This window comes from Gordionus sp. m RMFG-2023, chromosome 5 (genome assembly GCF_954871325.1).
Source record: "Gordionus sp. m RMFG-2023 chromosome 5, tfGorSpeb1-WG-v2, whole genome shotgun sequence".
In the NCBI taxonomy this organism is placed as follows: Eukaryota; Metazoa; Nematomorpha; class Gordioida; order Chordodea; family Parachordodidae; genus Gordionus; species Gordionus sp. m RMFG-2023.
In genome coordinates, this window is record NC_088779.1 from 15,429,411 (window position 1) to 15,548,170 (window position 118,760).

Here is a 118,760-nt window from a genome sequence, read left to right on the forward strand (position 1 = left end):
TGAAAATAGAGAAAATAAATAATTTCTATATTAGGATTAGATATTATCATAATGATTTTATATATTTATTTCTTTCCCGATGACGGGGTAATAAAATGCCAATTTGCCCCGGTTTTTAGGGATAAATAATGTTTATAGAATTCGAAATTTTAAAATAAAATCTATAGGATGTCTAGTAATTTTTACTGATATTTTAATTTAATATTATTTACAGTATATATTTTTACCTATTTGCGTCAAAAAATTTTAAACAACTTTAGAAATAACGATTACGATAATCGTCACTTATCTAAGGTACATCTTCACTGAAATATCAATTTAACATATATACACTATATATTTTTACTTATTTCCGTCAAAAAATTCAAAAAACTTTAAAAATGAAGATTATAATTTATGGTACATCTTCACTGAGTTTTTAATTAAACGTATTTACAATCTATATTTTTACCTATGTGCGTCAAAAAATTTCAAAATCTTTAGAAATAACGATTATGACAATTGTCACTTATCTAGTGTACATCTTCACTTAAATTTTAATTTAACATATTTACATTCTATATTTTTACCAATTTACGTCTAAAAATTCAAAAAACTTTAAAAATAACGATTATGACAATTGTCACTTTTCTATAGTATATCTTTACTTAAATTTTAATTTAACATATTTACAATATATATTTTTACCTATTTACTTTAAAAAAATTCAAAAAAGTTCAAAAATAACGATTATGACAATTGTTACTTTCTATGGTACATCTTCACTGAAATTTTAATTTAACATGTTTACAATATATATTTTTACCGATTTACTTTAAAAAAATTCAAAAAAGTTCAAAAATAACGATTATGACAATTGTCACTTTTCTATGGTATATATATCTTCACTGAAATGATAATTTAACATGTTTACAATAAATATTTTTACCCATTTGCTTCAAAATATTCAAAAAAAGTTCAAAAATAACGATTATGACAATTGTCACTTTTCTATGGTACATCTTTACTGAAATTTTAATTTAAAATGTTTACAATATATATTTTTACCCATTTGCTTTAAAAAAATTCAAAAAAGTTCAAAAATAATGATTATGACAAATGTCACTTTTATATGGTACATCTTTACTTAAATTTTAATTTAATATATTTACAATATATAATTTAACCTATTTACTTTAAAAAAATTTAAAAAAGTTCAAAAATAATGATTATGACAATTGTCACTTTTCTATGGTATATCTTCACTGAAATTTTAATTTAACATGTTTACAATATATATTTTTACCATTTGCTTTAAAAAAATTCAAAAAACTTTAAAAATATCGATTATGACAATTGTCACATATCTATGGTACATCTTCACTGAATTTTTAATTAAACGTATTTACAGCCTATATTTTTACTTATTTGCTTCAAAAAATTTTTAAAAACTTTAGAAATAATGATTATGACAATTGTCACTTATCTAGGGGAAATCTTCACTGAAATTTTTATTTAACATATTTACCATCTATATTTTTACCCATTAGCGTCAAAAATAAGCTAATATGTTTTAAAATACAGATTATGATATTTGTCATTTTTACAAAGGAACATCATCATTGAATTTATAATTTAACATATTTATAATATAAATTATATTTTTACCCTTTTGTGCCAAAAATTTCAAAAATGTTAAAAAATAACATGACAATTGTCACATTAAAATATTATAAGACGATCATGTATAAAATAACATAAAAATTTAATATAAATATTTAAAAATAAATTATTTAAACTAGTTCTTTTAATACTAAAAAAATAGATAATTTTAGAAAAATGATAAAAGTAAACCTATAAAAGATTTCAACTAAAAGATTAATTCACAAAAAAATTAATTAAAAAATAAGATTTTAAATTCTTATCAATTCAAATTTTGCTTAAAATATTTGCGTGAAAACCACAAATTAATTGTAACAAAAATAATATTATACAATACCTATTCAAAATATTCGTTCTCTAGTCGACTTAAGTTCACGACTCAAGTGGAAAACTCATGTTCTTGACTCAGGTCGACTAGAGTTCATGACTCTAGTTGACTGGAGTTCACGATTCGAGTCGACTTGAGTTCACGACTTAAGTCGTTGAGTTCACGACTTTCGACTTGAGTTCTCGACTCGAGTTTAAGACTTCAGTGAGTCGACCAATTCGACTAACGACTCAGACTCTGAGTCAGAGTCGGGTGAACTCTACTTTTTAACAACACTAAGTATAATTGTATGTTAATATTTCATTTATAATATTATGGTTTTTTTAATATTTTATTTTTAATTTTAAAAAATATAACAATATAAAAATAAATGATATGTGGCGCCATACATATAGAACAAAAAGCATAAATAAATTAAATTCCCATATATTTTAAATTTTTATATAAAACTATCAGAATTTTCTCCTCATGGATAAATAATAAATTTTACCAGGGATCCAAACCGAACCTGAACTGAAGAGTTAAACCGCTAAAATCCGATCCTTGAACCGAACCGTTGATCCACTAAAATCGGTATTTTTATTGAATCTAAACCGAACCTAAACCGCTAAAATAACTTCTAGTTGAATCTGAACCGAACCGCTAAAATGCCTTTGAACCGGTTCGAGCCTCATGAATATGCCTATGAATTAATATGTAAGTTATTACTAGTATATTGCAAATATTTTAATTATATTCGAATTGTTTTAAAGATTATTATCAATTATATTTGATTGATAAGTGTCAGTCATAATTTTTATAAACTTTAGTATATAGCCATTTTATAGCATTTTTTAAATATTTTAAGTTTATAAATTTAATGCCTCAGGCGCGTACGCAGGAATTTGGTCTGAGGGGATAATAAAATTTTTTAAGAAATATTATTGTTTTTTAAGAATATCAAGCGTAAATTTATTAAGACTAATAACTATTTCTAATACATAATTTTAAATTAATGTGAATTATAAAATAATTATATATAGAAATTTGAATTTTTTGAGCCTTTAAAATTTATATATAAAGTATAAAAAATTTAAATGTTAGAAATATAAATTAATACACAAAAAGTTTCTTAGGAATAATTGTATTTTGTATGTTATATATTTACAATGTAAAATCCAATCTTCGTTGGGATTGAGCTAATTTTTCAATTATCTCATCCTTGCTTGTCGTCAAATGCCTATGAATATTCAAAAGATCCAAATCTTTCAATCTACTTCCAGAAGTTGTACTTCTTGGTATGTTTTTCAGAGACCTGCATGCCCGGCCTTCAGGCCGGACCGTATTTTAATTTATTTAAATATACCCGCCCAGGCCCTAAATTTTTTTTTAAAAACCAGGTCGGACCTATAAATTTTTTTTAAAAAAATCCGCGCCAGGCTGTATATTTTAAAACAGCCTATATTTGAAATCGTTATTATTAGCTATAAAAATCAAAAATAAATATAATTTATTTTAAAAAAATCTGGATCGAGCATGAAAATTTTATTTTAAAAAAAGCCGAGCTATAGGTCTGAATTTTTTTTAAAAATGCCGGGCCAGGCCTGAAAACTATTTTTAAAAAAACCCGGGCCTGGCCATAAAAATTTTTAAAAAAATCCGGGCCATGCCCTGCAAATGATACCTCTGCAGGGCCTTTTTAAAAAAGAGAATGTTCTCTCTTTAGTTTACTAATGGGAAGAGTTCCTAATATATATAAACCTTTTTAATAAGAGTTGCTAATATATATAAACCCTTTTAATACATGGGAATATAATCTAAAATGTGTTTGAAATAATGCAGAGCATCCATAGCATTTTTTGGGACTATATCAACCATAGTTAATCTTATAAACATAGTTATTCAGCTAATAAGGCATCATAAGATACTTTAACATCTTCATGATAAAAATCCAACAAATATTTTTTTTCTACACCATCTGAAAAAGGTTGGGAAGGCTTTTATAGAAGTAATATTTGCAGATTGGTAAGTGCTGCATAATGAATTAAAAACCATTCATTTATTTGGGTTATAAATGTATCTGTATCTAAGATATACTCTTCTACTGATCCTATATTAATGTTTTAACTATGAACTTGGCTGCAAGTCGAGGGAGACAAATATTAAACACGAATAGCTCTTTGACTTAATAATAACATATAAAATATGAAATTCTTCATCAACATAAGCCCTAATTTCCTTGAATTCTAATAAAATGCTCTCCGCTATTCTCATCTTCTTAATCAAGTCAATGTCATGTTTTTGAAAAGTAATACATAAAATAGTTGTATAATTAAATAATTCATTCTAGTAAGAAAAAAAATTGAATCCAATAATTTTCTTGCTTCTGAGGAAATATTTCTTTCATGTGATATTTTAATAGCAAATAATCGGCTCTTATAACTCCATAAAAGCTGTTACTGCTTGATGGCGGACTGTATCTCTTTGGAGAAGCATGCAATTTCTTCTCCCTGATGGACAAGGAGTTTCAGAAATAATTATTATTTGACTAGAAATTTGAAAATGGTAGATAAATATTACGCCACTAAAAATTTGAAAATAATAAGTAAATATCACGCCGGAAAACTTGAAATCGAAATTAATTGATAAAATAACTTAGTAGATGAATGTGATAAATAAATGTAATTAAATATTTAATATAAGATAGGAATAAATATTAACAAATATAAATAAATATAAACAATAATCTTTTTGGAAAATATATCCGGCATCTGCATCCCCCCCCCTGCGTACTCGCCTGTAATGCCTAGAGAAAAAATCGAATATGTAAATTATTTACTTACAATATTATAAATGACACAACAAAATGTAATATTACTGATTGTCAAATAAATATGAAAGGCCATCATAAATCTTGAGCGTCACATAAAAAGAAACCACTATCTAAAATTCCATAAAATTAACGAAATATCACAGCAAAAGCCTAATAAAATATAAAAGTTTAAGATGTCATCAAGCCAACAAACGATAGAAGGCATTAATAGAACAAACAATATCAGTAAAACTAAATAATAAAATAAATAATCGATGCTTGTAATGAGTGGGTCACTTTTAATAACAGACCATTCAAATTAATCGATGATACGGTTTTAAATTTCTTGATCCTATATTAGAAGACGCGGGTTAAATTAAAATTAATTCTCAAATTATTCCATCTAATGTTGCAGAATAAGCCATAAATATTTGGTAAAATATAATCGAATACCCAAGTTAGTGAAGTGTTTTTCAACAATTAAATTTATACTATCTCTTTATAGATGTAATTTGAGTGAGGCGAATCTTGAAAATATATTAATTGTGCGGCCTAATAAATTTTTTTTACGTATATAAAGTTAAATATTGTTTATATTAAAATTAATAATTGATATTTATTTGTATTATTTATAATTAAAATATTATTTTATAATTAAAATATTATTTTATAATTTGCAATTATAATAAAAATGAAGGTTTTTATGTATACGTTTTTTATTTTAATGATGAAATAAAAAAATATACCTCCCTATACATAATTCTAATAAAGATTTGAATACAAAAATGTTCAAATCGGTTTTTAGAGGTTCGAACCGAACCGATATAACCTGAACCTTGAACCGTTATTTTTATCTGAACCTGAACCGAACCGATATTTGTTTCGGTTTGGATCCCTGAATCTTACCTTACGATGGATAAATCAGAATAGTCAAATGAGAGGAATAGATTATCCGTATTCATTCTTCCAAGATTTCTATAAATTTTTAGAGAAAAATATTATGAAAAATATGGAATAAATAAATATGATTTGTTAATGATATTTATCAGTTCTTTTAATAAATTTTCCACATTCAGACGCAATGATTTTTGCCCTCTCCCTTCGTATAAAATCTACATTCATCTCAAAGAATCATTTAAATGCTTTTAAAACCTTCCTAAATACTCTTTTAAAAAATGACCTGCCAGCATAGATTCGAATCAATTATTGGGGCAAAACTGATTATCTCACAAACACTGTGATGGTATCCACCCCATTGCAATGGGCTATTTAGATGACTATTAGCAAAGATAATTGCCACGGTTCAAATCCCAGGGTCTTAACTTATTAAGTGCACCTATCCTTTAGGATTTGGTGTTAAAGGAGAAGGCAAAATAAATTCACATGCCATTTGTAATGGTGAAAAGCGATCAACGCATATGTATAATCCCAGGATAGCGGGATTCCTCTGCTCCATGGGATAGGAGTCATTTCGTCAGTCCTGATATTGTCTCCGATAAGACCTACAGGTTCAAAAGTTGATGAAATATTAGCTGGATGGAGAGTTCTCACAATAATTAAATTTATTGTTTGGTGGCGTGGATAGCGGTCTTTAGAGAAACGGCAGTGAAGAGGGTGATGGCCAAGGGTTTTGGTAGATTAATCCCACTACGTTGAATACCTTTACTCGAAAGCTGTTTGAAGGACATTTCCTTGATCTTTAGCATCCCCTCCCCAATAAATCAAAGTATTGATCCCCCCCTCCATTAAATCAATGTAATAATTCTCCATTATCAATTCAACATTTCAACACGGAATATAAATGGCTTGAGGATATTGTCACAAAGGATCCAGCAGGGAGCACGTTTTATCTTGGTATTTATTATCAAAATAAGGTAAATTTCTGATTCACACCTCATATAGGCGTATTTCTGATTTATCCATCATCAAATTAAGGAGTATACTAATTCCTTGTCATTCTAGTGGGACATCAGCTAGTAATCTAAATGCAAATATTTATTAGATTGTAGGAATGGATCCTTCCTTAAGGGTTTTTTTTATTAACAATGAAAACCACAAAGCACTCATTTGTAAATTGTTATCCACAGAGATTTGAATAAATTTGCATCTTCTCATATCGATCCATTCTTCAAGATGATCTTTATTATAAGAAAATATATTTTAATATAGGTACAGGGGTTAGGCCATATTTTAATTTTTTTAATATAATCGGCCTGGGCCTAAAATTTGCAAAGATACCCAGGTCGGGCTGTATATTTTACATAGCCATTATTTATAAAAATTGAAAATAAATATATTTAAAAAAAATCCAGACCGGGCCATGCCAAAATTTTTTAAACAAAATCCAGGGCAGGCTGTGCTGATGGTACCTATAGGTCTCTGATATATTTATTATCTTATAAATATATAATTGAAACATATGAATTTTTATTATATTAATTTCATAAAATCTGTAAACATTGTATTTTGTGCTCAATAAAAAAATATTCCTAAATGAATTTTTTTTAGATTCATATGCAATTTAAAACCTAAAAAATATTTAAACCCGCTTATACTATGGATAAACTGAAAGATATTGGGTTGGTGAATGGGAGGGTTAAAAAATATTTTTCAATGGTTAGGTGAATTTGAAATATATATCAGGCAAAATGAGCAATTGACTCCTATTTATTATTATATAATTTTTTTATTTTAAAATTTAAAATTTATAATTTTAAGTAAAAAACATTAAAATAATACAAAATGAACCAAATCAACCAATGTAATAATTTTTAAACATTGGACAAGTAAGTTAAACAAAATTTTAAAATTAATAAGCAGGCAGGTGCAACCCATTGCAGACTAGTCAAGATGACATCGAAAACAGCAGATCATAATGGATTTTACCTCTGCCAAAGCATTCATTTATAAATGATATGTGTCTGCCACTTTTATTTTCCTATGCATTTACACCATAGGTCTTCAAATAACATTTTCAGGCCCAATGGGAATTTAATTATTACTCATCCAAAAGGAAGGAACCACCAAGTTGGATTAAGAAAAAAAAATGATATGGGATTCGAACCCAAAGCCATCAGATTTGTAAGCCACGCTCTTGCCGATTAAACCACCGACGCTTTTCAAAATTACGATTTTTTAAATATATTATTTAAATTGTGACACTGTGAGTGTGATACGGCTTTTATATATATTATAAATATTATAATTTGTAATTTAAATCAAAAATAAAGATATTTTAATAAATGAAATCTTTTATTTTGTAAAGAGATGATTAGGGGAGGTTGGGGTTATATTGTCTCTAATAAATTTAAGCTATAAAAAATGATTAGCAAAATCTCTATGGTAGAAATTAATATTTAAGAAAAAAACAATTTAAGTTTTTAATTAAATTTTAAAAATAAAAAAACACACGGGTTACCGGCGTTGTGTATCATAGCGCATCTTTATTTTTTAAAATTTGCATAAAAATACAAGTCCTAACTCCTAAATAAATAAATGAAAATAAATTGTTAAATTTACTAGCATCTATAATTATATTTATGTATATATAACCCAAGAGAACTTGTTACTTATTATTTACAAAAAATAAGTCAAACATCTATTATCATTCGTGCCCCTAGACAATCTAGTGGCTTCTAATGTTTTAATAAATGTATGATATTTTTTATTCAAAAAAAACCCTGCTTTAAAATGGCTAATAAGTACCCTGCCAAAACCTGCCATGGTCTCCTGAATTAATTAAAATTTCATTTCAAGATATTAAATTACTAAAAATATTGTATAGTATTGAATCTAATAATATATCTTATTCAAGTGAAATATCTGGTTATGCCAATTCTGATAGGGCACTCAAAATAGGCTCATTATATCTAAAAGAGCTGTAACAGTTTTATATCGAAGGTCCCATCTTGTCGGGAATGCTTCATGCAGTTTATTTCTTCCTGTAGCACCTTAGAAATAATTTATTCAGCAAATTTTGTCTATTTGGATATCTGAACATTTCATACTCACTAGAAATTTACCTAATCATAATTAATAGAGATAAATTAAATGAATTATTTTTGATTGATAAAATTTAAGGATTTAAAAAAATTGTAAGAAAATAAACTTAAAATTTTTATGAGATAAAATTTAATGCAAAGAAAAAATATTTAAATTAATTTTAACTTTCTGCTAATATCTAAAATAGAATATATAATCTTATTTGAAAAGGATAACTTTGCAATTATAATATTATGAAAATCTTTTATATTTTTTAAAAAATTTTGATACGATGGAAGAGGGGGTTTCTCTCCTCGCTGACTACGCGCATGTTATAAGTAAAATATGATCTTTACCTAATTATATTTATATGTAGAGAAAACAAACGCTATTTCAGACTTTCTGATTTGTCCATATTTGTCTTGATTTTAAAATCGATAAATTATGTTTTATTAAAATTTATTTTGCTGTTTATAACTTATTTAATATGTGAAGAGTCTAAAGATTATTTAGCCGCTCGTCTGTTTTATGAAATTATTTTACTCTCACGCCTCTTAGATGGGCAGACATGAGCTAAAAACTCGCTCGTTTCAGCAAAAAAATTCAAAGAAGCTAAAAAGTAAATTTTCTGACATTTGGCACTTAACTATGGTTCATCTTTCATATAAATCTCATTTTAACATGTTTACAATTTTTTTTTACTAAAGTTTAAAAATAATGATTATGACAATTGGCACTTATCTATAGTTCATCTTCCCAAACTCAATTTAACATGTTTATAATTTATTTTTTATCCATTTGCGTCAAAAAAATTTAAAAAATAAAGATTATATATCAATTGTCACTTTTCTATGGCTCATCTTAATTGAAATCCCAATTTAATTTACAATTTTATTTTTACCCCGAAAATACAATGATGCAAATTCGAAAATTTGATTTAATCGACTAAATGAGTCAACTAAGCCGAATAGATCAACTTAGTCGACTAATAGACTAATTTACTCTCTTAAGTTTTAGTAGTTGTCTTAGCAACACTAATTGCTAATAATGGCAATGTATTAATTGAATATATACATTAAAAAAATAGATACAAGATTGATTCAATGATACAGTTTTTAATTTTCTTTTATCTTTAATAAATTTATAAAATTTATCAGGAATTGATTGTGCTAATGGATATAGATTATCAACTCATGAAGATGAATCGTTAGCGTTAGGACCAGATAACTAATTCTTGATCAAACTTGATAAAGACCACGGAAACTCTTTAACATTGGTTACAGTTAACTAATATTCGTTGAGACTCAATAAAGACTACGGAGACCAATAGTTAAAGCTAGGTATAAATAACAATATTCGTTTCGATGTAGATTATTGAGGAAAATGATTAAAATTGGGTCAAGTTAATATTCTATCATAAACGATACAGGCAAGGTCTACTCCAGCGAAACCAGCGAGAATTTGAAAAGAAGACGGCGATATTTAAAGGAAGATAAATTCAATGTTGGTTCTTGTGAAATATTATGGAATTCTATATTATTCATGAAGAAAGAAAGAAGTCCTCGGAACACTAAAATAAAGAATGTATTAAAATGTTTATTTATTTACTTTTTCAATCTACTATTTATATATTTTTTACAAACTAAAATTAGAATATAATATTAAAAAGGTTAACTTATAAAATAAAAGTATAACTAAAATAAAAATATAATTTGAATAAACAGAATTAAATGAATGCGCGTTACATAAATTAAAACATAATACTATTCAATAACCGAAATATATAATATTTTAATTTATTAATTTCTATAATATAACATCCTCCCTCTTCTAAAAAGCCTTCCCATAAGTTCATCTAAGCAATCATAGAGAGTTTGTTGTCCAAGTGGTTTATCGTTTTGGTCATCAAGTTATTTCATAAGTCATTGTAATCGTTGGCTTGTCCCAATCGTTGGTTTGTTTAAATCGTAAGCTTGATATCCTTATCGTAAGTTATCCTTATATATCGTGAATTTGTCATGTAGCTTGCTTGTAGTACTCAGTCGTTATTATTATCAATTTTCAAAATTGTTATTATCATCCGTCAGTCACGAATAATTAGAAATAATAATTCATCAAGTTGATATAAAAATAAGTGAAGAATGATAAATCAATAAGATTGTTATATAAATTCTCAGCGTTTTAGTATCCAATTTATTTTTTCACGTTTTAGTGTTTAATTAATTTTTTGCGTTTTAGCATTTAATTTATTTTTATTTATATGTTAATATTTTCAATCCACGAGGTTAAAATATGCAAATAAATATTAAGCACATTTAAATTTCACACCCTAGTTTTAATTCAAAAAAAGTATATTTAAAATAATATTTCTTCACAAGGTCATTTATAGAAAATGATATCCTCATCACATCTTTAAATATATTTCTAAAATGAAGATGTTTAGTTTTTACATCATCTTTTATCTTCAAGCTTTAAATTTCAAAAACTTTTTATCACATTAAGTATTACTTATAAGAGTTATATTAATTTTATAATTTTTCAAATTCAATCATATGATTTATATCTTTTAATTTATATGTTTCAATTACATTTTGATAAAGACTAGTTTTATTTTCTTGTTTAGGATTTTTAATGGTTTAACTTTGTAATATTTTTAATTATACTTAAAAGTCATCTTAGGGTTTTTCAGTTAATTTCCAAAATTGGTCATAATTCAAGAAATCAAAAATATGAAAAATATCAATAGGCATTTCACTAAGAAATTCAACTGTTAATTCATTATTAAGATATTTTTTAAGGCTTTTTATGTATTCAAATATGTCCATTATGATTGATTTACATTTAAGTTATTTTGTTAAGTTAATTTATACCATAATCTCGGCATATAATTTTTATTTATAATAACTTTTCTTCTTATGTGGATTTAGAATTATTAGTAAATCATTGGTCTCACCATATAAAATTCATAGCCTAACGTCCAACTTCCATAGTTCTTTCTAGGTCGTCACATTAGGTTAGGTGTTGGTCATCATATTCCAGTCCACCACCCAGAGCCGGTGCACCATGAAGAAAGAAGCTTTTGGCATGAAATAACGTGCTAGGGAAATTTTTTGGTTCTTGGTTATCTCCTTAGCTTAGGCATTGGTTATCACATTAGATTAGATATTGGTCATCACATTAGATTAGTCATTGATCATCTCATTAGATTAGGCATTGGTCATCTCATTAGATTAGACATTGGTCATCTCATTAGATTAGACATTGGTCATCTCATTAGATTAGACATTGGTCATCTCATTAGATTAGGCATTGGTCATCTCATTAGATTAGGCATTGGACATCTCATTAGATTAGGCATTGGACATCTCATTAGATTAGGCATTGGTCATCTCTTCAAGTCCATCACCCAGAGCCGGGGCATCATGAAGAAAGAAACCTCGGAACACTAAAATAAAGAATGTATTAAAATGTTCATTTATTTACTTTTTCAATCTACTATTTATATATTTTTTACAAACTAAAATTAGAATATAATATTAAAAAGGTTAACTTATAAAATAAAAGTATAACTAAAATAAAAATATAATTTGAATAAACAGAATTAAATGAATGCGCGTTACATAAATTAAAACATAATACTATTCAATAACCAAAATATATAATATTTTAATTTATTAATTTCTATAATATAACAATTCAGACAAGGAATCGAATGGGGTAAATAAAAGGGAAAAATTAATATATTATCAAAATTTTGAATCACATTTGATAGTTAATTGATAATAAAATAGATTATAATTAATTAATAATAGAAATTCAAAATTTAAAATTGAATATTTGAGACGATTGAGAGAAACCATGATGAATTAGATTCTAAAAGTGTGCATATTCTAAAGTCATAACGGAGCGAACAATATGGGTGCCGAATGAGCTCATTTATGGAGGACATGTTTTATTATATTTAAAATTATATTGCTTACTCATGTATTAGTGTTAAATATATTTATTTTTAATAATTATTTTGTTTAATTTTTATCGTTTTAAAATAGTCGCCTGATTTTATATATCATGTGTAGAAATTGTGATTTCTTTGTCCCAAATACGAATAAAAGGACAAAATTTTTTATCATAACAACTTCTTCATTTTATATATATATATTTTTTTGTAGATATATATTTTGTTGGCCAATAAAATTTAAAGTTGAAAATTTATTAATTTTAGTTTTGGAGTTGTGTTTTGGTAAATTGCGTGTGTTATAGAATAGCGTTGTAATAGTAGAGTTTTATATTATCTATATCATAATTTTCCGATGTTCTCATTACGTCATCACTACGTCATGTCATCGATACATATTTATTTAATATTTGTTAATTTTTTTTTTCAATATATACTAACAGATGAGCCTATAACTTCAGTTAACCATGCACTGTAGGATGCCAAAGTAAAACCTTAAATATTCTTTTAATTTATCTTTACAAAGTTTTACAAATCATTTTAATTTATCTTATAAAATTTGCATAATATTTTTATTATATCAATTATAAAGCTATGCAAGATGATATTACCACTCTCACTCAACAAGCTGATATCAGTGAAAACAATTATTCACCAATTCATTGTAAAATACAATATGATACCAATATTTTTACTTACCACTCTCACTCAAGAAGCTACTAGTGAAAACAATTATTCACCAATGTAAAATAAAATATGATACATTTTAATTATATCAATTATATTACAATATTTAAAATTAATTTTCTTATTTATTTTATTTTTAAATAGATCAATCATCATTTAAATTTCAATATTTATTTTTTTTTAAAGCATTTTATAAATTTATAAAATCAAAATATAATAACCTCTTAAACTCTTAAAATATTTATTTAATGATAAAGCTATATATCATAAATATCATTTAAAGGGAGGAAAATTTTAAATACACATTTTATTAAGGGTGTCTATTTTCATTCTTGTCAAAGTGTTGTTAGGTGGATTTAGCAACAAGGAGCCCCTCACCCCGGGTTTTATTTTTCCAATCAGTGGATATTAATTCACTACACTGGATATGCTCTCTAAAGGGTATTAATACTAGCTGACTCCTCTACAGGTTTTATTTCAATAAAAATAATAATAAGTTGTATTTATTCTTTCCTTTTTCTTTCTTTTTTCCTTTCTCTTTCTCTGTTCCTTTTCTACCTTTTTTCTTTACCTTTCAACAATTATAGGGTTATTAAAATGCTGATTTAAGTCGATTTACAAAAATAACCCTATTATTATTTTAAGCAAAATAATATTATATAAGCCTCAAAATTTAGCAAAATATAGGTGCAAACATTTTTGCCATCTACAATCAAAATCTTCAGTCTTACATATTTTTTTGGCTAAAATAATTAATTTGTTTTTAAAAATCGATATAAATCAGATTTTTAACAATCCTACCTCACCTCCCCCCCCCCCCTTTCTTTTCATTCCAACCTTTTTCTTTCCCCTTTCTTTACTTCTTACTCTTTCCCTTGCCTTTCCATTTTCTTTCTATTTGCCTTATCCTCTCACTCCTCCTTTCCAGATTTTCCATTTTCTTTTCCTTCTACTATTTTTTTCTTTCCCTTTACATTTTTTTTCCTCCTTTCCTTTTTTCTTTTCTTTGCTCTTTCTTTTCCTTACCCTTTTTCATTCCTTTTCATTTTTCTTTCACTTTTCCCTTTTAATCTATTTTTCCTTTCACTTTCCCTCTTTTTCTATTTTTTATTTCACTTTCCTTTTTTCTCTATTTTTTTATTTCACTTTTCATTACCCCATTTTCCTCTATTTTTCTTTTTCCCTTTCCTTCCCTTTCCCAATTGCTTTCATTTCTCTTCTTCTTTCTATTTTTCTTTTCCATTTCTTCTTATCATTCTTAGTCACCGTTAATTTCCCGTTAAAAGTTTGATCAAAAAAGGAAAAGATTCTATCAAAAAAGTAAAAGATCCAATGAAAAGGGGAAAATTCCAATTCAAAAATGGAAAAACGTTACTTTTTTAAATATTTAAAAACAAATTATATTCTCTACGATCCTACATTATAGAAAACTTGCCAAAATGATTCTCCAAACAATATTTATCTTAATTTACATAAATAATTATTATTTTTCATATAATATTTGTATAATTTTTATTTCTCATGGTTCCTTCTCAATAAAATTAGCCTACGAAAATATACTTAATTATATTATGGCAATACATAAATTTATAATATTTTTTTAATATCCATTCTTAACCACATACCCTTATTATATTTTTATTTACACTCTGATATCTCCTGGTTTGTCATCCTTCGCCATTTGTTATTCATGGGAATTTCTGATTTCATGCCATTTATAATTCCCAGGCTGCATTTCCTTCAGCCTAAGGCCCGGCTATGATAAATCAATTAGAAATTTAACTATTTGGCTTAAAAAAAATATTTCAAAATTATTACGGGTTTGGCTGGGCTTGGAAAATATTCCTCAAAATTAATATGGGCTTGGACCTGGCTTGGAACAATCTTTTACAGATTATTATGGGCCTGGCTTGGAAAATTTTTTTATTATTTGGACCAGGTTTGAGAAATTTTAAAATTAAATATTTTTCAAAATTATTAAGGTCTTGAACGCTTGGAAATTTTTTAATATATAATATGAACCAGACATAGGCTAAAAAAAATTTTCCCAGGCCTGGGCCGGTCCTGATCAAAATAAAGGACCATGAGGATCTCTGATTAATGCATTATTTTTTTAAAATTTATTTTTGTTCTGAATTATCAAAATTATTATATTTTGACCCGGGTTTAGAGAAATTTTTCAAAAATATTGTGGGCTGGGACCTGGGTTGGGATTTTATAATATTAAATATTAGCTATAGGTAATCAATAATATTTTAACAAATAATTTTGATTTGATTTGAAAGCTAATTTTAATATTTTCAATCAATAAATAGTATTCACTCTTAGTATTAATATGGGTTGGACTTGATCTGAAGGAGGGAGGTTAAAAGTATAAAAATTATAATTATAAATAAGTAACATCTTTCGTAAAAGAACGAAGAAAATTCTCTAACCCCGTCATTTTTGATGGGCTATCCACTAGTTAGGGAGCTAAAAGATTTATTTTGTTATTTATTGTATTACAAATTGTTTTATTATATTAAAGAAAAATGTCTATTATAAATATAATTGTAATTACAATTTTACTAATTAAGAATAAAATTAGTATACAATTATTTTTGACTTCGAAATTTAAATATTATAATTATTTTATATAATCAAAATTATAGGAGGATATATAAATTAATCTAGATTAAAAATTATATAAGGACTTGTAATATTTTACTAAGTAATTAATAAAATACAATATATTGGAATTTATAATAACAAAATATTATTAAATATTCTTTTTATTATCAAATTTTGAAGTGAATCTAATTCTTTTTAAATTATCCATGGAACATTTAAGCTGCAATCATCTAAAAAATAAAATAGATGATATATATTTAGGATATATATATAATTATTGAACTTATAGGTGATATGAATATAAAGCACATGAAGATAAGCCTTAACAAGCTTTCTCATTTCAGATTTAGATATATATGCCATTTAATAAAAAAATATATCTTACTTATTAAATTATTTTCTACATTATAAACATTTACTACATTGTTTCTCCCATCATATTTATTCATGAATTCTAAGAGATTACCCAATAATTTTTTGATTGTATCACTATAACTATTTTTTACATCACAATCGTGGTTTCATTTTATTAGTGGAAAGAATCTTGATATTATAGAAAAACCTCTAAAATTTCTCTAGATATCAATTTATCCAATTCTTTCATATTCAAATGATAAAATTCAGCTTTTTAGTTTAATTTATGATTTACATTAATTAAAAATTAAATTTAATTTATTGAAAACTTCTTTCAGTTTTTAAAATATAAAATTAACTAATTAAAATATACAATAAATGATTAATATAACATAAATATAAACATTATTTTTTATATATTTTTTTAACTCCTTCGACAGATAGGTATAGATTACACAGATAATTTTTGATCTCTCAGCATTGAACCTTTTAATAATGACTTATAGGTAGTGTTGTTAAAACGCCACGAGTCGCGACCCCGACCCAAAGCTCGGGTCGTTTTATTCGACTCCGACTCAATGTTTGGGTCGTTTTTTTCGACTTCGACCCAAAATATGGGTCGTTTTTTTCGACTCCGACCCAAGTCCAAGCCAAAAAAAACGACCTCGACCCAAAATATGGGTCGTTTTTTACGACTCCGACTAAAAATTTGGGTCGTTTTTTTCGACTTCGACCCAAAATATGGGTCGTTTTTTACGACTCCGACTAAAAATTTGGGTCGTTTTTTTCGACTTCGACCCAAAATATGGGTCGTTTTTTACGACTCAAACTTGAAGTTTGGGTCATATTTTTTCGACTCAAACTTGAAGTTTGGGTCGTATTTTTCGACTCAAACTTGAAGTTTGGGTCGTATTTTTCGACTCAAACTTGAAGTTTGGGTCGTATTTTCGACTCCAACTCAAAGTTTGGGTCGTTTTTCTGACTCAGACTCAAACATCGGGTCGTTTTATTCAATCCGACCCAAAATATGGATCTTTTTTTTTAAAGTCGACTTAAAGTTAGGGTTGCTTTTTTTCACCCTTAACCCAATATCTAGATCATTTTTTTTGACCAAAAGTCAAATAACATTTAGTATATATTAATATTATAGGCGGGAAAGTTACTTAAAGCTTCTTTAAATTATAATACTCTGGATTAACTATTCATCATAGTTATTTTTTTAAATTTTTAAGTGAAAATGCACCATAGAAAAGAGCCATTTGTTATGATGGTTATTTTTGAACTTTTTTAAATGAAATAGATAAAAATATATATTGTAGACATGTTAAATCAAAATTTCAGTGAAGATGTACCATAGATAAGTGACAATTGTCATAATCGCCATTTTTGAGCCTTTTTGAGTTTTTTTAAAGGAAATAGCTAAAAATATATATTCTAAACATGTTAAATTAAAAATTCAGTGAGGATGTATCATAGATAGGTGACAATTGTCATAATCGCTATTTTTGAACTTTTTCAAATTTTTTTAAAGGAAATAGCTAAAAATATATATTCTAAACATGTTAAATTAAAAATTCAGTGAGGATGTATCATAGGTAGGTGACAATTGTCATAATCGTTATTTTTGAACTTTTTTCAATTTTTTTAAAGGAAATAGCTAAAAATATATATTCTAAACATGTTAAATTAAAAATTCAGTGAGGATGTATCATAGATAGGTGGCAATTGTCATAATCGCTATTTTTGAACTTTTTCAAATTTTTTTAAAGGAAATAGCTAAAAATATATATTCTAAACATGTTAAATTAAAAATTCAGTGAGGATGTATCATAGGTAGGTGACAATTGTCATAATCGTTATTTTTGAACTTTTTTCAATTTTTTTAAAGGAAATATCTAAAAATATATATTCTAAACATGTTAAATTAAAAATTCAGTGAGGAAGTATCATATATAGGTGACAATTGTCATAATCGCTATTTTTGAAATTTTTCAAATTTTTTTAAAGGAAATATCTAAAAATATATATTCTAAACATGTTAAATTAAAAATTCAGTGATGATGTATCATAGATAGGTGACAATTGTCATAATCGCTATTTTTGAACTTTTTCAAATTTTTTTAAAGGAAATAGCTAAAATTATATATTTTAAACATGTTAAATTAAAAATTCAGTGATGATGTTTCATAGGTAGGTGACAATTGTCATAATCGCTATTTTTGAATTTTTTCAAATTTTTTTAAAGGAAATAGCTAAAAATATATATTCTAAACATGTTAAATTCAAAATTCAGTGAGGATGTATCATATATAGGTGACAATTGTCATAATCGCTATTTTTGAACTTTTTCAAATTTTTTTAAAGGAAATATCTAAAAATATATATTCTAAACATGTTAAATTAAAAATTCAGTGAAGATATATCATAGATAGGTGACAATTGTCATAATCGCTATTTTTGAACTTTTTCAAATTTTTTTAAAGGAAATATCTAAAAATATATATTCTAAACATGTTAAATAAAAAATTCAGTGATGATGTATTATAGATAGGTGACAATTGTCATAATCGCTATTTTTGAACTTTTTCAAATTTTTTTAAAGGAAATAGCTAAAATTATATATTTTAAACATGTTAAATTAAAAATTCAGTGATGATGTTTCATAGGTAGGTGACAATTGTCATAATCGCTATTTTTGAACTTTTTCAAATTTTTTTAAAGGAAATAGCTAAAAATATATATTCTAAACATGTTAAATTAAAAATTCAGTGAGGATGTATCATATATAGGTGACAATTGTCATAATCGCTATTTTTGAACTTTTTCAAATTTTTTTAAAGGAAATATCTAAAAATATATATTCTAAACATGTTAAATTAAAAATTCAGTGAAGATTTATCATAGATAGGTGACAATTGTCATAATCGCTATTTTTGAACTTTTTCAAATTTTTTTAAAGGAAATATCTGAAAATATATATACTAAACATGTTAAATTAAAGATTCAGTGATGATATATCATAGATAGGTGACAATTGTCATAATCGCTATTTTTGAACTTTTTCAAATTTTTTTAAAGGAAATAGCTAAAATTATATATTCTAAACATGTTAAATTAAAAATTCAGTGAGGATGTATCATAGATAGGTAACAATTGTCTTAATTGCTATTTTTGAACTTTTTCAAATTTTTTGAAAGGAAATAGCTAAAAATATATATTCTAAACATGTTAAATTAAAAATTTAAGAGGATGTATCATAGATAGGTGACAATTGTCATAATCGTTATTTTTAAACTTTTTCCAATTTTTTTAAAGCAAATAACTAAAAATATATATCCTAAACATGTTAAATTAAAATATCAGTGAGGAAGTATCATAGATAAGGGACAAAAAATGTTATTATATATACGAGTAGTAAGGTACATAATAATTTTTGAGTGATAAAATGAGATGCTAATATATTTCTTGTAATTTTAATTTATAAAAAAATTCTTAAATATGTTATTGTCATAGACTGGGTCAGAAAATCAACTATCACATAAACTCATCTATGTTTTATTCATATTATATTTTTAAGTTTAAGGATATTAAAATATTTCCTCTTTGAAGTTTCTAGTTAGGATAAAATTTACTTGGCACATCTTACAATGATATTTATACCTTGTTTTTTTTCGAGAATAAATTTTATGCGATATTTCATGAAGGAAATTACATATCATTGTACAGAGAAATAACTTTGTATATATTATCTGCACCAATATCTTTTATATCAATCTCTATCGATGACATTTTAAATTATATTGGAAAACTAGATTGTGTAGATTTATAATTATTAATTTAAAGGATTAAGATTTTGGAATTAATTATAAATATATCTTAATAATTTTTATATGCATTTAATATTTAAAATCTCTCGTTATAAGCCTATTTAGCAAGAAAAATATTGACTAATCCTGAAATTACGATAATAGATATCTATACCTTTATATAATCTATGAGAAAAATTGCTCTCATAATATTCTTCTTAATAAAATAGTGAATAATTAACGCCTGAAAAAAAGTATAGCGCTTTATAACATGGTTCAAAGTTAATCCCAGTATCAATTTTAATTTTTAATTTTTCTCAAGTGTTCAAAATTCTAAATCTTAATATCAAAAACTATTTTAGTTATCAATTTAAGTCAAATAATATTAAAACACTAATATTCTCCAGTATTCATAAAAAACAACAGCCTGAAACAAGAATACTAAGCTCAAATCATCTTAAATATTTGATACATTTATAGTTTAAATATTTTTATTTAAATTATATATATTTATTAATGTACAAAAAATTTAATTTAACAATATATATAGATATAAAAATTATGTATAAAATTTATTATTCATGATATTGATATCCCATGAATCAAACATAAACACTGTTTAAGTGTTTCGGAGGCCATGCGATTTCTTTTCTTTGTTACGGTGTCCACCCCTCTTGAGAAGACACGCTCGCTCTCAACGGATGTACTTTGCTGCGACAAAAAATCTTTAGCCATCATGCAAAGGTACGGAAAACGCTCAGAATTACAGCTCCACCAATCCAACACTGTAGTCGTTGCTGAGACTACTGGATCAGCTAGGTATTCGGCGATCTCGTTCACCATTGGAACTAACGAGGCTTTCCTAAAAATATAAAATAAATTATTAAAATTAAATATATCAACTTTGAGAAAATTTAAAATAGTTATAGAATATTAAATATATACCTTCTCAGACTATTTAAGATAGTTATTGACATCATTTCACAATTATCGTCTTTTTCTGATATTTCTGGCGATATATTACACCGGTATTTACCATATAAAGCAATCAATTTTTCATAATAACATTCTTTGTTCATCCATAAAGGTATGAATGTTTTCTTGATACGTGGATCAAGAAAACTACACACATATATTTCGAAATTGTCCATAATATTGATATATTTTTGGCATTTAGCCAACATAGATCTAGACGATTCTACTATAACATTATTATTACTGGTTTCAATACTTGTTACCAGTAATATTTGAATCGTATCTAAATATAGTGCATACATCCCTATTGTAGATGTATTCGTGCTTATCTCGCACGTTATTTTATAAAAAGGATATAAAAAATCCTCTATATCTTTTAACATTCTACTCTCATCTGTATTAATGTAAAAATTTTCATTGATACATCTTTTCCCCATTTTAACAATAGTTTCTAAATTCTATAAATCAAACAGTAAAAAAATTAAATATTAATATTAATACCTTATTAATTTTACTAAGCATGAGATACTTTGAATTCCACCTAGTTGACACATCTAATGGAATTTTGCAATTACAAATATCAACAAAATCCTGCATCAAGGAAGGACTTTTATGAATTTTTTTCACCAACATCTCAACTTTTTCTAAATCTGTTGAGATTGTTGGCAGTCCTTCTTGTACAATCAAATTAATAATGTGGGCAAGACATCTAATTGTGTTAAAATTTTGGTTATATGTCTCACGAATTAAAGGAATTATGAGCTTTCCCGCCGAAAGCATGTTCGATCCATTATCATGGGTAATGGATGATATTTTATCTATTATTTTGTACTCTGTCATTATTGATAATAATAATTCTTTAATATCTTCACCCGTGTGAGGGTGGGCAAATTCCGTAATTGATAATAAGGCATTAGTTATATTCCATTTATCATTTATATAATGGACCGTTATGGCGCAATAACTTATTAAATTATTGCTGGTCCATATGTCTGTTGTTATTGCCATCTTATTTTTATAATTATGGAAGGAATTCATAATATTTGTTTTAGCCTCGTTATATATATTGTTTAAATATTTCATAGCAGTTTGCCTGCACCAAACTTTGGAGGTTTTGTTTAAATATGTAAAGATGTCTTTAAAATTTTTACTATCATACGTTCTAAATGAAATATTTTCATTGATGATATATTTGAGTATTAATTTATTTAAATGAAAATTATCGTCTGTTGTAAGTTTTCTTGCCCCTATAATAGAATCAGGCAAAGGTGGCGAATCATTGATTACTTCAGGATGTTTGGTTAGAAGATGTTTGCGCAAATTGGCTAAAATAAATTATATATATTATTAAATAAATTATATATATTATATATGTCGTATTGGGATATGGAATCATGTGAGATTCGGAATCCCAACGTTGGGAGATCTTGAATCCCCACGTTTTATTCGGGATCTTTTTGTTTAAAAATATTTAAAAAATATTCCGAATCCCCATGAATAAAAAATAAAATTATACTTTTTCTTCTCTTTTTTACGGCTGGCACCACATAATTAAAAGGCGAAAATAAGGGATTTAAAAAGGGAATTTAAAAAAAAGTAAATAGTATAAAATTAAGGCATATAATGAATGAAAAGGGATGAGGTTAAGACATTTTTGTTTTAGAAAATATTAAAAAATATATTTATAAAAAATCCGAATTATTGCAACAATTATTGAATGCAATATGGCATTTCATTGAACATTTAAGCAGGGATCCAAACATTTATAACTGTTCAGTATATAAAAAATTATAATGGTTTATTTTTCTGGATGTAATATTGAGTTAGCCGTTCTAAAAAATCAAATATGAATAAGGAAAAATACTATGTATCTTTAGGTTGAGACAAATAAGGTCAGACTCATTTAGAGATTGTTAAAACTTAATTATTTATAATAAAAATGTTTTTTTTTAAAAAAAGCTAAGGACCAATATATATTTTTATTTAGTTTTTATAATTTTTTTTTACATATTTTTATATAGTTTTAATATTTTAGTGTTTTGTCATATTTTTTTAAATTATAACAATATCAATATTATCAAAATAAAATTTTAAAAAATAAAACAAATAACAATGGCAATATTTTGAAGTTTTGGAAGCAGGAAAATTTATTTCCTTTTTTGAGAAAATTAGAGAGTAAAATTTTGTCAGCCCTGGCAAATTCGGCTTCTAGTGAAAGATTATTTTTCTGTAGCCAATCGCCTATTAGAGGAAAGGCGTACACAATTGAAATAAAAAAAATAGACATTCTTCTTTTTCTAAGTAAAAATTTGGATTTATAATATGTATTTATTTTTTGTTATTATGGATTATGGAATTAAAGAAATAAATAGAATAAATTCAATAAAGTGTAAAAAATTATAGCATTAAAAGTTTTGAAAAATTTAAAAACACCGTGAATTTTCGGGCGTGAAACAAAATATTGCCTTCGAGTATTTAATGATTTAAAGCATAAAAGTAATACAATATTAATTATCTCTAAAAAATAAAATTTTCTGGTGAAAATATAATTTAATTGTTTTTTTTAAAAAAAGATTCCGAATCCCCTTAAATATTTTTTTAAAAAAAATTTATTTTTGTTATAAATATCTGAATCAGGCGGTTCCAGCAACACAAATTTCTGTAGAAAGGGCTTTTTGTGTTATCGTCACTACGAATAAAAAGGAATCTATTTATACTTGAAAATATATAGCTTATATGTTCAAATAAATATTTAAAAATGAGTTATTTTGAATCTTATATATTTTTTTTATATATAATTCATAAATGCTTATAATAAAAATAAATTAAAAGATGGTGTTGCTTCAATAAAAAAAAATTTCTAACCGTAATGAACCTTTATAATTAGCTGAACCGAACGGAACCTTTATATAAATTCCTTCTCAAGCACCGTAACCAAAACGTAACCATTATAATTTTTTATATACTGAACCGTAACCAAACTGAACCGTTATAAATAACGGTTCGGGTCCCTGCTTAAATGTTGCAATAATTCGGATTTTTGTAAATATATTTTTTAAAACAAAAAAGTCTTAACCTCATCCCTTTTCATTCATTATATTTCTTAATTTTATACTATTTACTTTTTTTTAAAATTCTCTTATTAAATCCCTTATTTTGGTTTTTTAATTATATGGTGCCAGCCGCAAAAAAGAGCATGGGGATTCGGACTATTTTTTAAATATTTTTTTTTAAAATATAAAAAAAGATCCCGAATAAAACGTGGGGATTCAAGATCTTGAATCCCCACGTTGGGATTCCGAATCCCACATGATTCCCCAATACGACATATATATTATTAAATAAATCAAAAGAAACTATATTCTAAACCCTGCCTCCTTTCGATTATTCAAACATTTGAATGTTGATGCATAATGCACTAACTAATAAAAATTTTAATACTGATATATTGCCTATCATTAATGTTAAGCCCGATTTGATCGATTTTTAAAAAGACCTGAATAATATTATGTATTCAAGGAGATTTTGCTCATAGATGACAGATAGGTTTTTATTTTACCAAATCTCGAGGCTTACTTATTATTTTGCTAAAATCCTAATTTGGCCATTTTTAAGAAATCGAAAGGGGTCGGCAGAAAAGTGATTGATTTGACAATGACCATACAAAGAAGTATTAAATAATACTAAGAATTAATACCTATTTTGTTGTTAATAAGCTAAGTTACAATCAGAAATTAATAAATAAAATATATCAGAGGGCTAGATCGTATTTTAATTTTTTTATATATACCGCCGGGCTGGGCCTAAAATTATTTATAAAAAAATATCCGAACAGGGCCGGCCATATATATCAAATTAAATATTTAAAATCGCTTTTATTAGCTAAAAAATCTATTATAAATATAATATATTTTAAAAAAATCCGGGCCGGGCTAGCCGTATATTGTAAATTAAATATTTGTAATACCTATTATTAGCTATAAAAATCTATTATAAATAGAACTGTATTTATATTGATATAAAATTTATAAAAATATTATTTAAAAATATCCTAAATAAAAAAATATATGTATATTATTTTAAAAATAAAATAAATTAACCAATCACAAAAGAACAATAATATATCAAAAAAAAATAACATAAAAAACATTTAAAAAAATAACAAAAAAATTTAATATAAAAAGAAGTCCGAGTCAAAAAAACGACCCAAACTCTGGGTCGGGGTCGCGACGTTTGAACAACATAATAATGAGCCCCTCGAAAAAAATAGTAACCTAACTTAATATTCTAAATAATTAATATTAAGTATAAATTATTACCTTTTTTGAAAAATATAGCCAGGTTTATATATTGAATATATTTTCTATATTTTAATTAGGTTTAAAATAATAAAAAATTAGAGTAAAAAATAAAAAGATAGGTAAATTTAGCACTTAAATAAGATAAAATAGGCCATTATGAAGTAATAATTAAATCTTTATAAGCAAATATCGCAAAATTGAAAGAGCTGTACCGTCATAAAAATTAAAATTTTTTTAATTTAGTTTTTATTTTTTTATATATTGAAAATAAATAAGTTATTATTATCCACTTTTAGCTTAAAAATATTTAAAAACTGGAGGAAAGCAAAACAATTCTAGACCAACATTAAAATCCTAAAAACCCCGAAATATTTTATGTTTTTTTAAATATTAAAAAACATTACTGCCATAAGGAATAATTTCTTTTTAAATTTGAAAATTTAATTTAATGTAACTATATAAAAACAAAAATTTATTAAACTTGTAGCGGTAGTGGAACGATATATTTTTTCGCAATGATTGCATTTTTTGTGTGATTTATTTGGACTATAATTATAATTTGATTTAATATTGAAACTACTATTAATCGCAGAAGAATTTAAATCCTGTTCTATTAGTGAATCCGAAAAAGGCTCCATCTAAAATTATAAATATATTAAAATAAAGGTTATAATTGCATAAAATCGAAATAATATCATAAAGATTTATGGTTATTGATTAACTTGATTTTCTCTATCATCTTGAGTTGACCTTGCTGGCGTAGAACTTGAACTTTGAGACATCACACTAAGAAAAGTTTTATATAAAAATAATATTTAAGAAATGATTTAAATTGGACAACTTTTATTAATAAAATTTATGTTAATAATATTAAATTATAATTTTAAAAACAAAAAATGAATAAAATAAAAAAATTTAGATTTATACCCCTAAAAATAATAAAAAAAAATTTGGAAAGTTAAAAAAATGATTATTAATCATATCCCTATCCCTAACAATGAAGAAAAGAAAAAATCTCAACAAATTTGCCGTCTAGCTGGCACCACTAAAAGTAAAATAAAATATCTTTTATAATTTTAGAATTTAAATAGTCACTTCACTTCCATATGGAATTTTTAAACTAATAAAACAATAAATTTTTTAAATAAGTATTTGCGATTCCGGATGCATTTTTTCAATTAAAATATGAATTTTTTTAAATATAATTTAATAATTTAGGCGAGCCATATTTTTCATAAATGTAGTGTTAAGTCGAGTTTTTTTAAGTCGTACTGTAATTCTGAGCGTTTTCCGTACCTTTGCATGTTGGCTAAAGATTTTTTGTCGCAGCAAAGTACATCCGTTGAGAGCGAGCGTGTCTTCTCAAGAGGGGTGGACACCGTAACAAAGAAAAGAAATCGCATGGCCTCCGAAACACTTAAACAGTGTTTATGTTTGATTCATGGGATATCAATATCATGAATAATAAATTTTATACATAATTTTTATATCTATATATATTGTTAAATTAAATTTTTTGTACATTAATAAATATATATAATTTAAATAAAAATATTTAAACTATAAATGTATCAAATATTTAAGATGATTTGAGCTTAGTATTCTTGTTTCAGGCTGTTGTTTTTTATGAATACTGGAGAATATTAGTGTTTTAATATTATTTGACTAAATTGATAACTAAAATAGTTTTTGATATTAAGATTTAGAATTTTGAACACTTGAGAAAAATTACAAATTAAAATTGATACTGGGATTAACTTTGAACCATGTTATAAAGCGCTATACTTTTTTTCAGGCGTTAATTATTCACTATTTTATTAAGAAGAATATTATGAGAGCAATTTTTCTCATAGATTATATAAAGGTATAGATATCTATTATCGTAATTTCAGGATTAGTCAATATTTTTCTTGCTAAATAGGCTTATAACGAGAGATTTTAAATATTAAATGCATATAAAAATTATTAAGATATATTTATAATTAATTCCAAAATCTTAATCCTTTAAATTAATAATTATAAATCTACACAATCTAGTTTTCCAATATAATTTAAAATGTCATCGATAGAGATTGATATAAAAGATATTGGTGCAGATAATATATACAAAGTTATTTCTCTGTACAATGATATGTAATTTCCTTCATGAAATATCGCATAAAATTTATTCTCGAAAAAAAAACAAGGTATAAATATCATTGTAAGATGTGCCAAGTAAATTTTATCCTAACTAGAAACTTCAAAGAGGAAATATTTTAATATCCTTAAACTTAAAAATATAATATGAATAAAACATAGATGAGTTTATGTGATAGTTGATTTTCTGACCCAGTCTATGACAATAACATATTTAAGAATTTTTTTATAAATTAAAATTACAAGAAATATATTAGCATCTCATTTTATCACTCAAAAATTATTATGTACCTTACTACTCGTATATATAATAACATTTTTTGTCCCTTATCTATGATACTTCCTCACTGATATTTTAATTTAACATGTTTAGGATATATATTTTTAGTTATTTGCTTTAAAAAAATTGGAAAAAGTTTAAAAATAACGATTATGACAATTGTCACCTATCTATGATACATCCTCACTGAATTTTTAATTTAACATGTTTAGAATATATATTTTTAGCTATTTTCTTTAAAAAATGTTAAAAATAGCGATTATGAAAATTGTCACCTATCTATGATACATCCTCTTAAATTTTTAATTTAACATGTTTAGAATATATATTTTTAGCTATTTCCTTTCAAAAAATTTGAAAAAGTTCAAAAATAGCAATTATGACAATTGTTACCTATCTATGATACATCCTCACTGAATTTTTAATTTAACATGTTTAGAATATATAATTTTAGCTATTTCCTTTAAAAAATTTGAAAAAGTTCAAAAATAGCGATTATGACAATTGTCACCTATCTATGATATATCATCACTGAATCTTTAATTTAACATGTTTAGTATATATATTTTCAGATATTTCCTTTAAAAAAATTTGAAAAAGTTCAAAAATAGCGATTATGACAATTGTCACCTATCTATGATATATCTTCACTGAATTTTTAATTTAACATGTTTAGAATATATATTTTTAGATATTTCCTTTAAAAAAATTTGAAAAAGTTCAAAAATAGCGATTATGACAATTGTCACCTATATATGATACATCCTCACTGAATTTTGAATTTAACATGTTTAGAATATATATTTTTAGCTATTTCCTTTAAAAAAATTTGAAAAAGTATAAAAATAGCGATTATGACAATTGTCACCTATATATGATACATCCTCACTGAATTTTTAATTTAACATGTTTAGAATATATATTTTTAGCTATTTCCTTTAAAAAAATTTGAAAAAGTTCAAAAATAGCGATTATGACAATTGTCACCTATATATGATATATCCTGACTGAATTTTTAATTCAACATGTTTAGAATATATATTTTTAGCAATTTGCTTTAAAAAAACTCAAAAAAGTTCAAAAATGGCGATTATGACAATTGTCACTTATTTATGGTACATCTTCACTGAAATTTTGATTTAACATGTCTACAATATATATTTTCATCTATTTCATTTAAAAAAGTTCAAAAATAACCATCATAACAAATGGCTCTTTTCTATGGTGCATCTTCACTTAAAAATTTTAAAAAATAACTATGATGAATAGTTAATCCAGAGCATTATAATTTAAAGAAGCTTTAAGTAACTTTCCCGCCTATAATATTAATATATACTAAATGTTATTTGACTTTTGGTCGAAAAAAATGATCTAGAATTGGGTTAGGGGTGAAAAAAAGCAACCCTAACTTTAAGTCGTCTTTAAAAAAAAGATCCATATTTTGGGTCGGATTGAATAAAACGACCCGATGTTTGAGTCTGAGTCAGAAAAACGACCCAAACTTTGAGTTGGAGTCGAAAAATACGACCCAAACTTCAAGTTTGAGTCAAAAAATACGACCCAAACTTCAAGTTTGAGTCAAAAAATACGACCCAAACTTCAAGTTTTAGTCGAAAAATACGACCCAAACTTCAAGTTTGAGTCGAAAAATATGACCCAAACTTCAAGTTTGAGTCGAAAAATACGACCCAAATTTCAAGTTTGAGTCGAAAAATACAACCCAAATTTTGAGTCGGAGTCGTAAAAAACGACCCATATTTTGGGTCGAGGTCGTTTTTTTCGGCTTGGACTTGGGTCGGAGTCGAAAAAAACGACCCATATTTTGGGTCGAAGTCGTTTTTTTCGGCTTGAACTCGGGTTGAAGTCGTAAAAAACGACCAAAACTTTGAGTTAGAGTCGAAAAAAACGACCCAAAATTTGGGTGAGCTGCGTTCGAGCCGACTCGGCTAAGCCGATTAACAACACTACTTATAGGTGCCGAAAAGTTGTGTAGCAACATAACTTCGGTTATCCTCCTATTTAATTCGATACTCTGACGCAAATCTCTACCCGCTGAAATTTAAATACATTGAGACTTTCATGATGAGTTTAAAAGTTATACAATTTCTTATTACAAAATTCAATCTATTATTCAGTGTTTATCTGATGATATAAAACAAGAATTGACATTATCACCTCCTTGGCAGAAGGAAGATTTTATACTACATACTAAATTTAAACTTAAATCTTTAAATAATGAAGAAAAAGAAAGTTAATATTAGAAATCTTGCACAAATATATCTATCAATTTGTAGATAATTGGAACAAATTATCAGATGAAATTATTATAGCTATATTTAATTGGCTTCCTAAAACATTTTTATGCAAAATATCTTTAGTTTGTCACAGATTTTATATCTTAAGGTTTATTATACTTTATATATAAATAAAAAAAATGTTTTAGTCATGATGAGAGCCTATGGCAGTCAATTGATTTAAGTAATAAAAAATTGTCAATATCTACTATTATACATTTAATTCATGTGGGATTGAAAATTATTAAATTATCACATACTGAAATAACAGTAATATTAAATTAAATTCATATGATAATGAAGATTTAGGAAAAAATTGATTACTTACCACTATTAAATCAAGAAATATTTGTAAACACAAACAAGTAATTCATTTTTAAGTATATTTTATTATAATCATTGATACTGATCAAAGCTTAAAACAATTTGTCTAAAATTTATAAAAATTCATTAGCCATAATAAAACTTATAGAGTTGCCCCCCCCCCCCCAACAAAGATAATGTCCAAAAAGCTGACCAACATTCAAATATTAGAAATATGTTTTAGGCAATATATATATAAACAGGGATCTTTCCAGATAAAAAAATTCATTTTTAGATTTTGAATATCTTTTTACCCTATTTGTATATTTCTTTAAATAAAATATTATGTTATTTGATTATTCTGAAAATAATTTGCAAAAATCTTGTTTATAGCCTATGACTATTTAAATTATTTACTCATAAATTTTATAAAGTTAAGTAGTAAATTATGTATCTATAAAGTATTCCAGAGTTAATATAAATTTGGTCAAAAACAACTAACTAGCTTGGTATTAAAATTATCCATTGGAATTTAAAATTTTAATTATCTAAAAAGTTATAATTATTTAAACTTTATAAAAAATTTTTTTTATAATGTTAATTTATTTATGAAGCAAACAGGAATTATGCAAATGAATATACAAATAAACATGTTTAAATTTAACTATTGTTCATTTTTAGGAACCCAATTATGTTTTTCTTAAAATTATTTTAAAATTTTTTAAATTCTTTTTACAACTATGTATTTAATAAAAAACGATTAAAAATTACCTTTATTTAATTGTGAAAGAATCAGAAATTTTCCTATCTTATAATAAGTGTTTATATTTAAGACTTTAGAGTTATCAGTATTCAACATTCACATTTGTAACATATAAAAAGAAAAAATAGTATGATAAAATTTATAATATTAAAGCTTTTACCAAAAAAGTAGGCATCAGATATTTCCAAAACTGGGAAAGATGCAGGATTTTTAAACATTAGACATACAATTTTTAAAGATATTATCTATATTTGGGGGTAATTTATAAATTTTGTGAACAGTAGTAGGGATTAAAGATCACCATTAAAGGAAAATATTTTGTAGATAGGGTATAAACTTTCAAAGATCATGATATCTGAATTTTTTTTAAAATGCCGATTTTTTGTTTATAAATTTTGTGAGTAGTGTTGGGATTAAAGATCTCCAATCTGGGAAAACATGCAGAGTATAACATTTGCTCAAAAATAAAAAAAAAATTAAAATAAGAATCTGAAATTTTTTGAGAATGCTCAAACTGAATTTATGATCAAATTTTATCTATAATTCCAAATTGTAAAAAATCTTTTAAGTATAAATCATTTATGATTTATATATATTAAAATATTTCTTGATGAAATCAAGGAGCATATAAAATAAAATATGAGCACATAATAGTAATTTAATAGTAGAGAATTCTCAAACAGGATCCAGCTTTCAAGAGCCCAAGAATTATGCTCAACATCTTCAAAAGATATTTTGTCTAAATTTATAAGTAAATATTTTAAAAATCTGTAATTTGAAGACAATAAAATACAACTTTTGTGATAGCAATTTTTAAATTTTCCATCTATTTTTATCAATAAAATTTAACGATTTAAAATATTTAACAACCAGTAGTTATCTTCATTTATGGTAGTTGAAATTTTAAAAAAATCAATACATTTAAAAATACAAGGATTTCTTATTCATCTACCATAATGTATAATAAATATGAGCACATAATAGTAATTTAATAGTAGAGAATTCTCAAACAGGATCCAGCTTTCAAGAGCCCAAGAATTATGCTCAACATCTTCAAAAGATATTTTGTCTAAATTTATAAGTAAATATTTTAAAAATCTGTAATTTGAAGACAATAAAATACAACTTTTGGTGATAGCAATTTTTAAATATTCCATCAGATGATTTTTATCAATAAAATTTAATGATTTAAAATATTTAACAACCAGTAGTTATCTTCATTTATGGTAGTTGAAATTTTAAAAAAATCAATACATTTAAAAATACAAGGATTTCTTATTCATCTACCATAAAATATAATATTAATTACTACTCAATTTTATAAACTATTTCTAAAATTGAAAATAAATAGATAAAATACTTCATTCATGAGAACTCTGAAGGCTATTCAGATATTGTATTTAGTTTAGAGTTTGATACCAACTTATAGCATTGCACCTTTTCACAAAATGTGATAGCTTTATTATATAAAGGATGTATAATATTAAATTTTTCATATTATTTTTTGGAATGTTCTGGGAAAGTGCACAATACTTCCCTTGCTTCTATGTCTTCATCATTGGCAAATACCCTTTTTTTATGTTGCTGCCTATGCCATCGCAGGCACTTTTGCCATATGTCAGCAAAAAATAGCATTCTGTGTAAACACCAATCGATTATGGTAACAAACATCAATGAAATTTTTCCTATTCTTATATTGCGCTGCTGAACCATCAGAAAATTAATGAATTTTTTCTGGTGGAGTGTCGATTTTTTTTAAAAAAGGGATCAAATGCAATTGAAATAAATCATGAATTAAGAATACATACTATGTTTGGTTGAGTCAGCCATAGCATAACTTAAAGTGTTTAGATTCTTTAAAAGGTTTGAGCATTTATATTTAAACATTATAAATAATTTTAAGAAAAAAATAATTATAGGGAAATATGTTTCATTAAATATATAACAAAAGTGGGTAAAGAAACAAAAATTTTATATTAATTTATGAACATAATGGACTTAAATAAAAGAAAGCAATTAAATAAGCTTAAACTTCATGTTTAAAAGTATTACAATGTTAGAAATTAAATTTATTTAAAAAATCACAAATTATTTTAAAAAATTGATCTTATAAAACTTTAATTTTAACTTAAAAAAGTGAAAGCAATTAATTGAGCTTAAAATCATCTTTAAATTATTAAAAGAGAAATTATTAGAAATTTAATTTAGTATGATTAAAAATCACAATTTTTTTGACCTTTTTCGAGAAAGATTAAGTATGATTTTTGATTAAATTTTGTAAAAATTGTGTTTTTTATGCATAAAATCTTTTATGATGATATTAAACATTTTAATCTTCGGTTCTTCAATTATCTTTGTTTTTCATATTAAGATATTATATATGAAAAAGTTTGGAATGCAATCTATTATGTAACCATTTATTTCGATAAAAATATGATATATACTATGAAATTTTATAATAACCGGTAAAAATTTTGACACAAATTTAAGACCCGTTAGATATATTTCTAGGCCAGGCCTGATAATTTTTTTTAATTTGCCTTGCTCAATAAGTATATTAGGTCATGAAGATTATACTGCAAAACTCAACCTGCAAACCCGTGGTGTAAATTATTAATTCTTATTTTCGAGGTAGGTCGGATATAAAAAATTTCGGATGGATCATGTTTGGAAATATATTGTTTTTATAAATTTAAATGGTGATATAAATAAATATAGTTTGAATTACATTTTACATAATTTCTTTTATTTTAGATTATTTCTTACAATATCCTAATTAATCAGTTGTACTTAATAAATTTAAATGTTGTTGCATGCAATTATAGGAGTTAGTAAAATCATGAGGAATAAAACCATTTAAGAGCTGAATAATATTTCAATAAATTATCACAACACTGTAATTTCTTTTAACAATAAGTAAGCCAATAAAAGGTGACTTAAATAATATAATTTCATGATATTAATGCTAGAAAATCTTATTATTTTTGTTAAAAATTTTAAACAAAAATGCATTATTTTATAAAGGAGAGCCATCTATTTTTGAAAAAAAAATCATTTTTTCGCAATAACTAAAAAACCCATGGCCTTCCCATTTAATTTACAAATAGTAAGTGAATAAAAAATATTAAATTCAAAGAAATTCGGAAAGCGAAACATCTGGACCTTTCAGGTGCAAAATCTATAAGATAAAGAAAACCACCTCAAAATTATTATTTTAAAATATAGTTTAATATTTACTAAGCCTTTAATACAAATGACACTGAATTATTTTTATATTTTTTAACTTATATTATTTTTCGAAAAAAAGTCATTTTCGGCATATTTGTTTTTCAAAATTAAAAAATCAGGCCGAAAAGTTATCGATTTGGTATAGAAGTAACCATATCTTACTTACATTAACCCTTCTTTGCTTACCAATTTTTAAATTTAAAGGGGGTCGAAAAATCTCATTTTCTTGCTCATTTAACAAATTTTTTGAAAATTGACTATGGTTAGGTTTTTCGAGCAGACTTCTAAAGATATGATGGGAAATATGCATGGAGGAGGATGAGGCTAAGAAATGTAATTCGATAGAAAATTATGATTAAGATGCGAGATAGCATCTTGAATAGTGATAAGGGTAATTGCAAGGCGTATTCTTGGTAAATGATGAATGACAGAGTTTTATTTTAGAATTAATTCAGATTTAAAATGAAACAAAGCATAAAGGAATGACAAAAGACGTAAAAATAATAAGTTAATCAAAATTAACCTAACTAATGGTAGATGATCGAAGGAGTTATAACACCATTTCAAATAAAGATTGAGATTGACATTACAAAATTGTAACATTTACCAAGTTAAGTAGGAGAACATTTATCAAAAATCTGTGACATAGATTAAAATTATTTCTAGAATATTTAAATTCTAGCTATATTTTTCAGAAATTTGATGGCTACAAAGATTTTTCTAGCTGAATTTTTTTTAAAATATCCCAACTTCTATTAAAATTATACAAATGATGTTCGGTCAATGGGAGATCTTAGTGGATATAGTTTTTTAACCAGTTAGTCACTAGTTGCCGAAGATTAGATTAAACTGCATCACTTTTCCTTGCCTAAGAGATACATAATTAATCCTTGAAAACTTAACTAAATAATATATCACTATTTTAAATATAATTTGATAATTTCCTCATTATAGAATCAATAAAATAACACACTTGGATTTGAGCTTTAGTTCCATATCTTCCAAAATTTTAAACAATATATTAGAAAACCAAATTTCAATCACTCATTTAAGTTTAGAAGATCTAAAATTGGATGAAGAAATAACCAAGTTTACATTTTTTTAAATTACACATAGAATTTTAGATTTAGCTTGTACACGAAATATAATTTACAAATTTTGAACTTATCACGATGCCAAAATCTTAGTTTTAATATAATTCAACGAATTCTTTTAGCCTCTGATAGGTTAGATTTATTTCATATATAACATATGTTATATTTAATAGAATTGTTGAATTAAATTTGGCATGGACAAATTTAAACACAGAGGATTTACAAAACATTTGTCGATACTTACCAAAATCATTAATAAAATTAAATTTAAGCGGAAATAGAGAAACATTAAACGATGAAGGTTATTAATACATATTTTTTATATAAACTTTTTAGACATTAAAGTGATTACCGAAAATTGTATAAATATTCAAGAATTAGACCTGAGTGATTGCAATCAATTGTCGGATTCTTCCATAGTTTACATAACAAAAAATTTGCAAAATCTAAAAATTCTTGCTCTAAGTCGGTGTTATAAAATTGATCCTAATATTTTTTTGTAAGATATTATATATATATAATATTCATCAAAATGCGAATGAAATTTTGCCAAGAATCTCAATTTTTAAATTTTTGAAGGGGTATAGATCTAAATGTTAAATTTATATTGATATAAAATTGTCTGCTTGATTTTGCAAAAATATTACATATGGGCTAATATACCTGATTGATATGAACTAGTGTTAGTGCACGTGTATATATGAATGATATGAGATGACTATTATGATTAGATTATATTTCATTAATAAATTCTTTTCTGGCTACATTTGACTTAAACTAGGGTTTATAACAAGTTAACTATATAATAAAGTTATTTTAACATTGCCAATTTGGCTCTGTTCTGTAAAGAGGAGTCAGAAGTGTCCTTAATGAATTTAAATAACTAGGTCTATTATAACGTTCAAAAAAATATATTCTTGCTTGATTATTATAGACTTCTATCTCCTTGTCGAGATGGGCCGAAATATTATTCCCAGGGGTCCTTTCCACCCATTTACATAACCCAAAATATCAATTTTAAATGTTTTTTATGTAATATAGTTCTAACTTATTTTGATCGAATGTTGATATTATTATAGGGTTCTATAAATTTTACCAACCACAAACCATTATTTTGATATGATATCAAAATGGTAAAATATATAAAAATTCAAGCGAACTATAATGAAGACTAGAAAAAAGGTAGTTCTTGGGAATTTTATTCAGCTTTAGCTAAAATAATGAAGAATTATATTCCTAATGAATGAAGAAAGTATGGGTATAGAAAATTTAATTAATAGTGCTAAAATTATCCCCAAATACTAATATTTAAATAGTTATTGAAAAAATGGATTTATCATATTTAAGTTTATGATACGCCGCCGTTTATTGAACTCTCGTCGATACATTTCTTATATTCACCGCGTACGACCGGCGCATAAATTTTTTTTGCATTTTTTTAACCATTATTCATTTGGGTTATGCCGATTCACAAATTTTTTACCGATCCGATATTTTCCGATATTCGTTCAAAACCGATCTGATATTTATATTGATTTTTTTTACCATCAACCATTGAACCAAATGTAAAAACAATATTTTCTATGGAAATGCATTTAATTTAATATTTTTCTACAAATAAGACTAATATTATATTATAATAGCAGTGTTATTAAAGTTGCTTGCTGCTAATTTAGAAAAGCTAAGTAGCGCGCTAATCAACTTTCAATTTTATATAATAAATACACATAAAAATTAAAATATATTTATAATTAATTCTAAAATCATAATCTTTTTTAATTTAATTTAATTTTGAAATTTATATTTAGAAATATGCATTATATATCTAATCATCAAACACGACTAATAACTTCAACTTGAGAAAACATTTACAGGTATTATATCAAACAATCCTTAATCTTTAAAATATAATTTAAATCAAATCTGTATCCATAATAATTTTAGCGCTAGATGAGTTTATGTGAAAATAGAATTTATTGCTCAGTCCAAACATGGTATGTTTCAACTGGCCATAAGATATTATAAATTATTATCTTAATTATCTAGATGTTAGGAACTGCTATTGTTTACCCTAGTTTCAAGTTGAATTGGCCAAATATTAAATATATTAATTGAATAAATCCAACGGGAAACTTGATAGTATTTTTTATATAATATAAAAAGAATAATTGCTACATTACTGATTAAATATAACATATTTTCTAATTCTAGTTATTAAAATAAGGCGTTATATGATTCATTATCAAATTAAGGTCACAATTCTTATTTATTGACATACCAATTACTAGCTATAATATAAAATGGAGGCGGGGGGGAGGATTAAAAGAAATGTGATAAGTGGGCTTCCATTTTTCCATTCTATCTAATCCCCTCTTCTTTTCTTTACATCCTCTCAAGTTAGTTCCATTATCTATCTCCCTAAACTTCTTATTCGCAACTAGGAAATATTATTTGGACGCGGATGTCTAGCATGAATATGTATCGAATGAAGAGATTGAAATAAATGTGTCAAACATTGTATATTTAGAATAGTGGATGATTAATTTTAATACCTATATGAGATAAACAAATAAATAATATACACTTATGAAGAGTAATGAACTATGGTATTTTATATGAAACCTTTGCACACCAAAGATAAGATTTTATTAAAATAGAATAAATGTAATCAGATATTCCTTTTATAATTTTTTGACAACCCTTCTCTAGATTTAATACATACACCTAATATCTAATATATTTTTTTTAGTCGCGAAAGCGGCTGGCTATTAAATCTTAGCTATTAAAGAATCTTACAATATTTTTCTAAGCATCATTTCAACCTTTTTTAAATTTAAAAAATAAACTTTTATATATAAGTAATAATTAGGCCAAACTATAAGACTAATAATTGGAATAATAATCCTTGAAAAACGATTAATTAAAATATAAACATCTGCAAAAAGTATGATTGAATATAATTTAGAAATTTTATGCCAAAAATATCTAGTTTATAGATACATCGCTATTTAGTTTTTAAATATTAATCATATATTCACGATCATGTATATAAAATCGATTATATTATCATGAATTTAAGAATTTATTTGGCATAAATAAAATGGATCCCTTATAAGCTTTTTATTAGTTGGTAATCTTGTCGATATCAACTTGTATATTTTATTAGCCCTCTCATATCCAGGCATGCCATGTCTCCCCCCATCATTGGGAGACTCCCGCAATTTATAGTTTACACGCAGACATCTCTCCCGCAAAACTACCGCAATTGGAAATATCCCGCAAAAATCTACCGCAATTTTTTAATTTCTCCCGCAATTTTTTTAAAAGTATTTTAACGTTTTTAATATATAAATAATAATTTTGAGAGACATTAATTGATTATTTTTATATTTTAAAATAAATTTTAAATATTTATTCGAAAAACATGTCTAGTTTGTAAATATCTTTCTATCCTGTTTTATTTTTATCAAATAATAAATCTTTCATTCATATAAGTCAGTACAGGGGAGTATATATTGCAATACAAAAATATTCTCAAAAATAATAAATAATACAGATGCAACTACATTTGCGGAAATTGTATACATCTATCATGAAGTTCAACATTCACAGAGCTTCATCACAATGTGGGTCGAATCATTTTCTCATGATATTTAAAGACTCCAATATAAGTGCAAACCTTACTTGTGGCAGAACAAAAATGAGCAAGGCTATCACAAGTGTTTTAGTACCTGAATCCTAGAGGTCAATTCTAGACGATTTGAAAGATGGGCATCCATATGCAATTCTAACAGATGCATCTAATAAGGGAAATATAAAACATTTCCCCCTTCGCTATTTCAACAAGAATAAGAACATTTCAATAAAACTGTTGAAATTTTTTCCTCGGATAGTGAAAAATCCAACAATGTTGCTAGCCACATAATGGTAAATATAGCTGATTCAGGATTATTCAGCTTTCTGCGCTGATAATGCCTTTGTAAATTCTGGCAAAAACCAAAGTTACCGAATTGAGGCAGCATAATAATGAATTAAACCAATTGGCTGTATATACTACATAATTCTTGCAAGATGGCAATGAATGTACTATTTGTGAATGTCGAAATAATTGTGATGAAATGTTTTAACGAAGTTCATCAACTAAAAGAGTTAATGAATTAAAAGAGTTGGTGAAGTGGTCTGACTTGGAATGGTGTGAGTTGTTGCGATATATACCTATCAGGTGGTTGTCATTAATACCTGTCATCGATAGAATTTTAAAATTTTACAAACTTAAAAAAACTTATTAAATAGAGATTTTAAAAGCTGTAAAATTTTGAAAAATTTTTTCGAGTATGAAATGGCAGAAGCATATTTGGGATTCGTTTCACATGTAGGAAATCTACTTCATGCAGTTAATATTCAGTTGCAATCAGAATATTCTTTATAAAAAAGATTCATAAAATCATGCTACAGCTCTGTTCATCTCTACAGTTAAAAATTGATAATAAATTTTATGGCGCTATTGCTAAAAATATTATATTAAAATGTTCAAATAATACTCTAATTAATACATTTTTAAATGAAGCAGATATTTTTATTAAGACAATTTTAGAATATTTACAATCAAAATTTGTTTTAATAACTCTATTTACAAATGTATAAATATTATGACCTTGGATCAGAAATCATCAATTGATGGTTTTTATAATTAATAAATATATTAAAAATACCGAAAGACATTGATTTCTTGTTTGAGGAGAAATTCTCTATATTTTATGATTCGCCAAAATATTTAAAGTTAGATGGTCTAAAAGAAGAGGAGAAATGTGTAGAATTTTTTCGTAATAACGATAAATCCCCATGCTTGGAAAAAATATGCGAGTATTTCTTCTCCTTACCTCATTCTAATGCCTCATCCGAGCGCATTTTTAGCCTGATGAGGATTGCTTGGAAAAAGGAGAGAAATCGGATTGCTTTAACAACATTAGAGGCCGAGTTAATCATTAAACAAATATATAATATGTCATGCCAGTAATTTTATAAATATCTCAATTAGAGATCTGCAAAGTTAGGTCCGACCGTGCCCGGCCCGAACGGGCTTCGTTCGGGTTCGGGCCTAATTATATTTAAAATAATTGGATTCGGGCCGGGCCTAATATTTTTTTAAAAAATCAAACCGGGTCGGGTCGGATCTTGAAATTTTTTTTAAATATATCTAAATTTATCAATTTTATATTGAATTTTTTATGTAAAATAAAAATTTTTGATTTTATTTATTGAAACTAAACGCCATATAACATGCCTTTTTTTTGAGTAATTATAAAAATTAATTTCTATATTTAAATAAATTCTGGCCGGGCCGGTTAATTATCTTAAAAAATTCAGGTTCGGGCCGGGCTAGCAAAACTTTTTAAAAAGATTTCGGGCCGGGTCGGCATAACCATTTTAAAAAAATTTCGGGCCGGGCTTGAAAAATTAGGCCCGATGCAGATCACTAATCTCAATATCGACGGTAAACATTTAGTTCTATTATTTAAATCTCAAATAAAATATAATTAAGTTTTAGCAATGTCGCCATAAAATTTATTGTCAATTTTTAACTGTAAAGATGAACACATCTGCAGCATAATTTTGTGAATCTTTGTTAAGATTCTTCTGATTGCAACCACACATTAACAGCATGTAGTAGATTTCCTACATGTGAAATCATTCCTAAATATACCTTTTCCATTCATTGAAAAAAATTTTCAAAATATTAGGACAGCTTTTATAATTTTTTTAAAGGTTTATAAAATTTTAAAATTCTGATGGCTGGTATTAGGAACATATCGCAACCAACATTGTGCTGACTCAATTCTGTAAATACACTCTGTTTTTACCAAATTCACTGAGGCATTATCAGATCAGAAAGCTGACATGAAATTTATTGTTAATCTCGAATTTGCTATATTTACCATTATATTGTTAGCTATGTCTTTGGATTTTTCACTATTTGAGGGGAAAAAATTTAATAGTTTTATTGAAACGACCTTAATTTTATGAAATAGCGGATGATCAAGGGAAATATTTTAATATTTCCCTTATTAGATCATCTGTTCAAATTGCATATGTATGCCCATTTTTCAACTCGTCAAGAATTGACCTCCTGGATTTAGATCCTAAAACATGATAGCCTTGCTCATTTTTGTTCTACAAGTATAGTTTTCATTTATATTAAAGTCGTTAAATATTATGGGAAAATGATTCTTCCAACATTGTGATGATAAGTATATCTGTGAATGCTGTACTACAAGATAAGTGATTATAATTGTCGCAACTATAGTTTCATCTATATTATTTCTTATTTTTGGAGTACCTTATTATGTATTTAAAGTGATACGTGATAATTAAGCGCCTATTCCTATAATGTTATACACACACACGGTAGATTTCCAATTGCGATCGTTTTGTGAGACATTCGCATAAAATATATTTTTAATTGTAAAATTAAAATCGTTTTTTTATATAAAATTCTATCTTGTTTACATTCTTTTATATTTAAAAAAGATCATTGGTTTTTTAAAATATATTTTAATAAATCAAGATGTTATTTTATTTTGAAAAATAGTTACCGACTTTGTATTTATATAAACTAAATAAAAAATAATAGGCGGATAATTAAGTCAATCAAAAATATTTTTTTTAGCATTTTTATATTTCTACCGCAATTTTTATATTTCTCCCGCATAATACCAAATTTATCCCGCAATTTGAAAATTTTGACCTGGCAACCCTGCTCATATCTCAAGACAAGACATTTCTTTTATCCCATGAGGATTATATTCATGAATTTGTGGTAGATGTATCATCCAAAATAATTACCACTCCAAATTATTGACATTTTTAATATTTTTATCAAGTTGATCTCCAAAATATATTATCAATAATAATAAAATTTTAAAATGATTAGGATATTATTCGTATTATATCTTAAAAATATTCTATTCATTTAGACAACTCAAAGTTTTGACGAAATTGAAATATTTGGACATTTTTAATCTTCTAAATCAAACCGGTGTTCATCAATTAAAAGAAGCCCTTATCAAATTTGGACTCTGCATTGAAATAAATTACAATTATTTTTCAACTATTGCTCGACCTACAACTGGTATAAACAGAACTACTATTTGGAAAAAAAGAACTAGGGATTTAATATGTTAAATTTTATCCGTCAAATCAATTTGATATATTATTAATAACCTGTTTTATGAATTATTTTGATTGGTTATTAACTTTTTTATAACTATTTTACAAAATTTAAATAAAAAAGCTTTTTTTGCCAAATCGTTTAATCATATTTTGAGCATAAGTTTTTAAATTCGAATCATAATTTTTGAGATATTTATTTATGGCAAACTAGTTGCGATATGAGGATACCTTTTAATAATTTTTAAGACTGACATTTTTATTAATTTTTAAACCAATTGTCATCTGCAAGACCATTTATATGTCTTTTTCGCCAGTGTAATTTATTTTGAACTGCATACATTTACAATGTTTCTTTTGACATTAATTTGCTACCTTGAATATTTATGAAAATGGAAAAAATTTCAAAATACGATTTGAAAGATAATATATATATTTTGATAAATTTTTTGCAAAAACTATGAGACTTTAAATTTTTCATTCGAATCAGTAACATTCATTATCTAATATTCTCTTAAGTTTTTTAGAAATTCTGGCTCTAAGTCAACAAAATTAGTAGTCTCTTTAATTCAATGATTTATCATCTCTTATTGATTCCAATATTTTTTAGAAATATTTGTTATATAATTAGCTATTGAGTTGATATTATATTCCTATATCCGATACATTTTTTTATTGATCAGTATCGACAATATTAACGCCTAGGAACTATATTTTGATATATCGGCAGAGAAACATCGATCATTTTTATCTTAAATGATAGTTAATATTATTTTACCTAAATAAATTAAAAATAATTTAGATTTAAAACAAAATCTTGAAAATATTTTACCACAAAGAATTAAAATTTTGCCATTTTTAATAATTTCCCTAATATTAAACAATTATTTATAAAATATATTACTACCATTCTTTCCAGCACCCTAGTTCAACCCTTATTCAACGTTGCTAAAAAAATTTACTGATAAAAAGGAATGTGTTGGTAAAAGCTTTGAAAAGGTTTTATGCTAAAACCAAATAATAATATTTAGTATTAATGTTAATTTGTAAAGTAAATATTTTATTTATGCTATTTTTAATAGATGTATTTGTTAATTATTAACAATATATTTCCAAAAATGAATCGAAAAATATCTATGCTTTTTAGTATCAATTACCTTTATAGAATGCATTTACGAAAAATATAGTATCAATATCAACGGACTTTTAGCATTTATATTGGTACCAGCGAGCCTATTTATATTCATATCCGTACATGTTTCGATACTTTTTAAAATAATCGCTTATAAGCTCGGATTTTACATTGATTTGCCTACGAAATTAATTTAATATTTTTGTTAAATACTGGTTTCTTTGTATTTTCATCATAAATGTGTATAGAACGAATTGGTTTACAAGATTCTCCACTTTCTCATCTTGATCTGGCAACTGCTGAATAATGTTATCTTATTATTTATTTTCTATCTTAATGTTGAAGTTGAGATAAATTTACATGTTTAATTTATGTTAGAAAAAAGTTAAATAGCCTTAGAATAACAATCAAATTTTATTTTTGGCATAGGTGTCTAAATAGATTTTTTCTCTTGTTCATATTTAGGCTCAATTTTTATAATCCACTCTTTTTCCCTCTTCTATTGGTTTCATTGACTTTGCAAGTTAATATTATATTTTTATTAATAACATCAAATTATGGGATAATTTATTAACATAATTAATCTTATCACCTTACAAAATCTGATAGAGGGATTGGCCCAATAGCCCCTCAATCTTTAGACGATTATGCCAAATAATATTGCTTGGTATTTAAATTTAATAAACAATATAATGTACATTATCTAAAATCCAAATTTTTTGCAGTTGATATGATAATGGCACTATTTGTGACCATCTACCTATATTATAGAAGCTTTAAATCTTATTGAGACAAAATTTTAACTTACCAGTCAATGTTAAGGGGAGACATAGGTTCAATTGTATTAAAAATCGGGGCCTTCGAGAACGCCATTCATTTTTAAACTTCTCAGTTTATTCCTAAGTAAGTCTAATCCTGAATTAAAACCGCTTAACCTTTCACCAGGTGATGGTATCACAATATGGGCTTTTGTTTTACCTTGAGTGGTGTATTGCCTAAAAACTTCTTATGGTAGGCACTATTTTTTTTTTAAATTCAAAAAATATATAAAATAGATTTTAACGATTAGAAATATGAATAAATTATTATTTATATTATATTTTAAAAACAACGTATCAAATTTAAGTCCGCCGATATACAAATTAAAATATTTATAAATATTTATCGTTTTCTTTGGGCTATATTTTTCTATAAAAAATATAAAATGGTTTATTTCTAATCTTACTATTTTGGATTTTTAAATAGAAGTTGAATTTATAAATAGAGCGACATCTGTTAATATTTACCTACATACAGAACAGAGTCTGCATGAGAATGTGAGGTAGGAGCTATTTACCTTCAATTTTTCTGAAGGGGGTAGGATAAAGTAAAATAAATACTATTTGTAGATTAAGAATAAAAACATCTGATAAAAAAAATTTTAATTTAATAAATATTTATTACTCATTCATTTACAGATAACATTTTTCTAATATTTTGAATACAGTTACTTATCACTAATTAATAAATAATGATTAATTGTTATTCCTGGCCTAAATAATCATGAGGCCTGAAAAAGTTATTATAGTTGTTTTGAGGTTATAATTGGTGGCTCATTATAAGATTTTATAACTTAATATCATAGGGTTGTTAGAGCATAATGGGTGAATAAATATCGCGGCTGAAGCCCTAAAAATTTGTTTAGAAGGGTAGAGTGTAGATTTTGGAGGGGGCTTTCTTCCAATAAATTTGTCATTTAGACGATGCTTACATAATATTTTATTATTGTCAACAACACCTAATATATTTTTAAATATCAGTCAAAATAAAAAAATGATTAATTGGCAAAAGGGCATCGAGAAATTCGATTTATTATTTCTTTCAAAGTAAAATTTTAAATTCCTATTTAAAGATCTAAAAGATTTTAAAATGGAAATTTCGTCCTGTAGTTCTTACATTTTATATTTATTGTAAGGAATTGATATTTATATTTCAAAATTCTAATAGAAATTTTATTTTCTTAAAAACAAAGCATTTAGTTTGATTTCTAATCTGTCAGAGTTTTCAAAGAAGATTAGGTAACATGTGCAAATTTATTCCTTACCTTAAAAATCAAAAAATAGTTTTCTTTACCCTCTAGGACTACTTCCATAAAATAGTAAATCAAAAAAATTTCTACCAATCAACTAATTCCAAGGGATTATATTTTTTTAGTTTAACTTTGTTTAAGCTATAAAATGGAATTTTATCATACATTATTGTTAATGGCTATTCAACTAATTCATTTAGTTATATGACAAACCGATTTAACTCTAAAGGGGTTATATGAAAAGTCATGTACTATGATAATGAAGAAGCGCAAATAAATTAAATTTCGAAATTTACAAGATCACAAAATTCAAATATCATTTTCATAATTTTAAATTATCGAGATTTATTTATTATTTAGCTTCTTGAGGTCGTAAATATGAAGATGATCGTAAATTGAATTTTTTTTTATATTAAATAAAAAAATATCTTTTACTTAACATTTTGAACTATTTAAAAGAGCTGACATAAATTTTTATGAGAAGGTGCCTGTGTCATAAAATACCCTCTAATGGGTCTCAGCGTGAGCTCATGAGGGAACAGAAAGCAAAGTATCCTGTTAAAATATTTAAAAGAATTTTATAAAATCAAGAATGAAGGGGACTGATAGTTTTATTCATAATATGATGATGAATTCTTATTTTATATTTGATACCCTTACCTAATTTTTCTTTTTTACCCCCTCTCTTCTTTTCCTCCTTGTAGCCGTTGAAAAAAAGAAGAAATAAATTTAATATAATATACTAAATGTCAGTCATTTTCTGACATAATAATTAATTTTTCCTGGGGGATGGGAGTTGAAAGGAGTGAACACAAGTTCTTTTGTGAGGAAGAAGAGATGTTCGTTTGTTAAGAAGAGACATGGAAGCTGGACTGAATCACTTCGTATTTTGTATATGGTTTTGTTAATTATTATTATATTATTGAATATTTTTGGACCTTTACAATTTAATTAGATATTATTGAATAAAGTGGACTTTTACAATGGTGCCAAATGACGTCAGGATCCAAAGTTCTGGTAACACCACGCAATTATTAACCACTATACGATGTGTCAGAAAGAGGTGAGGGGAAAATAAGATTTTGATATGAGTAGAGATTAAGGGATTTTCGCATTTTGTTTTAGATATTTGGCAAATAAGGAATATGATAGAAAGTATGTAATGAGTATTAGGGCTGAAAATAAAAATAAAATTATGAATTTATTTTATATATATAATGTATAATAATTATATATTACTTTGAAAGGGGCTTACTGTTGAGAACTAATGATATTGGATTCATTTTGGCCCATTTAAGACAATAATATTTGTGGTATTATATGTCTGAATTTACATTTTTACATCCAATGTTTGACAATAAGTATTGTCTTATTATTTGGTAAGCCTTAAGACTCATTGAATGGAGAATAGGTTTCAATCATCCGGAAAACAGACCTCATGTAATGCAGGACAAAAAAGATTGCTTAATATTTAAATGTTTAGATAATGAGCAGGGATATATATGTAAGTATAGGGTTAGAAAAATATTAAATTGGTGATTGTAAGTGTGATTAAGATATATATTTGTGTAATTGATGGTTTATGAAAATATATATGGAAGTGGATTTTTTATAATGAAATATTTGTTATATAATTATTAATTTTGGGTTTTTAAAGGGAGGGACATGTGTGAAATGGCTTATTATTAATTTACTATAGTGTGAGTGTAATTTTGGGTTTTTAAAGGTGTAGACACGTGTGAGATGACTTATTATTAATTAATGTTACTATAGTGTTATTGTTATATTATTAAGGGATCTATTGTGGGTGTGTTAATGTTGTTTATGTTGAAGTAATTAACCATATGTAATGGTATGGATTTATATGATATATTGGTATATGTTTGATATTTTTGATATATATATAAATTTGGTATGGATTTATATGATATATTGGTATAGGTTTGATATTTTTGATATATATATAAATTTGGTATGGATTTATATGATATATTGGTATAGGTTTGATATTTTTGATATATATAAATTTGGTATGGATTTATATGATACATTGGTATAAGTTTGATATTTGTGATATATATATAAATTTGGCATGGATTTATATGATATATTGGTAGAAATTATGATATTTAATTTTTTTTTAAATTATGAAATCTTTATAATTAATATATATATATTTTTTTTATATTTTAAAATTTTATAAAAATTTTTATTTGCATTTATTATACTATTTTCATTGTATATGATGAGGTGAAAGGCAAATATGTTTATGGATAAGGTCAGCCATGTCTTGATGGGTATGCCTTAAAATAGAAATATTGTTTAGTTTAAATACTTGAGAAGGTTTTTGTTTTAGAATTTTTTATTTGTAGATGTATTTTGTGTATTACATTTTTTTTTTAATCTTTGTAATAATTTTATAGCACATTACATTTTACTATGTATATTATGAACATATTTTTTTTTTTTAAAAAAATTCAGATTATTTTATATTTTGAATGTTATATTAAAAATTCTCTATATGTATACCATATAGCACATTATATTCTTAATTTTTGTTACTTTGCATTCTACATTTCTGTGAATCTGTACTAGATGTGATGGCAGGGTTAGGTAGAAATGGTATATTTTTCTTAGGATACTGAGTAATTCCTTGAAGAAAAATATTTTATTTTCTACATATTATATATTTTTCCTCCTTATAAAATATTAAATTTATGTCTATACATATTCCTTCTAATTTTGTTTAAAATCTTTGTTCGGCAAATTTTCGCAATTATTTTTAATACCTAAAAATGGATTTGTCTATCTATTTTGGATATTTATAAAAAATTTAGCTTTGTTTTTTTAAAATGACAGAAGGAAAATTATATGTTGTTGAAATTGCATTTCAAACATAAACCATTTGTTCACATTACAGTATTATATGTAAAATCATTATTTCCTAATCTCCATTAATCAGACCACGAATAATGTATAATATAACTCGTATTTTCCAGATGCATGAAATTATTATGTTTTGCTTGTATATTATATTGTTAATATTACTGTTCCATAGATTATAAATATGGATACCCCGATGTCATTATTGTTAATATGTTTTCCAGCGATTATATATTGAAATGTCCGGGAGATATTATACTATAAATCATCATAAAAGGAGACGATTCGATACAATGCCACCAGAAAGAGAGGGACGCTGGGCCTGTGAAGGGTGGGCGTGTTGTAGCCGTTGAAAAAAGAAGAAATAAATTTAATATAATATACTAAATGTCAGTCATTTTCTGACATTATAATTAATTTTTTCCTGGGGGGATGGGAGTTGAAAGGAGTGAACACATGTTCTTTTGTGAGGAAGAAGACATGTTCTTTTGTGAGGAAGAAGACATGTTCGTTTGTTAAGAAGAAAACATGGAAGCTGGACTGAATCAATTCGTATTTTGTATATGGTTTTGTATATATTATTATATTATTAAATATTTTTGGACCTTTACAATTTAATTGGATATTATTGAATAAAGTGGACTTTTACAATTTGGACTTTTACACTAACCTAAGTCCAACCCATTAAAAATGAAAAATTTTTTTAATTCGCTTTTATTTGATACCCATATCATTATTTTATGTTGATAAAAATATTCCTGATGTCCCAAGTAGAGGTCTGCAACGTGATCTTTTCGCAGCCCGAGACCGAATTATAAAAACCTTGTCCAAGCCCGATCCGAGCCCGAATTCAAATTTTTTTTAAATTTGAATATTAATATTATATTAACCAAAAATAATTAAATCATGTTTGTTACCTTAATAAGAGTTTATTTGATAGCCATAATAAAATCAATTTATATTAAATTGTATTTTATTTAAATTGAAAACATATATAATTTATTCAGTTTAATTAAAAAAGTTGAAATACAATCGAATTTAAAAATTATTGCCATATATAAAAATAATGTGCATGATATAAATCATTCATTATCAATAGTATCACATAGTGAATATTTGTTATATATAAATAATGAGAAATCCAGTTTAAACAAGTCCTCCTATCCCCAAAGGCCCTACCAGCCTCTGAAAAAAGATCTTTCACTACTAGACTAGGAAGCAGGGATCGTCAGGAATTTAAGAACAAAACACTTAAATTGGGAAAGTCGTCTTGATAAGTCTTCCACCAATTTAAGATTTGGTAAACTATTTTAAATATTGAAAATTTGAGGCTATTTAATTAAATAGATATTAGATAAATATATTTTAATTAATCTGATAGAATATGACATAAATAAAGTATGCAATAATAACACAAACATTTAATAACAAAATAGTTTGGTGAACAGATGTTATGTGAAATATTAATTGAAGATGACGTGTTATTCTGCTGACATTCTAATGATGAAATTGTGTAGATAAAAAATGCGTGTTATTTTAATTGTCACTATGCATTAAAATAATTATTTAGGATCAGGCTTTGTGTCGGACACCTCTTACAATCTGACCCAAACCCGAAAATAAAAAGTTTTTTATGTCCGAATCCAAGCTCTGGTAGGGTCGGGCTACAGCAACCCATGCATACCTCTACTCCTAATACCTAAATCCCCCCACCTAGGGTAATTATTATCATTACATTCAAAAGACTTTTTAATCACTTTTTATATAATACCCTATCAAATATTTACTTTTAATTACCCCCCCCCCCCCATCCTTCAACCCATTAAGACTAAGAGTGAATACTTTCAATCAAAAGATAATTAAATTAGATTTTCTTTGATACCTATATCGATATTTTGTGTTGATTAAAGAAAACTTTAAAAATAAATAAATAACAATAAAATTTGAGAACCAGTGAAAGCATATAACTGCTGCGATGAGAACATAGCGCTGCTGTTGCGACAAATGTTCAGTTATCATATTTAATTATGAGTTCAATTCCAATATTGCTACACTTTGTCACAAAATATAATGACAAAAGTAGTAACAAAATGTGACAATATTTTTATTTTATAATTAATTTTTTTTATTAACTATTACAAGTACTGAATGTGTTTTATTGTAAATGATTTATAATTATTTCACCCACCTATATACTAAAATCTTTTTCCCATTTATAATTTTAAAAATTTAAATTGTGAGCCAATCATATTGGTGGCGGTACGTCAAATAGTGTTTTAATTTAATTTTTACTTTAAAAATTTTTCATATTACATAAATTTATTGTAAATATTAACTTTGTCAACTACGGCATTCGTTGTTGCATGACAAAGCGCAATCTTTTTCAAAATATTTACATGCATTCTTTCTTTTAATATCTTGGCAATTTGATAATTGATTTGTGCAAAGGAGAGCTATAATATTATATTTAAAATGATATAAACAAAAGAGTCAGATATAAGATTTTAAAATAAATATATTAAATTAGCCTATCCACTAAATATAAAATACATTAAAATCTACCTTCCCCATAATTTAATCTATTAAAAACAATTTTATTTTCGCAAAACAATATTTGAAGAATGCACTATTTTTCGTATCACGTCAATACCGCGAAACATTTTTCGCAAAATGTATTATAGCGAATGCATTTCCAATATATTATTGTGAATACAATATCTACAATCCATTACATTGAATGTATTACCGCGAATGTAATATCGTGAATATATTATCGTGCATTATTGCTAATGTATAGCGAGTGCATTATTGTGAATGCATTAATGATTTATTTATATTTGACAATTGGGTTGTATAATTAATATAAAGTATTAATTTGCTGCTTGTACATTTTTTCTACTTTATAATAAGGAGTTCATCAATTAATATATTTCTATTTTTAACTATTTAGAAAACTATAATTTTGTTACCTTTTAAAGTTTTAAAATCACATTAAAATATTAAAACAGTATATAAAAATATATAAAATTACTAAATAAAATTATATATATATAATAAGCATAGAAGGAGCTTAATTTAATAATGAATAAGTACCTAAAATCAAGTATAAATGTGTTTAAAAATTTCTAGTTAAAGTTTTTGTTTAAGAAATAACGATTCGCGATGTTCGTTTTATAAAAAATTCTTCGCGGATAAAATTTTTTTAAAAAAATATGTAGACTGGAAAAAATTGCCGTTAGTTGATATGACTATTGGATTAAATATAAAGTTATTTAATTTTGAATATTTATTAATTTTTTTTATTTTCCCCGCAAGTAAGAGGGTTATTTATGAAGGAAAGGAGGAGAGACCATGATTTTTTTTACCTGCTCTAAAGATTTCTACTATATTCTAAATCATTTAGCAAGTTCAACCTTTTTCAAAAAACTAGAGATCCAGCCTAATAGACGTTTTTATATTTATATTGCGCATTATTTTTCAACCTACTTATATATTATAGTCGGCAAAATAATTATTTTTAATCAAAATTTAATTTGAAACTATTTTATGGATATTCTTGTTTTGTGTCAATTAAATTATACCATTTATGCTTTAGCAATCTATCAATTATTCACAGGCGCGTACGCAGGAATTTGGTGTGGAAGAGGGGGGGGGGATTAAATTCTTTTAAAATAAATTCATTGTTATTTAAAAATATCAAGCATAAATTTTTTTAGGACTAGTAACTATTTCTAATACAAAATTTTAAATTAATGTGAATTATAAAAAATAAATATATAAATCGGCATATAGAAAACTATAAAATAATGTGAATTAAAAAAATATTAAACGGATATGACCGACGGCATATAAAAAACTACAACATAAATGTGAATTATAAAATATTAAGTGGATATAACCAGCATATAAATCACTATAACATAAATGACCCAAAATAGAAATTTAAATTTTTTGAGCCTTTAAAATTTATATATAAAGTATAAAAATTTAAATGTTGGAAATATAAATTCTTACAAAAGTTTCTTAGGAATAATTGTATTTTGTATGTAATAACTGAAAAATTATTCATGAAAAAATATAATTCGCACAAAAAATATTATTAAGAAGCATATTATAAATTTATAATGTAAAATCCAATCATTGGGATTGGGTTAATTTTTCAATTATCTCATCTGTGCTTGGCATCAAATGCCTATGAATATTCAAAATATTGTCAGAATTTGTACTCCTTAGGTATGTTTTATTCTTCTTAAAGAAGAGAATGTTCTCTCATTAGTTGCAGTACTAATGTGAAAAGTTATTAATATTAATAATTTTAGTACACAGGGAAAATAATCTTAAAGATGTTTGAAATGATGCAAAGCATCCATAGCATTTTTTGGGACTATATCAACCATAGTTAATCTTTTATACTATAGTTGGCATTTATCTAATAAGGTATCATAAGATAAACATCTTTATGAAAAAAATCTGATAAATAATTTATTTTTTTTCTATTACCATCTGAAAAAAGAGTTTTGTGGAAGTAATATCTGCAGAGGCAGACTGTTAAGTGCTGCCTGATGAATTAAAACCCGTTCATTTATTTGGGTAATAAATGTATCTAAGAGAGGGATGAAGACATTTATTTTATAATACTCTTCTACTGACCCTATATTAATGTTAGGACGATGAGCTTGCCTCGCTGCAAGTCGAGGGAGACAAATGTTAAACTCGTATAGCTCTGCTTTAGACTCAAGAATAACATATAAAATATGAAATTCTTAAACAACATTAGCCTTAATTTCCCTGATTTCTAATAAAATGCTCTCCGCTATTCTCATCGTCTCAATCAAGTCAATGTTATATTTTTGAAAATACATAAAATAGTTGTATAAAATACATTCTAATGAGAAAAAAAGTATAAGTATTGAATTTAATGATTTACTTGCTTCTGAATATCTCCTTCAGGCAATTGTGATTTAAGCATTAATAATCGACTCTTCTAAATCTATAAAAGCTGTTACTGTTTGATGGCGAAGACTCTAACTCGTTGGAAAAGCTTTTTGCAATGTCCTTCTCCTTGTTGGACAAGGATTTTCAGAAATAATTCTGTTTACAGAATCCAATGTTTTAAATTTTACACCACGAAAATTACCTTCATTATCATTATTATTGAAATTCAAGCTTCCTGAATCCAAATGGCCAAGTAATTCTAGTCCCTGCAATCCACAATATAGAATGACCTAAATAGTTAGCTTGATCTTACATCTATTTTCTTTTGCTATTTTAATCCTATTTTTGTTAATATGTGATAAAATAGGAATCATATCCCCACAATTTATTTGAAGAAATAATAGGTTCCCAGCGTTTGTGATAATTTGTTTTTTGATGATTGTCAAAAATTTCTCCAGCATCTTTGTACATGTTGACTTAACTAACAGGACTCATATCTTGCGATAAGCTCAATTGTCTCAGATAGAGAATTCTAGCCATAACCATCTAGTAAAATAGCTGTTTTAAAATTTTAACTTTCAATTAGCACATAAAGTTTGTGGATATTAAAATTTTTTAAATAAAATTTTATCATAGGTATCTTTAATAAGCTTATGTCTTACTTCTAGGCTAATTATAAAATGTTATAAAATTATTTTTCTTTTTTGTAAGATGACTAGGATTTTCATCATCAACAATATGTTTAAAAAAATTTCTTATGTCCATAATTATTATTTGGCTAGAAATTTAAAAATAATAGATAAATATTACGCCAGAAAAACTTGAAATCGAAATTAATTGATAAAATAACTTAGTAAATGAATGTGATAAATAAATGTAATTAAATATATACTTAAAAAGAAAGAATGGAATAAATATTATAAAATACAACTGAATATAAACAATAATATTTTTTAAAAATTTATCCGGCATCTGCATTTTTTAGCTTGGGGGGAGGGGATTTGTCCCCCTGCCCCCCCCCCGCTGCGTACGCGCCTGATTATTCAATAAAATTTTTAAAATTGAAAGAGGAAGAAATTATCAATGTTAACCGAAATTTCCATTAAATTCAATCAACAGAATTTAAGGTTATGCACATTCAAAGTTGGACAAACAAAATTCGAACTTTCTAACATGTAAAAAATTCATTTTTTTTAATTAAACTTTACAATTCGACAAAAACATTAACATTTAAAATTAATTTGAGTAAAATGTTGTAGTAGCAATCGATTTGCTGCAACTTGTTTTTTTTTCATTGAAACTTCAACGCACACCCTATCATTTTGCTTAATAATTGAGTTATGTAAACAGCTTTTTATCGTAAACCACATGAAATGTACTAATTCCTGACCTATTGTTCTGCGGGTGCCAGATCGATCTTCTTGGCTCAATATGAATGTTTCAACAGAATCAACATTTCCCATAGTACGAGCTGTGCGTGTTCGACCACTACCATGTCGTTTTACTGCTGATCAGGTAGACATCAATTTTTCAATCAAGATTTAAGTCAGATCGGTTTTTGTTAAAAATTTTTTAAAACCTTTTAGTTTTGTAATTCTCTTGTCTTAAAATTTTAACTAAATTCAAACTCAAGTCATTTTTACTGAAAACTCTTTTTATTTTTCATTATCGTCTGCTTATATGTATAGTTTGATAAAAAATAAATTTTGCATGAAAAGTCCGAATATTGCTTGCCTAACTTAAAATGTCCATAACTTAAGACCCTGTTGATAAAATTTGATCATATTTGTAGAAAACATTGTTAATTCCCAAGCTCAAATTCAAAAATTTTATTGAATTATTTTTAGAATTAACAAATTTATTGCTTATTAAATTTGCATTAAAATAAATTAAAATAAAATCTCTACGTTCATATTATTTTTTTCCCTTACCAAATCTATAACAATATTACTATATTTATTAAATTTGATACTTAGGATTCATTTTTTTATTTAAATAAAAATATGAATATGAAAGCTAGGGCGTTCCCTCCAAGCGACGCGCAGGGTGTAGACCTCCATCTTGTGAAAAGTAAAGTAAAGGTCAAAGCAAAGAAGACAAGATTAGCAAGTTTGAATATTGGGACGCTTAAAGGTAAGACGAGAGAGTTGGCATCAATGTTGAACAAGAGAAAAGTTGATATAGCGTGCATACAAGAGACGAAATGGAAAGGTCAGAAGACTTTAATGATTGGAGATGGGTATAAATTGTACTATAATGGAATTGTTAGCAATAGAAACGGTGTCGGCATCCTCAGTCAAGATCTAACCTCCTCAGTAGTAAAAGTCAACAGGATCTCTGATAGACTAATGAAGATAAAACTCTGCATTAGTCAATCAATACTACACATCCTTTCAGTATATGCTCCTCAAACGGGTTTCAAGGAAGAAGAGAAAGATGACTTTAGAGCTATCCTTGATAAAGCGATAATGGAAATCCCTAAAGATGACCTAGTCATAATTGGTGGTGACTTAAATGCGCATGTGGGGAAAGCAAGAGATAGCTACAAAAGGAATCATGGTGGTCTTGGATATGGGAGAGCACGTACTGAAATTTGCGCAAGCCTTCGACCTTGCCTTAACCAACACCTACTATAGGAAAAAAGACAGTCATTTAATAACATACGAAAGTGGTACAAGGAAAATACAGATAGATTACATGCTAATCTCTCGCAGAAGATTAAAAGATGTAATAGACTGCAAAGTCATCCCAGGCGAAGAATCGCCGCACAACACAAGCTACTAGTCATGGATTTACACATCTCAAATAAATACCCTCAAAACAAGATAAAACTGGAACCATGCATCAAATGGGGCAAATTAAAAAAAACAATGACAGATGCCTTTGCAATCAATGCAAATATTGAAACAATAGATTCCTCACAAGTCAGTGAAAAAATGTGAACAGACCTTTCATCCAGATTAATAGACACTGCCAAATCGACACTAGGCTTGACAAGGGGAGGTAACAAATCATACAAAGAACTATGGTGGGGGAATGAAGAGATACAAATCACTATACAGGAGAAAAAAGCCCTTTATAAAATGGTACAAATCCAAAAACCCAGATGACAAGACAAGATAAAAATCCAAGAGAATAGCTACAAAGGCGGTGGCTAGGGCCAAATCTATGGCATACAATAACATGTATGAAGAACTACATACCAAAGAAGGGCAAAATAAAATATACAGATTAGCCAATCAGCGAGAAAAGAATTCTAGGGATATAAACGGAGCTCCGAAAGTAATCAAGTATAAAGATGGGAAATTGATAATAAAGGAAAAAGAAATAATAAATAGATGGAAAGAATATTTTCAGGAGCTTCTCAACTTTAATCTCCACATACTACATCTAGACGAACACTCCCCATGTCAAAACCTTGTACAGCCTATAACAGAACAAGAAATAATCACATGCCTCAAGCATATGAAAAACAACAAACCTAGGGGTCCAGACGATATTCTAATAGAAAGCCTTAAAGTACTAGGAGATGATGGATTACATCTCTTCACAAATCTGTACAATAAAATACTTGGAAATGAAGAGGTTCCCCAAAAATGGAGGCAGAGCTATCTAATTCCTATCTTCAAAAATAAAGGGGATCCACACAATTGTCAAAATTACAGGGGCATAAAACTAATGTCACACTGTCTAAAACTATACGAAAAAATAATAGAAAAAAGATTAAGAGACATAATCGAAATAGGAGAGACTCAGTTTGGCTTTATGTCTGGAAGATCAACAACTGATGCTATCCACGCAATTAGGCAAATGAGTGAAAAATACAGAGAAAAGAACGAAAAGCTACACATGGTCTTTTTCGATCTAGAAAAGGCCTTCGATAGAATCCCAAGAAAACTTATCTGGTGGGCGCTACGCCACAAAAAGATTCCCGAAAAATATATAAGAATAATACAGGATATGTATATAAGCCATACAACAATGGTCCGTAGCACAACAGGTACTTCAGCAGGCTTCACAATAGCCGAAAGAGTTCATCAAGGTTCGGCTCTCAGCCCACTTCTCTTCATTACAGTAATAGATGTATTAGCACAGTCTATACCTCAAACAGTCCCGTGGAATATGATATTTGCAGATGATATTGTGATACTTGCCGAATCCAAGGATGAAATGAAAGAAATATTAGTGAGTTGGATAAATATCCTAGAAAAGCACGGACTAAAAGTAAATAGAGAAAAGACAGAGTATATGGTGATAGGAGGAGATGAAACAAAGAGTATTGATATAAATGAATCGCAGATATCGGCAAGAAAGCTGCAAATATTTGGGCTCCACTATACAAATAAACGGCACAATAGAAAAAGAGATAAAGAGTAAAATTAATCAAGGGTGGTTAAAGTGGAGATCTTTATCTCGAGTGCTATTTGACAAAAGAATCCCACACAAATTAAAGGGAAAAATTTACAGTTCCATAGTACAACCAACTATTCTATATAGTTCGGAAACATGGCCAACCAAAGAATCAGACGAGAGAAGTCTACAAACTATGGAGATGAGAATGCTGAGGATGATTTCTGGGGTAACAAGAAAGAAGTGCGAAGTACAAGAATACTAATTAGTTTAAAGGTGGTGCCCATTAAGATTAAGTTAATGGTAAACAGACTTAGGTGGTATGGGCACACAATGAGAAGGCCTATGAACTACATTGGAAATAAGGTTGAGAGTTTAGAAGTGATGGGCAAACGTAAAAGAGGAAGGCCAAAACTTCAATGTGGCCATAAAGTTAGAACCAATTTAAAGAAGTATAAATTAGATAAAAGTGATTGTATGAATAACAAAAAGTGGAGAGAGATGTTGAAGGAGCTTACCACCAGAAAAGGTGAAAGCTAAAGAGAAAAAAAAATATTATTAAAATTAAAATAAAAGGTGGAATAGGATTTCTTGCTTCTGAAATTTATTAGCATTAATCATCATTTTATTTCCAAAATATGAATTTTAAATTTAAAATTATCATAACTGTTTGATTTTTATATCAATATATTTTTTTATAGAATGTCAACCATTTTTTGATAACATTTTTTCTAGTTTTTTTTATATATGGATTTTTTAAGATTATTGTAAAAAAAATATTATTCGATTTTGTGAAAAGATAAAAAAATTTCTTAATTTAATGATATTATTATTGAATTTTTTTTTTAACATTGATATAAAATTTTTAAATTCATGATGAAAATTCTGGATCATTATTATCATTATTTTGATTTTTAAGATTAATAAAAAAGAAATATTTTGGAAAATCAATAAAAAATTTGCTAAAAAATTATTATTGAAAATATTATTCATATTAAATTTTAAGTGCTCTACTTTATTTCTTTTTGTATTTGAAATTTAATCATAAATTTTATAAATAATCTTAATTTTGGTAATCTCTTAATTTTTTGGTATTTTCTTCTTAATTTTGTATTAGTTATAAGCTGAGTATTTTTTGGGTTAGTTTTATAATTTGTAATTTTTGTTAATTTTTGTGTAACTTTTACAAATTTGTTAAAAATGTCTGCCAATATTTTTTAAACGAGAAGATAATATTATTTATTAGTAATCATATATAAATCGTAGTCATTTTAATCCAATATATTTTCAAACATCTTCATAAAAAATGGCAGTTAATGTTTTTGAAGTGAGTAATTAATATTATTAATGATTACAATTAGCTTTACCCAATTATTTTCAAAAATCAATTTTCAGGGTCACTAATTTTTTTGAGCTATAAAATATGTGTTAAAATTTTCAAAATTGTTGAATAGGAACATTTAGTTAATAATTATTACGAATTTAATTATGTTACGCGTTTTAAAGGAGGGTCTTCTTTTTAATGACAATTTCCACGTTTACCCAGGTTAGACAGTCTCCCCTCTGATATTTTTTTTACCATTTTTGATGGTCTTGAGCAACAATATTTGTAAAATTTATTTACCTCATATACGCTTCTATACCTTATCCACGTAATCTTGGGCCTTCCTCTAGGTCTTGATCCTCCTACTTCCATCAAGGTGTATCTTTTTACCTAGTCATCTTTTGTCTTACGTTCAACATATCCAAACCACCTTAGTATATACCTTCTCTATGCCACTCCAATCACTTCTAATCCTTTTCTTGCTAGTTTTTCTCCCTCTCAGATACCCAACACATCCACCTAATCATTCACATCTCTGTTCTTTCAAATTTGGCTCCGTGAGTCCCTTTCATTGCCAATGTTTTACCGCCATAAACAACTCCTCACACAGCTTACGTAGACGTTCCCCTTTAACTTCAGAGAGACGTTTTTATTTCTTAGGACGACATCTTTCTGAACTTATTCCATGCTTGTCTGACCCTTTACAAATGCAGAATCTACACTACCATCTGCATTTAGCATATCACCTAAATAATAAAACTTTTCCATTAAAGGTTAACCCATTGCCAAATACTAAATCACCATTTTTTATATTATCATTATTTTGTACCTTTTATGCATGTTCTACAAATAAAAGTCACTCTTATTAACATCAGAATTCAATTTTCCGCACCCCACTTTTATGCACCCAGTTGTGGTATCTGGTGCATTCAATTTTTAGAACTGCTTTCCCTCATACACCACAACAGTTGCCGGATTCTCCCTATTTAGGTTATCCTTACCAATCCTTACCTTTTCATTTACTTCATTCATTTTCACACGCTTTGCTTCCATAGCCATCTTCTATCTAGTAATTTTATGTCTCAATTCTTCTTCCCTGTTTGCCATTAATACAAGGTTATCTGCATATAATAGCTCCAATGGATCCTTCACAGCCACAACATTCATTACTAAGATAAATAATAATAGCAGCACGGATCCCTGATGAAGTCCTCTACCTTAACTTCAAAGCTTAAAATACCTCTATCAAAGGTTCGTATCGCAGTCTGTGCTCCCACATAGTGTTGTTAAACGGCTAAGCCGAGTCGACTTAGCTGCGACTCGAGCATAGTTTCTAGTCGATAAAATAACTTTGACTGCAGTCTACTAAATGTGGTCGGCTATCTTAGTCGGCTAGAGTAGTCGGCTCACTTAGTGGGCTCGTGTAGTCAGCTCGCTTAGTCTACTCATGAAGTCGGCTAGTGTAAGTCGACTCGCTGGGTTTGCTTTATTTTTTTGTTTTTTTATAAAATTTGGTAAATTGCTAAATTTTGGGTTATTGATTAATGTGAACAAAATTATAATAAGAATATTCATGTCGTAACTAAAAATGGCTCAGGATCCGAATTCGGCTTCAGGGATTTTATACCTAATTTTTATAACACAAAAATGTAAAAATATAATTTATATTGTAAATATATGTTATGTTAAAATTTTAGTAAAGATGTACCATAGATAAGTGACAATTGTCATAATCGTTTTTTTTAAGTTTTTTAATTTTTTTGACGTAAATGGGCTAAAATAAATATTGCTAACATGTTAAAATAATACTTAAGTGAAGATGTACCCTAAATAAGTGACAAATGTTATAATGTTGTTTTTAAATTTTAATTTTTTTGACGTAAATGGGCTAAAATAAAGATTGCTAACATGTTTAAATAGAATTTACCTGAAAAGTACCCTAGATAAGTGACAATTGTCATAATCGTTGTTTTTAAAGATTTTTAAAATTTTTTGACGCAAGTGGGTAAAAATATAGATTGTAAATATGTTATATTAAAATTTTAGTGATGATGTACCATAGATAAATGACAATTGTCATAATCGTTATTTTTAAAGATTTTTGAAATTTATTGTCGCAAGTGGGTTAAAATATAGATTGTAAATATGTTATATTAAAATTTTAGTGAAGATGTACCATAGATAAGTGACAATTATCATAATCGTTGTTTTTAAAGTTTTTTAAATTTTTTTGACGTAAATGGGCTAAAATAAATATTGCTAACATGTTAAAATAAAACTTCAGTGAGGATGTACCCTAGATAGGTTTCCCATTCAAAAAAGGAAAAGTCCCAATCAAAAAAGGAAAAGTTTCAATCATAAAAGGAAAAGGTCTGATCAAAAAAGGTAAAGGGTCAATAGTAAAAGGAAAAAGTTCAATCAAAAAATTAAAAGGCCCAAACAAAAAAGGAAAAGTGTCAATCAAAAAAGGAAAATTCCCAAAAGGAAAGGAAAAGTGTCAATCAAAAAAGTAAAATTCCCAATCAAAAAAGGAAAATTGTAATTTTTTTAAATTTTTTGTCAATTTTTCTTAAACTTTTATTTATTTTTGTTATTCCTTCTTAATTTATTTCTAAATTTTTGCGATTTCTTTACGTTTTTTTTTCTAGCCAGCTATTAATAATTAACATAAAATAATAATTTTAAAAAAAATTCTCAATATTAATTTTTGTTGAAATATTGAGAATTCCGAATTTTTTAAAAAAACTCGAACTATTTGTTTTACCTCTTTTTAAATTAGGTGAAAGTGAAAAGTTTATTCTCAAAGAAACCCTACAATTGGGATGGCAACAAAATTCATAGAACCTCAAATGGGCATGTCACATCTATCACCAAATTAAGGCTATTAAAAAGGCCTCGAATAAGATGCTTGATAAATGCGTTATTTATATTAGTGACGGGCCTAATTTTTCAAATCCAGCCAAGTCCGAAATTTTTTTTAAAATAGTTTTACCGGTCTAGCCCGATTTTATTTAAGAAATTAATTTTTATAATTACTCTAAATAAATGGCGTCTAGTTTTATAAATAAAATTAAATATTTTTATTTTATATAAAAAATTCAGTAAAATTGATAAATGTCGGGTCTACTTTTTGCAGATCTCTAATTTATATATAGCATGTGACAAAATTGTTGGTTAATATATTGAATGAGTTAACTTTTTTTTATTTTTTGTAAGAATAATATTTTAATCTGACAATTGTCATATTCGTTAGTTTTTAAGATTATTGAAATTTTTTGACACAAAAGGGCAAAAATATAATTTATATAGTAATGATGTTAAATATAAATTCAATGAAAATGTTCCTTGGAAAAGTGACAATTATCATAATCGGTATTTTTAAACATATTTTATTTTTTTAATGCTAATTAGACATAAATATGCATTTTTAACATGTAAAAATTAAACTTCAGTGAAGATGTACCATATAAAAATGACAATTATCATAATCGTTATTTTTAAAAATTTTTCAAAAATTTAAAAATAACGATTAAGACAATTGTCACTTATCTAGGGTACATATTCGCTGAAATTTTATTTAAACATGTTAGCAATACTTATTTTAGCCCATTTATGTCAAAAAAATTTAAAAAACTTTAAAAACAACGATTATGACAATTGCACTTATCCGTGGTACATCTTCACTAAAATTTTAATATAACATATTTACAATATAAATTATATTTTTACATTTTTGTATTATAAAAATTAGGTATATAATCCCTAAAGTCGAATTCGGGTCCTGAGCAGGGTTGCCAGATATTCTTCACTTGAAAACGTGAGTTTTTCTTTTATAATAATTAATAGGGGACTTCGTCCCCCATGCCCCCCACTTTGCGGGCCTTCGGCCGGGGTAATTGGTAGCATACTCTCTAAGTTAATATGTTATATTTAATATAACAAGATTTTAAAAACAATAAAAATTCTTTATTGATTTACTAATAACAATTATGTTGTATAATTTTCTCATGTTTATAAATATAGCATAATATTAATTATTATATTTTATGGATGATTTTAAGAGGCAATAAAGATTTCCCATCGGCACTGTGGAGATAGGCTGAAAACTCTTTGCATGAATAGTTATATTTTGTTTAACCATAAGTTCAGCTTCCAATGATGACGTTCTTTTCGCCAAGCTGTAATCATTAGACTGAATATTCTCTCTGATGAAGCATTTGAATGTGAATAAAAAATATAAAATTGCATATTTTCTCTATCAATGGTGAGTTTTTAAAAAGAAAATCCATCCATTTTTCTTGGGTATTCATGTGATAGTTTTTTGATAATTTTTCTTCATAATAGGAATTAAATTATAAATATTCCTCGAAGAGAATTTCTGTATCTATAGGGAGCCATTAAAAATATTTTTTTTTGCTTCAGGGGGCGTCCTTCACTCTTTGACAATCATAACATCTTCCCATATATTATCTATAATATCATAACGTTTTTCTACATATTCTATAATATTTTTTATAAATATCTTTGATTCATTTTTTAAATTTATTGCCTTTTATACATCATTATTATATTGTAAAATATTTTTAGAAATGCTCCCATAAAAATTTTGTCAAATTTTAAAATTTAATGAATTCTTTAGTTTAGGATAAAATCATGTATTTATATTGCTAATACATCTTCAGATTGCAATATAAATTTATGTTATTGACTAAAGTGGCAACGTTAATGACAACACCTAAATATGCCTCTGCAAAATCATCTCCAAAAATTATTTTCAAAATTGGTGGGGTTGCTGATAATGATAAAAAATATTCTTTAAGGGGGTGAAAATACTTAAGCATCCGCTTAATCGCTGGGATTAATGTAAGCCAGCGTGTTGGAACATGGCGAAGTGATTCTGACCATTCTAAATTGCACCATTCTACCAATTCTTTTAAAAAGGTAACTCTTTTTGTCGAGTTGCTAAATTCATTATAGCATTTAATTACTATACTCTGCGAATTTTAAATTTTCTAGCAAGCATCTAGATATGTCTTTAGGGGTTTCACTGTCAGACGAAAAAATTTTAAGTAATTAAACATTTATTCCATTCTTTTTGTTGAAGTATCTAAGTAATAAGGGAAATGTTTTTATATTACCTTTATTCTATGCACCCGTTAGTATTGAAAACGGATGATTGTTTTTTAGATCTTTTATAATATTTGCCCTTAATTTATTTCATTTAAAATTTTACGAGTTTTAATATAAGATTTATAAAATCCATAAAAGAAATGTATAATTATTTAAATTCATATTATAATTATACTTGATAAACTTTCTAAAAATTGAATTTCTGTTGTGGGTAATTGATCATGAATATGATTGGTTAGTTGGACTATTAACAAATACTATAATTTATTAAAATATTTTTAAAAAAAATTAATTTAAAATTTTATATTTGTTTTTAAAAATATTTTAAAAAAATTTAAAAATATTTTGAAAAAATTTAAAAACGTGAGAAAAGGTGTAAGACTAAGTGTGATTATTTTAATTTACTCAAAAAACGTGAGAAAAGCATGGTGTGAGAAAACGTGGGTAATAAAAAATTAGGTATGAAATCGTGAGAATCACGGCTAAATTGTGACATATGGCAACCCTGGTCCTGAGCCATTTTTAGTTACGATATGAATATTCTTATTATAATTTTGTTCACATTAATCAGTAATTCCAAATTTAGCAATTTAATTTTATAAAAAAACAAAAAATTGAATCGACCCTGCGAGTCGACTTATACGAGCCGACTTCATGAGTCGACTAAGCGAGCTGACTATACGAGCCGACTACACGAGTCGACTAAACGAGCCCACTACACGAGCCGACTAAATGAGTAGGCACATGCGGCTCCTTGATCGGCTTGAGTCGGAGCCGTTTTTTATAACTACGACTTTTTAACAACACTACTCTCACATACATTGCCATCACTGTCATAGCCAGCCATTCGTCCACATCTGATTTTCTCAAGACCCACCTATTAATCTCACTAAGTACCCTGTCAAAAGCCACAATCTAAAATATCATATTTCTTTTATATGCTGGAATAATTATACTTCTTGCCAATCCACAGGAATGGTTCTATATGTGACAAATAGATTGCATAAATTCGTTACCCAATCAATCTTCCCCCTCACCCCCTCCCCATCCTCCCCTCAGAAAATGATTAAAATATCTCATTGCAAATCGTATATATTTTAAGAAGTTAATGATTTTATATAATTAATGACTAGAAGGCCCTAATTTGATAGGCGTTTTTTTCATGCGATAAAGAAGCTTATTTTTGATTTTTGAGGCTTGGTATTGCAGTTCAAACAAACATAAGGTTTTATAAATTTTCTATTATGAAAATTAACTTATAGATTCCACATTAATGCGTTTAATGGTGAATATACGAATATAAGCATAAAATAGATCTTTTCGGGTTAATATTCAGGATTAATAAAAATATATAATTATAATTTCCATTATAAAAAAAGTTAATAACCACATGTTTATTTAAAAAATATGCTGCAAATCATATAAACCTCAAAAATGAAAAAAAAATGGAGCCTAATCAGTTGAGAAAAAAACATTCACTGAAAAAAAAACCAAATAATATAAAATTTAAGATATAATCCGTTGAGGTGACCTAAAAGAAATAAAATTGAAGGTGAAAAAATGTCCAAAATTATTACCCTTCCTAAAAAAATCCTGGATGCTCTAGTGCATATGTCTCATATATATTATAATAGCCAAAATAATAAAATATAATTAATATAAAAAAATATTTTTACAATTTCTAAATATATATGTTAGAGTCAGAGGTAGTGAAATTTTTTCCAAAAAAAAATCATGCATTATAACAAGGACTAATTTCCACCCTCAAATGAATTATATTAATTAACATTATGATAGTTTATATAGTATATTTGGTTTGGTTAATTTTCATAGTAAAAGTCGGATACTTAAATAAAAAAATCAATTTATGTTATATATCCATTCTTTTTGAGCAACTTTAAAAACTTCTAATAAAATAAAAAAATCAATTTAAAATATTACCACATTTTTCAATTAATTTTCCCTTTATGTCTTGTGGAGATCTAGCACAAATCAAACCTTTTTTGCAACGGTTACAACTTTGTCTACCATCAATAGCAATATGATATGGAATTCCTAGTTGGTTAGCAATATTACCGCTTAAAAATAAAATTTTAAAGTAATATTAAAATGTATGCTCAAATTTATTTATTGGACCTTCTTATCTTTTTGTTTACCATGTTTAATTATAATTTCTAATATACATTTAAAAATATAGTTCATGAAGAAATTGTCTGAAATTTATAGTGCTCATATATTTCGGTAAAATCAGATTTTTTATATTTAAAAATGCCCTCCATAATAATATATAACTGATAAATTCAAAATTATCACAAAGAATTCCGATAACTCGTTATCCCAACTAAACTTTTAATTCTCTGCCACTTCAGACTCCTCGTGAAGCTTTAAATTATTAGGCGTTTTCTAGAATCCTTTAGTTTTAATTAAAAAATTATTTCTCGAAACAATAAAATGTTGCGAATTAGACAAATTATATTTCGACACTGCGTTTCTTCAAAGTGAAATGAAAGATAATTGTTGAATTATTATAAAACTATTTATCTACTGTGCCAAATTTGGTAAAGTTCGACTTTGTGTTGACATTGTGAAAAAAGACATTATTTATAAATTATTTTTTAGTCGAATTGACCTTTAAAAAGAAATAATAGACTTTATAGTTTAATAAATAAATTTTTATATATATGTATACACAACTAAGTAATTTATTTTTAAATAACTTAATTACCCTGGATAATATTGGCATGCATATAAATAGAACTTTTTACAATATTTTGATGAGCATCCTATATTAAATGTTTCTCCCCATACAATCTATAGTTGATGAGACTAATACATGGCATAATTTTATTTAACCTGTGTATAGTGTCCTACAGATGAAAGATCATTTTTCGATCCATAACTAAAATTTTTAATTTCATTTTTCCAGCTATTTATAACATGTCGCCAACTAACGTTGTTAGAGTTTATTAATAAGTTTTGACCACCACCTGTCATGTATCCTAACATAATTTATGAATAAATAATCTATATTATAATAACATGTGAAAAATTCCAATAATCTGGATTGGTTTAAAACTTTTAGTAAAATTAATTAATGAATTAAAAAGGATAATTTATAAATTGTTCTCAAAATAATAAAAGATATTTTAGTATATATGTTAGCGTTAATGTGTTTTTTCCGGCAATGTGTTATTTTTACAATTTAAAATCATTTTTTGAGCTCGTTTTAATATATTTGAAAATCGGTTTAATATAAATTATACTAGGTTTAAAAGTTTATGAAGAAATTGTCTGAAATTCATAGGGAAGGTATTTCAAACATCATTTCCGGTAAAATCAGATTTTTAAAAACATGCTCAAAAAATGATTTAAAGTTGAATAACACATTACAGGAAAAACTGAAGCTAACATATATATCTTTACCCTAATTGCCCCCCCCCCCCATATAAATAACAAGTAAAGGTTTTTTTATCCTATGATAGGAAAATCTCATATTTTAAAAGGATATTATTTTTATACTCGCAATCCATGTCATGAATTATGAAGATCACTGTTAGGTCAAGAACGGAAGACCGAACTGCGGAATCAATTAAATAGACCGACCAGAAAAATATGACAACATATAAATGTTGAACGGATCGTGGATCGGACCAATTTTATTTGGTTTTAAATACTTATATAAAATAAAATATTATTATATAGAATAGAATTGAAAAATTTTAGTTATTTGCAAATACAGGAATAATAAAATATGATAAATAACACACAATAGTAACTATATTATTTTCTTTTATAGAATATTTTATCTTCAATAGGATTTAATTGAACAATAAATATTTCAACTTTATGATAGATTATATCACAATGTTTGATAATCAGAAACGGACTGGCCATGATGGTAGGTGGGCAAAATGCCAACATGATCGTGGGCAAAATACAGATAATTTTGGGGGCCGATTAAAATATAAATGATTGGGACCGGATTAAATAACAGATTATTTTTGGGACCGATTGAATAAATATTTTATATACATATAATTTTATGTATACTATCACAATCAAAAATTTAATCTAAAACTTCTTATAACATAGGAATTGTAGTCACATGTGCTCATTTGTAAATTTAAATTTTGTTTCGAACAAAGCCAACATTTTCCTGCGTTATATAAAATATATTATATATAACCAAAACACATTTCTCATTAAAGAAAATAACTAATACATCAGGGAAAGGATTGTATTTAGTTCGTGATTGTTTTGAAAACATACATTCAAATCAATATAGCAAATTTGACGGGTGCGCAATAAATTCAAAGGATGTAGATTCATATTAAACAAGTAGTTTCTAACGGTGTGTAATCTTTTAGAGAATTCTATAAAGGTATGCAAGATAGGAGAACATAAATATTCTATAACCCAGAAAAATTTACAAAAACTTCAATGGATCGGGAAAACAGATGGTGTACTCGAGAAAAAGTTGTCACATAGGTATATGAAAAAGATTTCTTGATACCTATTGCAATAGAGGGGCAATATATTAAAGATTCACATTCGTTTGAAGTTTAAACTTCTACGAGATATAATTTGTTGAAAACTTATTAAAATTTATAACCATTTTAATATCAGACAATTTTTTAGAAAATTTAAAATAATCAGGCCATTATCGCATTTTTAAACAAAAAATATTGATATTCTTACTCATGCATGGACTATGTACGGTTCAAATTTGGATTGTATAGAAACTACTCTAAGTTTGAAATTTCAATCCCAATCATATTAGAGTTCTCCATTACTCTTTCATATATTTTATAAAATTTCTTATCAACATTTGTTATTTTTAAATATCTGATAAATATCTTCCGCTCTATTCATGACACCTTAAATCCAAATAAATTTTTGTTCAGCAGTTTTCTAAAATGATATGTGTAATTAAACAAAAAATAAACACATTGAATTGATATTAAATAATGTGGCTTAGTAGCCAGCAAAAAACTCAGCATCTGCTGAATTTTTGTTGATATGTTGGTTTCAAGCGCTGCAAAAATAACTTTATATAATTCTATGAAAAGTTTCTTTCAATGAATTAAGTTGGACAATCTATCTTTTAATTTTTTATTATTATTATTTTAGTCGGTGTCCTCAAGTGTTCGGATAAATAGATCCCTCTTCTTGGATGGTGTGAAAAAGTTACAAACAACGATATTGTTTCCAAATTTTGAAAAATATATTAGCATTATATAAAGATATCGCTTATAATATTAAAAAACTAACAAATTCCAATTAAATGACTATTTATATGTGAACTGTTCCGGATCCCACGATATTCAAACGCCGTAGATATCACCAATAGGCAATTTGAACTACAGTGAACATAAAGTGCTGTGTTGTAAAGCTGAAGAGGTTTCAAAAAGCTTTATAAAGCTAATATGATTATTGTATAAAAGTTTCAATAATTCCTTGAAATTGCATTTATTATTAAAAGAGCACATAAGTATTAAGAGACCAGCAGATACTCTATGAGCTATTAATGTAAATTCTGCCTCACTAACCAAACGATTGCATCAATTATTATAATTATTTTTACTCTGTTGCTTGTAATGTAAATTTTTTTATATTTATTAATATCATAGATATTGATATCTTTTGCTTTTTAGAGATGACTTTTAAAGCACCTGTTATCTCATAAGAATTGAGATGATTTTTAATTTATTGACGAGTATTAAATTTTTCAAGGGCATCTTTCCATCTTGTATAAATTTGACATATCAATGTTCTGTGTTTTTGTAAACCATTTCCTGCATATCTTGATGAAAAAATGACAAAAACCTTTACAAAATGTTCCTTTTTCATATATGGGTAGGCAAGTCACTTATATTTTTTGAGCCACGATACTTAAAATGTTAAATTTATTTTATCCAGTGAAAAAGGAAATTTATAACATTAATGATGCCAAATATTTTCAATAGTTTATCATAATCATTTAAAATAAATTTTTTTTTAAAATTTGTGATTTTTATTTATTAAAAATTACTATCATAATAAATAAAACATTATAATATTAAAACACTATAAAAATACAATTAATTTAAAACATTATAATATTAAACACTTATAAAAATGTTAAATATAGTTTTATAATTGTATTCCCAAAAAAGTAATATTTTAAAAATTTCTATCAGAATATTTTGACAAAAATTTTTTAGTTTCGTTTGTAAAAAGCCGAATTTTTGTGCCTAGATTTTTAAAAAAATTTTGGTTAATGGTGAAAAATGGCCGTTTGTGGAAATCACTATTGGAGTAAATAAATTTTAGTATTTGTTGAAACTTTTTTGTTTCCTTATAGTAATTTTTTACAATATAATCAAATTTTAGCAATGTAAAATAATAGAGATTAACAAATTTTTATACAATAAGATCAAATTTTAACAATATTAAATATGAAGAAGGTGGGACTCTAACTAATTATATAATTCAAGCTAGCAAAATATTTTATGGTATTTCAATTAAAAAGGTATACATTTATTCTTCATTATTATATATTATTTATGGCAGTTAATATGAATAAAATATTTAAAATAGAAATTTTATGGCGGTATATGATAGAGTTAGAATTATATTTATTAATATTATTTTAATTATTAATAAATATCTATAATTTTTTTAATATTTTTCATTTTTACTTCCATTTTGTAGAACAGAAGAAATAGAAATACAAAAGTTAAATAAGGCTGAGCATGAAAAAAAGTAATGTGTCGTCAGAAGCGATATCATTATTGAATTCAAGTGATCAATCATAGTTTATCATTGCTGCTAGTTGCATCAATAAATTATTTTCCTATAGCTCACTATTGTAGAAATTTACAAAAACCAAATTTAGATTTGGTTCAGGTTATTGATTTGGCGGAAAATATATATGAACAGGTAGATACAATAAGAATGAATGTAGATGAATATTTTCATAATATTTATCTAGATGTTAAATCGAAGGCTAAATTTAAGATATAAAACTAATTAAACCTCGTCTAGCACCTAGGTAATTATTGAGTTTTAAAATAAATATTGGCTCAACTGAATAATATTATAAAATATCCATTTTCATCCTATTCTTAAATACTTTTTTATCGCAAATAAAAGTAAGGTTTTTAGATAAAAAAAACAAGTCTTTAGCAATCTTCAAGTTTTATTATCCAATAATCCTTCTTCGTTTTCTAAGCCACTATTGGTAAAATTAAATATTTAGCAAAATTTTATTCCTATATACTGAAATAAATTTAATCAATGAATTCTAATTGTGGTATAAATATTTACTACGTTTAGCTATTTTACCTGAGAATGCTATTGATGCGCTCAATCGGTGTAAAGGAACCTTGGCTCAATTTCTTATAATTTTGATGTTATTTTATATTCTTGCATGTTTGCCTATTACAACATGTACGAACGAAAGGACTTTTTCCAACTTGAGAAGGTTGAAAACATATTTATGAAGTAGGGGAGACCAGGGCTAGTCGGCGCAACTTTTGTCAAAATCATCATAGCTCCGAAAATAATGATCATATAAAATCTTACAAAATACCAATAGATACCTTAAACTAGTGATCTGCATCGGGCCTAATTTTTCAAGCCCGGCCCGGCCCGAAATATTGTTTAAAAAAGTTTTGCCGGCCCGGCCCGAACCCGAAATTTTTTTAAAAAGTTTTGCCGGCCCGGCCCGGCCCGAACCCGAAATTTATTTTAAAAAAATTTACCGGCCCGGCCAGGCATGAATTTATTAAAATATAGAAATTAATTTTTATAATTACTAAATAAAATACTTATGTTATATAGCGTTTAGTTTCAATAAATTAAATGAAAAATTTTATTTTACATAAAAAATTTAATATAAAATTGATAAATTTAGATATATTTAATAAAATTTCCAAGGTCCAACCCGACCCGGCCCGAAATTTTTTTAAAAATATTAGGCCCGGCCCGAACCCGATTATTTTAAATAAAATTAGGCTTCGGGCCGGGCCTAACTTTGCAGATCTCTACCTTAAACATCTACCTATAAATATATACTGTTATATTTTTTAAATATTTAATAATTATTTCTCTAGAAAGGTTTCTATAAAAGTCATTTTTTGAACCTAGTAGAGGCTAGTCGAATCAAGTGGTTTATTAGGCTTCTTATGGGACAAAATAATTCTTTTCAGATTTTAATATATAACTATGATACTTTATTTATATAATATTCTATTTACAATTATAACAAATAAAATAACAATCTTTTTTGACAGAGAACCACTCTACATTGAAACCAATCTTCAAAATTAGGAAAACTTTTATAATCCTGTTTACATAATACACACATCTTTTAGTAATTTTTTATTAATAATAAATTTACTCAAAATTTATCTAATTCTATATTTAAATATATAACATCATTTGATTTTATTATCAGGCTAAATATAATCTGATAACTAAAATGTTCATATCCAATAAAATGAATTAATTTGAATCATATTATATTGTCAATTAAAATAGATATATATAAATATTTGTTTGTTAGATATAATTCATTTTAAATATATTGATATTGTTATCAGGCTAAAATTTATATGCTAAAATGTTCACAACTAATAAAATGTATTAATTTGAATCATAATATATTGTCATTTAAAAATATATATATATATATTATATTTGTTTGCTAGATATAATTAATTTAAATAATTAATCTTATTATCAGGCTAAAATTTATATATGCAATTTATATAATATCGGTGACAATTTATAATATATTATCACAATATGTATATGAAGATTTTAGTTTGCAAGATATTTATTTAGGTCTGATATTATATTAAAATTGAAATGTATTATGAAAAATCAATCACATTAATATATTTATGTAATAATTTTTATTTAATATATTACATTTATAAAATATTATATTATCTGTGACAATATATAATATATAATCACAATATGTATATGAAGATTTTAGTTTGCAAGATATTTATTTTGGTCTGATATTATATTAAAATTGAAATGTATTATGAAAAATCAATCACATTAATATATTTATTTAATAATTATTATTTAATATATTACATTTATAAAATTTTATATTTTAACCTGTAATAAATGGTATTTTTCTTAATGAGATATCATTTTCATACCTTTTTATAGTATCTTCATAATCTTTTTTTATTAAAAATTTTACTATTTTGAATTTTGCATATATATTTGGGTACCATAATAATATATGCAAAATTGACTGATTGCGGCGACTAGCCACGATTCTACTAACCTCTTTATCATGCATATGGTCCCACAGTCGTGGGGTTTGTTTTGATAAGTTTCTTCCATCTTGATCGAGTAAGGGCCACGTCCGGATTTATCTTCTTAGTCATCATAACTTTGTCTACTTGACCTTTCCACGTAACACAAGGTCATCCTTTTCCTCTCTTCCCCAGCACTCCATGTCCAATACTTTTCTATTTACAACATTCGTCTCCCTTCTTAGTATATGACCATACCACCTTAACCGATTTTTGTTTATCAAGTCCGCCATAGGTTGAATACCCATTTTTGCTCTTCATCATATGGTCGAGTTTAGTATACCCCAAGCTCCACCGTATCATTCTCATCTCCGTGGCTTGTAATAACTTTTCTCCCGCAGCGTTTAATGCCCATGTTTCACTTCCATAGAGTAACACCGGTCTTACGATGGATTTGTAAGCTTTGCTTTTCAACTATATTGGCATATTCTTGTCGCACATTACACCGGATACACTTCGCCATTTAAGCCATCCTTTTTGGATCCGTGCATTGATTCTTTTTGCAATCTCCCTCTTGATATAGCATCGAGCCTAGATATGTAAACCTGTCTACTTTTGGGTACTTGGTCATCCAGCGATGGGGTGCTTGTAACGTTCATCTCCATGCAGTGGCGTAGCTAAAGGGGAGAGGGAGGCGCAGGGGCTCGAGCCCCCTGAAAAATTTGAATAGCCCCCTGATGCAAATTTTTTTTTTAATAGCTCCTTAATATCCCCTTGAACTAAAAATAAATTTTTTTGAATACCCACTGAATAATTTCTTTTATAATTCCATTAAGTTATATATAGATATAATTTTATTATTTAGAAAATAAGACTATTTAAATTTTTATTAAACGAATATTATTTTAATTATTAGATTAGATTAATACATATAAATTATATTTTCATCAGCTTGCAATCAGATTCTGTATTAAAAATATAATATCATTAACTCACTAAATATTAATTTAGCTTTAACAGTTGAAGTTTAATTGACTTTTATTATTTAAATTATTATTTAACATATAATCATATATTATTTAAAAATTAACAAATTTAATATTGTAATTAGCCGAGTTCAAAATGACTAATCATCTGTATATTTATTAAATTTTATTATCATACCTTAAAAATATTTTCAAGGTCGTAGATATATAGTTTATAATCCTCTACTATATACAGTTGTTTATAAAATATTAGATATAATGCCACTTTTATAGACGTTGATAATAAATATAATAACAAATTGCATTCAAGTATTTAACGCCATCTATTTAGATATAAATAATTTTAAAAATTAAACATTTTATTATTCATTCTGCAATATATGTAATAAATTTGATATCTTTTCTTCTCTTTTTTTACGTGTTTTTAGGAAAGCTATTTTTTTTCTTTTTCGAAAAACAGTCTTGAGTTAAATTTTTAATACAAGTATATTTTTGATATTATTACAAGCTACTATTATTTTAAGATATAATATATCAAGGTGGTGCGACAATATGTAAAATCTTAATTGTTTCATCATATCATTCTGGTCCTTATTTTATAGTTAGAAAACGTTTCATTTCTAATATGGCATTGCCGTATAAATAACTTCAGGCTTCAATATATTTGCATAATTATTTCTTCCAAAGATTTTTAGTGTTTTTATTTTATCAATTTATCCAACATAATAAATTCTGATATTAGTTTACATCGTTAGTGTCATGGCTATTACTGCAAATATACCAGCATCTATTATTTGTGTTGCTATGTAATTTAAGATTATTACTATGCGGCTGAGAGCATATAATTGCATATTTTAGATAAACAATAATGGTCAACTGTGTAGTAATTTATATATCATTTAAAATAAAAAATAATCTTTTAGAAATTTAATATCTCACAATAATTTTCTCAATTGCTTATCTAGCTTCCATCATGTCATCTAAGAGGAAGCTCTAACCAATAGTTTTATAATTTGGATTGGTCGTTTATACTCTCTCCTTCAAAAATTGTTGATTGGGTTTAGGCCAATAAATTTTTCCTTATTAATCCATTCTATAAAACATTGTCTAAAATGGTAACAGAGAGCTATACTAGTTTGATAACCTTTTGTCAATGTAAGTTGCTAAGAATTATATTATCGCATTATGTCGTTTTTTATATGTCAGTTTATTTTGTATGCATAATATAATAAATGGCAAAATATGAAAATCAGAATAATTGTTCAGAATTAGTAAATTATAAAAAAGTATAATATATTAATATAAAACCCGGCCGAAGGCCAGGCAAAAGTGGGCCAAAGGCCTGCAAATTGGCCCCCCATAATAAATTTTTTAGTTGATCCCCCAGAGATTGTGAAGGCTAGCGACGCCCCTGTCTCAATGTATCGATTGTTGACCTTTAAACCATATCCAGCTAAGCGTTTTGACTACTTTTCGGCTACTTCGAATACTTTCTCCTTTGTCTCTTCACATAGTACTATATCATCGGCCATATAGCTTACACCAAGGAGATGGCTTTTGGATGTCTCTCGTTATCGTGTCCATAATTATATTGAATAAAAAAGGACTTAGAGCAGATCCTTGATATAATCCAATTTCTGTCGTTCTAACGCAAGTAGTTGATGCTTCATATATATTTTTTATAAGCCGTACATATGCGTCAGGGATATTATGTTTTCTCAAGCACCATTATATTAAATCGCGAGGGACCGTGCCATAAGCTTTCTCCAAGTCAATAAAGACCATATGTAGGTTTCTTTTCTTTTCTCCATATTTATCCATCATTTGTCTTAGTGCGAAGATCGGATCGATTATGGATTTACCGGCCACAAATCCGATTTGGTTAGCCGATATTTCCATCTTTTACTAAGATCCTTTCTATAAGTTTCAAGGAGTGGCAAGTTAGCTTGATATCTCTGTAATTACCACACTCCTGAGGGTCTCCTTTGCCTTTGAATAAGGGTAAAATCGTGCTTGCTCTCCATTGATTAGGAATTCGTTCTTTTCCCAATATCTTGTTAAAGAGGTTCGTCATGGTCGTGACTCCTTCTTCTCGGCATCCGATCCATGCTTCCATAGGAATTTCATCTGGGCCATTAGCTTTTCCTTTTTGTTTCTTGTTCATTTGCATCCTAACTTCATCCTCCTGAATGAGTTCGACCATACTTATGTTTGGCTCAATATCGGGAAGTAAATCTTTGCCATTAGCAATATTCATAAGTTCCTTGAAATATCCTTTCCACCTTTCCATCACCTCCTTCGGCTTGAATAAGGTTTGACCCTCCTCGTTTTTGACTATTTTAAGGACTCCGACATCGCGACTTTTCTTCTCCCTTATCTTGGCCAATTTGTACATAAGCCTATCGCCCCCTTTATGATCCAGTTTGTTTGCCATCTCGGTGTACGCAGCATTCTACGCTATTGCAACGGCCTTTATCGCGACTCTCTTTGCCTCCCTATATTCTTGATAATCAGCGTCTACATGACAGGATTTTCACTGGAAGCAAACCCCCTTCAAAACCCCCCTGTCTTTATCATTATTTCCACCTATTTATTTATTGATACTCTTTTCAAAGAATTTATAAAGAATAACTTAAATTAATCTATCTCTACTACCAACTAACGATATTTTGGTGAATATAAAGAATTTATTTTTTAGATAATAAATTTAATTAAAACCTCCATTATTTACAATGAATTAATTATTATGCTGAAATATCTAAACCTTTTAAATTATATTTAAAAGGATGTTTATTTGGAAAACAATGTGTATGATTGTTGGCAATATATAAATTTGGTCGATGAATTGTATTATAATAATACTATAATAAAAGTATTAATTTTTACAGTAATAAATTTTGTCCTATTTCATCTCAAAATTTAATAATAGTCCCCAAAAAAATTTATCCTACACCCATTAAAGCAGCTTACCCCCTACCCCCTCAAAAAATAGGATGCAAACTGTTCCTACCCCTCCCGCTCATGTAGACGCTGTTGATAATCCTCCGACTTTTTAGATTTATGCCACCGTCTATATAGAATTTTTTTCTTTCGATGAAATCCCTAACCGATTGATCCCACCACCATAGTTCCTTATTCAAAGCTTTGCCTCCTTTGGTCTGTCCTAGAATCTGAATCGCTGTTTCCTTTATGTCCGCAGTTAGCGTCTCCCAATCGTCGTCTACGTTTCGTTCTAACTTCCTGGCACCTAAGAGTGTGGAGGCTTTCTGATGGTATTTATCGTTCGTCGGCATGTCCTTTAGCATTTCATACCTAATTCGAGGTTCATAAATCTTTCTTCTTTCCGGAAACACTTTTCTTTCAAGATCCATGACAAGTGGACGATGTTGCCTGACGATTTCTTCTCCCGGTATTACTTTGCAATCTTTGATCCTCCATAAATCCTTTCGCCGTATAAGCAGATAGTCAATTTGACTAAAATGCTTTCCACATCTATAAGTCACAATATGATCTTCACGCTTTTGAAAATAAGTGTTAACGATCGCCATATCATATGCTTGGGATACTTGGAGAAGTTTTCCCCTTCTTTGTTTTTCAGACCATACCCATAGCCTCCATGATTTCGTTCATACCCGAGACGATCTTTTCCTATGTGGGCTTTGAAGTCCGCCCCAATAATTATCTTTTCTTCATGTCGTATTCCTTGCATCTCTTTTTCCAATGAATCGAAGAATATATCTTTCTCTCATTCCATACACTCAATTTGAGGAGCATACTCGCACATAACGGTTAGGAGGCCTCCTTGATCTGCAATCTTCACCCACATTAACCTGTCTCATGATTTGACTTCCACCACCTTGTCCTTGAAGGATTCGCACCCCGTTTCTACGATTTGGTGACCCACTGTAGAAAAACTTGTATCCCTCTCCTAACTCCCGAGCTTTAGTTCCATTCCACCTCGTCTCTTGTAGGCAGGCGATGTGTATCTTTCTTCTTCTTAGAATTTTAGCATTTATGCGACCTCGAAGCTCTTTCCCATCAATGTACCCACATTCCAGCATGTTATTGGCATTCTATCCACAACTAAATTCCTTGACCGCCTTCGTTCTGAGTCAGGCGGTAACCCTAGTGTATTATTCGCATTGCACGGGCGGGAGATGCAGTGCGCGTCGTTTGAGGACGCCCTAGCTTTCTGTTGTAGAGTTTTATTTGAAACTATCATCATTTTGGAGTACGTTTTTACAGCCGGTTTCCGACCTGACGCCAACCCTCCACTTTTTGCACACGGACTTGGGATCGTCGTAGTTAGTGTTCACGATTCTACTAACCTCAATGGTGGTAATATTACTAATTTGATCTTAACATATATTTAAACATTATATATCAATCTGAAACTTTCTCAAATATTAAAATAGATATTTAACTTTCATATAATGTTCATTTTGTCATGTTTAAACGTTTAATTTTTTAATACAACCTAATAATATTAAGTGAAAATATTGTAATTTTTACATCAAAAACATGACATAACGGAAAATTTAAATAGTTAAATATTATAAATTATTTTCATCCTCAATTATGGATATTATAGAATTCTATTTTAGAACTAAATTTCAATTTTTAATCAAATATTATTTCATATTCAATTTAAATCATTTATTTTTTTAATTAATGCTGCTTTTGTAAACACTATTCTTGCAATGTTTTATATATAAAATATATGTATATTAATTTTATGTGGAATATAATGAGTATAATTAAAGATAAAAGTACAATTATCTTAGAATAAAATATGAAGTATGGTATGATATATTAGTTTTTCCATTTATTAAAATCGTTTTTATAATAAAATCCATCGTTTGGTCAAATGTTGTCAAAAAAGATATAAAAAGTATTTAAAAGGAGGTGTTCCAGCCCGAAGGTCGGACAAAAAAGAGTCAAGGCCAGCAAATAAGGGTATGGGAGCGATGCCCCATAAAAATGAGGCTCTGTAATTGCCCACGGGACCGAATAATTTCCAGTTCCTCTCTGTTGATAATTAATATATTTCTATTCTTTACTATTAAACAACCCTTATTTAGAAATTTTATAAAGAAACTGAAGTTGCTTGAATTGGAAAAAATATCCCTAGTTAGTAAAGATAAACAAGGTGACCTATTAATACCATAATATTAATATTTGGTTTGTGCTAATATTTAGTGTCTGATTGATTCCTTAATCAGTTTTGTTTTACCATAAAAAAGAAATCAATTTATTAACAAAATGAAAACGAACAAAACCTCTTGTCTGAACTTTAATTTGTAATGTTTTAGATCTTCCATGCGCGTCTTAGATAGAACGTCATTTTTACTTTGAGATATACTTAGTGATCAAAGTAAGCTCCAAGCCTGGAATATCAATGCTTGGAATTATAAAACAAGGCCAATATTTTATTTTGTCAGTTTTCAAAATCTGAGGTAATTATTATGAATCCATCGTGGAATTTTTAAAAAACTCATTTGACAGTCCTAGGAAAACCAAAATTTTTAGGAGAGAGATTTATTTTTTATTCGTGAATTGTGACATTATAATTCATAAAATATGTGCATTTCTCTTTATATTTTGTCTTATTTTTCTAAAGGTTTAAAATAAATAATTGGTAAAAAAAATCAGTGTTTCCTTATATATTGGAATCGACCTTTAAAGTATTAAATATATTTATATAACCTTTAATAGCTCTGTCCTTCATGAGATTATGCTTGAATTCACATTTTTTAACAAATTTTTCAACATTATTGTATGCATTTTGATTCCAATTCTAAGTAAAATAATATTATAAATATGTTTTAATTTTTTCTTAATCTCTTAAAAAAATATTGTAAAAAATTTCATATATAAATAAATGTAAAAAATTAATTATATATTAAATAACTATTATAATAATAATATATTATATGAAAATTTCCGCAAAATGGAGCATTTTTAAAAATTTAATTTGTATATTTTTAAAAATTACGGTTTAATTTATAGCACAATATGAAAATATAAATTTAAAATTCATGCAAAAATTTTTTAATATTTTTGAAAGAATTAAATTACAAAATGAATGAAAAGTAATTCATGAAAACATTAAAGTTTATAAAAAGGGAGATTATGTTTTTTATAATGAAAAAAAAATTATTGGCCTAACTTATATTTTAAATTAATTAATCATATTTATTTTGAAATTTAAGCTTTCTTTTATCTCAAAATGATGAAACAAAATGTTTTTATATCTAAGAACTATGAGTTTATTCAATATTTGCAATTTACTTAGAACTCTTAATTCAGAATATGCTATTTAAAAAAATTATTGATAATTTAAAAAAAATGATAGTCGTTTTGATTTAATGCCATACCCTATTTTATATAATAATAAAGTGATCAGGAATATAAATAATAGAAAAAATGAAGTCTGAGATATTAGGTTAATGATGCTAAGCAATACCGAGTGAATCGTGATTTACAATTTTTATTTTATACATACCAGAGACCTGCAGAGGCACCATTTGCACGGCCCGGCCCGGTTTTAAATTTTTTAGGCCCGGCCCGGATATTTAAAAAAAAATTTTTTACGGCCCGGCCCGGATTTATAGATTTAAGGCCCGGCCCGTTTTTAAAAATTTGAGGCCCGGCCCGGATATTTAAAAAAAAAATTTCAGGCCCGGCTCGGAATTTATTTTTAAAATTATATTCGACCTGGTATATACAAAAATTCATCTTTTTGCATTTATAAAAATAAAACTAATATTCATAAAATGGTAATAATATTTTGAGCATATACTATATTATATATTGCATTTAAAAAAAATAAAACTAATATTTAATTTATAAAAATGGAAAATATTTTGAGAATATAATATATTGTATTTAATTTACTATTTAATTTATAAAATAAAAATAAATCGCTATTTAAAAAAATGCATGTATAATAAATAGTATTTTGAAAATATAATCTAATTGCACAATATTAATATAATTTATTTTCTAATTTTTAAATATTTTATATTACATTTATAGGTTGGTTTTTCAGGTGTAAAAAAAAATTATTAATTTTCATGGATTTACCATCATATTTATGTCTTTTTAGATGTGATGTACCATGTTTATAATTATAAAATAATATACTTGAACAATTCTTACATTGTACGTAGCCAATGTTTTTTTTATTTTCATCTATGATGATGTTAAATTTAGCCCATATTTCAGATTTTAAATTATTATTTGTATTTCTAAAAGAATAAATATTATTTTTAATTTTATTAATTATATCATTAGTATTTTGTGCCATGATATTCCTTTATTTGATTGTTTTAGTAAATATTCTAAAAATTTAGATATGAATTATAAAAATTATATTATTAATACTTGAATATTGGGGCTTATTTAAAATATTCTTTTATTTGATTGTTTTGGTAAAATATGTTGTAAAAATTTAGATATGAATTATAAAAAAATATATTAATACTTTGAATAAATTTGCAGGAAATTAATAATTAGATCGATCTGTGGGTGTTAGGTGTGTTAACCATTACCCAATATTATATTAATCATAACTATAATATAATATAATCTTATAACCATTAACTCTTTTATAAAAATATTAAGGCCCGGCCCGGCCCGGTGCGGGTTTAACAATCTTAGGCCCGGCCCGGCCCGGGTATATTTATAAAATATAAAATCCGGGCTTAGGGCCAGGCCTGCAGGGCTCTGATACATACTACCAAATACCAAAATTTATTAAAATGTAATAAGACCCTTATTATTTAACATATATTTATACGGAATCACGTGGAGTCAGGTCTCATATATATCATCTCCCAAAGACGGAACCACCAAGTTAGATTAAGAAAAAAATATCATTGCTGGGATTTGAACCCATAACCATCGGATTGGCAAGCAACGCTCTTACCTACTAGGCCACAGACGTTTTCCAAAAATAACGATTTTTCAAATATATATTATAAATATATTTGGTAGTGCCAATCCAAATGAAAAATAAACAAAATAAAAATATGATAGGTAATACCTTAAGGTAGTATGCATCATTAACCGAGATATTAACATTATATCTGTAAATTGAAAAATATTAAATATGTATATTAAAAAAAATATTAATTAAAATTATATTTTTACTCGTAATGAATAATAATAAATCATTCACTTTTATTACTACTATAATTCATTCAAATTAATAATTAAAGAAAATTACATATATAAATTTCTTTTCTATTAAAGAGAATGCATGGTAAAACCGTTTTATATCAATAAAGATTAAAGGAGAGAAATCAAAGAAAATATTAGTTTTATGCTATATAAGGAATTATATTCTAATTTTAAAGAAACTTATATTTATATAAGAGTGAGCTTTAATAAATTTGCAGATTTTAGGCCATTTTTTATTTCAAAACTAAAATGATTGGTTTTCAAAAAATTAAAATATATCAACTTTTTTTTTCCCTGAAAATCTAGGCCATTGTGAACTTGAAGTTGGAATCTAAGTGGAGTAACATTTTTTCTCAATAGCCCAAGTCAAACATTACCAAGGATTAACAGAAAGAGCTACCTTCAGTGTTCATATGAGAATCAAATATTAACACATTAGATTCATTTATAATGAAAATATCACTGGAATTAATTATGCATTTGTAAAAGATGATGAATATCGGAATCAGAAGTTTCATTCTTTTTTGCCACTTTGGGAAAATTAAATTAAAGTTAGACTTTTTCCTATTAAGAAATTATAGAATTTACAATATATAAAAAATTAAATTCTTTCTTCAATAAAATCATTGATTACTTTTTTAATTTATTTTTAAGAGGAGAATTCAATACGTCAAATAAAACCAAATCCCCCCCTCCCCACCCCCACCAATTAAATATTAAATATTTGATAGCCTTTGACATATAACAATTATTGATTAATATCAAATTTATTTAGAATAATTGTAATAGACTTCTTCTTCTTCTTCTTCTCCGTTTTATGGCGATTTCCAGGTTTACCCGGGTAGGCCAGTTTTCCCTCTGATTTTTCTTTTCCATTTTTGACGGTCCTGAGCATCAATACTTGTAAGATTCAAGCTTCTCATATCCGCCGCTATCACATTTGTCCACGTCATCTTGGGTCTTCCTCTAGGTCTTGATCCTCCTACTTCCATCATTGTGCATCTCTTTATCCAGTCATCTCTTGTCATACGTTCCACATGCCCAAACCATCTTAGTCTATTTCGTCGCATTACCATACCAATCATTTCTATACCTAATCTTGCTCGCAATTCCTTGCTAGTTTTTCTCTCTCTCAGAGATACCCCACACATCCATCTAACCATCCTCATCTCTGTTCTTTCTAATTTGGCTTCGTGAATTGCTTTCATTGCCCATGTTTCACCGCCATAAACTAAACAACTCCTCACGCAGCTTACGTAAACTTTCCCCTTTAACTTCAGAGAAACTTTTTTATTTGTAAGAATAGATGACATCTCTCTGAACTTCTTCCAAGCTTGTCTGATCCTTGCAACAACAGCAGAATCTACACCACCATCTGCGTTTAGCATATCACCTAAATAACAAAACTTATCCACTTTTTCTAGGGTTAACCCATTGCCAATATCCAGACCACCATTTTTTAGGTTATCATTATTATGTATCCCTTTCATGCATGTTTTACAAATAAAGGTCATTCTTTCTAACATCAAACTGCCTTTTTTCCCACTACATCTTTTATGTACCCATTTCTGGCATCTGGTGCATTGGATAGAATTTCTAGCAACTCCTTTCCCACATACACCACAAGGCCACTTACCTGATTCTTCTATCTTTAGATTTTCCCCACCAATCATCACCTTTGTTTTTGATGCATTCATTTTCAGGCCCTTTGCTTCCATAGTCATCTTCCATTTACTAACTTTATCCCTCAATTCTCCCTCACTGTTTGCCATTAATACAAGGTCATCTGCATATAATATCTCCCAGGGAAGTCCTTCACGCATTTCTCTAGCCACCACATCCATTACTAAGATAAATAATAATGGACTCAGCACGGATCCTTGATGAAGTCCTACCTTCACCTCAAAGCTGTCACTATCACCATGATCCGTCCGTACTGCTGTTTGTGCTCCAACATACATTGCCATCACTGCGGTAACTAACCATTCCTCCACACCGGATTTTCTCAAGGCCCATCTTGTAATCTCACGCGGCACCCTATCAAATGCTTTCTCCAAATCAACAAACGCATAATAGAGTTTCTTTTCCTTCGCAAGATACTTCTCCTGAATTTGTCTCACCACAAAAATTGCATCTGTCGTGCCTTTTCCCGATGTAAAACCAAACTGCATTTCATCAATTTTGATTTGTTCCCTTATCCGCTTTTCTAACACTCTCTCAAATAATAATAAATGCATATACAAATTATTAAGATATATCTATAATTAATTCTAGCATCTTAATCTTTTAAATTAATATTTAGAAATCTACACAATCTAGTTTCCAATATAATTTAAAATGTCATCGATAGAGATTGATAAAAAAGATATGGGTGCAGATAATATATACAAAGTTATTTCTCTGTACAATGATATGTAATTTCCTTCATGTATATCGCATAAAATTTATCGAAAAAAAAACAAGTATAAATATCATTGTAAGATGTGCCAAGTAAATTTTATCCTAACTAGTAACTTCAAAGAGGAAATATTTTTATATCCTCAAACTTAAAAATATAATATGAATAAAACATAGATGAGTTTATGTAATAGTTGATTTTCTAACCCAGTCTATGACAATAACATTTAAGAATTTTATTATAAATTAAAATTACAAGAAATATATTAGCATCTCATTTTATCACTTAAAGATTATTATGTACCTAACTACTCGTATATATAATAACCATTTTTTGTCCCTTATCTGTGATACATCATCACTGATATTTTAATTTAACATGTTTAGGATATATTTTTTTAGCTATTTCCTTTAAAAAAATTTGAAAAAGTTCAAAAATAGCGATTATAACAATTGTCACCTATCTATGATACATCCTCACTGAATTTTTAATTTAACATGTTTAGAATATATATTTTTAGCTATTTCCTTTAAAAAAATTGAAAAAAGTTCAAAAATAGCGATTATGACAATTGTCACCTATCTATGTTACATCCTCACTGAATTTTTAATTTAACATGTTTAGAATATATATTTTTAGCTATTTCCTTTAAAAAAATTGAAAAAAGTTCAAAAATAAAGATTATGACAATTGTCACCTATCTGTGATACATCCTCACTGATATTTTAATTTAACATGTTTAGGATATATTTTTTTAGCTATTTCCTTTAAAATAATTTGAAAAAGTTCAAAAATAGCGATTATGACAATTGTCACCTATCTATGATACATCCTCACTGAATTTTTAATTTAACATGTTTAGAATATATATTTTTAGCTATTTCCTTTAAAAAAATTGAAAAAAGTTCAAAAATAGCGATTATGATAATTGTCACCTATCTATGATACATCCTCACTGAATTTTTAATTTAACATGTTTAGAATATATATTTTTAGCTATTTCCTTTAAAAAAATTGAAAAAAGTTCAAAAATAAAGATTATGACAATTGTCACCTATCTGTGATACATCCTCACTGATATTTTAATTTAACATGTTTAGGATATATTTTTTTAGCTATTTCCTTTAAAAAAATTTGAAAAAGTTCAAAAATAGCGATTATGACAATTGTCACCTATCTATGATACATCCTCACTGAATTTTAAATTTAACATGTTTAGAATATATATTTTTAGCTATTTCCTTTAAAAAAATTGAAAAAAGTTCAAAAATAGCGATTATGACAATTGTCACCTATCTATGATACATCCTCACTGAATTTTTAATTTAACATGTTTAGAATATATATTTTTAGCTATTTCCTTTAAAAAATTGAAAAAAGTTCAAAAATAACGATTATGACAATTGTCACCTATCTATGATACATCCTCACTGAATTTTTAATTTAACATGTTTAGAATATATATTTTTAGCTATTTCCTTTAAAAAAATTGAAAAAATTTCAAAAATAAAGATTATGACAATTGTCACCTATCTATGATACATCCTCACTGAATTTTAAATTTAACATGTTTAGAATATATATTTTTAGCTATTTCCTTTAAAAAAATTTGAAAAAGTTCAAAAATAGCGATTATGACAATTGTCACCTATATATGATATATCCTCACTGAATTTTAAATTTAACATGTTTAGAATATATATTTTTAGCTATTTCCTTTAAAAAAATTGAAGAAAGTTCAAAAATAACGATTATGACAATTGTCACCTATCTATGATACATCCTCACTGAATTTTTAATTTAACATGTTCAGAATATATATTTTTAGCAATTTGCTATAAAAAACTCAAAAAAGTTCAAAAATGTCGATTATGACAATTGTCACTTATCTATGGTACATCTTCACTGAAATTTAGATTTAACATGTCTACAATATATATTTTTATCTATTTCATTTAAAAAAGTTCAAAAATAACCATCATAACAAATAGCTCTTTTCTATGGTACATCTTTACTTAAAAATTTTAAAAAATAACTATGATGGAATAGTTAAATCAGAGCTTTATAATTTAAAGAAGCTTTAAGAAACTTTCCCGCCTATAATATTAATATCTACTAAATGTTATTTGACTTTTGGTCCAAAAAAATGATCTAGATATTTGGTTAGGTGAAAAAAAGCAACCCTAACTTTAAGGCGTCTTTAAAAAAAACGATCCATATTTTGGGTCGGATTGAATAAAACGACCCGATGTTTGAGTCTGAGTCAGAAAAACGACCCAAACTTTGAGTTGGAGTCGAAAAATACGATCTAAACTTCAAGTTGGAGTCGAAAAATACGACCCAAACTTCTAGTTTGAGTCGAAAAATACGACCCTAACTTCAAGTTTGAGTCGAAAAATACGACCCAAATTTCAAGTTTGAGTCGAAAAATACAACCCAAATTTTGAGTCGGAGTCGTAAAAAACGACCCATATTTTAGTCGAGGTCGTTTTTTTCGGCTTGGACTTGGGTCGGAGTCGAAAAAAACGACCCATATTTTGGGTCGAAGTCGTTTTTTTCGGCTTGAACTCGGGTCGAAGTCGTAAAAAACGACCAAAACTTTGAGTTGGAGTCGAAAAAAACGACCCAAAATTTGGGTGAGCTCTGTTCGAGCCGACTCGGCTAAGCCGATTAACAACACTAGCATAGAAGTATGATATAGGGAGGCTATGTAAAAAATAAACGTCTTAAATTTAGAAAAATATTTACGATAAGAAGATCATACGAATATATTACCGCGAATGCATTATAGCGAATGTATTATAGCGAATGAATTATCGCGAATACATTATAGCGAATGCATTATAGCGAATGCATTATAGCGAATGCATTATAGCGAATGCATAGCGAATGCATTATAGCGAATGCATTATAGCGAATGCATTATAGCGAATGCATTAGAGTGAATGCATTATAGCGAATGCATTATAGCGAATGAATTATCGCGAATGCATTATAGCAAATGCATTATAGCGAATGCATTATAGCGAATGCATTATAGCAAATGCATTATAGCGAATGCATTATAGTGAATGCATTATCATATCGCGAATGGAGTTTCATGAAAGTTACAATTTTATATTTATCGACTTTTCAACTGACTTAGTTGAATCTGAAAATTAAGTTAAAAAGGGGATTGGCTCTAAAAACATTTTTTTATTGAAATTAAGGCTAAGGCTTATCTTTTTTTTGACTCAAAATATATAAAAAAGATTCTAAGTAATAAAATAGATTTCTCTTTTTCATCTAATCATTTTAAATATTAAACATCAAGTTTTTTCTTTTTAATTTATTGAAAACTTGTAGGGGAGAACGGGGTTATGACGAACCCTAAAGGCAAACCTTAAGAAAATTATAAGTACTTTATCATTTTTAATAAAAAATATCTCATTTTGTTCAGCTCTATTAGTTTTATGATATGTTTAAATTTCAAAAATACATCTCTAATAATTTTTTCAAAATATCATTTTTCCTGGAATTTTTTTTGGTAACCGAGTGAACCCTACCCGGGGACGAACAAGCTCTTGGTCGAGGCTATTACAAACTCTGCTTAATTTTCCATATATAAAAGTTATATATTTTTTTTTTAGGAATTTAATGATTTAAACATAAAAGTGTTATATAAAATCATTTAAATTCACAATCTTTGCAAATAAAAAAACAATAAAATTGCAAAGCCATGTAACTAATAACTGACATTGAAAGCAGTCTTGATTGTTATGCTTGATATAATTTATTTGTATACCAAACAATTATTTATCATATAACATTTTTCGATTTTTTTTCTTTTAGTTTTGCATGTCAAATTTTTAAAAAATAGCAAAAAAAAAAAAGGTTCGACCTAACCCCATAAAAATAGCCCCAGTAGCACCACTTTGATTAAGATCATATTTTGAAGTATTTATATTATCAATTTTGTTCGGGTAAATTGTTATTCTATAAAATAGGATTTTTTCTTTTATATAAGATAATTTTTGTGTGGTAAAATTGTATATTAATCTTTATTTTTGAAAAATAGTAAAAGTGTAAAAAGTTACTTTTGAAGGTATGAATGATATAAAGCATTATAAAAATTCTTCAAGCGGTCCGATAGAAATAAAAATTATAGCCGCATATGCAATATATAAGTATATAGTTTTGGTAAAAAATTATCTCTTAGAGTTTAATACTCTAGAAAATAAAGGTACTCTCACTATAACCCTGGGTTCATTATAATACAGGTCTCCCCTAATTATGGGCATCAAAAATTTTTTAGCTTTAGCTGATAACATAAAATAATATCACAAAGTTCTATCCAAAAGTGTCTTACTTTGTAAAATAAACAAAAAATGTCTACCAATATGGCAGGTAACATCAAGAAATTGGGTAGGTATCTGATAAATTCTAGTGGAATTCGTATTACGAATCTATGGTTTTGCTTGATAAAATCTTAGTTGAAAAACAAAAGGAGCTTGATGAGTTATATGATAACAATGGGGTTAGCTTGGTGAACTGGATTAATATTCCAATTTTTCCTAGAGAATTCAGGAATTAAACTTGATTCCAATTTTTCTTCTCATGTCAAAATTTTATCATTATCAGATCTTTGATAAAATACATAATTTAGAAAATTATCGTATGTTTATATTGTTAGTGGTATTTAATAATGAGATTTGTTTAATAATGCCAAAATATTTTATGTTATAGTTTATGAATTTGAATAAATCTTTAAAAATATATATGTCCGACTATATTTTTTTATCTTAATTTTCTAAAAGCCACTTTATAAAATTTAAAATATTTTGTTTTTATGTTATAGTTTATGAATTAAAGGAAATCTTTTAAAATATATATGTACGACTACATTTTTTTTATCTTAATTTTCTAAAAACCACTTTATAAAATTATATATTTTGAGAATATTAAGACAGGAGATTTCATAAAAAACGAATGACACGTTTCGGAGTTAATAAGATTTCAAAACGCGACGTTTTTTAGCCGGCCGGTAAATAATCAAAATTTTTGATCTCATTATCAACTTTCTTCCAATAGTAGGAATATGGCTAGTATTCGTTTTTGTCAATATCATCATAAGCTTGACAATTTATAATTGAATTTATTAAATACCATGAGATAGCCCAACAAACACTTAACTTAAGTTATACATTAATAAATATTTTTAATATTTTATATTTTAAGATTGATTCTAGTAAAAGTTAATTTTTGCCCCAACAAGCCCCAAACCCCAGGTTTGTAGATTACATTGGTTTATTAAGTCTCCTATAGGATAATTGTTATTATCAATAATACACCATTTGTATATAAATAATTCATAAAAAATTTCAAAATGTGATATTTTATTTTAAAAAATGTTTAAGTTTTAATGAATTTTTTAATTTTTTTTCTAATTCTTTTGATTATCAACCACCAGAAAAGGTGAAAGTTAAAGGGAAAAAAATAGAATTTAAAGCTATAATAGTAGCCAATGAATACTTATTATATCATATTTTTAAGCATAATATAATTAATTCGACCTAATTCTACTAGCCCCTAGTTACTGATATGATTTACCCTTTCCAGCGCTAAAAAAATATGTTGATAATTTTTTCTTTTTATTATAGTAAATGGTTTTAAATTTTTCATAAACATTTTTAAAAAAATAAGTGGTTATAATACAACCCTCTCCCAAGCCATATCTGGCAAAAAAATTTTAAAATAAGATTAGACGAAGGGGAACATTGGATTGAGACCTCTATCTTATTAAATCTTTTGTAATCGTCAAAATTATTAATTTTATAGCTTTAAAACATAAAATCTTATCTTTTTTAAATTTAAACATAGTTAAATTTAAAAATAATAAATGCTCCTGTTTCTAATATAAATCTTAAAATGATAAAAAATATATTTAATTATATATTTTGGTGGTTTCAATAGAGATGATATGTGAATTTAGTTCAAATTTAATATTTTGTAAGTTATTTTCAAATCATATTATTCTGCCTGAAAGGGAATGCCTACAATAAATATTTTTAAACATAATGATTATGAGACTTTCTGAAATGGGAAAAGAAGATTTTTTAATTTCATATTCTGTCTATTTAATTATTTCTAAATCTCACTGTGCAAATTGGTTTATTATTCATGATACGGTTTAAAACAATTTCAACTTTAAGAGAGACAGAAGGCCACAAATCCATATTTTTATGCCGTTTAATATTATAGTGAAAAACATTTTAATTATGCTTTAATATTATTTACTTATCTTAAATTCCGTATAAAACAATTTATAAAATACAGAGAAAATATTAAAAATAACGAAATTTGAAAATTTAGGGCAGGGCTTTAAATAATCAGAGCTAAAAAATGCAGACCGAAGAACACAGGTATATTAATTTACGACATTTATATTATTTATTTTATTACTAATTATGACATTGAAATATGTTAAATTCAATTTTGTCTGTACTGTAAAAAATAGCTAAATATTAATAAAAGTATAATTTTTTTTGGCGTTGATAAAGGAGTAACTACCTGAATCACGGGGAAATTTTTGATCTTTTTTTTATTTATTTATTTTTTAAAATATTTTTTATGTGGTCACTTGAATATTTATTTTTTTATATATTTTTATGTGGTTATTTGAATAATTATTATTTTAACTTATATATTTTTATGTGGTCATTTTAATAATTATTATATGGTCATTTTATTATTAAGAAAACCTCTCATTTGTATATATGTGAATATAGTTATTTTAGTAATTTGTTTTTCCTTAAAATATATATATATATATATATATATATATATCTATATCTATATCTATATTATCATTAATCATAATTAAAATTAGACATAAATTTGATATAAAAAATAAATTTTTTATTTTTATAGGCAAAATATATTTAAAAATAATTTTAAACTGGCGTAAAATTATTTATGACCCAGACAAAATGTTTTTAAGATTATTTTATCCCTTTTTTTATTCAAGGGTGTTCTGAGAATCAAATTACTCAATATATCATTTAAATAATTATGATTAAAAGTTATAAAGGTTTAGATCTAGAGATATATAATAACTTTGTTTACAGCCTTGATAAAAAGGTGCCTCCTACCTACTAATATAGGTGCGTAGAGAGAAATACTCACAAGTGTATGGCCAGGCTCACATGCCGAAATAATAAAAAAATTCCAAATAAATTCGAGCACAATCATATTCCGGATATTGCTCAAACTGAGTCACGAAAAATTGTTAACGAAATTAAGCATAAAGCGAAAACAACTATCGATACTCCCAGTATGATTATCTCGGAGATATCGGCAAATCTAGATGACTCCATCGCAATGAAGATTCCTAACTCCAGCCTTATTAAAAGGATAATACACCGTACAAGAAGCTCTCACAATCATCCACCACCGTGCCCAACTTCTTTGGCCGAATTAATTTTACCCTACGAATATACTATTACCGAGAAAGGCGAGAATTTTATCATTCATGATGATGAGGTAAAATTGAACAATTTGTTTAAATTTTATATATTTTTGGTAAATTGCAAGTAACTATTTTAAAAATTATTAGATTAAACTTTTAATATTGCAATTTTATATTATAAATTAAGATAAACGAGCGACTTTTAATATTCTCCACTGATGGAAATCTTGAATTTCTCTCCTCATGTGCGATGTGGTTCACCGATGGTACTTTTAAATGTACACCTCCTCCTTTTCATCAACTTTATACGCTTCACGGAGTAAAAAAAAAACGGTTTTCCCACTAGTTTACATATTGATGACCGGTAAAAGGAGTGAGGATTACAAGCGAGTTTTTGAAATTATTCGATCATATGTAACAATCTCTCCTGATTTTATAATGACCGATTTTGAGTTATCGGCAATCAATGCATTCAAATCGGTCTTCCCGTTAACGAAACAAAGAGGATGTTTATTTCATTTTGGTCAAAGTTTTTGGAGAAAAATACAAAGGTTTCCAGAAATATCAATGCAATATAAAACCAATACACAATTTTGTTTATTTTTAAAAATGATAGTATGTTTGACCTATGTGCCAGAAACAGATGTTACAATGGCTTTTGAGACATTAATAATGTCTCCGTTTTATCAAGAAAATGTTATTTTACAGCCGATTATTGATTATTTTGAAAACACATATATAGGGAAATCTTATGGGAGGGAAAGATTAATCCCAATTTTTCCCATTCCCTTATGAAATTGCTATAATTCCACACTTAATGGCGACGCGAATACAAATAATTCTGTGGAGAGATGGCACAGGAGTTTTAATTCATTGCTGACTTCCTATCATCCTACAATATGGAGATTTATAACAGGTATAATATTAGATTTCCAGGTAAAAAATTTAAGAAAAAAATTCTAGAATAATTTAGTTTTTTTTAATTAAAAAAGGAAAATTGATTATACATTGAATATTTATATCATTTTAAGGACTTAAAAAGCAACAAAGTTTAACTGAATTAAAAATTGTCCAACTACAAGGAGGTGATGATGAAGCTTCTCCAAGAAAAAAAATACCGGAATCTCTCAGAAAGACTAAAAAGAATAGTATCGGATTACAGAAATCGCGATATTTTATCGTACTTGAAGGGCCAGCATCCAATATTAATTTAAATATATAATTTTACAATAATGTATTCAATTATAATAAAAAAATAAAATAGCAAATATATATTTTTATATTATTTTATATTTTTTAGTAAAAATATAAAACTCTATAAGCAGCTAGCAGATTGTAATTGTATTCTCATATTATTATTATTAGATTTTTGGTTAGAAAAATTCATTTTTGTGGCAATATAGTGAATTGATCTTTAATATTATATGAAGAGTTTTATAAATAAAATTAAATTCTATATATAAATTGAAACGCGAAAGTGAGATTTAAAAAAATTACTAATCAAAAATATTAAGGGTTGTAAACATTAATAAATTTTAATATAACGAGTTAGATTTCAGGCACTAGTCTTGATCCCAAGTTCAGTTAGGGTTCCAGAATTTAAAAAAAATTATATTATTATTTTAGAGTAATAAAATATAACAAAATATGAGTTAATAAACAAGTCATGTAATCTATTTATAAATCTTATTTCGTAGTATCATCAATTAACTTATAATAAATCTTTAAAAAAAGAAAAAAAATTATTGCACCTTTCATCTTTTTAAAGTAAGGGCCAAAAGTAAATTATAATATGGTAATAACTTTATTTTTATCCAATTCCAAAAATGTCTAAAGATTTTAATAGAAAATATTATTTCAGCCGCCGGGTTATTTTTAAAAGAATAGCTTTATCAACGCCAAAAAAAAATTATACTTTTATTAATATTTAGCTATTTTTTTACAGTACAGACAAAATTGAATTTAACATATTTCAATGTCATAATTAGTAATAAAATAAATAATATAAATGTCGTAAATTAATATACCTGTGTTCTTCGGTCTGCATTTTTTAGCTCTGATTATTTAAAGCCCTGCCCTAAATTTTCAAATTTCGTTATTTTGAATATTTTCTCTGTATTTTATAAATTGTTTTATACGGAATTTAAGATAAGTAAATAATATTAAAGCATATTTAAAATGTTTTTCACTATAATATTAAACGGCATAAAAATATGGATTTGTGGCCTTCTGTCTCTCTTAAAGTTGAAATTGTTTTAAACCGTATCATGAATAATAAACCAATTTGCACAGTGAGATTTAGAAATAATTAAATAGACAGAATAAAAAATCTTCTTTTCCCATTTCAGAAAGTCTCATAATCATTATGTTTAAAAATATTTATTGTAGGCATTCCCTTTCAGGCAGAATATTATGATTTGAAAATAACTTACAAAATATTAAATTTGAACTAAATTCACATATCATCTCTATTGAAACCACCAAAATATATAATTAAATATATTTTTTATCATTTTAAGATTTATATTTGAAACAGGAGCATTTATTATTTTTAAATTTAACAATGTTTAAATTTAAAAAAGATAAGATTTTATGTTTTAAAGCTATAAAATTAATAATTTTGACGATTACAAAAGATTTAATAAGATAGAGGTCTCAATCCAATGTTCCCCTTCGTCTAATCTTATTTAAAATTTTTTTTGCCAGATATGGCTTGGGGGAGGGTTGTATTATAACCACTTATTTTTTTAAAAATATTTATGAAAAATTTAAAACCATTTACTATAATAAAAAGAAAAAATTATCAACATATTTTTTTAGCGCTGGAAAGGGTAAATCATATCAGTAACTAGGGGCTAGTAGAATTAGGTCGAATTAATTATATTATGCTTAAAAATATGATATAATAAGTATTCATTGGCTACTATTATAGCTTTAAATTCTATTTTTTTTCCCTTTAACTTTCACCTTTTCTGGTGGTTGATAAACAAAAGAATTAGAAAAAAATTATAAAATTCATTAAAACTTAAACATTTTTTAAAATAAAATATCACATTTTGAAATTTTTTATGAATTATTTATATACAAATGGTGTATTATTGAAAATAACAATTATCCTATAGGAGACTTAATAAACCAATATAATCTACAAGCCTGGGGTTTGGGGCTTGTTGGGGCAAAAATTAACTTTTACTAGAATCAATCTTTAAATATAAAATACTAAAATATTTATTAATAGGGTCTTTTGTAAAAAACGACTTAATCTAATCGCTAAAAAAATTGAGTATACCAATTTCACATATTTTTTAATTAAATACGAATTTCATAAATAACAAGTGACGTGTTTTAGAGGTAAATAATTTTAAAACGCTACTTTAAATAAATATAGACAATTAAACTGATTCTCTGGTTTTTTGGAACTTAATAAATGGGTTAAATATAATTTTGTCAAATATAAATCACTATTGCATTGTGATAATGAGTTGTAATGCATTCGCGATATTGCATTCGCTATGATGCATTCGCTGTAATGTATTCGCTCTAATATATTCGCGATAATACGTTCGCTGTAATGCATTCGCTATAATGTTTTCGCGCTAATATATTCGCTATAATACATTCGCTATGATGCATTCGCGATAATGCATTCGCGGTATTACATTCGCTGTAATGCATTCGCTATAATGTTTTCGCGGTATTGCATTCGCTATAATGCATTCGCGCTAATATATTCGCTATAATACATTCGCTATGATGCTTTCGCGATAATGCTTTCGCGGTATTACATTCGTTGTAATGCATTCGCTATAATATTTTCGCGGTAATGCATTCGCGCTAATATATTCGCTTTGATACATTCGCTATAATGCATTCGCGGTAATGCATTCGCTATAATAACTTTTCGCGGTAATCGACATTCGCGACAATGCATTCGCGATAATACATTTCGCGGTAAAAGTTTCGAGGTATTGACGTGATACGATATTCAATATTCCAATTGATTATTGTTCTTATTCTATGAATGATTCCGATAAATTATTTATTCCATTATAATTTCAATTATTCCAAAATTATTTTATTTGAGATAAATTGATCATAATATGATAATAATTAACGAGATGAACAAGCTAATGTGATGATGTCACGCGAATGATTAGACGATCAGGATAACAATCTACGAACAAACCAATGAAAAAGATATGAGAGGCTAAACAACAAACATAATATTAAATGAAAATTCTACAACAAAGCAGAAAGATTATTAGAGGGGGAAGAAGTGAAGAAAATGAAGAACAAGTTCAAGTTTAAAATCACAAGTTCAAGTTCAAAATTCACAAGTTCAAACAAAATGGAAATGGGATGATCAAACAGCAAATTTTAACAATCGATGATTCAATGGACAAACAAACTCAAGCCATAACACTGATTCAATGGTCAAACAAACTTAAGCCGTACTCTAACAAATGACTAATGGAGAAATAGAGACACAAATGACTAATGGAGAAGATTTAAAACTGAGGAATGAAGTCACTTAAAAAAAGAGGGAAATGTTAAATATAAATATGTAAAAAATAAAATGATTAATGTAACCTTTAAAATTTTATAACCTTAAAAAATTTACTTACGCACTTTTCTTTTAAAATTAAAAAACTTTAAATTAAATTCTTTAACCTAAAAATAAATCTTAATTTTATAAAATTCTTCTTTTGTATGTAAATAATTATATAAAATATTACAGAATGAACATTGTAAAAGAGATAGAGATATAATTTTGACAAATAAAAAAAGTTATTTCATTTTATTATTTCTCGCAGCCTTCCGTGTTTTATCAATCAGATTCTAAATTTAAAATACACACACGAAAAATGATTTAAAGTTTAAAAAATAACACATTGCCGGAAAAACACATTATCGTTAAAATATTTATTTGAAACTTGTTTCTTCCATTGAAATTGCCACTATATAGGCCATTTAGATTTAACTTGTAAATATTTTGTTTATGGAAGAATTTAAAAATCCTGTAAAAACACATTTAAATAATTGATAAATAACCAAGATTATGATAATTTGTAGATGCTGGATAAAAAGATTTATTTGAAAAATGTTCAATTAAAAATTCTCTATATTAACTGCATACTTTATTGTTAATTGGAACTAAATAATTTGAAAAATTAAATTTGATTCAAAGCCAACATCCTATTCTATTCAATATTAAAGTGATCAGGAATAAAAATAATAGGAAAAAAGTAAGAGATATTAACATTACGTCTGTAAATTAAAAAATAGTAAAAAATAATATTAATTAAAATTACAGAAATATATTTTTAATGTCATGATATTATATATTAATTCAGATTTAACTTAATTTTCATTATAAAAAAATTGTTAAAGGTTTAAAAAATTTAAGAATATAATTATTATTAATACAAAAAATAAAAATACATCCTTATTTTTGCTGGAACAAAAAACTTACAAGAACTTTAAATTTATGTCATTTTATATATTTATTCTGTTGTAAATTAAGTCGCTTTGTTAAAAAAATATAATAATCAAATTTTTAAAATACTCTAACTAGTGGAAATTTTTCTGTTATTTTATTTTCTTATATATAATTACTATAAAAATTGTTTAATATATATTATTTAATTTTCTACATTCATTAAAATATAAAATTTTAAAAAATTAACTACTCTTATATTATAGCCTTATGAAAAATGTTATATCTTGCAATTAAAATTTCTTAAATACAATGAAATATTTAACGGTATCATTATAAACATAGACTTATTAAAATAAATGCTGTATCTTTGCAAATGGCTGCCAAATAAACGATGTTTTTATAACATTATAAAGTTGGCATTAAGCAGTCTATGTTAATATAAATCTATGATTATAATAAACCTAAATATTAAAAATACTTTCGGTAAAATTGTAGACTATATTCCAATTTTATCTATTCAAGTCTTTGTGTTTTGTGAACAGGGTTTAAGATTTGCTCAAAATTCAAAAATCTTCAGAGACCATTGCTCTTTTGAAGATCAAAAAATGTGAAAATATTTTTGTAAAAAATAATTTTGAGCCTAGTTCTTCAATTTTTTGATCTCAAAGATATTTTGCTCAAAATTTTGCAAGATTTTTGTTAAAACCTAGTTTTGATCCTGTCCAAAGAATAACGACCTTAACATCCACTAATTCATATCCTCTTGAGACTATATCCCTTATATGAATAAATAATATACCATTTTAAACATCCCGTCTGATTGTGGCTGTACGTTTGCTCGGATATTATTATGGACTTTGATAATTTCAATGATATCATGTTTTGTTGTAGGTAAACACACAGGTAAAATTCCTTAAGCGATGTTATTATAAATAAAAATATTAATAAGAAAGATTATTGGTAAAACTCGGACAAAATTCATAGGATATGAAAATACACAAGACACAGATTAAATCCGCTCAAAAATATCTCAATTTTATTAAACAATTATTAAGACCTTTTTTAATATTTATATATTTGATGAGGGGTTTTAGACAGGGTTGTGCAGTTGACCGGTCAAATACCATATTAATTAACCTATATTTGACCTATCAAATATGGTCAAATTCAAATTTCCAATATTAGCTTTTTTTGTATATATATGTAATATTATAATGAATCTATAATATTAAATTTCATAATATTTTTTAATTCATTCCATAATTAATGTTTCGCCCTCCGTGGCAGAGTCTTGTTCCGATTCATATTTTCTTCGATATTTTTAATCAATCTTAAGTTATGATATACTTTTACCAATTTCCCTGTTGTAGAAGTTCTCAATCGTCTGTTTTTTATATGAATATTGCCCCAAACTGATCAATTTCTTTCTGAAGAAGAAGTCGAACTAGGAAATGTTAGTAAAATATTAGATACTTCTCTTAATGGGCAAGGTGGGCAAAGTGCATTCCACCAACTTGATGCCGAAATCGGATTGTTTCTTATGGAGGTTACCATTTCCACATACTTTGGCTATTAAAAATGTTGCTTTTACTTCTGAAATTTATTATACCACTTTATTTTAATTATCATCACCTTGTAAAATACCTAATTCTTGTATTATATCACATGCTTCATAAAATTCAGTACTAGTAAGATGCTCACCTTGATATTGGGGGTCCAATAAATAACATTATGAGCACATATATTTAAATCATTTTTTCTCAACATAACTTAATTTTTTTTATTCAGATGAAAAAAATATAGAATCATGGTATGATTGAATCATGTGTTATTCCTTATTAAGCATCTCGTTTTTATGTGCCAAAGTACATTTATCCCCTTGCACTTTCAACAATGAGGTAGCTAAAGGTTGTAGTAGATCTAAAAATTTTAAACTTTTCGTCCAAAAATTTCTAATTTAATTATATTATTGGTAATTTCTATGGGACAAATACCACATACATCTTCTTCAACAACAGATGCTTTTAGTGCTTTCTTATATTTGCTACATACATTTTATTGACGATGCCCATCTTGTTTTGCTAATTGTACATGTAGATGGTACCATGTTGATACTTATTACGGGAAAATACTGCAGCAGGTATATGTTTATTCTTGAAAAATTTAACAATTTTTAATTATTGAAATATGGTAACTGAAGTCGTTCAATCGTTCAAAATCGTGAAAGAATAACTGCAATGTATGCGCTGCACAACCATAACTTTGTATAAGATTATAAAAAAATTCAGATTTTAAAATTCTCCAGGCTGTTTCATGTTAGCGGCATTATCAGTAACTAAAGAATATACTTATACCGGATTCATTATATTTTTAAATTCCTGAGCAATATATTCTGCCGTATGGGGATTTTCCTCAGTATTTAAAAATTTGTAGAATATTGGAACATGTGTCTTCACCATAAAATAAATAATACTCTCGTTTCTGATGCTGGCTGCTCCAGCCATCTGATACAATTGATAAGGGAGGAGCTTTATTTATCATATCTGCAACTCTAGTCTCCATATCTCATGAAGCTTTGTCTAGAAGATATCCAGCCAGTTGCCTTCACCTGGGCACGTTTTTTTTAAAGAATTCTTGGATGTAGGGATTTCAGTGACGTGGAAAGGTAAATTATTCGCATACACAGCCTTTGCAAACAATTGGTCGAGCTCATTTTTTTCTTTGAGATTCATTCTTGAAACCGGTTCATTTAATCGCCTTGCTTGTAGATTGATAAGAGATAATGGATTTCTTGAGTCACAAGACAAAATATTGTCAATTTGATAATCATTCACACTAATTTCCCCCAATTCTTCGTTTATTACAAATTACATTTATTTGATTTTTTGTAGAGGTTGTTATTTTGAAATTTAAATGAAATTTTTCCTTAATTATGACAGGGCACATAGTATAGCTGCGTATAAATGCTTGATCATTCTATCAACGTAGATAATATAGGACATCTTGCAAAACCGGCATACCGATTTAACTGATTTACCATTGCGTACTTCTTGGAAATGACCAAACTTGATGCTTTGGTTTGATCACAATCCCTAATATATTAAAATTTTACTATAAAAGATATTGATTATTGAAAAGTTAATCAATATCAATTATTTTATAATTATTGATCAATTATTTCAATAATTTGGCTTAATATTATATAAAATATAATATATCACTTCTTATCAGAATTGAATAAATTATTTTGTAAATCTGACCAGAACAACTAAAAAGAAAATTAATTTATAAATTTAAATGTAGCAAGTGGAAGTAAAATAAATGAGAATTAATATAATTTGTACTTGGCTAAAGATTAAATAAAATTTAAATTTATTAAATAAACCATGACTTCGCTAAATTATTATATGTTATTTATTTTAGTAATAAAAAAAATTATTTTGTTTTCGATTCCTTCATGATACAAATATATTTTAAAATAAATTGTAACCTAATAATGATAAAAATGCTTTTAATCCAGACTAGTTAATTATATCAAAATATTTATTAGCAAAATTTTAGAGATCTGACCTGTCAAATACTATTGCAACCCTGGTTTTAAAAAAATCTATCTGATATGTCCAGAGTTTCTTTATCAAACATAAAAAAGATAGACTCATGTCATTCCCAGTGATCGGATAATCTAGGACTGCTAAAATTTAAAAAAAAAATGGTTTGAAATGTAAGAACCAATCATTTGATACCACCGCAAATAAAGTATATTTTAAAAAATAAGGTATTTTTTTAATATAATAAAATTTAGTAGGATGTTTATACTATGTTGTAATTAGAGGTTTTCAATGGACGGACTGGCTATAAATTTTAAACATTAGGCGGGTTGGCGGGCGGGTAAGAAATTTTAAAACAATGTATGTGCGAATCTGAAATATTTTTCGGGCGAAATGAGCAGAATGATTTAAAATTAAATTTTATTATTTTATAAGTTTAAGTTAAAATTCATAAAATAAAATAAAGAGCCAAACCAACCAATAAATATCTTTAAACATGTGCGGGCGAACGGCTTAAACAATATTTTTAGATAAATGGATGACGGATGGGTGATTAAAAATATCATTGGCGTGCGGGTGAACAGGTTAAATTTTTTAAAAATCTGCCCATTATAGGCCTTTAGTTGTTACTCATTTAGTCGAACCAATTTTTACAAAATTGGCTATATCTCCTGTTTTTATAGATAATATAAAAAATAATATATGATTGGATACCTAAAACTATACTCTATAAAGGTGCCTTATAAAAACTCTTAAGAATATAATCATTTTTTTTAAATTTTATTTTTTGTAAAAGTAAAAATTTTGTTCAACAAGCCCCAATAGCGGGGTAAGGCAAACCACTTCAAGGGGCTTCCTAAACCATCTGTTTTTTAGGCCATAATAAATTGAAATGCATTTTTATTTATTAATAGTGATATGTATAGAATAATTTTATTGTTTTATTGTTCAAAATATCATAATACTTATAAATTGAAGCTAATTATATATAAAAATTGAAACTTAATTTTGGCTAATTTAATAAACATTTTGGACATAAAAAAATATGAATTTTAAGGAGAGATTAAGATTTTTTAGCATAAATCCTAAATACCAATCATAAACAGCCATGAAATTGCCTTTTCAAGATTTTAAATTTTTTTCATTATTAACTGCCATAATTGACGTGTATGGTTTAGCAAACCCCGCTAGCTCTAAATTGACAAATCATGATTGAAATAATATCTAGAATTGATAAATACTCATAAAACTTACCCAAATTATAGAAGAGTGTTTAAACTTTGCAATAAAATTTAATTTACATAGATTATATATTTTAATAAAAATTGAAATTCCGTCAAATAAAAATATTTTGAAAATTTCATCAAAATTTCTTAAATAAAATTTTTAGTAATTAATTATTTCAAAATATTTTTTGAGATGTATACTAATGAAAACTATATTAGGATAAAATTTTAACCTTCTGGTGTATTTAATTTTAAAATGAGATTAAGTGGTTTGTCAAGCCCCGGTTTACCTAACCCCAGTTTCCCCTAATAATAGTAAAAAATAGACATATTTTTGATAAAAAAATAATAATCTATAAAAGCCTGATCTGGGCTAGAGTTATCTATACGAGATTGCTAGTTAGATCTATTTTATCAATTATGTATGGGCTGAGACCTGATTGTTAATTCTGGTCAATTTTTTGCTCTATCTAATCTATAACTATATGATATCTAATATGGGCTACTGTTAGTATTATGAGATTCTATGGTTAAATGTATTTTACAGAAACCAAATAGGAATAAAGCTTGATATAGGCTTTGGTTATGATATACTTTTTCTATTTATTTATTTTGATAATATTGATATTGATATAATTTTGAAAAGAAATGATAAAACACTTAAATATTAAAACAATTATATAAAAATATGTAAAAATTTATAAAATGACTAAATAAAAATATATTTAATAGTATCGAAGGCTCTAAAAAGAGCTTAATTTAATAATGAAAATGTACCTAAATTTCCATTTGAAGTTTCTGTTTAAGAAATAAGGATTCGCGATTTTCGTTTGTTATGCTAAAAACATTTCGTGATAAAGTTTTTAAAAAAATATATGTAGACTGTGAAAAATTGCCGTTAGTTGAAATGACTATTGGCTGAAATATAAAGTTATTTAATTTTGAATATTTATTAATTTTTTTATTTTCCCCACAAGTAAGAGAGTTTGTATTAATTGATGAAGCAGGTTGCATCCAAAATAAGATATTTTCCATTGGACCATGGGGTGCAGGTTAAGCCGTCGGGTCTTAGGCCATCTTGTAATAAGAAATTGGTAGGTTCAAGGATGTTAGGTATTTTGCCTTATTAAAAGCGTTATGTATGATTTTATTAATTGCTTTATGCCGGAGATGGTGTCCTTGGCTGCGGGTGCAGTTTAGACCGTGTCTGGAGTTAAGTTGAATGGGTAGGCTGCATTAGTGGCAAGAGTGTGAATGTGTAAGCGAGCTAGATAGTAAAATATTTTCTTACCTGACATCACAATTAGGTTTAAATTATAAAGTGTGGGCAGGGTTAAGCAGTATCCCGAATATTTGCATTAAAAATTGACAAATACTCTTTGATATTTGTATTTATTTAAATAATTTAGAGATTAATTTTTTTAAATTAAATTATATAGGAATTTTTGTTGTTTTCGAGCAGAAACTGACACTGACACTATGAAAGAACAAAATAAACAACATTTTTTATTTTCCTGATTGAATTCGAACATCACAGAAGAGATAATATTGCTGTATTCACATACTTTTTTATGTAAATAAATTTCTTTTAACAGATTTATCTTCTAAAGAGCTATTTGATTATTATTACATTGACAAAATAAACTGTAAAAAGATCATTTATTGATTATTGCCAAAATACTTGAATCAAAAACTTGTAAGCCCGTATAATATTTAAACATATCTGGGCAGGTCTAAAATTTATTTTTAAATACCCGGACCGGGCTGAGCCGAAAGTTTTAAATCGGCATTATTATTTTTTAAAATTTATAAATAAATGGATATTTAAAACCTGTGCACATTTATTCACATATTTCTTATTTCCAATTTTTCGATCCTTAGAAAATATTTCTAGTAAAATATTATATAAATTAATTATTAAACTAATCATTATTATAGGTAAATATTCAATCAAATTAAAAGTAACAAAAATACACTCAATATTCAAATCATAATACACTTTTTAAGAAAAAAATTTATATAAGTATCATTTCACTTTTTCTCTATCCCAAATTCAGCCAATTACGTGTGTTGACTGAGAGAGAGCGCAAAATTACCTACTTATATAAAAGATTATTAAATCACAAGAGGAATAGGAAATAATGAATTTATCATCGACCAGTTGAATTCAAAGTGTGGTTATTCAACCTTACTCTTTTTATGATAAATGGCAAGACAAATAATTAGAAATTTACGCTGAAAAATGATCCGTAAAATACCCAATATGTAAATTTAATTATTAACCAAGGCCGTAGAAAAAATTTAACACCCTAGCCAAAATATTTTTCGACTTTAATATTGAATTTTGTTAAAAAAATTTAACAATTTTATTATTCTCTTAATTGTTTCTATATGAGTAAATATAACTAATATAATATAAAATAGGAAAAGTATATAAATATTTTGTTTCTAATACAAAATTAATAATAGCTATAAATATAAAAATATAATTAGGAGAGCAAATGGATAAAGATCTCAAAAAAAAACTAAACCTAAGAAGGAGAAAGAAACAGAGGGAGGCATGGGCAATTATTCGATGGAAGAAATAAAACGAAGTTAGAGCGAATAATCACTAGATCAAGCCTTTGTCTTAAAAATAAAGATTCCATCGACTATTCAGCCTTTTCGCGAATCCGTCTCTCCAATTCTTCAAAAAAGCATTGAGCTTTGCTGTCGGATGGTTATGAATGAGTCAGAACATATATCACTATCTGTTATGGTTTTCATATTGCTCCCAACTTTTTTTGAGGGGGGGGGGGTTTGTCAACTTGATCAACAAAGCCAATTAATTTATCAAAGTCATGTTAATTTAATTTATAATATAACAAATTTAAAAAAATTTGAATTATATATATATTAAAGGTTTGACATAATGATAGAAAGACCGGGATAAAAAGATTGTTTTGCATTTTTACCATAATATCTTGAAACATTAACAAATTATCTATTTATAAGTAGTCAAATCATTCATCTACAAAATGAAAAAGGTGTAGTTCTGTACCTATGATACTTTAGCTGTGATTAGTTACGTGAAGTGTGCCCTTCGCCATTTTACCCCATATCCTGGGCTAAGCATCGGGGTAAAGTGGTTAAAATAAAATTGAATATAACTATTGCTTAATTGACAAAATATCATCTCTTTAAATATAAACCTATCAATACAATACTAGAATGTATGCACATTTTGTAGTGGATCGATTGTCCAGTCCGATTTAGATCTCACCTGACTAGTGCTGTTAAACGGCTCCTTTTGAGCCGATTTTTTAAAACGGCTAACTCACTATTTCACCCAGAATAATATAACTTAAGCCTGAGGATTTTGCTTGTAGAAGGAACCAAGGTTAGGACATCTATTAGAGAAATCTCAAGGCTTAGGTTATATTTTTCAGGCTAAAATATCGAGTTAGCCGTTCTTAAAAATCGGCTCAAAATGAGCCGTTTAACAACACTACACCTGACTATTGGGTCCGAAAGTTTCTCTTTACAACATGGTCCTAATTACTTTTTAATTAGTGTACATGAACATGTAAAACATGACTATTTAATGCCTAATCGAAACTCCTCACTCGTTTGAACTCTCAGCTGCCCCCTCCACTAATCTCTGATAAAATGACTATTTTTAAAATACTATTTATTTTAGGCCAGAGAAGGGGGGTTTGGGGGCGAAGTCCCCAAAAATTCCCCCCCCCCCCTTCATAATCGCATTACCTTTGTATTATCATTTTAAAATTTTTATAATAATAATTTAATTTGCGTCGAGTAAATACTACGTTAAAAAATATTTATAAATATGTTTATATAATTATAAATGATTACCCAATGTCAAGAATATAACTTTATAGCCTATTTCCATTTGATACCAATTTTATTTTTTAACAAAGTCAACTTTAAAAAATCAAATCATGAAATCAATAAACCTTGATAGTGAATAATAGTTTTCAATGTTAAATCTATTTTTAATATTATTTAATTTTAATTTAAAAATCTTGTATTTAATTTAATCCTTAGGTGCTACTGATAGGTGTTATCATTTTCTGTATATTTTAAAATAAATGAAAAGGTAACTAAAATTATTAAGTTTGAGGATCGTTACCAAAAAAAAACATAAACTACAAATAATTTATTAAATATTCTAATAGACATTATTTTTTTAAATTTAAAAATTATAATCAAATTTTTAATATTATAAGCCTTTTCACTTTTTAATTAAGAAAATTAATAAATACTGCCATATATTCCCGTGAATTTTATAACTTAAAACAAAGAACATAATAAACTCAATCTAATTCGAATACATTTCCTCCTTAATTTATTATATATTCATCCTCCCTTTTTATTGTAAATTTAATGATGATGAGTTTACATAAATTTTTATCAATTGAAAACTTAGCCTTTTATAATTAATTATCTTGGGAATAAATAAAGTAACGAATTTGTGAGCGATAAAGTTCAAATTTGAGAATTCTAAAAATGTTTTTTGACATCGTAATTCTTACAATCAATTTTTCAAAAATTTAAGATGGTATTTTAATTTCGTAAATGGTAAATATTTTATTTATAAATTTAAAATATTAAAAGTTTCATATGATAATTCTTACAAGTCATTCTATATATTAATATTATTTACACGAACTTTGAAAATGATTATAAAAGTATGTTGCATTTTTCCTTTTTTAAAAAATGATCATTAAACATATAAGAAAAAAATGTCGATTAAAGTTTTACCTGATTATCAAATGCAATATAAATAATATTTAAATTTCAGTTACAAATTCAAAATTCTGAAAAGACCTATATTAACTCTTTATATTTAACTAAAACCAAAATATTTAAAAAATTTTTAATTTTAAGCTCATAGATAAGGCATGGAATATTGTATTGATCATTTTCAAAAACCAAAAATATCACAGAGGATTTGATTAAATTTTTGCGAAGTTTATCTAGTTTGAATTTCTATTTAAAACATGGAAAAAGATAAAAATGAATTTGCCATTAAAATTATAATGATATATAATGCATGCCTTTAGATATGAATTTTCGTCAGCATGGATCCAAAAATAAATATCTAACAGATGATCTGCTTAAAAAAAATTTCCTCCTCATATCTATTTTTATTTTAATAACAATACTTTATTCATAGGTAATATGAAACTAAATATGCAATTTAAATGGAAATGGATCTCTATATATTAGCAACACTTTCTATACAACTATGACTACAATGATGGTTTTTATGATACCCATTTCATATAATATCCCATGTGTATTTTTTCTAATAAGTTCGTGTCTTAATAAAACTAAGGGTTACCTGGCCCAATTTTTTTCTCTTATAAGCTTATATGAATATCGACTATTAAGTTTAAGGTATATTATTATAATTTATTTTACACAATTGCATTTATTATATTTAATATTATATCATCTATAAATTGATTTTTGTTACTTATGGTTTTAAAAAAACTTAACTCCTTTAATTCATTAACATGTTTATTTGACTCTAGTAAGCATTTTGAAATTACAAAGATTATACATTGCACAAATTATGAACTTATATAGAAAGGTAGCAAATAGATATAAATGAGCACATAGTCATCTAACTTATTTATCTTTCCAAATATCTTAATTTATAATTAAACATACTAAAGTTTACTCAATAATTTCTAGCTTTTAGGCAGATAAGGAGTTGGGAAAACCTTTTAATTCTATACAAATTAAGGTACAGCCATTTGGTTTATATTCTTAACAACCAACTCACATTTATATGACAGAAAAATATCAATTTCTCCCACAATTTGAAAATTTTGACCTAGCAACCCTGCGAAATAATATGATTATTTTATTTTTAACTGGAATTATTTATACCATATTTTTTTTAACATAGGTTTAAGCTGTATATTGTAAAAATTCATAAGGCTGCATTCAAAGTGGAGACGGATCCGCTTTTTACATCTTTTCCGTCATCAATCTCATTAAAAATGATATATATGTTCAAAGCGTCCGTTCCGATACCTTCCGTCTTAAAAACGGATCTGGCAAATTTTGAAGTCAAAACATTTTGAATTTTTCGATCCGGCTAATTTAAGAAAGCGTTATAACGTTACTTATAATTTTTTAAAAATGAAAATCAATTTATATATCATTTTTAATGAGATTTACTTTTGACGGAACGGATGTAAAAAATGGATCCCTCTCCTATCTGAATGCAGCCTAAATTGAGATTAACTTTACATAAATGGGTTAATATAAAATACGTTTTTATTCGCCTTTTCTTTAGATTTATAAGTTGTCTGGGAGGACTAGCCATAAACGTGGTGAAAAATGATTACTAATGTCTTTGTTTCCTTAAACCCATTAAATTAATTGAACACCTTTCCCTTAAGCCCTCAGCAATCCTTATAAACCCCCTTTTCAAAATAATAATTTGAACCGATCTATGAAATTTCTTTTATTTAATATTTAATTTTTTAGGCGCCTGTGTACATTAATAAGCAGCCATTGTATGATAGTCGAATTTTCGGCTATAAAAAATCGGATATATTTACAAACGAACCCCAGCAAAGATATCCTAGCTAAAATAGACTTCTTGAACGCTTTTAATTCTCTAAGGCGTAGAGCGTTTCTAAATCCTATCCTTAATCTCTTCCCAGAATACTTACAATTTATCTTCGATTGTTATGCTAATCCCTCGCATCTTCAATTTGGAGATAGATTGATTCCTTCTTGCGGTATGATACAAAAAGTGACCCTTAGGTTCCTTTTTGTTCTCTAGGAATTAATAACCTAACATTAGACATTAATGACCAATGCAAGCTAAATCTTCATAACTGGTATATCGAAGATGTAATACTAGGCGACCCACCGGCTGAAGTTATGAAGGCAATCCAAATAATAAAATCCAACTAGAGCAGTTTGGGACTGCGAATTAATCAAGACAAGAGCGAATATTGTCCTCTTGGGATCATCGACCTTAACCATGAACCTATGTTCAATCATACACCGTTGAACGCTTTAACACATCTCGGATCTCCAGTAGGTAAAGACGAGTCCTTTATCTTCTTCGCCGATATTTTATGAAAGATATCCCTCACGCGCTATCCTGTCTCCCAGCGCACTAAGCTTTCTTCCTATTGAAGAACTCCTTCTAATCCCAAGAATTTTATATATACTCTGATCGTCACGAATCTTTCAATACGATGTCAACCTCGCTGCACATGAACTCGAGATTAAATGCCTTACAGAAGATATCCTCAATCTTAATTTGGAGACCTCTCTTGGTTACAGATTATATTACCAACCAAATACGGTGGCATTAGCATAAGGTCACCTTCTCTACTTTCCGTTAGTGCGTTTATATCCTCTAGCATATCTTGAGAGTCCATTATACACAAACTCACGAAACATTTTGCCCCATTGCTCTTGCAGGCAATTGATCTATGGAAGTCTCTCTCATTAGTCGATCCTCCTTCATCGGCACTACAGAAGGACTGGGTTGTAACTCGCCACGTACCTTAAATCGAGGAGCCAACCCGAAGACCATTCTTTACTCTTCTCCATTTCCGCAGAAAGCGGGTACGAATTTCTCAAGGTTTTCCCATCACGAAACCTTGATCAGCTCCTAAGCAATCATGAGCTACGTCACGCTATCGGTCTTAGACTTAAATGTGATATAGTAATACCCTATCAATGTATCTTTTGTCAAACGTCGATCAACTTCAAAGGCTGTCATTCTTTACACTGCAAGCGCTATGGAGGCAGATTTATTAGTCATTCAAAAGTAATGATACTATTGCCAGGGCCTTAAAATCTGCAGGCATCCCATAAACCCTCGAACCTACTAGCCTATATAATTACGATGGTAAGCGCCCGGATGGTTCCAATGATCCCTTGGAAGAGGGGGAAATTCTTAACCTGGGATTTCTTATGCATCGATCCTCTTGCCCCTTCCATTATAAATAGAGATGCCATATTTGACGCCGAAACGAATGAACTCGCTAAATATTCGCCATCGCTTCCTGCTAACTATACATTTCTACCACTTATCGCCACGACTCTAACATCGTTTGGCTCTCATGCCCTGGCCTTCTTTAAAGAGCTGGGAAAACGGATCTCTACTAGGCGAGGAACCCAACGAGGGATTCTACCTATAGACATAAATATGATAAAATGCATCTATCTCAGCTTTATACTCTCAATGACCGAAACCCCCTAATTGAACATTCTATGCATAAGATACATAGGCTATTTTACTCCCAACTATAAAGTTGACGTTAAAAGGAAACATGGATCTCAGTCAATAAAATACAGCAAAAATTAATGACTTTATATAATTGCGATTTACTATTATTATATTTTTTTCCAATAATATTAGAATTAATCTATAATCTAAATTTTATAAATTCATTCTAATTATTTATTATATTAATATTTTTGGATTTTTTACTAATTCGCGCTTATGGATATTTAAAGAAGAAATAAAAATAAAAGTTGTGCAAATTTTGAAAAAAATTAATTATGTCTAACAAATTATTGCCATATATCGTCATGGAGAGCCATTATATTTATATCTCATGATATCGATACGCATTGTTTCAAGGAGGAGGGAGCCATCCTGTTCCTCAATTTAATAATAGTATTTCTGGCAAGAGAAAAAGTTCTTTCCGATACCACGAAAGTTGTTTGTTGACATTTAGCTAAATGAGGAATTCTATCTGCATTCCCTCTCCACCGATATAGCACGTTTATTGTTTTGTGCGCTACCGGCTCAAGAAGATAGGTAATTATTTGATTGTCACTATCATCAATTAATGATATTTTTATAAAGAGATAAATTTAAAATAAATATAAATCATCGAATGTATCATTTATATTAATCCTATCATAATGTATTATATTATAAATATACCTTCTTTTCAATCCCTGCAATAATGAAATAGTTTTAAGGTTAGAAGAATTATTATTATTATCGACTAAGTACTCATCAAATGACTCCATGCCTAAATATCTTCGAATATAGCCATATTTTTAACTTCTTTAATTAGCGATTTTTTTAAATCCTAGGATCTAGTATTGATGCGTTATTATTATATGTGCTATATTCGTCCTATTTTTTTCATCAGTGTTGCTGCTTCTCTTATTGAAGCATCTGAATTCCCTATCTTCTGATTTCAAATTCCATAATATCATTGTAGAATAATATTGCCATCTCTATTATTGGAAAGTGTGCGCTTATTTTTACAGCGATTGAAAATAGAAATTCTTCTAAATTTGTGAAAAATGCTAAGTTATCAGGAGTCAAATCGGTTTCACTTAACCCAAGCTGGCTTAAGATGTAATATTGCCTTGAATTTTATGTAAATAAATATGAAAAATTATAAAAGGAATATAATAAATATATAAAAATATTTTATTTTATACCCTATTAATGGCTTTTACCATAAGATAAACGCGGTTCCATCTTGTTCTAACAAAAGAGGTATTATTGTATCCCCATTAAAAGGTTAATATGCCTGCTGCAAGATGTGTAATTTTGAAACTAAGCTTTCTATATTTGATAATTTGGCCTCCAAATATATAAGTCCTTCTTTACCAATATAATCAGGACCATTAATCCTCATAAAGATTGATTCTTTATTGAAAAAAATTAAAATGAGTTTTTTTTTATTATTTTTTTCATAATAAACTTTATTATTTATTCATAATCATTAAATTACAGAGGATTAAAAAATATATATTAAAATGGATATATTAAAAATTAAATATAAAAAAAATAAATATATAATATATATATATAATCTATGAAGACATTAAAAATGACTATAAAAAAATATATATATATTTTAAAAAAAGGGGGGTATATATCATCCAAGAGAAGAGTGAATACTTAAAAAATTAGACCGGCAAATTTCCAGGGAAATCTGCTGGCGAAGGTAAAATTCTTCATTGGGGTCCCCTGAGATCTGTCTCATTTTTTTTCCTATGATTTTAATGAAATTGAGGGTCTCGTTTCCAAACATGCCTAGGGTATTGTAACGATAGGAATGAACATAGTGTTGGCGAGGCCAGCGTATTTATTTTTTTTAAGGATTTCTGCCTTTTCGATAGCAGAAAATGAGAGGTTAGACTTGGCTGCAAAATCAACGCAAGTGTAATCCCATGTTAGCGGAAGACCATTAGACCAGGGTATGAGAGAAATACCATCCGGGCGTATGGCGTATTCGTTTGAAAGACCCACTGGTTCGAGGGTAGATAGGATATTAACTTTTTTGAGGGCGGCTAGTAAAATGTTATTGATAGATTTATGACGAGGTTGTCGTCCACGGGAGAACTTGCAGTGCAAGGGATGGTAAGCCTTCGATTCAATGGGCTGACCACAGTCGATGCAGATGGAGGGAACTACGACATTACAGCCGAGGCGGAGGGCTATAGATATACGTAGCTGTTCGCCAGTCATGAGGAGGCCAAGATTGGCGCTGGGGATGGCTTCCAACCATTCGTAGCCAGAGTTTGCATTTAGTACCAAATTATTGGGATTTTCCTCAAAGGGCCTGTTCGAAATAAGATATTCAACGGAACGGGCGATCAGAGGAGCATCCCAGTCTTTTTGGGTACTTGAAGCGGGACGGCTAAGGGTGGGAGAGCAGTTGTTGTCCCAAAAGGTGAGGGCCTGTGAGATATCAGTATCTGAAGGAGTAGATCCATTGTCGATAATTAAGTTTTGAAAAAAAAATAAAAGTGATAAAAATAGTAGAGGCCAAATAAAATTGTATGATGCTACTTTCACATTTTTACATCAAAAAATTTCCACCAATATCCAGATGATCGCATATTTATTATTTTTTAAAAAGAAAGAATTAAAAAATAATATTAAAAATTTCCCCGAGTATCAGAATAAGACAAAAAAAATCTCCTTTTGACTTTTCTGAATTGGAGAATGTCACTTTCGGGTAAAATATTAAAAAAATTTTCAAATAAATTATTTTCTATTTTTATTCCCATAATGAAGGGGAGATGTATTTTTAAGGACGATTTTATTCTAAAAATAATTTTTTAGGTAAAATAATATATAATATATATTCTTTTAATAAAACTTCCGTTTTTTAATATTTTTGATTTATTAATTATTTTTACAGTTATTTATAAATGAAGAAATTTAAAAAAAAAATTTTTCATTCAATTAAACTTTCAATCTCGCTGGGCCTTTCCCCTAGGGATAAGTTCAAAATCGCTATAAAAATATCTCTAAAAATTGGAAATTTATCTTATATCTCCTAGAAAAAAGTATGGATGCTAAAGTGTAAACACTTATATTTAAGTTGAGTTATCAGAAAAATTACTATAAATAGTGGAAATATTATCATTGCTCCCAATTTGATTACCAATTTGGGAATCAAACTGAGAATATAATGATACTTCCTCAATTTTAGCGATTTTTTAAAATTTGCAACTTAAATACGAGTGTTTACTCCCTTAACAACTATTAATATTAATTTTGAATTTATTTAAAAATTTTCTAGTAGATATAAGTGAGATTCCCAATTTTTAGCTATTTAGAACGGGAACCAATTTTATTAGTATTAATTTTTATATTTTTTTAAACTATTTTTTCCCCTTCCTCAACTCAATTTTCTTCCATTATTTTCAATAAGTAAGGTAAGAAATTATTGTTGCTGTCTAGATGGCCTACGATTTATATTTTTTAAATATTAATTCATATGGTGTATCGGATTTCGTTAAAAATTTACTTTCTCAAATCTATTTCTAAAACAAATTTTCGGATTCGGATCTTTGAAAAATAAAATTCTAGGTTCCCCTTTCTTTCTTTTCTTCCTATCAAACTCTAGCTTCAAAAAAAATCCCAGACGTTTAGGACTAGATTGACACCAGGGTTACACTACAATTTACAAGATTTAATAAAATATAAATGTTTATATACATAAATAATGTATTAAAGTTCTCATTATTTACTTTTTATACAATGAACATTTTATATTTTTCTAAATATATAATTTCGCTCTTACTGAATTAATTTAGAACTAGAGCTAGACAATATTGATAAATTAATTAATATTCTATATTTAAAAATATTTAAAAAAATTCTATATGAGTAATAATATTCCTTGGTCAGAAATTAAATATCAATATTGCTTGAATGTTTGTTCTATATTTAAGTTAAGATTAATCCAAGATTTTCATTTGGACATAGCCGCGAAATCAAAATAAATAGTTTTTTTAAATCTTATGACAAGCTCAACAAATTGTTATAATTAATAAAAAAACTATTAAAATGGGAGGGGGGGGGGGAGGTTGGTATTTCAATTTCTTTTAATAAAATTTGAAATTTAGTTTATTAATTATTATTAATATTTTCTATTTGCGTCGGTTAGATTATGGGCTTTTTTTTAAACATTCCAGCTATAACTCTCTACGGATAATCCGATTCACTGAAGTTTGCGAAATATCAGTTTCTTGGGATATTTGGCGATTGTTCTGTGAGTGTCAGGTCGATTTCTTGACTCATTACGAGTTTTTCAACAGAATAAACATTTTCCATAGTATAAGCAGTGCATGCATGGTCTAACCCAGTGGCGTATCCAGGATTTTCTTATAGGGGTGGGAAGGGGATTTTTTTTGGGGGGGGCTTCGCCCCCAAACCCCTTTTACTTGGCCTTCGGCCAGCTTTCTCCCAGCCTTCGGCCGGGTCTTATGTTTTAGCTATTCTATTAAATTATTCACTATTTTTAACTATTATTTACTATCGTGCTTATGGATATTACAAGCCTATTTTTTATTATTTGTTAGGTATATTATATTTAATAAAGTTTTTTTAAATGTAAAGTTGACATAAAGTTTAATGTCATTTTTTTATAAAATTTTCTTTAAAAACTAGCCTCAGCTTAAATTCTCATACAATATAAGTAGAGTATAATATTTTTATTGAAAATACTAATAGTAGTGTGTATAAAATATTGACTAAAAAATAATTTAAAAAACAAGTTTTTTTTAACTTCTTGTCAAATACAATAATATACAAAAAATTTTATTAAATACTATAATTATAATGAGATTTTTAATTTTCGTGGGAATGTTGCCAATTCATCAAGAATTTCGTTTGTCGTTGGAACCAAATCTCTGTGGATATTTAACAGAGCTAACCTATTTAGCCGAGATTCGAAAGTAGTACTTCGTAAATATGTTTTCAACCTTCTCAAGTTGGAAAAAGTCTTTTCATTCGTACATGTTGTAATAGGAAAACATGCAAGTATATAAAACAACTTCAAAATATTAGGAAATTGAGCCAAAGTTTCTTTACACCGATTGAGCGCATCAATAGCAGGTAAAATAGCTAAACGTAGTAAATATTTATACCATAATTCGAATTCACTTATTAAATTTATTTCAGTATCTACATCATAGGAATAAAATTTTGCTAAATATTTAATTTTACCAATAGTAGCATTAGAAAACGAAGAAGGATCTTTGGGTAATAAAACTTGAAGATTGCTAAAGACTTGTTTTTTTATCTAAAAACCATACTTTTATTTGCGATAAAAAAGTATCTAAGAATGGGATAAAAATGGATATTTTATAATATTAGTTGAGCCAATATTTATTTTAAATCTCAATAATGACCTAGATGCTAAATTTAGCCTTCGATTTAACGTCTAGATAAATATTATGAAAATAATTATCTACATTCATTCTTATTGTATCTACCTGTTGTTATATATTTTCCGCCAAATCAATAACCTGAACCAAATCTAAATTTGGTTTTTGTAAATTTCTACAAAGTAGTGAGCTAAAAATAATTTATTGATGCAACTAGCAGCAATGATAAACTCTGATTGATCAATTGAATTCAATAATGATATCTGACGACACGTTACTTTTTTTCATATCAGCCTTATTTATCTTTTGTATTTCTATTTCTTCTGTTCTACAAAATGGAAGTAAAAATGAAAAATATTTAAATATAGATATTTATAAAATATTATTAAAAATACTTATTAATTCTAACTCACTAATAATTTTTTTAATAAAATAAATATATATAATAATAAAATAAATTATCGTTTGATTTCAATTCTTTGACTAAATATTTTTCCATTTTATTAATATTTTTGAATAATATGTTGGAAAATTGATATTCAAATATTTGTAAAATTTTGATTGGGGGGGGGGGTAAAATTTTTATTAGCTTAAAATGATATTTATGAAAACAGTCAAATTTGCGATGGGGGGGAATTTCCCCCTTTCCCCGCATTGATTACGCGCTAGGTCTAACCATACCGTTTTCCTAATCATCCAGCATTAATATTTACAATTTAGACCAGTTTCTGTTAGTTATTCCTTCAAAACTATTTTGGCACCGTAATGTTATCCTTTGTTTTTGAAAAACTCTGTTTATTTTTAATACTCCATAAAAATTCACATATATAATTTACTAGTAAAAAAATTTAAAAATTAATTTTTACTTTTTTTTAACAATGTAAATTTTTATTTTCAAATTCAGTATTATAAGATTGATTTTTGATTATAAATATTTACATAACATCCAGGGGCGGACTGGCGACGCTACGGCCTCGTGGGCATTTTTTTTATAGCGGCCTCATTTTTATAGGGGCTTCGCCCCCATATTCCTAATTTTGTTTAGCCCAGCCTTCGGCCGGGTTCCCTTAAATGGCTTCTGAATTATATGATTTTTATAACTTCTTATTTTTGAAAATAGGTACAAACGATGTACATTTTAAAAAAAAAGAATAATGACATGATACTCATATATATTTTATTTCATAAAATTGCACATCTAAAATCATATTTATTGCACATATATTTTATATTAGATATACAACAATAATGCACTATAAAATTAAATCATACATCACATGTTAATTATAAAATAAACATAATACTCAATATATAAAATCAATTAATTTCACATAAAAAATTATTGCAATTATACAATATTGCACAGAAAATAAAATTGCTACCGCCGATCATATTGTAAATAGATATAAATAAGATTTAAATAAAAGAATTAATATAAATTTTTAAGTTAATAAATCTCTCATTAACTTTGAACCTTTGCACAAATAAACAAGAATATCTTTTAGTTCAATCTGCGCTAAAAGTTCCCATTCAACTGACATCATTAAAAATGCTTCTAATTTTTCTTGTCCTATATTTGGTCTCAGCCGATTTTTTATAATTTTTAATTTACTAAATGTTCTCTCACTATTGACTTGCGTAAATGATAAAGTTAAAATGTATTCATATGCTAAAAATAAATTAGTGTAAGCACTTGTATGCATATTGTATCTTTTAATAATTTCGTACACACATATTAAACACTTGTTACATCTATTATCACATTTTGAGTTATTATCATTTTGTAATATTTCATCTTCTTCATATGAATCCTCACTTGTACATACGATATCATTGTCCGTTTCATTTAATTCTTCTACTAAATCTTTGAATACACTGGCAAATGAACACAATTCGTTACGTAATTTAACACTAGATATATTTGCCAATTGTGCCAGTTTTTCTAAGGCCTTTTCAGAAATACCTTTACTATTTATATCCTCAAAATGCCTTGGATGCAAATATTGCATATTCAAAATAAGCTCTTTATTTGCAGAAAACCGTTCCGACAAGCTGTTTATAATTTGATCAATTATAGGACGAAATACTTCGACCCTATGAAGGTCAAT

General features: G+C 26.7%; 2 protein-coding genes across 6 annotated transcripts; one reads left to right on the plus strand and one right to left on the minus strand.

The window, feature by feature from the left end:
• Nucleotides 1–16,092: 16,092 nt before the first annotated feature.
• LOC135929985 (cysteine-rich venom protein pseudechetoxin-like) lies at nucleotides 16,093–89,772 on the minus strand. Of its 3 annotated transcripts, none has more exons than XM_065466743.1 (7): nucleotides 89,696–89,772; nucleotides 80,472–80,562; nucleotides 67,370–67,515; nucleotides 67,242–67,327; nucleotides 66,458–66,594; nucleotides 51,114–51,230; nucleotides 16,093–16,223 (listed from the first exon to the last, which is right to left on the minus strand). In XM_065466743.1, exons 1-6 carry the CDS (start codon nucleotides 89,738–89,740, stop codon nucleotides 51,118–51,120), a joined length of 618 nt encoding a protein of 205 aa, XP_065322815.1. In that variant the 5' UTR covers nucleotides 89,741–89,772; the 3' UTR covers nucleotides 16,093–16,223; nucleotides 51,114–51,117. The 3 variants fall into 3 exon arrangements, with proteins under 3 accessions (XP_065322815.1, XP_065322818.1, XP_065322817.1); XM_065466745.1 differs by lacking the exon at nucleotides 16,093–16,223 and adding an exon at nucleotides 49,924–50,108; XM_065466746.1 differs by lacking the exons at nucleotides 80,472–80,562; nucleotides 89,696–89,772 and adding an exon at nucleotides 68,036–68,162.
• LOC135930540 (S-phase kinase-associated protein 2-like) lies at nucleotides 16,687–42,822 on the plus strand. 3 transcript variants are annotated; one of them, XM_065467350.1, is made up of 11 exons: nucleotides 16,687–16,853; nucleotides 29,820–29,939; nucleotides 29,981–30,095; nucleotides 30,140–30,248; nucleotides 30,289–30,409; nucleotides 30,449–30,504; nucleotides 35,388–35,522; nucleotides 35,564–35,659; nucleotides 35,701–35,828; nucleotides 35,864–36,026; nucleotides 38,694–40,019. In XM_065467350.1, the coding sequence occupies exons 2-11, from the start codon at nucleotides 29,925–29,927 to the stop codon at nucleotides 38,860–38,862; spliced, it is 1,107 nt and encodes a 368-aa protein (XP_065323422.1). In that variant the 5' UTR covers nucleotides 16,687–16,853; nucleotides 29,820–29,924; the 3' UTR covers nucleotides 38,863–40,019. The 3 variants fall into 3 exon arrangements, with proteins under 3 accessions (XP_065323422.1, XP_065323421.1, XP_065323420.1); XM_065467349.1 differs by lacking the exon at nucleotides 38,694–40,019 and adding an exon at nucleotides 42,502–42,822 and having other exon boundaries at nucleotides 16,692–16,853; nucleotides 35,873–36,026; XM_065467348.1 differs by lacking the exon at nucleotides 38,694–40,019 and adding an exon at nucleotides 42,502–42,821 and having other exon boundaries at nucleotides 16,694–16,853.
• Nucleotides 89,773–118,760: the final 28,988 nt, after the last annotated feature.

What these genes read in the sequence shown, in the direction of transcription:
- LOC135930540 (XM_065467348.1), top strand. An exon ending in TATCACATACTGAAATAACA is followed by an intron (nt 30,410 to 30,448) that starts GTAATATTAAAT and finishes ATGAAGATTTAG; the next exon opens with GAAAAAATTGATTACTTACC. An exon ending in AGAAACATTAAACGATGAAG is followed by an intron (nt 35,829 to 35,863) that starts GTTATTAATACA and finishes TAAACTTTTTAG; the next exon opens with ACATTAAAGTGATTACCGAA.
- LOC135929985 (XM_065466743.1), bottom strand. Translation starts at nt 89,740, where the DNA reads ATGTTACCTGCCATATTGGTAGACATTTTTTGTTTATTTTACAAA. An exon ending in CTGTAGGACACTATACACAG is followed by an intron (nt 67,328 to 67,369) that starts GTTAAATAAAAT and finishes CATCAACTATAG; the next exon opens with ATTGTATGGGGAGAAACATT. An exon ending in AAAATTAATTGAAAAATGTG is followed by an intron (nt 51,231 to 66,457) that starts GTAATATTTTAA and finishes ATAATATTATAG; the next exon opens with CTCTCCTTTGCACAAATCAA.